Source organism: Pinus tabuliformis, chromosome 7, assembly GCF_031772625.1.
Source record: "Pinus tabuliformis cultivar Carrire ecotype Pingquan chromosome 7, CPIR1, whole genome shotgun sequence".
NCBI classification, from domain to species: domain Eukaryota; kingdom Viridiplantae; phylum Streptophyta; class Pinopsida; order Pinales; family Pinaceae; genus Pinus; species Pinus tabuliformis.
The window spans coordinates 310976735-311120913 of record NC_142293.1 but is presented as its reverse complement, the minus strand read 5'-3'; the positions used below and the strand labels follow the sequence as shown (position 1 = coordinate 311120913).

General features: G+C 38.2%; 1 protein-coding gene across 1 annotated transcript; it reads left to right on the top strand.

Annotated features, from left to right (window-relative positions):
- Positions 1–97485: 97485 nt before the first annotated feature.
- LOC149247115 (uncharacterized) lies at positions 97486–98064 on the top strand. The gene has a single exon (XM_089443475.1). The coding sequence runs from the start codon at positions 97486–97488 to the stop codon at positions 98062–98064; it is 579 nt and encodes a 192-aa protein (XP_089299601.1).
- The last annotated feature ends 46115 nt before the right edge of the window (positions 98065–144179 follow it).

Here is a 144179-nt window from a genome sequence, read left to right as displayed (position 1 = left end):
TTTAAGGCAAAAATTGACCTAGACTGCCTATAACATAACAAATATTTCATCAAACACATGGAAAACATGTAAGCTACAGGTCATGAATGCATATATGATCATAAAAGCCTGAGATTCATATGAGAATCACCAAGAATCCTTATGCCCTCTCCACATAGATACAACAACACTTATTAATCCATGCATTCATCAACCGATCAATAGCTAAACAATTTATGATAAGAGCCATAGAAGATACACATCATCTAAACAACATATAACCAGAAAATAACCAGCATATAAACCATGGAAACCCAGCCATAATATCACCAACATATTGTCAACAAATATACATGAACCACAATAGAAAAATAATTCTTATTAACATATAAAGATACCAAGCAACTAAGAGACCTCCACATACTACCCGACCATACATTGGTTTGAACCAAATATCTCTTTCAGCTAATCATCCCCACGTCATATTCCAAGCATTAATGTGGGATCTCATGGAATAAACCAAACAAAACCAAACTAGGGCTTCCAAAGGACAAACCACCTCAACCCTCAAACAATGACTCCACGTCATGACCGTGCATTACTAACACCAACCAGATCGGTCTCTACCCAAGCTATCCAGGGCCCCAAGAACTAGTAACTCAATTCACAACCTTCTATGGATCCAGATCGTTTTTCCAACCTGGCTCCACAGAGTAGTAACTCAACCCACCAAAGGCTCCAGAGCATTTGTCCCAACCTAGGCTCCAGGACTAGTAACTCAACCGAAGTTATTCCAGGGCTTCTATAGCATTTGTTCCAACCCACATTCATAAGGATTTATGAGCACCAACAAAGAAAAATCAAGTGGAAAAATACACAACACCATGGATATTCAAGAAATGGAAAGTCAAGGATAAACCACTTTCAATCCAAGAAGATCTCCATGCAAATGACAACACATAACCGGAAAATCACATGCATATACCCTACATCCATAAATCAACAAGGAAATCACACATGCAACATGTTACTTGCAAAGAAATCCAGTTGGAGTTGATGATCCACTTTTTCCCTTGCGCTTTCCTACTTTCCCTCGCCTTCTTTCTCCAAGTCCAATGTATGCCAAAGTGCTCCAAGAATACTCTAAGTGTGCAATAGTATGAAAGAATGAGAGAGTAGAATGAGAATGCCAAAGACTGAACTGACAAAAGTCGTGAACTCATCCTCAAAAGTATTTTTATTATTAAGGCCTCTATTTTCTTCATTTTCCTTCATTTTTCCTTCAATTTCCCTCTCATGCAAATTTGTGACCCTTCACCTTCCTTTTCTCCTATGTTCCTTTATTTTTATAAATAAATGCCAATTAATGCCACTTTGCCTTTGTCCATGCCTTTTCCAATTTCCATATCTATTAATTAATCACCAGTGATACCCCATCATTATGTTTTTCCTACCATTCAGCTTGTAATATGTGTCCCATGACCTTGGTCTTGTTTTATTTACATAGAAAATCAACCAGGGGTTGTCACAAACCCCTCACCCTTGGGGGAACATTGTCCTTGGTGTTCAATGACGCTTATAAACCGAAAAAATACATTCTTCCCATGGAGCTTTATAACACAGCTTGATGGAGAATTTACATCATATCATATTAGCGAGACTATGGCCATCATAACATGAACACCATACCACTTATCGGAGATTTATAACATAGCTCGATGTGGTATTTACATAAATATGCATATATAGACATAATCAAAACATAATATCAAAACATATATCAGAATACATATGCTCAACCAACGAATAGAGAAGGCTACATAGCCCACATATGATCATTCATCTCCCATGTAGCTTCATCAGGCTCAAAGTGCTTCCATTGCACTTTAACTTACTCGATAATTTTCTTGATTTTGAAGCATGAGCATCTTTTGCTGCAAATGTACTGAGGTTCCAGGTAGAATTCTCCTTCTTGTTCTACTTGCAATATAGACTAGTCAATCACATGATCAACATCTTTCACATACGTCTTAAGCAATGACACATGGAAAACATCATGGGCTTTCACAGTCAAAGGTAGCGCAAGTCGGTAGGCCACTGGTCAAATCCTCTCAAGGATCTTGAAAGGCCCGCAATACCAATGTGCCATCTTGGCACATGATCAAATCCTCAAGGAGCTCTTCTTGGGCTTGATGCACACATGCTCCCTAACCTGAAAATCCTTAAATACCCTATGATGATATGCATAACTCTTATGCATGTCCTGTGTTGCCATTATATTCTTCTTGATAACTTGCATTTTATATTCCATCTCTGCCAACATATCTAGTCCAATCAACACCCTATTCACTAGATCGCTCCAACTGATAAGAGTATTACAACTTTGTCCATAAAGTTCCTCAAACAGACTCATCTTCAAATATTCCTAATACCCATTGCTATAAGAAAACCCAACTAGTAGAAGATACTTTTCCCACTTCTATTGTTGATACATTACATGCATCCTTAACATGTCCTTAAGAATCTTGTTGACCCTCTATGTCTATCCATTTGTCTGTGAATGATAATTTGTACTAAAGGCTAACTTTGTCCCCATTCTTGCAAAAATATCCTTCCAAAACCTGGAAGTGAACTTAAAATCTATGTCAGATACAATCTTCTTAGGAATACTATGCAATATCATTATCTCCCTGATAAATATCTAAGTTATGTCACTAGCCGAGTTCATAGACTTCACAGGAATAAAGTGGGATACCTTCATCAACCTATCAACCACAACCATAATAGAAGCATACTGCTTTGATGTCCTCGGAAAACTTGTAATGAAGTCCATGGAAATGACCTCCCATTTCCACTCTGGAATTGGAATCATGCAATAAACCACCTGGATGCTTACACTCTGTTTTTATCTATTGTTAATCCAAACATATCGTGACATAATCAACCACCTCTTTCTTCAAATTTGGTTGGTGATAGAACTTCTTAACCGTTGTCAATGTCTTCTGATATCCTGGGTGACTTGAATATGGCTTAACATGAAATTCCCTCAAGATAAGCTTCTTGAGCTCACTATAATCCAACACATATATTTTGTTCTTGAAGGTGACCAATCCGTATGTCATGACATGATAATCCACATCTTGTTCACCTGTACCCTACTAATGTAACATATGCTTAAGTTGCTAGTACATGTCATCCTATTCTCCTACCTATAATATATGATCCTGTAAATTTGTCCCATAAGAAATAATTGTTGCAATTGAAGGTTTTAACCCTGTACAGAAATTATCTACATACGAATTCTAAAAACAAAAAATAAACAATGGCGAGAGCATTAAACATAAAACATATATACACAGAGATTTTCCCCTGGATCCCAAAATCGGGACTACTAGATTGATTTTTTAGTATATTCCTTTCAATGTTACAATACATATATATACGTGTCGAAGCATGCATAAACCACAATCCATTGACCATGGATTAGAACATAGTCGTAGTTCCCTTGACCAGATCTACAAAATACCATGGACAGAAAACCCTCATGCCCAAAACCATGTGCGAAATCCATGCACAAAACCATAGGTAGGTCCACCCACCTAATATAGGGTCCAAAAAACAAACTTCTCAGGGCGCTACCCTAAACCCTGTGCAGGGGGGCTACCACCCCCCTGCATACCCCTGATAGGGGGCGCAGCCGCCCCTCTTGTTGTGCCCAACATTCTCCCACTTGTTGTTTTCTTTCCATAGAAGAGCTTAGTCATTTATCTAGCCCTGCAGTGCCCATTTTTTCTCTACACCAAGAGAACTTATCAATGCTCATAGAATTTTTCAATGCATCTGCAATATTCTTTAAAGTGTCCACCTTTACCAGCGACACCTTTTTGTCCTCAACCATATCCCTCACAATGTGATACTGAACATCAATGTGCTTTGTCTTTGAATGATAAACAGGGTTCTTTGCCAAGAAAATTTCACTTTGGCTATCACAGTTTATCCTTATAGCTCATTGTACTAACCCCATATTCGAACACAATCTCTGCAACCAAACTGCGTCCTTGCTTGTGTGAGTGGTTTCCATGTATTCTGCCTTTGTAGTTGAAAGTACCACTACAAAATGTCTCTTACTCGTCCAACTTACTGCACCTCCAAATAGGTTAAACACATGCCCACTTGTATATCTTCTTTGATCCAGATCTCCAGCCTAGTCTACATCAACAAAGCCACGGATGTCCAAAACTCTGTCCAAACCTAGTCCTCCTTGGTAGCACAAACCATAATCACTAGTTCCACGAAAATACATGAAAACCTATTTTACTGTTGTCTAATGCTCCTTCCCTAGTTTTGACATAAACTTGCTCAATACTCCCACTGCATGTGCAATGTCTGGTCTAGTACAAACCATTGCATACATTAGGCTAATGATTGCACTTGCATATGGAACAAGGGACATCTCCTCTTCCTCTTCTTGTGTCTTGGGACACTGTTCAACAGATAACTTTGCACCTACAGGAATAGGAACCTTCACCGATTTACTATTCTACATATTAAATCTATGCAGTATGTCTCGACATACTTCCTTTGGTTTAACCAAAGCTTCCTCTTTGCCTGATCTCATTTAATTTCCATGCCCAAAATATAGTTTTCAGCACCAAGATCTTTCATGTCGAATTTGGAGGAAAATTGGGTCTTGAAACCCTAGATAATTTATTTTTCATTTCCAACTAGAAACACATCATCCACATACAAGACCAAATAAATAACACAGTCACCAATTAATTTAAAATACACACAGTGATCTGCTTTGCTTCTGATGAAGCCAAGTCCCCATATAAATGTATCAAATTTCTGATACCACATCCTTGGTCATTGTTTTAACCCATATAAAGACTTTTTAATTTGCATACCACTTCTTTCTTACCCTTCACTGCAACGCCTTCAGGTTGCTTCATGTAGATCTCTTCTTCCAGATCCCAGTGAATAAATTTTGTCTTCACATCCATCTTTTCTACCTCAAAATAAAAAGAAGCAACAATAGATAAAAGTAATCTAATAGAAGCTACCTTGGCAACAGGAGAAAAAATATCACCAAACTGGAACCTGGGAATAACCTTTTGCTACCAACCAAGCTTTGTATTTCTCCACCTTTCCTTTTGCATTCATATTCTTCTTAAACACCCATTTTTTGCCAATGGGTTTCCCTCCAACCAACAACTCCACCAGATCCCAAGCCTCATTTTTGTGCAAATATGCCATTTCATCAACCATGACCTCTTTCTAGAGTTTTCCATCCTCTGAATCTACTACTTCCCTCAAAGTTTTGGGATCATCATCAGTAATAGATAAAGAAAAATTTGAATAAAAAGCAGATGGACTATATCTTTCTGGTTGCCTTCTTTCTCTAACTGATTTTCTCAGAACTGGAGTTTGTGGCTCTTCATATTTTTATTCCTCTTCTGTTGTAGAGTTTGATTCTTCCTCCTTTAGCTCAAACTCTATCTTCTCAGGTTCCTTTGGTAAGACTTCACATTTAATAACATGTTTTACCTCTCTAAACACCACGTCTCAATTGTACACAACCTTCCTTGTTTCTAGGTTCCAAATATTATAACCTTTTAAACCATCCTTATACCCAATAAAGATACACCTTTTAAATTTACAATCCAACTTTTTTCTTTTCTCCTTTGGAACATGTACACATGCATCACATTCAAATACCCTCAAATGTGAAAGAGAAGGTTCCTTACCAGTCCATGTTACATCTCTACCATATTGGGCTGGAGAGCGCTTCTTGGCACAAAAATATATGGTTACTAGGCCAAAACCTTTACATATTTCAATCTTGCTTGGAGGTTTGAAAGTGAGTACAGAGGAAATCCAAACCCTCAAGTGAGTTCCCCATGGCACAAATTTAGTACCCTTTCCAACTAAAAATTCTCCAAAAAACTCCCAATATCCAAATACATTTACATTCCATTATTCGCTACTTTTGTTTTGACTTAGTTTGACTTCTTCTTCATATATTAATTATTTGTTTTTAACTAGTGCATCCATATAAATTAAATGATTGGTAAATGTCGATAGACATCAATCCATAATAAACATCAAAACACTTACTTCATCATACATCTCAAATTGTTAAAATTAAAAAATCATAAGAATTAACTAAATTATAACTTTATTATTATTATTATTATTAAAAGAAATTAATATATAAGTTAAAAACATATACATTTAAAAAAAACATGGAGCAAGATTCGTAACCATGGATATTCTTAATCTATAAATAAAATTTGTTACAATACCATGGCTTAGTAATACCACATGCCCAAAAACCCATAACTCATTTCATTTGACACTTGTTCATATGGCATTTTTTTAATCAATGAATTTAATTAAAAGGGAAAAATAGCATAATTACTTTGGAAATAATTGTCGGCATTTAATTTCCTAATCGAGGTGATCTACTAGACAAAATGAGTTATTAGGAGAGACACTCACCACCTTGTCGTCTCTTGAGGATATTAATGGAGGGGGGTGGCATGGCCTGCACCCTTCAGGACAAGTGCATGCATGTTTTGTACAAACACATGCTTGTTACCTAGTGTATTAATGCTCTCTTGCTCGTATTTGTTAAGGAGGAAGTTTATATTTAATATTTTGAGACCACAGTGAATCGATGAAGGTGGGTCTATTCTTCTCCTCGGTTGGCCTACTCACACGGGTAGTGCATCCAACAAAAGGATGTTTTTGGGCTGAAAATTACCTCTTCATGAAAGACCAACTAATTTTGGTGAAGGATTTTTCAAAGCTACCAGTGGTCCTTGAGTGGCGGACAAACTTTTCGGTTGTTGGATAGATAAACTCAACATATTATAGGGACTTCCTCAATCTAGGAGTTGGATATGTCTTATGAAATAGGAGCAGTTATCATTCTCAATGAATCCTTGGAGCTATTGATGGTGCTACAATAAGGTATTTTTATGGCTTGATGTTAGGTTCTTCCCATTTGGGTAATTTATGTTATATTTGAGTCCTCTTTGTGGAGGTTAGGAATCCTTGCCTCTTTGAAGTTTCCTAGAGTATTATCTAGTCTATTGGTTATCAATACTTTCTCTAGTAGAATTATGTCTCTGTTGTCGAGTTTCTTTGTGTAGCCTCTAGTTTATTAGAGGTCCTATGTTATATCTTTGGCATCAGGGTTTTCATGGTTATCCTAGGAAATCTATTAGACCACCAAGCATGTTCCAGTGCGTTGTGACATTTGGATTGGTATATTTAGTGTGTTGGTTCTTATTCTGGTTGTGGTGTTGAGAGACAAGGTTTGTCCCTTAAATTTGGGTGGAGGTCCCTCTCTGGTATTCCTTCTAGCCAATGGGATTTATGGTTTCCTTCTGGTTGTTGTAAGTCTTCTTTACGCATTCACCTCTTTGCGTGCTGTTTGTTTATAAGAATATTGTCACCTTCTTCTTGGAACTTGTTTTTTTTGGAGTTGGAAGGGGATGTTTCAGGATTCTTTGCATACTTTGGTGGAGATTACTTCTTGGACATAATTGTTTGGTGTGGGACTCTGGGTTTTGTTTTGGGTTCCATGGGGTCGTGACCTCCCTCTCCCTTATTGTCTAGGGTCATATGCTGATGTTGATATTGTATCTTTGTTATGCGTAGGGAATCCTTTGGTTGTTGCAGGGATCTGTGGGGGCTAGATTTTGATCACCCCTTCTACCATGGTCAGGTAGTGTGGTGTCTTCATGAACCTACTAGGAGAGGGGGTCATAACTCTTTAGAAAGGCCATATGCACAATCCCAAGTACAAGAGGTAGCCTCTTGCGATCATGCATCTACCTCCCTTGACACAAGAGCATACATTTGACAATCAGAATCTAAGGTGGCTCATGAACATCATGCTTATTCAGATTATGAGTTAGTGGTCGATGTATCTAATTGGCTCCCCAACCCTATGAATACCAGGGGTCAAAGGAACCAATATTTTCATATTTTTGCCTTGCATTGGGAGATGAAAATTTTTCTTGGACGGGTTCTAAAGGAAAAAAGGGAGGTTGGGAATGATATTATATCCTTTCTCAATGATATTTGGAGAATTCAAAGGCACTAGAAATATTTTCAAGAATAACTTAATGTTCCTCTTGCTCATCTGGAGAGTCATCTCTAATGTGAGGGCAAGCTTTTGGGCCCAACTGGAACCAGTGCACGGGATCCAAAACTAGCTAACTTCATCAGACTCTTAGCCCTCTCTCATGCTCACTCTTTCTCTCATGCCACTAGTCTCTATTATGGTTTTTCTTGAAATAGTTGTGCTCCATTTTGGATCTTTGGATGGTTGTTATGTGACTAAGCTGATACTTTGGTTTGTAAGCTAATTGGTAGCCACTATTCCTATTTTTTGGACAAATTGTGAATTTTGATGTACTAGGGATGTAATTTGTGTATACTAATAAGAATATTTTAGCTAGAATATTCTATAGAGATTAAATCCCTACAATCCACCTAATAATTATTAATAATTAAATTAATATTTTGGAAGCCAAATTCCAAAATAGACATGTCTATCAGTATAAAAAGTCTTAGTATTAATCACAAATCAAAGGTTAAGACTTATGCCAAAAGTAATTATGCCCTTTTGGAGCTTTTAATTAAATTGATTAATTAAAAAAATATGTCATATGAACATGAGTTATGGTCTTTTTGGGCATGTGGTATTAGTAAGCCATGGTATTGGACCATGGTATTGCAACAAAGTCTATTTACAGGTTAAGAATCTCCATGGTAAAGTAGGGAGTGAATCTCCATGGTTAAAAATCTTGTTACATGTTTTTAAATGCATATATGTTCAACTCATATATTAATTTTTCTTTTATAACTAGTGCATCCATATAGATTAAATGGATACCTATAGAAATCAATCCATAATAAACATCAAAACACTTACTTCATCATACATCTCCAATTGCTAAAATTAAAAAATCATAAGGATTAACTAAATTATAACTTTATTTAAATTATTATTGTTGTTGTTAATGATAAAAGGAATTAACATATAAGTTAAACATATATACATTTAAAAAAACATGTAACCTATAATTAGGATTTGTTACGATATCATGGGTTAATACCATATCTTATCAATACCACATGCCCAAAAAACCATAACTCATTTCATATGACACGTGTTCATATGACCTTTTTTAATTAATGAAGTTAATTAAAGGGGATTAAAACCATACCTACTTTGGAAAGAAATCTCGTACTTTGATTTGTGTATACTATTTAGAATATTCTATGGAGGTTAAATGCCTTCATCCACCTAATAAATTATTAATAATTAAAATAAAATTTTGGATGCTCAATTCCAATATAGATATGCCTATCATATAACATTTCTTAGTAGTAATTAGAAATCAAAGGTTAAGACTCTCAAAAGTAATTATGCCCTTTTGGAGCTTTTAATTAAATCGATTAATTAAAAAAATATGTCATATGAACACGAGTTATGGTTTTTTTTGGGCATGTGGTATTAGTAATCCATGGTGTTAGCGAATGGTATTTTAACAAATCCTATTTACAGGTGAATAATATCCATGGTAAAGTAGGGAGTGAATAGCTCTAACGGTGTGGTCCAATAGTTGTGTGTGGTGGTTTGGTCCCCACAAGTCTTGGTCCATTCCCAAGTAGGGCTATGTACTGACTCTTCCTTGATTCTTGTGAATAATAGGAAGAGCAACCATACAAATTAAATGGTTGGTAAATGTGAATATCAATCCATAATAAACATTAAAACACTTAACTCTTCATACATCTCAAGTTGCTAAAATTAAAAAAAATCTTAAGAATTAATTAAATTATTGTTGTTGTTGATAAAAGGAATTAATATATAACTTAAACATATATACAGTTTAAAAAAAACATGTAACAAGATTCTTAACCATGGAGATTCTTAATCTTAAACATATATACAGTTTAAAAAAACATGTAACAAGATTCTTAACCATGGAGATTCTTAATCTATCTATTTGTTACAATACCATGGGAAAATCTCATGGCTTATAATTACCACATGCCCAAAAAATTATAACCCATTTCATATGACATTTTTTTAATTAATGAATTTAATTAAAAGAAAAAAAGAGCATAACAACTTTAGAAATAAATCGCAGCGTGTTAAACACATACCAAAATAATAGGTAGCAGATAAGATAAATATGAGTTGCATTTACTATTCACAATATATAAATTTATAATACATTGGTATGACCCTCGGTTTCTATATACCAAGTTTTCTATTGGACTCTAATGACCTTTCACATTCCATACCATAACCCTTAGAGGATTAGGTGTCCAACATTCCCCCCTTAATCCAAAGGGATATATATGAGTCCAAGAAGAGAGTTGTAATACAATAGTTGCAACCAATGGTTGAATGTGATCTTTGAAAAGATGGCATAAGGTGGGAGAACTCGAGGTCTCAACCGATGATGACTTAAGGATGACCACCAATGCTGGAACGTTTAGTGTAGTTCATGGAACTCTTCCAAATATGGCTAGAAGTTGAAGTTTTATACTAGAGGAAGTTCTCCCATTTTTTGTGACAAGGGAGACCTTTAGGTCTCAACCTAGAACGCTTAGGGTGATTCCTAGAACTCTTCTGAATCTGGAAAGAAGATGAAGTCTTCATCTAGAGGAAGTGCTCCTTAATGATTTTAAGAGGGATACTATCAACCTAGAAAAGGAAGGTCTTCAACTTGTGGAAAAAGGGAGAACCTCAACCTTAAAAGGGAGGTCTCAACTTGTGATGGTTTAAGGAAGGCCACCAACCATATGCATTCTTAGGGGCTTCTATGTCTCAATATACAACTCAGAATCGAGGTATGGCTATCTCTAGTTATAGGATCAGGTAGCAGGTTCAGGTTGTGGCTCAGGCTATAGGCTCAGGCAACTCCCTAGTTAAAAGGTGGTGCCATAATGGTTCCCTTAAAATGATGCCACTGTGTTTAATATTCGTTGAGATTTTTATGCTCATATTACATAATATGAAGTGGTATATTGTGGAAATAAAAAAAAGGGTGTAGTTCATAAGTGGTGTGATGATATGTGTGTTGGTATTTTTTAAAAGGTTGTAGCTCAAACTCGCTTGATGTGGCTTTGAATCTTGTATATGATCATTAATTCCCTAGATACAAGGTAAGAATATGAAGAGATATCAACTACAAGACTTTTCAATATTTGAGAGCAAATCCCGTCATATGATTTAAATATATTCTTGGTTGTTGAAGCTCATTTCCAAGAAGCGGTCCAACCAAGGTGAATCTTTGTTCTTGTAGGAGGCTTGTTTCTAAAGAATTTGTTTGAATGATGATTGTGTTGACCACAATGCTCACATGGATGAAGATTAAAACAATGATATTTCACATGACCAACTCTATCACAATGTTGACATTTGACAATATGTGGCTGCTTTGGAAGAGGAACAAGATCTGAAACAAGTGTAGATGAACTGCCATGAAGAAACCCAACACTTTGAAATTTTATTGGCTTGGTATAGTCTGAAATATGAAAGGACACATCTTTGTCATATCTAAGACCTATTATTTTCCTATTGTTGACGAGCTCTTCCCAAGGTATGATGATGGTCTTGGGAAGTGGGACTTGAACTTATGCAACTTTATGTAAAATGGATCCTAAGATGGGCTCATTGATTTAATCAAATTCTAGTTGTGGATGGTATTCAAATTTAAACTAAAAAATGGGATTGTTTTGAACAAAAAAAAGTTTAGAATGATGCTTACGCTATTGTAATTCATCTTGTTGTAACTGTGACTCAATCTGCAAAAATTCAATGTTTTCTTGTGCATACTGTAAATAGATTATAATTTCAGCAAGAGAAGATTTGTTGATTTTTATTGTCTTCAACAGTAGATAGCATTAGAGTGCTTAATGACTCTAACAAGTCCTCAAGTCTTGCCATTGTCTGAGAAAAAACAAAGGCTCAACAAATAAAGGGAGTTAGTTCAACAAAAAATGCACCTGATAGGAAGGAATTTCAAACAATATCTAGATGCCAACAATCCAAAAATGTCAACAGTTTTTTGGTAATGCAAAGAGGAAACACAATGATTTAAAAATAGATAAATAGCTTCCACAATTCCATATAGCTACAACTCAAAATAATTCAAGTGGTCCTCAAAATCGATAAAAATTGTGCACCAAAATCACTATTATCCAACTTTCCAACATTACTCATAAGAGTAACAATCTATGTATGTTATAACTACATGGGCTAAACTTCCAATGTTTTGTTTCAACATTCAATACTTTTAATATTAACATTTAATATTACCATGTTAAATTTTTAGCATGGGCATATATTCTATGGATATATATACCACCACTCATATATCATATAACATATATCACCAACATATATCATATCGACCACTCACACCATAAGAATTCAACACACTCTCATATTACATATACCCACTTTCAACGCATCATACATCATAAGTCATGGATTTTCAAAATTTATTATATGTCATCTCACGCACTTATGAGTATGGATAACCATATGTACCTCACGACCTTCATAAAAAGGGTTCAACTCACACATGAATCACAGGTATGCATAAATCAACACAAAGGGTTCAAACCATAGCTACCAAATACGCCCGTATCGGAGAAATAAATACGGAAATTCGACAATTCGATTCGAACATCGAATAATTCGATGAAAATTCGATTCGGTTCATGGTAGCTTCGTTTGGATGACCGAAAATTCACCATTTGTAATTTATTATAGTTTATTGGAGGGCTTTGTTAATTTGTGTCTCATATAATAGTAAGTTCAGTAATCTCTAATATAGTTTATAGTAATCTTTAAGTATCTTTTATAGTTTATTGCAGGGATTTGTTAATTTGTGTTTTTGAGAATAGTAAATTAGTAATCTTTAAGCATAAAATAGATAGCTGCTTTATGGCAGGTAAGAAATGAAAAGGCCCCCGAATTGTAGGTAGGAAATGGAAATAAATTCTGAGATGAGGAAATTTGTTATTTTTAATTTGAGTATTGTTTTAAAATTTTAAAAAGTTGAGATAATTAAAAAAGCAAAATCTTGAGAGTAAATTTTATAATAATTAATTGATTTTTTAAATATAATATATTTATATTTAGAGAAATCTTATAAACATATTTTTGAATGTTTAATTTTTAAATATGTATTAATTATAAAAGGTTTTGGATAAAATTTGAAATTAAAGAAAAGTAGCTCTGAGTTTAGAATATTTAATTTTTAAATAAATATTAATCATAAAATATTTTTAAATAAGATTTGAAAGTAAAAGGGAAGTTTTGAATTTTGAAAAGAAGAGAGATTTTGGGGCTAAGACAAATGTGGTTATAATTTTGATAAGGCATTGATAATTTCAAAATGGATGGGAAGAAATTGATAAAGCATTGTTGTTACAAGAAAAAAGAATATATATATTTAAATGTTTAAGATACATACTTTCGAATTTTTCCCGAATTAAAATTTTTCTAGTCGAATTTTTATCGTATCGTATCGAATCCACACACAACAATGGAACACTTCCTTTTCAACTACGACAATGCACATAATTCAACTCCAACTTATATAATTGAACAGTTCTTCATATATGCATTCATGACCTTTCAACATTCAACACAAGAATGTACATACCATACAACGCAGTCCTTCTCAACGCACATGAACTTTTATGGAACATTTCAAAGTACAGTTTGAACTTTTCAATGCGACAGGAGTCTTCAATGCACCAAGCGCACTATACGACACTCACCATAAATCGTTACACAGTTTCCAACACACAACACTCACCATGAAATGCACCATGCCTCATGTCATGACCATAATCAACAGAGGAGCAAAAACGGCATAGTAATTCAATGGACCAGCTAACAAGACGCACCGAAAGATAGAATGCTAAGGGACAGAGGACAAAGGGATCTCACGGTTCTTTGAATCCGGTGTATAAAATTATAATTCGAAAACATTATTTTACAGTACACTTCATGTCATGTTCCCTGCAATGAAAATGAATACGATGGTAGGATTTTTCGCACCCAGAACCATAACACTGACAACATTAGGTGTATGCCTCAATTAGAAAGGCTAAGAAATGAATATGAACCTGCAGAGAATGGCAGGGATTTGGCAGATATGACAGATTACAAAAATTGACTCTTGGTTTCCATTTACCAAGTGGTTTTTTGGATTCTAATGACTTTCTATATTTCACGCCATAACTCTTGCCGAGTAAGCCACCAACACAACATTTATTTGTATATTACTAAGAATATTCTATGGAGGTTAAATCTTTACCATCCAATTAATAATTAATAATAATTGAATCAAAATGCTAGAAGCCCCATTCCAAAATAGACATGCTTGTATCATAATAATAATAATAACAACAACAATTGAAAATAAAGCTATAATTTAGTTGATTTTTAGGATTTTTTTTAATTTTGGCAATGTTAGATGTATCATGAGATAAATTTTTTTATGTTTATCAGTGTTTACTATCCATTTAGTTTATATAGGTATGTTAGTTATATGATATAAATCTATGGAAGGGAAACAAGTACCAAGTGGGATGCGAGAGTTTCAATTTTTACCTAAAAGAAACAAAATAAATTTCATTTGCATGGTGGATTGGGACCTCAACCAATTAAACATTAACTTTATATAAATGTATTTCAATTTTAAAAGATAAAAGGGTTTGTAAAATAATGTTGATCAAGGACTCATCAATTATCATTGAATCCCCACATCATAATGGCCCTCCAAAAAACTTAAACTCCATAGGATTGGGTAAAGTACCTTAGAGACCTAAGATATGAGCAAGCTAATCAATGAGATAAGTTAGCGAAAAAAGTATGTGATATAAATGGGGGGATCGCCACCTTACACCCCCATGATATTATAATCATATTGGTGAGCCCCTTTCAATTCAAAACTTTCCTTTCCATCTAATGTAAACAAGATAGAACATAATTACACCATCATCACCCCCTTATTTCTTACCTTAATTGATTGACATTAATGACTAACAAGGGTACAATGGTGATACCAAGGGATGTGTGTGTGTGTTAAATTGGCTTGTAATTTAGGCCTAGTATGAGCCATCTATCATAACCCTAGGTTACATCTCCTCCATAAACTATAAGTTTCAAATGTATGGGTGCATATGGTTGGAAATTAGGACTCTACTTGAGTTATTTTCTATGGAGTTAAATCCTCACACCATTGCTTCACATTGTGGCTTCTCTAAGTGCAAGTGGAGATTGTATGGAATTTAGGTTAGCATTGAAACTTGGTTTGAATACATATGCCATGACTCTAATTGTGGGTGCATAAGGCTATAAGTCGAGACTCAAATGGGTGTATTTGATGTTGATCTAAACTCTCTTTCTAACCCTTCAAATGGATTCTCCAAGTGTCATTGGCTTGAGTGTTATATTTAGGTGAGTGTTGAAGTCTAGCCAAAACATACAGACCACACTATTAACTGTGAGTCAAGGACAATGTTAAACAGTTTGTGGCATACTAAGGAAGAGTGGCTCCAATGGATTATTACCATTTCATGAGAAGTGTGGCGTACTATGTCAATTTAATGAAGTGAAACATAGTAGAAAACACTATGAAAAGGAAATGACATAATCATAACATAGCTAGCCATTAGAACAAGTGGATAGATGAATTTGAAAAGTGCATTGAGAAGGAGAAATATGCTAGTGACTATCGTGCAATTGAAATAAAAGAACACATTTTGGATGAGAAAGGGAGAAAGAAGTGGAATCATTCATGAGAATTAATATTCAAAGAAAGCACTTGGATCTAAATGAATAGGAAAAATCTCTACAATTATTGGCTAGAAGAATATTGTCCCACCAAAGCTTTCCTGATCATGTACCCACTATTGATGACTTTATTCCATTCGATGATCCTTTTATATGTAGACTTTCTTTGGATTTAAGGACAAGTCATGCTCTCAATACCTATAACTAGACTATGACACAAGTGAGACCAATACTTCTATTAATTTGTGAAAGAGTAACACTTAGATGACATTGTAACATAGTCATGGAAAAACATGCAAGATCAACCACTTCATAAGAAAGAAATTTAACAATTCTCTTTATAAATTATCATATGTATCGTTATAATCATTTTTTCGCTAAACCAATATGTAAAATAAATTACTACTTAAACCAAAAACTAAAATAGATAAAATAAAAATAAGAAAATGTCTTAACAAATTTAGACATACCACAACCATTTTTACTTTTTATAATATTACAAAATTACATAATTTAAGTGCAACATTTTCTTATCTAAAATAAAAAGATTATTGTGGAAAAAAATATAAAATAGATAACAAATAAATAAGCATTTCACAAGAAATATGAATTGATAACGAATGATTAAGCTTTCAAAGGAACTTTAGTTAAGATGCCCCATGTAATATTCATATGCTTATTTTTATTTTTCTATATACGTTTCAAGTTTAATGAAGAGACAAATATTTACAAACTAGCATTTACACCATGAGGTGCAAAGACACGTCGATAGTGTTTTGGGGATTTTTTTCACCCTTTCGAATATATATACAATTACATTGGAAATTGAAGGGATTCCAATATTTCACTAGAGGTCGGAGATTGACTAGTCGCTCAGAGGTCAGCTAGTCGCAACACGAATTCCCAACAATTCCATATACCTCAAAGTTCTAAGAATTTTCTAACAAGATACCTGCTAAATAACCCCAATACTAAAGAAAACACTTCAATTGCTACAAAATAGTTATCTAAACACCCCTTAGAAGAATCCAAAGACCCATACACCTCAATTGTTGTGGGAGTTTTGCGGAAAGTTTCTTACCAACTTTGATATAATATAATTGTTATATTTTTCTTCTCAAATAGCATTCTAGTAAGTCTTTGCATTTCTTTGAGAGGACATGAATTTGACATATCCAAGAACCCATATTACTTTGTATTCCATATGACTTTACATTTAAGTTCTATTACAATAATCTAATTTCATTTCCAGAGAATATCAATGAAATTAACTTGAATAACTACCTTTCCAACTGAAAACAACAGAATAGTTCTTTGAGGAGTCTTCACCTCCACTGATTGAGAAACAACAGAGAGGGTCTTTGAGTCCTCACTTTAATGGTTCTTCTAGATTTGTGACAAATAACTTACCAACTTGGATTGTTGTGACAATCTATTACTGACTTTGATACATTGGTGAACTGTTATACTATTTTTCTTCTCAAATAGCATTCCAACAAGCCTATTGGTCAGCTTTTCATTTCTTTCACAGAACATCTGAATTTGATACAGACAACCCATAATCCTTTGTATTCCATATGACTTACATTTATGTTTGGCTACAAAATCTAATTTCCTTTCTAGTGAATGTCAATGAAATTAACAAACTTTAACTACTTTTCCAATATAAGTTGTGGGAAATAAACAGAATGCACTCATATCAAAACAACTAATTTATACTAATGCAAACCATATACACATGGTAAAGAATAATGAAGACTCACATGAATAATTTTCCTGTATATAGCATATATACATGGTGAAGCACAATGAATCATGTTTTGAATTCAATAATATTCGTTGTCACAAAGGATAACAATCCTACTATGTTCCACAAAATTTCACATTAACATGTGATCCCGGAACCCCTAATAAAACTCATGTGGAATCAAATATTATATGACCAAAACCATTTAAAATTCCACTAGTTATTCACAAAGTTGGCACCTAGGCACGAACAATTGACTTATAGTTACCCAGTTTTTTATTTCCAACACCAAACTGCTCTTGACATCAAATATCGTATATGAAATTTGCACCACAACTCAATAGAAATTTGGGTTGTGTGTAAAAATATAATCCAATACTTCCAAACTCAGGTTATAACCTTAGTTGTTGCTACTCCCCCACCCCTACCTCTTCTTCCTCTTACTTCCCTTCCCCTTCCAAAATCTTCAACAAAAGAGTGATTGTGATCATTGAAACATGTTGAGTTGTCTCCAAGCTAGAGTGAAAAATTGCAAATCAAATCATTAATCCATTATACAAACCAATCCAATGCCAAAAAAATAGACAAACATGATAAAAGTCTACCCTTTCATATTATTTGTATAGATGTGACAAAAATAATTTTTATTATATGAAAAAAATAAATTAAAGAAATATGGGAAAACATATCTTTCATAATTGATATTGAATTTGAATGGATAAGACATGTGAGAAAACCTTGATAATCCACTTCCATGTAAGTAAACCTTGAAAATTTATTTCACTCATAATTTAAGTGTTGATATCAGCATTTAGTATTGTAATTGACTTTGATTGTGAATTGGTAATACACGTGCCCAGGTCTGGACCATGTACTTCTTTAAGATGCAATCAACCAATTCTCTCAATTATAAACCAAAGAAACCTTTTTTCCTAATTTCTTTTTCCACATGTTTTTCCAGATTGACCTATTAATCAAAACCTTCAATTCATTACAAATGGCAAGAAAATCTTGACTTAAAACTTTCAATTCAGTGTAAATGGCAAGAATATCTTGACTTAGTTTGATCTTTTCTTTCAGGAAAGGGAAACAAAATATCTGGTAAAACATCACATTCGCATTGGGATCACAATATAAACACAAATACCATAACGAAGGGTAGGTTACTTTTGGATGTAGAAAATACAACTAATAGTGGCAGATTCAAACTATATTAATGGACAGATAATATTTCACAATTTATTAAATATTAAAAACTTCATGAGTTTTTAATTATTTTGACAAATGTTGCTACAAAGTACCTGACAACGTGTTTAAGCACATGCGATCTAGCATTGCTCTCTTCCTTCCCAAATGCTTCTCCAAAAGAGAATTTAATTTTTTTCTTATTACTTTGTTACTTGATTTATTTGTTCATGTCCTCCTTCCTTGAATGGATTAAAATATGCATCACATCATTACAAAACGGGAAAATGAATATTCATCTATTCAAGTCTCAGAATTTTGATGAAGCCTGAATTTGAAATACTCTCTGATGTAATTCCATGTGCTCATTTGATTAAAATAATTTCATTGTCGGCCTTCAAGTTCATCATACCTCAACCAAAGGATGATTCCACTCTCTTCAAATATCTTGGAACAAATCAGCAATAGTTTTCCATAAACTCCAGAACCATCGTTGACAAATGATAAGTACCATATTCAAAATCACCCTTTCACTTTAGAATTAATGTTTAAACTAGGATACTGAATTTTGTATGGGCCATATGGATGCTCAAATTAATAGTTTCCTAATAGATGATCCAAATTTCACCCTTCAGCGTTAAAAGCATGATGAGACTTTTAAGCAAAGTAGATCTCGCTCAAAAGGGAAATCGAAGGAAAGGTGTCACCAACATGAACTGCTCGCTTCCATATTACTTTGATTGTTGGTTACATCTGATCTATCTATGTATTATAATATATGATGATGATAACATGGAGCTCGTCGATGAGAGGGATGTGTTCAAAGGTGTCGAAGGGTCCATCACAAAGGAGAAAGAAGAAGAAGCTGTAGAAGCTTGAATCTTGCATTTTAAGCCATTTTTATATGGTTTTACAGTTTTATTTAGGGCTTTGTCTCTTGTAAAGGGTTTAGAAGGAAACCTTTGAGTGTTACTGTGCACAGAAATTTGCAATAGCAGAGCATGTATGTTTTCCTCAATACACACATGTCTTCCTTTTCCTGTAAGACGGATTTCGTCGCTAATGAAGAATATTCTCCATGTATTATAATATATGAATGGATTACCATTAGTATTCATCACTAGCCAAATTGAATTCCTAAACTGACCCAGCACCTTTTGTCCATGGGTTCAGTGTGGTGGAATCATACATTTGATGATGGCAGGGGGCCTAACTCACTGAAGTATACTTCAATAAGCACCAAACACATCAAATTCATAACCATCGTTATAAAGCAAATTGATAAGAGCAGAAAGTCCTCATTTTTTAAACAAACCTTTTGCTGAGTTTCAAATTAGAAACGAGTCTGGGTCGTTTATAACATCTGATCAAACACAATTTATATGTTTGAAATAAACATCCTAGGATCCAACCGTCCTACATTTAATTTCAGCGACCTTAGTTTAAACTAGGAGTTTTGAAAGTAATAGTTCATAGATGCCAACCAAAAAGGGGCAAGGTTATTTGTTGGAATGGATATCGTGTTTTAGGAGTATTGGAAATGTCAAGGGCCATTGGTATGATATGTTTGTAGAAAGATAACAATTACATATGTGTGCTTTGGTGCTTTCCTGGTACATGATATATCTATTATCATTTCTAATACTTGCAGGTGATCATTATTTTGAATCCATTTATTATTCTTGACGTTGATATTTATACATTCGTTGAACAAGTAAAAGAAGATGATTGTTTGATACTGGCCAGTGATGGATTATGGGACGTTATATTAATCGCGAAAGCTTTTGATATAGCTTGAAGGTGCATCACTCATTGGCAATAAGAATCTAGTCTCATCTTTAAACTCAATGGATCAGTCAATGGATCTCGTAGCACAGTCAACTGCTAATTATCTCTCCAAGTTTGCTATTCGACGTGGAAGATTTGATAATATAACGACTTTGATTGTCGACTTGAGGGAAAAAAGGAGGCGGGCATGGAGAAGTTGAAACCATGAATTTTGTTGTTACTCATGCTACATTGATGATCCTTAAAGGAAAATTGTACCATTAGAGTTGTTGATATCCCAAGATGATTGCTTTCATTGTTTTTTCTTTTTCTTTTTTGGGTCGGTAAATACTGGGAATTGGGAAGCATCATGTTCTTTTACGTAATGGAAAATTCACTAGATAGGAGACCAATTCTTGATAACCAATGCTCAAAGGTAATTAAACAATTGTTGTAATATAACATTTTGCTTGGCCCTTTTAGCCCTAGACAATTGGTTGCAAATTTGACCAATATAGGATGATGGGTGTACCATTGGAAAGATTTTGTCCTTCCACAATCTTGGATAAAATATTGACAATTTTCAGGTATGGACAATAATTTCTTGTGGATATGTTTTTTTCTTCAATTCAGTGATGTCGTTCCAAATAATTAAACCATGTAATGCAAATCTGCACAAGCGGGAGATAAATTGTCACCTTGAAATTTCATTTTGTAGACTAACATTGACTTAAAAGTCATGAAAATGGCCCTAACATGGAAGGTTACTTCTTTGTAACAAACATGCTAATGGGCCTATATTTTAGCTATTCTAATTCACTTCATCTCTTAATGAGGAGAATAGGTCTTTGGAGGATTACACCTTTTAAAGGTCACGACGAAACAAAATATATGTTTATTTTTTATATTTCCAATTGTCTAGTCATGTGAAGTATCACTAGGAGCATACCTAAAGATTTATGCAATACTCGAGAAGCCAAAACTTCAATATAATGCTAAAGAATTTGCTCAGAAGAATGTTAAAGACTTTGAAAAACTTGAGAGGAATGTACAGGCTACATGGATTTAAGTTCTCAACAAGTTCAGTCTATCCAAGCTTCATGTTCTTTCAAGATCATTTGATGGTTCAGATCTCAAATGTATGTTTCCAACTAGGTGTTTTATTAGGCATGGTTCAAATAATAATTAGACAAATTCAAACTTTCTTACTAGTCTATTTGTTTTTTTCTAGGTAAATATTTGTCTCATTGTTATGAAACCAGCTCACAAAAAGATAGAAAAGATAGATCAACGACTTAAAAATCAGCCTCTTCGAAGGGGAAACCTCCTTTACATTACACAAATGAACAATTCTTGGATGATACAAATGACGAGACCTCCTTTCTATATATAGGAGTCTAAGGGGTCATAATATAATCAAAGCCGACATAACAATAATAATGTAAGGGTACAACAATAACAATAGTGGGCTTCTATGGGGCACAATAATAACAATATGGGGACTACATGGGCACAACAATATAATAAGGGGGTTGCACTAATAACAATAAGGGGTTACACTAGTAGTATAGGGACCTAACATGCCCCTCTCCTTCAAAAAGTATTGTCCTCAACGCTTGAGTAGTTTTGGATGCTTTTGTATAAAATTCTCATCCTCCCATGTGGAATCTTCAGTGGGTAAGTTCTTCCACTTGATGAGATACTCTGAAATTGATCGATTTCGTAGTTGTCGGGTTCTTGTTTCCATGACTGCTTCAGGTTCCAATATGAATTTTCCTTCCTCATCAAGTTCCAAAAATATTGTTTGAACTGGGAGCTTGTCACCTATAACCCTCTTTAAGCGTGAAACATAGAAAACTAGGGGCACTCGAGAAGATGCAAGAAGCTCCAATTTGCATGCCATAGTACCAATATTTTGTAGCACCTTGTAAGGACCACAGTACTTTGGTGATAATTTATTATCCGTCTTAGCTTTCTTGAGGGACATTTGTTTGTATGGTTGTATTCATAAAAATACCCAGTCGCCTATATCAAAACCTATTTTGTTGTGATGTTGATTTGCATGTTGTTTCATTTGATTCTGCGCGAAAATGAGGTTATCTTTTTTCTTCTTGATATGTCCTTCTATAATGAGAATTTTAGGAGTGGTAATTTTGCCAATGCATTACAAGATATGGTCGGATTCATTTCTTCTTTATTTGGGGTTGGTTCCTGGTGTATATCCTCTTCTTTTGACGTTTCTTGATCCTTTTCTTCTCTTCACAATCAATGTAAAATAATTTCTTCTCAGCACACTTCTGAGCTTTAGTGTATTTGCTATCACAACTGTAACAAAGTGCGTTTTCTCCTTTTTCTTCCAATTGTTGTGGTGTCAACCTTGTAGGTTGTGGAAGGCTAGGAGCAATAACACTTCCATCTTTATAATTGTGAGTGGTATGATTTCTTGTTGCCATAATTTTGCTTTCAATTTTTCTTTCCAGCCTGAATGCCTTCTGCAATGAATCAGGTTCCCAAAGACAAACCTCATGTTGAATGTTATCCTGTAAAGTCCCTACGAATACATCAATCCTCTGCTTCTCTAGAATATCATTTACCCTTATATTCAATTTTTGGAAGTCCTCAATGTGCTCTGCCATTGAACCCTTTTGTTTGAGATTTATAAATTGGATAAAGAAGGTGTTGCTCTTTGTATCCTCATAATGTGATATCATTTCCTCCATGAAAACTGCCCAAATGACAAGTGGTTTACAAGAACAAAACCCTTTATACCATAAAAATTGATTCGGTTCTAAATATAAAGATGCAATGCGTACCTTTTGTAATAGTTGCACATCATGTAGATCAAAATATTTCTCCATCTGTAGTATCCATGTTATGGGATCCTTGCCATCAAACTTCCTCATATCAATCTTTGGAATATGGTGAGTCTTCAATCCAATGTTAGATTCTATGAAATCATGATTAATATTTATTTTTTTCTCATCATGAGTTTCCTCTACTACCTTTCTGTCATTAGGAAGCCTTTCTTATAACAACTTTGTCCCACCTTCCTTCAAACCTTCCATGTCTTTCTTCAAATCTTCCATGCCTTTCTTCAAATCTGCTTCCATGCCATCGATATTAGCTTCCATGGAACATATAAAACTATTTATCTTAGCTTCGATTGCATTCTTAAAATCATCCATCCAATTTTGATTACTAGGCATTTCTATTTTCTTGATTCGAGTCATTTTTTTCTCGCTTTTAGGGGCTCGATATTTAAACTACTGTAGCTCTGTAATTTCATATCTTCAAGTTCTAAAATTTTGGGTTGCAGTAGCCCTCCGAGTCCTCTTTCTAACCCCACTAGTATTATCAATATTGGATTCTTCAATAAAGAGTTATGTCAAATCTCCTACAATGACCTAATTATATATTGGTTCAGTAGAGCGAACTTGTACGACCTGTCACTTGTCACTGTTTCGACCTTCGAACTTGAAACAAATGCACAAAAAATTACCATCTGTCTTTTTTCAGTAACTTCTTATGAAATTTCAATCTGATGCTCAGAAAGAAAATTATGACGATTTTCTCAAGGTTACATGTTTGGAATGTAATTCGGGATACTGCAAAAACCCTAAATTTCTTGGATCATATCTCCAAAAATATAGGAAAAAAAGATCTAAAATTCAGGCCTGAGATTCACCAATATTTCAGCTCAAATGGGTTTTAATTTCAGAGCTTGAACCTTCATAGAAAAATATTATACCAAAACTACCACGATGACCTATTTGAGATGGAATTTTGGAGCTTGCAAAAACCCTCACTTCCTCAAATCATATCTTAGAAACTATAGTGTGATAAGATCTAAAATTTGGACCCAAGGTTTAGAAAGATATCGGTGCAAATGGATTTTTCTTGTAGTTTCTAAAAATTCGTAGAGAAAACGTTCTAGCGAAAATTGCACGATGACCTATTTGGAGCAGCGAAACCTTAAAATCCAAAGCTCTGATACCAAATGCTATGGAACCAGCTCGCAAAAAGATAGAAAAGATAGATCAGTGACTCAAAAACAGACTCTTTGAGGGGGAATATCCCTTACATTACACAAATGAACAATTCTTGGATGATACAAATGACAATACCTCATTTCTATATATAGGAGTCTAAGGGGTCATAATATAATCAGATCCGACATAACAATAATAATGTAAGGGAACAACAATAATAATAGTGGGCTTCTATGGGGCACAATAATAACACTATGGGGACTACATGGGCACAAAAATATAATAATGGGGTTTCACTAATAACAATAAGGTGTTACACTAGTAGTATAGGGACCTAACACTCATTTGTATCAAACTATTCACGGTCTAAGTTTCATTTAATTTAGATGAAACTATGACTTCCAAAAAAGGTTCGTATTGAATTTGAGAGAGATTCCACACAAAAAAAGTGAGTGTCCATTTAGTTAATTAAGTTTCTTTGTTTACAATATATTCTCATCACAATGTAACTTTTATCTCTAGGAATGATATTGACTACATTATTGATGGTATGGTAGAGAAGACAATGTATAATGGTAAAACAGATCAGGTAAAGAACAATAGAAGTTTGCAAATTTGAAACCATAAAAGAGTGTTTCCCCACTTATTAACTTACTTTTTTTATTTTTTGTTCCATCCGAGTGTAACTTATATCTTTGGCAATACTACTGACTACGGAGATGATGGTATTGTAGAGGAAATCTATAATAGTAAAATGAATCAGGTAAAGAGCAGCAAAATCATAAAATACGAAGAGACTCAATATGAACAAGACTACCGAACCATTATTTATGGATCCATGGGCAAAGATTTGTTAATGTAGGAGCTTTGGAATCTGTTGATAGAGAAAAAAAGGATGGAGATCAGAAAAAGGCTCAAAATAATGAAAGGAACCGCAAAAGTTGATTCAACAGTGGCAAGTGCTATAGTTGTAGTCGTGGGCTTTCAGGAGGTAGCAAAGATAGTGCACATAAAACCACTTGAGATCCCATAAAAACACCAAGGAATACCCTCAAAATGGTGAGAAAATGGAGAGAAAAATTGAAGGAAACACTAATTCAGGGGTGATATGGAGGACTCAATTCTTAAGGTTGTCGAACCATTGTCTACAGTTATCCCAGATCTTGATTTCGATGACTTTGGTAAGGATTAGACAAAATAATTCTTTCAGGAAATCAGATCTAGGCTACATATGATGATGATGACAATGACGATGGAATGCCCTAGTTTTGTGCTCTGCTTCAAAAAAAAAAAAATTTCTTAGATTATTATATGATATAAAGCTCATAGAGGAATTATAAAAAAAATTCCCAAGAAATGAAGAGCAAACTTGAAGGAATCAGTTATTGAGGGGGTGATCTACACTCTAATCTCAAGGTTGTTAAACCAGTGTCTATAGCTATCATATATCATGATTTTGATGAATTTGGTAAGGATTAAACATAATAATGCTTTTAGGAAATCAAATCTATCATAGATCCTGATTTTGATGACTTTGGTAAGGATTAGATAGAAGAATACTTTCATAAAATCAAGTCTCAGATGAATATGATGATGATGATGATGGCATGCCTTAGTTTTGACCTGTGATTCAAAATTTTGTTCTCACATTATACAAAGTTCCTACATGAATTATAAAAATATTTCCTAGGAAAGGGTGATGTTAGGATTCCTTATCGAGAGTGGACCAACAATTTGGATGAATCTGCCACATTAGAAGTTAGGCATAAATATGACATCGTAGAAGTTCTAACTAACTTCCTAGAAGTGCTTGGTGTGAGTGTAGTTACCTCTTGATCTAAGATTGTTTCAGAAGTACCAAAGAAAGAATTATTTAAAGCCTCACAGAAGGTCCCCGCCCAAATAATTAATGTATATGAGGCTGGATCTATTCAAGACGCTGAGGATTATTAAGAATACTTATTGAATCCAATCAACCAAATGAATTGTTGCAATTTTTCATAAGCACAAGTATTTTTTTATATTTTCTCATGTTTCTATGTAGAGTGTCTTCTAAGGAAGGTTCCTTAAGTACTACATTTGTTTTTTATTGTCACCCAAAGCGAATGTGGAATATCCTTGAGCATATTGTGTGGTAAACATAACTGTATTATTTTTTCATGGAATGTCCTTAAACATAATGCGTGGCAAAAGTAACTTTTGTATTTAAATTTTTGCTGCAGTTATAGGTTGTCATGCCATAGTTGATGAGTTATCTTCTAAGAAAAGATATCAACTTTGTGGGATGGGTAGGTAATTGAAGGGAACCATGACATAATTGATTGGCAACATTCCAGTATGGTACAATTTCTAGTATCTCATGGGTCATAGTATTTTGCAGTAATGCCTTTTTCGTAAAACAAAGAAATATTTTATTTTTGGTTTTCCAACTCATTGATCATGACATCATCATTTCATTCTAACTTGGAGTCTTATCCATTACATTACACACCCACATATTGAGAAAATGAATTCAACATTGGAGGCCTTGTGTCTACATAGATGGAGGCAGGGTACATTACCAACACAAACTTTGTGTTGCATGATGTGGAGAACGAGGACAAGGAACATCACTTTTTCACCAAAATGAGATGTTATTCCCTGCCAGACTACTTGTGTTAGTGATTGTGACAACCTATCATATTTGAAATAGAGCATATCTTGTGCATAAATAATTAGAGCAGGATTTGAGTCATATGCCTTTACTGGCAATGCCTTGGTTAAAATGTATGCAATCTTTTGGAGTATAAAAGATGGAAAACATAGTCTTCTGGGAGAACATGATCGTTTAGGATGTAATAGCATGGACTACATTAATTACAAGATATGAAAATTCTAAGCATATAGGTTAAGCACACTACCTATTTGACAACATGTATAAGCAACAAGTTGTATCTAGTAATTTGATGATTTCAACATATGTTGAGCATGGGTATGGTGAAGAGGTTTTAAAACTTTTTTGGATCACCATTGCTAAATATTTGTGTGCAATGGTAGATCTGAAACAGGATAAACATGTTTAAAGGCATTACCAAATCTAGATTTGAGTCCTATGTGTTTGTGGGTAGTGCCCTTATTACTATGTATGCCAAACACAGGATCATAGAAGATGGCATGCCATATGTTCCACAAAATGCTAAAGTTAGATTCAGTTTTATGGGAACTATTATCATTGGATATGCTAAATACGAGTATGGAAAAGAGGGTCCTAGCTTTATAATAAATGCTACAAACATGCATTAATCTAGGAAACACTACTTTTATTAGTGTTCTTTATGCATGCAACCATACAACCTTAGTCGATGAGGGTCATTGGTACTTCAATTCCTTGAATCAAGGTTCCAATCTCAAGCTAGGAATTGAGCACCACGTGTGTATAATTGACCTTCTTAGCTAAGCAGATGTCCCAAATGAAGGAAAGGACTATATCAATAACATATTGTATGAACCTAATGTAGGTAAGCGGGGAGCATTGCTTAGTGCTTGTAGGATCAATGCCAATTTGGAGTTTGAAATATGTTGTAGGATACTTTTATGAATTGGAAACATAGGACTTTGGATTGTATATCTATGTCACTTCAAGAACATGACAGGTGACAAATTTATGAAAGATAACACTTAAAAAAATCTAGGATATAGTTGGATATCAAGATTAGAGTGCATTCATTCATGGTAAATGACAATTTACACCAATTGGGGAAATCAATTCAATATTGGAGGCGTGCCTAGAAATATGAAGGTGGGGCACATGCCCAACTCAAAACTTATGTTGCATGTTGTGGAGAATGAGAGCACTTGATAATCTATTTTCCATCACAACACATAAGTTAGCTATTGCTTATAAGCACAAAGTTTGGTACACCCATCCATATTCTTAAACACATGTATATTGTGACTACCATATAGCAAATAATTTCATATGGAAGCCTTGAATGAGAAATACTAACCACTTTCATCATTTCAAGGGTTGGTTGTGTTCTCAATGGGATTCCTAGTAAGATGACTAATATGATTGATTTCATTATTCCATTTATTTTTTGGGAAGAGAAATGGATGAGATATGATAGCAAGGTTGATCATATATGATTAGAAGGATTAGTGAAAATGACTGCTTTAGATGCACCCATGATTTTGCAAGGTTTGGATCATGGTGTCCCTTGAAATAGGGCTAGTACTCAAGAATTTAAATTCAAAAATTTATCTAGACAACAACCTTATTTATTTAGAAAGTAGTTGTTTTGAAAGTAGTCAAGAGGTGCCTTTATCATAAGAACCAGATCAAACAGGGAACTGAAAAGTCTTTCAAAACTCCATTTGCTAAATTTCCAAATGTCTCCCCTATCTTTTAAAATCCCATTCAATTCAAAAAAATTATAGCTCAAGCCTAGATTCATATGATATGTGACTCATTCAAGGAGTATTAATCTAACACAGCCACAATCATCCAAGCATGAAATATCAATGCACCAATATGAATCTCTTTCTGTTATTATAAGTATCCTTATTGTTGAATGTATTGCTCTCAATGTACCTAAATAGTATATGTAAGAACAACAATATTGTTTTGAAGTTTTCTTATTCTACATAGAGGATTATGGTTAATAAAAAATAGCTAAAATGGCTAGTCAAGTCACACATTCACTCACCTTAATCACCCAGAACAAAGTAGCCAACATTAGAATCTAAGGTACTAGAGTGTAGGGTTTATAGGTTCTTCACCTTCAACATCCTTTCCTCTACATACCCAAATTAGACACGACCAGAACTAGATGCTAATCAACTCCCATCTTTGGTGATTTTGTAAGACCTTACATAGTGAATTTCCAACAAGTATTAGGAAAAGCGTGAATAAAATAATTTCTTACGCCCATTTGGAAGCCCCAACATAGATGTCAGATTGAAAAATAACCTACGTAATTCACCAAATTAGTTCACCCTTCCCTCATAATTTCATAATTTGAAGTATAAGACACCAACACCAAAATCACCATTAATTCATATTGGTCATGAAACCTTTGGCATTGTCTTCACTCAACCTAATCTACCTAGCGTAGAAAACATAAAGAGAAATTCATCTGAAGTTAGCTACCGCAGAAAACATAAAGAGAAATGATCTTCCATTTTTATTGGTAAAATGAAAAACTCCTAATTAAAAATAAAATAACAAATAAAATAAATAAAATTACATGCATGTCGAGCTAATGCAAGGCAGGGCCTTACATGAGGCCCACCTAGCTTATCCAATGAACACTCACACCTAATGGAATACTGGCATCCCAACCGCTTGCATTCTTCACCAATCTAACAATGCCCAGAATGAATCTTGTTTGGACCAGTCTGCTCTTTCTTTTGTTCATCACAGGTACCATTCCATTCAACATGCCCAACCGTCAAAGAAAACTAGTATGTTATTATTACCCCACTCAGGTTCTATGGTTCTATCGTGCTCAAATTCTCTAGTTCTACTTCCTCCAGTCAACATGCCCAAGAGTCAAAGAAAACTGGCATGTTATTATTACCCTGCTCGGATTCTATGGTTCTATCATGCTCAAATTCTTTGGTTCTACCACCTTCCAAGATGAGAGTGGTAATGCCAAATAATTCACTTTCCAAAGTCTTAGTTTTAGGAAGTTTAAGAAGATTAGGTGACTTGCAAAACAAGAGAAATGGAAAGTTAGAGATCATCTGCAATGGAGAAGGAGTTCTCTTTTGAAGCTTCCATAAATTTGACCATCAATGAATTCCACTACATCCAGAATCCTTGCGATACTTGGAAGAAGTTGTTGTATAAGGTGGATATCAATAATTTTGTGGGCATTCCACTGTTGGTTGTTCAGGTAACTTTGTCCTCTATTCAAGAAACAACCAAGCGTACCCATGTATGTGAATTACTTTTAACATTCGTTTCAGTGAAGTTACCTCGTTGCGGTGTGAAGGATTTATTTTCTGTGTGGGATTTATCCACTGCTCGTATGATGCACTGGGAAGTTCATAGCTTGTGCATGCATGGGTGAATATGGGTAGAGGGGGAACCATGGTTTCAGTTCGTCTGATTTGGGGGAGGCATTTTCTTTGCCCCAGGTCTCCACCTCAGGTTCAATACTTGCATCCCAGGTTTACATAGATTCAGAATTTCTATAATTTCAAGGAAACGATTGAGGCCATATGCAATTGTTGGTAGCTTTGTATGCTTCATTTCTGAAAAAACATTGTGCCTTTGAATAGCTCCTGGAACTTAAGAAAATTGTTTCTTGGGATTAGGCGGAAGTGATCTCCACTCATGTCTAGAAATGTTGGATCAGAGCCATGGACCTAGGTACATTAAAACTTCTCTTTATCGGGAATCTTTGAAAGAGGATTCACCCTCAACTTCCTGAATGTTCGAAACGGGTTTGCGCTAGCACACACTAAAACCATAGTGAAAGAGTTGAGTGGCGGTTCTTTGTGGTACGCAGTGAACACTGGTGTAAAGGGAAATTGATGTAAATTGATCACATGTCCTCTTGGACAACCGTTGAATTGGTGTCCTCTTTGGCAACTGTTGAATTGGTATATTCTTTTAGCAAATGATGAATCTTCTATAGTATCATGAGAAAGAACATCATAATAAAATGCCTATCAATGTAATAATAATGTATTTTTAATTTATAAATAATACATTATCAAAATTATTTTATTTTAAATTTACAAATAATACATTATTTTATTTGAATTGTATTCGTGAATATAAAATGAAGTCCCAATAAGTTGTGGTATTGGTATTTTTAAATTTTATTTAAAAAGTCACAAGAATGGATATGGATTTGAGTGTTGGTTTATGCTTATTTTTATTCGCCTATATAAATTTCAAGTTTAATGAAGAGATAAATATTTACAAATAATGTATTTTCTAATTTACAAATAATACGTTATTAAAATTATTTAATTTTTTAATTTACAAATAATACATTATTAAAATGGATATGGATTTGAGTGTTGGTTTTTTTCCCTGTGAAATTTTATAAAATTGGGTATTTTTTCTTTTTAACGAATAGAAGAAAAAAGAAGTTATAGACCACTTGTTATGATTTTTAACTTTTAAATTTGAATCATTAAAAATGATATTAAAAAAATTTCACATGTTATTTATCAAAAGATTTTTAAGGTAGGTTGATATCTTATAATGATCTTTCTATATAAGGAATTTTTTCTCTTATTGACTTGCTTCTTGAGATAGTCTAATCTCTCAATGAATTAACTTTTCAATACAAAATACTTCTGTACAAGATCGATGAGAAGGACCACATCCTTATGTATATTTAACTAAAGAAACATAATCATAATCATCTCCCAACTGCCAAGTGGACCTTTTTTAATGAGGCAACACTACATTTATTCAATTCTAACTAACTAGTAGTTGTTGTTTAATAGTAACAACCATAGTGGACATAATTCATTTTACATTGAATGGCCACCATAACTATTATTACTCTAGTAAGCCCTTTATCCACCACCCAAACACACCCCTAGGAAGGATCCCAACATGGATATTCTAAGGAAGACGAGGGAACTAACCACCTATGTAACCATCCACAACTAAGGAAGAAGAGAACTAAGAGTATTAGGCAATAGATAGAGAAAATGTACATGATAGTGGAGGAAGGCTTATAAAAGTATATATTTTTGCAATATACACATCAATCATTCATATACAATTTCAATGTATAAAGCTTTCAAAAAAACCCAAAGATGTCAAGTCTTGATGAAATGGGGAAAAACTCGTGGATATGAACCAAAACTACAATTGCAATCATGAGGATTCTCCACCTTCCTCTTCAAAAGCTAAGAATATGTGCATAAGAAAAGAGCAATATATCCTTATGTCAATCACGCTTCCTACTTATATATTTCCTACTAGCAACCAAGGTTCAAACAAACTCATGATCAAATCTCCAAGATACATCCTTCGATTAAGCTACCAAACCTCCACGTGGAGTACTATAGCTTGGATATCCTTAAGAGAATAAAGAACAATATTAAAGACTTCATTAAGGTGGATGAGGCCACATTAGCTCTAGCTCATTTTGTAGCGGCTAAAATTTAGGTGGAGATAAACCTAAGTGAGGGACTCCTTAAAGGCATAGCTTTCCAAGTTGGCCAATAATCACATTTATAGGTCTTAGAATATGTCAACACACTTTTCTGATGTTAGCTCTCTATATTATTTGGACATCTTTAAATTCCCACTTACCCATGAATATTGGTGGATGGTCAAACGGAGGAGTATTTAGTGGAATAAAAGCTACAAAACACCGATAATTCTTACAATCATTTGAATATTCAAACTAATTTTGGGATTGGACCCATTCATGAGAAAAGGTTCAATTTCCCACATCCACCAAAGCTCTTTAAGGAGGCCTAACAATCCTCTAACCCACTAATAGAGAGCATTAGGGGATCTATGGAAGATCTAGATTGCATGGTCATTAAAAAACAACAAACATACCCAAGCATTATTGTCATGCTGGATGAACTATGGGTTCGGTGGGGGGTCACATCAAAACAATATAGAGAGGAACACCCCATATCCACTATCAAAGGAAAATTATTTTAGGCCACCAATCAATCTCCAAGGATCAATCTTGATCCCTATAATGGAACCAATGAAATAAATTGGAAATGCTACCACCCCAAGGGTTCCCCTAGTCACCCCCTCTTAGTCTTGACAATTTTCAAGCTCAAATCCTCTTGAGCACTAATATACGAAAATATCAAAAGTATATACTAGTGTAGGGAACACTCATTGTCATATAGTGGGGATTGGAACTAACACCCAACATAGCCCTAAAGAAGAAAATGTCTGGTAGGAAACCTAAAATAACCAAGTACAACACCTATAGGGACATAGAAGTACAATAGGTTTCATAACTACCATTTATAGGGCAATTGGAGCAAGAGAAGCACCCAAGGATCCTCCCAACTAATTCTCATCTCTAAAGCCACAACAATGAAATTGATATTATGTATGATGAAATTTTATTGGTATTACATCGAAGTTCATCATGTCACTTGTAGGAATTGAAATTGGGTTGGGAGGATTTAAATCATTCCTCCCTACCACTCAGGATAAACCCAATTGACAACTATCAATGTATACAATCCCAACATCCTTTTTTTAAGGAAATCATTATCTCCTAATCTTCCTACAAGATGGCCCTAAGGAATCATTTCATATATTAGAGTTTTGAGTGTTAAAATGTGGTTAGCCACTCTATAGGTTTGATAGTAGGTTTAAATCCTCCTTGAACCATATCAAAAATATAATATCAACAAATTTTATTGTGTTAGTGCTTCACTCAAAGGGCTTCATCACTTACATTGATCTATTTAACGTTTACAACCCTCTCACCAATTGTGAAGATTTTGGGGATGAGATTTGTGGTTAAGGATTGATGGTTCACCACTCACTTTTTCTTAGAGGGGACTTGAATTTAATAATAAATGACACTGAGAAACAAGAAAACAAATATAAGAAGGACCCTCTATTCAACTATTTTATTGAACTTTTTTAGAGAAATGGAATGGTCGATGTCAAAGTGATCTCCATTTCCCCAACCTAAATTTTGCACATGACTTAAAATATTTATAGTAAAAGAAAAATTTCACTACGCAAGTATACCAGTTATGACCATTGGTGTACTCAGATGATGAGTTAGCCATTGAATAATCATACTATAAATTAAGATATCCACTAGGAAATTTCCATCCCCATTCACATTCAACCCACACTAGTTGGTTGCCTTAGTTATATGGCCCTTAGGAAAAGAGAATTGGGAACCACTGACTAAAAAAGAAAGGGATATTATAATGTCCCAGGTCATGAAACAACTACTAAAAATTAAAGTGGTCTCCAAATAGTGGATCCAAACAAACTCTAGGGATACTAACTCTCTCTTGAAGGAGGTTGGAAGTCACAAATCAATTCATTATGGTCAAACCTTAGATTGTGATCCTCATCGAAAATGGGAATTAGACCTAGAAGCCTTGGAGAAATAAATGCACCAACTATTAGCATGGGAGGATGAGTGATGGCACATGAAGGCAAGGTTGTACGGCTCAAGTTCAAGATCATAACACTACCTTTTTTAATAAATAAACCATGAGAAAATAAGTCCACAATATAATCTAGAAAATCATGTCTGGGAAGGAGCAAAGCAACAATGCAAGTGTATCATTCCACAAGACCCTTTACACTCAATGCTTTAAGGAAAACATCCAAACCCCATGGTGGTTGCTATAACGTTTCCCTAGGTGGGTGGAGAATGACATGATTTACCTTCTCATTGAATGTGTCACTATGAAGGAACTAAACCAAGCATTCAAAAAGATTGAAAATGAAAAGGCACTGGGACCTAGGAGATTTGCATTTGAATTATTTATAGTTTCATGGAGTTGTTTGGAGAGGATAGTATTAAGGTAATTGATAATTATAGATCACGTGGGAAATCATTATGATCATTCAACAATTATTTCATTTCCACCATCCCCAGGACAATTGACCCAATCCATTTTGACAAATTTGGCCCATATCATTATAATATTACATTTACAAACTCATTGTAAGAACAATCTTAATTAGACTCAAACCCATCCTTTCTAATATCATACCCAAGGAATGAATGGGCTTTCCTAATGGAAAGGATATACATGATTTAATGGGTCCTACTTAAAAGGTCCTCCACTCAACTCAAGTGAACCATAATACACTTGTTGTCACTCCTAGGGACAACCCCCGAGTTGAGGAGAAGGGTCAGTTCCTATGACATCTTAGTCTCTCTTGAAGATGAATCAGAGCTTCTCAAGAGATAAATGTAAAATGATTTAATTTGGCTCAATTACCCTTCTTAGAGGCATATTTAATATACACATAAACAATATATGATTATGTTGTGGCCACAACCACCACCCTATTAAAACCTGCTTTGGTGGAAAATTTGAATGGGTCCACTAGACGTTTGGTCTTTCGTTTCTAACTGGAGCTGTCACATGGAATTATGTTTTCAATTCTTAATGGCCAATACCCCCTTGAATAAACCTCTGAATGATTTATTTATAACCCAGTCCAACCCTTCATTCATATCCTTTCATCGGGACTTACTCAACCCACAAAACCTTCTATCGCATCTTTATTTCTATTATAACGCTCTTATAATAGAAATACTCTACAAGCATGCATAACTTACCTTTTTCACACTTCCTCAGTCTTTACACATTTCTCAAAGCTTGCCTTTATCGCTATCGCAATCCTGCAATCTCCGCAGTCACACTACGCATTCCTCTTTTGCATCCGATGTGCGATGACCTCCCTGACTTCAAATGCAATTAACCACATCCATATCCTATCAGGTCCGCCGTTACATTGCTCCATCACATATCGCATTTTACATTGGTTAAGGGCTAAGGTCTACCTCCCATGAATAATTGTGATCCGATCAGGCCTCCGATCGCATCGCACATTGCAATCGCGCTTCATTAAAACCCAAGGTCCATTCACTCGCCATTGAAACATTGTGATGTGATGTTCATTTAAGCTTCTCCATCGTTGATCATAGAATATGATCCAACGGTCAGCCATAATGTCGCTTATCGCAAATTGCAATCGGAACTTTCAACTAGTGCATCGGCCCAAGCTTCAACATTTCACAATATGGTGGACCCGCCCGGATTATTAAACATAACGCATATATTTTTATGGGTCCAGCCCATCGCAAATCGCAATCAGCGGAACCAGGGGTGATGTTGCATGTGACTACCCACTACGGTGTGCGATTGCGACTTGATCGCATCGCAACCTTGGCTGAACTAGGGGCCGATTCTTTCACCATAGTCCATCTCTTTATAAAAGTTTTAATGAGGGCAAGATTTGTTTTTTGGGCATTTCTAGCATATTTTTCATAATCTTAGCTAATGTTAATTATTTCTGCAGGCGAGAATCAAGGGAAGGCAAGCGAGGTCGAAGAATGGATGCGTAAGCATCAGGAATGGCTGTGGGTAAAAGACGCATGAGTGGATCCGAAGAGTTTATATATGTCGGTGTATTCTATTGAAGATCCAGCCTTAGGCGCTCACGGTCGGGTTTCCATGTGTTGCCTATGTATTCCGAAAGTTATGTTGTCCCAAGTTTTATCATGAAGAGATGACACGCAGTCATGCTCCTTTCCTTCGACATCCATTCATTTCCCCAGGAAATAAAACGCTCCAGCAAATGTGGCCTCGACGTGTCAGCAGTTTCACCAACCGTTCTATGTCTGTATATTTTAATTTGTATATCGAAAAGGGCAGGAAGGGGAAAATTCAGGAGAAGACAGAGGGTCAGTTTCTTTGTACATAAGTATTACCTCCAGAGATGAAAAGGGGGCTTTTTGGAAGGCAGAATAGGGTTTGATTTATTTTGCTAATAAAGAACACTGTTTGGGTCAAGAAGAAGCCTTTTTTTAGATTCATTTTCCTTTTTTGTTTATGTTTGGAATCAGGGTGTTGTGACTGGCATGAGCTATATATGTTTTGTTTTTGTGCACAATGATAATAGATAGCTTATGACTAGTCTTAGTTATTTCGAATATAATTCGTTATCATGGTTATCTCATGAGCGGTCTCCAATTCGAAGCTATATTAAACATCAGTTGCAATTTTTATTTGTAGGAACAGGAATGTGTATTATTGTATGAATAATTAGATTGAAATTAAGCTTAAATATAGTCTTGTTCAACAGTGAATTCAATAATTGATTCATTTGGAATGGAATCTATATATGATGTTTAATCTCTTTTATTACGCTCCTGCAGGATAGATTAAAATAGTTAGGACTAGCAAAAGTGGGTAGAACCACTCTAGATAGGACTTGATACATATAGGTTAGCTATTTCTTGTGTTTATTTAATGGAAGTCTTCCTCTAGGGAGCAATCTTTCAAACCCTATAACAGTTTACAGGATCCTTTAAAACCCGTCGGAACTAGCCATTCCAAACGAAAGCAGATCTAATCGGGGTCTGCGATCAGGTTGGTTCCCCTTTGTTGGCACACGAAAATTCATCATGCCAACAAATTTGGGACTAGAAGGAGGGCCTGAACTTCTATCCACAGCTTTTAGGATTTCATCTATAAACGTCACACATGGATTCTAAAAGATTTATGTATGGATTGTAAAGGTCGAAAATATCCTTCTGCCCATTTGGAAGAGCCTCATTTCGAAGAAGCAGAGGTCCCTCTAAGTCCTGTGTTTGGATCACCAAAGGGAGAGAGACTGTGGGAGTATCCTATCACTCAGGAACAACTAGTCAGAATACTTACTCATGCTTACGCTTGTTCCCTATCTCAGCTCCCCATCTTTCATTCTTTACCTCTAACAACTAAAAGAAAGCCAAGGATTTGTCCCATAAAAAACGAGACATCTACATCCCCTTCTCTTGAATATATTGTGCTAGAGTCCTTGCAAAGTGTCGACACTCCTTGGGAAGAAATTCCCAAGGATCCCCTCTCTAAAGGTAATCCCTGGCTTGATTTGGGAAATCCTAACAAAGAACACCTGGGGGAAACCTTCAACCAAAACCTCCCCAACCATAATATAGCTAATGTTCCGCCTCCATGTGGGAACCAACCTCCACCACCCCCTCCAGGTGGGATCAACCCCCACCTCCTCTGGGATCACTCCCTCCCTAGCTTGCATAGGATGTCGTAGCAGTGCCTGGGCAGCAGCATGCCTTACCCAAGAACACAGAAAGAGTATTGCCTAAATTCGACCCTGAGCGGGGAGACACTGCTGATAACCATATTCACTCTTTCTTCCTAGTCGTGCGCATGTTGGGGGTAGTCGATGAAGATGTGGTATGTCGCTTGTTCCCTTTTACTCTGATTGGTACGGCTTCCACATGGTACTTTAGCTTGAGAATAGGATTGATCACCTCATGGGGTGCCTTTCAGCAGGCCTTCTTAGACAAGTTTAGCGATGAAAAAACACCTGTAGCCTTAGTTTTAGAACTATCCCGTTTAAAAATGGAAACCAAAGAAAAGGTCAAGGATTTTAACATCTGGTTCAACACTTTGTTCAACAAAATCTCGGCTAACGCTAGACCTACTGATGAGGTGCTCATGGAATTCTACATCACTACTCTCCTTGTCCCTATCGTGATGTGGGTTAAAAGGAGTAACGCACAAACCTTACAGGGTGCTATCGACGAAGTAGTAAAAGTCGAGAAATAAATGATCAGTCCCACAACATGTCATCATATGACCGAAGGAAAGAAATCCTCTCAGTCATCCAAGAATAATAATGGAAGTGATAACAAAGTGGTTGAGATCAAAGAAAAGTACACCACAGATGTGGAAGGTTTGCATCGGTTCATTAAGAAATTGACGAACACAATCATCGATATGAAAAGGAATTCTGGAGAGGGCACAAGTGGGAATGGAGGAGATTATAACAACAGAAAATCCTTCAAACCTTTCTATCGCAAGAAGACAGAAGGTGGTCATGGTCAACTTGCGTTGCCTGCTCCACCCAATGAAGGGAATCTAAATATGGAAGAGTTGGCTCTTATCGGATCACTTCTTACCAAAGAAGAACCTATAGTAGAGCTGGAGCCAGAACAAGAAGATGAGGAAGAGTACCAAGTAGAAAAGCCCTTGGACGAGGCATCTCAAGTCAATGTACTATGTGATTTCTATACAAACAGGAACGATGATGATGAAGAAGATATTACAGTAGAAATCCACACTAATGAAATCCACACATGAAGTAAAAGGCCACTTGCGGGTATGATGAAGCCTGTAGACCAGACAAAGAAAGATGTTTGCCCTTTAAAGGCATCTGCTCCCAAGTTTCTTGTTGATAAGAATAACGTAGTGGTGATTCCAAGAGCATTCCAGTCGTGAACTATCCAGAGAAAGATAATACATCTCCAAATGCAATGAAGATGACTCAAAATGGTAAACTCCCACCTAAGAACGAAAAAACCGGTATGTTTACTCCGCCCTACGCTGTTTATAACATTGATTACAATATTGTAGATGATCTTAAGAAATCTCGAGCTAATATCACATACTTCGATTTGTTAAAGTTAACGTAGCAAAGAGATCTGCTTTTGAAAGCTATGAATGAACGGAATTGCAAATCTCCCACCAATCCGAGTAGCCAAACCAAGAAGTAGGCGTACGGACCTGTTAGAAACCCCAGTACGGCCCAAATGTCATCAGCCATGGAAACCACTCTGTCAAAAATGAATCGAACGCCTCAAGATGTCAGCACTACCATGATAGGAAGGAAATCAAAATCCATGACTCCACCTTTCCTTATCACATTTGAAATCTTCAACATGAATGTATACAATTGCCTAGTAGATTTTGGTGCCTCATCCACTGTTATGCCTTACGTTGTTGCTAAAAGACTTCATGCAATGCCCGAGAAAACTGGAACTCAAATTATGCAACTGGACAGAACGAATGTGAAAGTAATTGGAGAATTGAAAGATGTGCTGATTCGGATGGCTGCCAAACCACAGTACACACAAGTCATTGACATAGTGGTAGTCGACATACCTGAGGCATATGGAATGCTACTTAGTAGGGACTGGTCAGCAAATCTGAATGGGTATTTATCAACTAATTGGTCCCATCTCTTGTTTCCTCAGAAGGGAAAAGGTGATATGCTGAGAGTTTATCGAGAAAGATACATGAAGTGTGTAGTGACAAAACTAAACGACCCAATGAACCTGTGATTTTTACCAACTCTATCCTTTGGAATTATAGTTTCGATGTTTGTGCCACAGAAACTTGTTTTGGAGAATTCCATGCAGAGACAGTTGAAGAAACTGTAATAAACACACAGTTGGAAGCTCTCCCCCGTAGTCCGACTGATGAGCTGCCCTATAATATGGTAGATGATAGGGCCAATTTTGTAGAAGGCAGTTCATTTGATATAACATCAAATTCTATGTTTTCAACACTCTATTTTGATGGCTCTAACTGCCTAGTAGGTGCAGGTGCTGGGAGCATTCTCATTGATCCGCAAAGGAACCAACATTTGATGGCCAGCCGGTTGGAGTTCGCATGCACCAACAACATGGCAAAATACGAAGGCTTGCTACAAGGCTTGAAGAAAGCCATTGATATGAAGGTGAGAAATCTTAAAGTTTTTGGTGACTCACAGATAATTGTGGACCAGGTAAGGAAAAGGATACATTGCAATTCACCACACCTAGTAAGATACCAACATGAGGTATGGAGCTTAATTGACAGTTTTGATTCTTTTAATATCACACACATACCTCGATGGCAAAACCAAGATGCCGATCTGATGGCTGGTATGGCTGCAAAACTTTTGCCTGATCTTAGATTAAACAAGAATAAATATTATGTTGAATTGATTTTCAGACCATCCATACCTGATAACATCTCAAATTGGCAGGTGTTCGAAGGTGATGAGAAAATCCTTGAGTTCCTGCATTGCGAAAAGACATTCAAAAATGCATTCATTGATGAAAAAGAGCATGACAAGCTTATGAATGGGAGCGAGGATGAGGAAAAAGATCAACCCAATATAATTCCCAAGTCAGTTGTCAAGATGGAGCACTTTTATGACCTACATGATAAATTTAAGAAGCCGACTAACTGCAAAACGCATAGCTCGTCCATGAAGTATGAGTCGGTCAACCTTGGAACCGAAGATCTTCACAAGAAAAGGCTGCATTTGTTAAGCTGTTTAAAGAATACAAGGACGTCTTTCTTGGACATATGGCAACTTAAACACCTTCGATACCAGCGTTATGCAGCATGTAATTCCTTTGGAAAAGGATGTCAAGCCCCACCAAAAAAAGCTTCGTAAGATGCATCCAAGCCTGGAACCGTTGGTGAAGAAAGAATTAAAGAAAATGCTGGATGCTAAAATCATTTTTCCTATCAGGCACACTCGTTGGGTAGCCAATCTCGTGCCAGTAAGAAAGAAAAATGGAGACATCAAGTTATGTATCGATTTCAGAAACCTGAACAGAGCATCGCAGAAAGATAACTATCATGTCCCTTCTATGGAACACATTCTTCAATGTGTTTCTGGGTCTGAAATGTTGTCCCTATTGGATGGGTTTTCGGGATATAATCAAGTGTTGGTGTCAAATGGAGATCAACTTAAGACAACCTTCAACACTAAATGGGGCACTTACGCATATTGTAAAATGCCATTTGGACTTATTAATGCGGGTCCCACATTTCAGAGAGCTATGGACATAGCTTTCCGAGGATTGATTAATAGATCAGTAGTGGTTTACATGGATGAAATTACTATGTATTCGTATCGCAAAAGGGATCATATTTATCACTCGAAACAGATATTCGAAAGATGCTGAAGGTACAGAATATCTTTGAATCCCAAGAAGAGCGTTTTAGCAGTTACAGAAGGGAAACTACTTGGTCATATCCTCTCTAAAGAAGGGATTATTATTGACCCATAAGGAGTAGAGACCATCATGAGAATACAACCCCCTGCAAATAAAAGGGTCATGCAATCCTTTTTCAGGAAAATTAATTTCGTTAGGAAATTTGTTTCAAGTTTCGCAAAAATAGTGTGTCCCATTCAGCTAATGCTGAAGAAAGACGTTGTGTATAGGTGGAGTGATGAAGCTAAGAAATCATTTCAGTGAATTAAGGAGGCCATTGTAGAAGCTCCTGCATTGGTCAGCCCCAATTTTGACAAGGAATTCCTTTTGTACACTTTCACTTCTGATGTTTCATATGCCGCAATCCTCACCCAGAAAAATGATGACGACAACGAAGTCCCTATTTCTTATATGAGCTCTAATCTTCAAGGAGCAGAACTGAACTACCCAGATGTGGAGAAACAAGGTTTTGCGGTTTTTAAAGCCGTGAAACATTTCCGCCCTTATTTATTAAAGGCCAAGACTAAAGTAATCGTTCCCCACCCTGCTGTAAGAACCCTCTTCGTGCAAAAGGAAATGGGGGAACGGAGAGGGAATTGGATAACCGCTCTTCAAGAATACGACCTCGAGATTAAGCCAGCAAAGATAGTTCGAGGGCAGGGATTGTGTAAGCTTGTGGCAGAAGCTTTGGTAGATAAAGAAGGGGCATCAGAAGAACCAGAAGCGCAAAACACACAGGACATGCAAGTAGAATTCAGGGAGGAGCCCGGATGGATTAACGAAATGCTGATGTGTGAGCGCGAAACGTTGGAAGTCCCTTTGGACCCTGAGTCATGGTATTATGACATACGCTTTTATCTAACACGGGGATCATGTCTTGAGCACATGGATGCATCACGAAGGAGAGCGCTCAGATTAAAATTTAATCAATATCACTTAGCCAATGACACATTATACAGAAAAAATTACGATGGAGTTTGGCTAAGGTGTTGGGAAAAGGATGACATTGATCATGTCTCCAAAGAAATGCATGACGGCCCAGTAGGGGATCACTATGGCGAAGAGACCACTGCTCACAAAATATTAAGAGCTGGGTATTATTGGCCTACAATGTTCAGAGACTTGCATGCCTACGCTTGAAAGTGCAAGGTGTGTCAAACAGCCACAAGGCGAGAAGGAAAGCCAGCCTTTCCCCTCAGGCTCGTTATGATTTATCACTTGTTCCAGCAATGGGGCTTAGATGTCATAGGTGAGATCACTCCGAACTCTTCACAGAAGCATAAGTATATACTCACGGCAACCGACTACTTCACCCGATGGATCGAAGCCGTCCCGCTTCGGAAGGTTAACAAAGACGAGGTAATATATTTTATTGAGAAATTTATTATCAACAGGTTTGGCATCCCTGATGCTCTCATATTTGATAATGCTTCTTATTTTTCATCACTAAAATTGACTGAATTTGCTATCGATAAATCAATCCGCATAAGGTATACATCAAAATATTACCCTCATGGAAATGGAGTTGGAGAGTCCTCAAATAAAAACCTCATCCACATAATCCGTAAATCTGTTGCCGACAACCAGAGGAATTGGCACAACCATCTAACAAATGCCCTTTGGGCCGATAGGGTCACCCCAAAAGTAGCATTAGGAAACTCCCCATACTTCCTTGTCTATGGACAGGATGGCATCTTGCCTCCCAACGTTACCCTTCCCTATTTACAGCTCTCCCAAGCCTCGAGAGGGACCCCTTCAACCTTACCTCAAAAAAGGATCAACCAACTGGTGAGGTTGGAGGAATTGAGAGATAATTCCATAAAAAAGTTCAGGAATCAGCAAATGATTGTGAAGAGATGGTTTGATCGCCATCTGGTAGGAGATAAAGATTACCAAGTCGGAGAGCTTGTCCTGAAATGGGACAATTTGAGTGAGCCAAAAGTTAAGCACACGAAATTCCAACACTTATGGCTAGGCCCGTTCCAAGTTGAGGAAAAAATTGGTCAGGGAACTTACCGATTGAAAACTTTATAGGGAGAAACTGAAAAACTCCCTATTAATGGCCAACATCTTAAGAGATACTTCCAGTAGCCACCACGTGGTGGTTACCTCCTAAGTAGGTTAGGATTCACTTTGTTTTGCTGATAGCTTAGTTATACTTTCATTTTTCTTTTTTCTTTTTTTTCTTTTTTCTTTTTTCTTTTTTTTTCTTTTTTCTTTCCGCAAATTTTAACTTCCTTCTGTTTTGAATTTCAGTCCTTTTCATCCAATTAATTTCGGTCTTTCAGTCTCATTTTCACCTTTTATAACTCTCTTCCGATCACCCTCATTCGCTACCTCTAGCTTTTGCTTCCCTCATTAACCTGCTGATGAGTCTATAGATCCTAAATTCATTATTACCTTGCAAGTTGAATGAACCTTCGATGAGCCCATGAGAACTGGAAAATCAGCGATAAAATTCAAATCAAACCCACTCATTGGCATCTTTTGGGAACTAGGTAGGCTCTGTTGATAATCTAGATACCTGAAGCATGTAGGGACATCTTTATAAAACAAAAATGTGTAACCACGGTTGGACTGGCATGGTGGAACGCTACATTTTTTTTTTTAAATCCCACCTAGACCTAGCCTATACTTGCCTATGAGATTTGTTGTCATTCTCCATTGGTTCTGTCCACCACAATAAAATTTCCAATATCTATCATCTACAAGTAAACCTCCTTTCATGGGCTAAGCTCGTTGTCGTATATCCTGTGGCAAATTTAATTGTGCTCTAGTCCTTGTGCCCGAAACTAGAAGGACTTATTTAAAAGAAAATGAAATGTCGAGTCCTTGTGCCAATCTGGAAGGACAGGTTGTTTGGGAAGCTGGTTGGAGTAGGGACTATTGCTGGACTCAGAGTACCGGTTGACACATCAAGCCCAACCTTGCTTAAGCAGTTTAAGATTATGGCATAATCCATGACTGCGTCCCATTCAATCATATGAAAATATAGCACTAAAAAATTCTTACATAAAGTGTGGATAAACATATCTACATATATTCGTCAAGCTTGATGCGGGATAAAGAGCTGAGGTACACACCTAAACAGGTGATGGCCCCAAAAGGATTTTGAAAGTAGAAAACAGGTAAAGGAGGGTCAATAAATCCCATAATAAGACCATTGGAGAATGCCTGTCAAAACCTTGTCAGTAAGTAGAAGCTATTTGTCTTTATCCCGCCTAAAGCGATTAATGCTGAAGTGGAACCCATGCCTGTCCATCCATACAATTTTAATTTTGAGTTTATCTTAACACCCTGATGTTCTATGGATCAAAGTTTGTTTGGTAACAGAGATAACTGGTTCGCCCAGCGGTTCGCCATTTTGTTGTGGCCACAACCACCACCCTATTAAAACCTACTCTGGTGGCAAATTTGAATGGGTCCCCTAGACGTTTGGTCTTTCGTTTCTAACTGGAGTTGTCACATGGAATTATGTTTTCAATTCTTAATGGTCAAGACCCCCTTGAATAAATCTCTGCGGAATGATTTATTTATAACCCAGTCCAACCCTTCATTCATATCCTTTCATCGGGACTTACTCAACCCACAAAACCTTCTATCGCGTCTTTATTTCTATTATAATGCTCTTATAATAGAAATACTCTACAAGCATGCATAACTTACCTTTTTCGTGCTTCCTCGGTCTTTACACATTTCTCGAAGCTTGCCTTTATCGCTATCGCAATCCCGCAATCTCCGCAGTCACACTACGCATTCCTCTTTTGCATCTGATGTGCGATGACCTCCCTGACTTCAAATGCAATTAACCATGTCCATATCCTATCGGGTCCGCCATTACATCGTTCCATCACATATCGCATTTTACATTGGTTAAGGGCTAAGGTCTACCTCCCATGAATAATTGCGATCCGATTAGGCGCCGATCACATCGCACATCGTAATCGCGCTTTATTAAAACCCAAGGTCCATTCACTTGCCATTGAAACATTACAATGTGATGTTCATTTAAGCTTCTCCACCGTTGATCAGAGAATATGATCCAACAGTTAGCCATAATGTCGCTTATCGCAAATCGCAATCGGCACTTTCAACCAGTGCATTGGCCCAAGCTTCAACATTCCGTGATATGGTGGACCCGCTGGGATTATTAAACATAACAAATATATTTTTCATGTCCGGCCCATCGTAAATCGCAATCAGCAGAACCACGGGTGATGTTGCATGTGACTGCCCACTGCGGTGTGTGATTGCAACTTGATCGCATTGCAACCTTGGCTGAACCAAGGGCCGATTCTTTCACCATAGTCCATCTCTTTATAAAAGTTTTAATGAGGGCAAGATTTGGTTTTTTTGGTAATTTCTAGAATATTTTTCATAATCTTTGCTAATGTTAATTATTTCTGCAAGCAAGAATCAAGGGAAGGAAAGCGAGGTCGAAGAACGGATGCGTAAGCATCAGGAATGGCTGCGGTTAAAAGACGTATGAGCGGATCCGAAGAGTTTATATATGTCGGTGTATTCTATTGAAGATCTAGCCTTAGGCACTCGTGGTCGGGTTTCCATGTGTTTCCTGTGTATTCTGAAAGTTATGTTGTCCCGGGTTTTATCATGAAGAGATGACACGTAGTCATGCTCCTTTCCTTTGGCATCCATTCATTTCCCTAGGAAATAAAACGCTCTAGCAAATGTGGCCTCTACGTGTCAACGATTTCACCGGCCGTTCTACGTCTTTATATTTTAATTTGTATATCGAAAAGGGCATGAAGGCGAAAATTCAGGAGAAGACGGAGGGTCAATTTCTTTCTGCATAAGTATTACCTCGGCAGAACAGGGTTTGATTTATTTTGCTAATAAAGAAGATTGTTTGGGTCAAGAAGAAGCCTTTTTTTAGATTCATTTTCCTTTTTTGTTTATGTTTGGAATCAGCGTGTTGTGACTCGCATGAGGTGGTGGGCTCCAGTATTGTAGCAATAATGCTACAACTCCTGGAGCTTCCTATCTCTAATTTTATCAACCCGGTAGTTCGTAACAAACTTGGAAGCGACGGTGTTGTATGCACAAGTACTAGCTCTTGCCGCAGCTGTCACTTGGTCAGCTGGCACAAGTCCGCTAGGAGCTTAAGCCAACTTCTATGATCTCTTAGAAGAAGCTTTTTAATTGATGGATGAAAGCTAACTCGAAAGAAGCTAATCTAATTGTGAAAAGGAACTGAAAGCCAAAAAGAAACGCAAACTCTAGCAAACCCTAATTCTACCAGCTAGTCCTACTGACGCAAAGGAGAGCATGCAAACTATTGAAAGAGATGCCATTACTTCTAGGAAGGTAAAATGCATGTGTCTAAGTTATCACTATCTGAAGAAAACATCTTTTTGTATTTTTGATTAAGTTATTAGAATTATCATGCATGTGCTTTTAACTAGCTTTTCACTGTGCAGAGGTGGATCAAGGAGGAGAAGCGCTTGGGAAAGGTTGGGAAGGTTCAAAGAGGGTCTAAAGGGTCCCTAACACCCTTCCAGAGAGTCTCACAAAGTTTGGCTGCCAAGAAACCGTGTTTATGAGCTTCTACAGGAAGTCTGCAGGGGTTCTACAGGATGTTCAGAGATTTCTACAGGATGTTCTGAAAAGAGGACTTTGGAGAATGGATGGAGGGAAAAAGGTGGAGGAACGAGTATGGAGGTGAAATAGGGGTGTAGGGAAGTTCAAGACTTGGAGGTTGGAGTTGAGGAGAAGGTGTAGATGGTGAGATTTGTTCAAGGAGGGATGAAACGATGTTGTACAAGAAGATGAGAATCATGGCAAAGTAAGCGAATGAGGTAAATGTAAGGTAAGGGTTCTGAGTGAAGGATGAAACAGGTAGGTTGGATGGAGTATGGGCAGGTAAGGAAGGATAACAGGTACTCTGCAAGTGGTTTTTCAAACTAAACAAACAAAGACATGCAAGAAAACAAAGATCTAGTTATGCTACCCTAATATGATCTAGCTAACAGTAACAAGAATGGACAGCAGCTTTATTTGCAAGGAAACCATGTACAACACGTGAGCAAGAACAGTCCAAAAGATCTGAATGCATGACTAAATCCTACCACTCTATTCCAAACATAAAAAGCTACTTTAACCAACAAAAACAACCAAAATAACAAAGCACAAATTAAATCTAAAGAGCAGACTTTATTTTAAGAATGCAGCGAACACACATAAAGATAAACAAGGGAGGTACTGGGCGCTTGAGATGGGCCCAACCCCAAGAGCTACCGCCTCCCAAGAGCGATTTAGAGCTGGTGCAAAGCTGGATTCATCTTTATTAACCAAGAATGAAGAGTTACATCAAAACTGTCCACAAGGAGAGCTTGAGAATGAGCTGAAAGCAAAGCTAATCCATGGCCTACAAATCGAATTACAAAATGACTACAACAAGGCTATGAAATGACTAACTACTAGCTACTATCTACTGGCTAACAAAATGACTAACTGGCTAACCAAAATGAGGCCCTAAGCCTTCTTATTTATACAAATTGAGGACCCAACAGTCCTCCTAAACTTTAGGGACTCGGCTGCCCAAAACTTGGAGTTAACAGCAGTCCTACTTGACTTGCTTGGCTGCCCTTGTGCTGATTGATTCGGTGGCCCTTGAACTCCGAGCTGATGGTGGAGAATTTGAGGTAAGGGCCCATAAATGAAGGGGACACCTTCCTACAAATCCTCTAGCTTGTTCTCCCACGAATTTGGCTGCCAAGTGCTCATTAAGACCTTCAATTTTGTCTCCAAGTTGACCAAAAAGGCTACACAAAGCACCCATTAGACTTGTTGGCATAATGACTAACCAAATTCACTCTATTAACATAAATATAATCAAAAACATGCAATAAACTAATTAGAATGGTGGATTAAGTCAAATTAGGAGGTTGAATGAGCCCAAATAATTGTCCATTTTTGGGGCTCATCATCACCCCCCTACTGAAAGTGTTGCTCATCCTCTGAGCAACCAATCTCTCTCCTCATCTTTGATGGCCCTGGTGGCCTCCTTGGCTAAAATCTCAGCCGATTTCTCCTTTGGCTTCCCTCTTTTCAAAATTCCTGTAGAAACAGTTCGTTGGCTTCCTGTAGAAACAGTCCTCTGTCTTCCTGTAGAAACAGTCTGCTAACTTCCTGTAGACCCAATTTTCTCTGATTTTGCTTGCTTGGCTGGGGGTGCCTTCTCCTTGAACTGTGTTGTGGCTGCCTTAGAGGTGCCCTCACTGATGTGGGCTTTTTCAGTCCTTTCCATCCTGCTCTGTAGTCTTTTCTCCCTGGGTGTTTGTGTCTTTATTTCACCCGCAGCTTTGGTCTCAACAGCTGGTCCTTTTTCTTGCTTTTTCTGTGGCTTCTCCTGTGATTTTTCATGTGATGGTCTGCCCTGGGTTTCCTTACCCTTATCTTTCTTCCCCTCTATTTTCCTCTTTGCCTCGATGTGCTCCTTGTCCTCGCTGCTGGATGAGGTGAATTCTTTGGCCAGAGACTGGATGTCATCACCCTTGGACATATTGTGGAAAACCTCCCAAGAAATAGGGACAGTATAAGTATGGAGGGCATCTTCTACAAGGATCTTGATAAGCCCATGATGGGCCAGCTGGTCTGGTGCTCCCTCCTTCAATTTCGTGCTACACTCAACTAATGACTATAGGAGGAAGTATGGAATGCTCAATTTTTTTTTGTTTTGAGGGCAAATAAATCGTGTGCCTGAGCTCTGTTAACAAGCAGAAGTGATAACCATACACAATGCTAAATCGCCCATCACAGGTAATATACTTCATAATTTGAAGGCTAACCTTGCTACAAAAAGGATGTAAGCTGGTTGGTCTGGTTTGGTGAGAGTGCCCTGTTTCAATGCTCTGAGCAGAAAGGGACTGCTTTTTTATGCTTTCCTCTTTTGATCCTTAGGACAAGATTTCTCGGGTGTTTGTACTTCAACTTTGCACCAATTCCCTGGTTATAATGCTTTTGCTGCCCAAACCCGACTGTCAAAAGGGAATCAGGCTCCCACAGACAAAGTGTAGAGCTTCATCCTCAGCATGCATACAATCACATAAAATTCATATTCTTCATGCATAGGTTAACCCTCATAGTGGTTTATCGTTTCTAGCAGAGGAATTTCTTATCATGAACTGTGGAAGAGAATTTGACGCAGAACCAACTAAAACATTCCATGTAACACACAGGAAAACTACTATTCTGGATTCACAAGCAGACTTCTTTCATACATTCTTATTCAAAACATTTTAATTCACCACCTTCTGAAATATCATGCATGGGAATGGTGTTTTCCAGCCTACCTTTCTTCAATCTCCAAACTGGATGAAGAAAAACTCGGGCTTTTCTGCTCTGGACGACTTTGCTATACTTTCCTGTAGGACGTCTTCCTGTAGAAACGCCTGTAGAGTGCCCCTGCGCCTCTGAGTGAGCCCGATACGCTGGAGAATTGTGAACCAGGCCACAAATCTCAATGGAGGACGATGGGTTAATCATTTTGTGGAAGCAGAGGATGCATACTTCAGTTGAAAATGTTGCAAGTGCAAGTTAACAGCAGTCTGTGAGTTTCAGCTGAGCGTTCGTTAATTGCTGCGTGATTCACGTGAGAGAGTGAAGTGGCCAAGTGTACGTGGCCACATGCAACTGGAAGTGTTGTTCCCGAACTGCATGTTTTACCCCTGTAATCACTGTCGTGAATTGAACTGAAGTTTAAATGGCCAACACTCCTGGTTGCTTTAATTTTCACGTAAGTCAGCTGTCCATGTGTACTGCGTGACTTCCAGCTGAGTGCTAGAGAAGGAAATTGACTTAACCTTGCTATATTCGTGGCTTAATTCCACCATTCCATTCATTCATGCAGTTTTTAAATTAAATTTATGCAATAGAAGAATGAGTTTCAGTCACATACCTCGAAGTTGAATGGCTGCCGTGAGCTGCTGTGGCCTGTCATTGCTGCATGCATTGGTTTTTCTGATTGCATGTGGCTTGGATGCTAATATTTGATTGTTTTTTTCTTGTGCAGGTGTCCTCTGGCCAGATCTAAGCTCCAGGCAATTGTTTCCACGTTCAGATCTGCACCTTCAAGTTGCTGCTGCTGCATGGTCACAAAACCAGAACTTGTTTTCGCCATTTCTCCCAAACGGTAAAGTGGATTGTTCTGAAACTTGCTGAACATGTTTCTCTCATCATGATGCATCTCCCATAGCAAAATTGTGATCAATGGATGCACGGATTTCGAGAAAAATGGAAAATGGCTGAAGATTTCAGAGATCGATTTCTCGAAAACCATGCATCAGAATCGGCTGAAACTGCTTGGGTAGGTTACCATCACTCATATGCATATCCCCATGAAACAGGTTTTGAAACGGATGCACGGTTATGGAGAAAATGCAAAAATGGCTGATGGTGATGGAGGCTGATTTCTTGGAAACCGTGCACCGGAATTGGCTGAAACTGCTCAAGCATGTTGCCATCACCCTTGTACAATTCCCCATAAAACTGTTTGTCAAATGGATGCATGGTTTTCAAGTTATGGCAAAAACAAATTTTGTTCTATGGATTTTTTCTTCAGGGCATTTTGCAAGTGTTTGCATGGAAGGGAAAACTGAGCTTCGGCTGTGATGCAGGTATGGAGATTATGGAGGAGGGGTTGGAAGATTGCATGAGGGCTTCTGAACCCTTGAGGAAGCTACCATGTTCGCCAAACCACTTTTTGAAATCCATGTCTAGTTTCCCACAATTTCTACAGGAAGTTCCTGTAGAAGCACAATGAGGTGGAAAAAATGATGGAGAAAGGCAAGGGATGGACACACAAGTGCTTGTAGGCCTAATCAACAGATTCCCACCATCAGATTCCATTTTGGACTTGAATTTGGTTCGTCCAAAGGTTCTACAGGATGTTTCCTGTAGAAATACAGAGCTTCCTGTAGAAGGCACAAGAAAGATTCCTTTAACCTTGATTTGAGTGCCCCTCCTGTCATGAAACGTCCTTCTTGCAACCTGCAATGTCATTGCTGCAACATGAAATTATTCAATGGAGATTAGCTTTATTTTTCTTTTCCTTTTTTTTTTTTTTTTTTTGAAAAACAACTAGGGCGCCTCATGGAGGTTTTCACCCTAATTGCCTGCCTTGGGCGCCTCCAAGGGAGGTTTTCACCCAAAGATCTTATTCTCTTTTCTCTTTTTTTCCCAACCCATTGACCGCCTCATGGAGGTTTTCAATCAATGAGCCAATCTAAGGCGCCTCCGAGGAGGTTTTCACCTTAGATTTCTATTTTCCTCTTTTTTCATTTTTTTTTCTTTTTCTTTTTTCTCTTTTTTTCTTTTTTTTTTCTTTTTTCTACCCTACCCTACTTGAAAAACAAAATCGTTCTCAAGTATAAGAATACTTCCAATGGAGCCATGTGCACATCGAGATTAGAGAAAAAATGATGTGAAGGCTCGAAATGCATGCTTTGATAGGTATCCAGATCTCAGAGACCAAATGATCTGACCTTGAAGGGATCAAACATAGCTGAGGAAGAGAGTACTGCTGCAACTTAGTGACTGTCTGGAACCATGTCTCAATATAGCTTTGATATCCTTGGTCCTTTTGCTGATCTGGATCATTCTTCATGTCACCTTCTATCATGACTTTCTCATCTTCCTCCTTTTGCTGATCTTTCTCTTGAATACATGGAAGATTTGATGATAACCATGAGGGAACTCTCTCGATCTCTGATTTTGATGCCTTCTCTTCATCAAGTGCATCCCATGGTTCTTTGATCTCCTCTTTTGAATCTTCTTTTGCTGGATGCGGTCCTTCAATGCTTGCAATATAGTCTCTTCCTGAGCTATGGTGAAGATCATTGAGCTCAAGAGGAGTTGTTTGCATATGTTGTGCCTCAGATTTGCAATGGGGTTGAGCTGCTCCATTGTATGGCTTTGGAAATGGTACGGGTAGTTGAGTGGAGGTGTGAATTTGAGATGGAGATGGATGGCATTGTGGTTGGGTAGGCATTTGGGGTTGCCTTGGTGGAGGAGGAGGCGATGGTTGTGGATGAGCAGGTGGTGGAGGAAAATGAGCGGGATGAGAGTTGTACTGGGGCCTCCACTCCTGATAAGGTGCATTCCACTGAGGTTGTGGCTGAGCATAAGAGTGAAATGAAGGAGCAACTGGTTGGGCATAATATGGATCTGTGAAGGAACAAGGAGGAGGTGTGAACCAGGAAGGATGAGCAGGGGGACCCCAAGAAGGCATGAAAGTGGCTTGATAGGGGTCATAATAGGTCTGGGATGTACCTTGCATTCCCTGCTGGTAGGGTATGGGTCCATGTGGCCTCCTTTGGTTCATATAACAGAGTGATTCAGTGGCTCCTTTGGCTCTCTGGTATGCAGCTTTGAGTCCAGGCAAGGAAGGGCACTGATTTGTAGGATGGTATTCTTCACAGACGAAACACACTTCTAGAGAGTGCATTGGACATTCGTTCCTAGGATGCTTTCTAGTGCACCTAGGACAAAAAATGGCCAAAGCCCTCTTGGCTTCTTCTTGCTTCTTTTGGATCCACAAGGTATCCAGTTGCATGGCAAGAAACTGCCTCATATCACTCTTGAAATCTTCGATCTGATTGGCAAATTCATTTTTGGACAAGGGACTGCCCCCAACATTTCTACTTGTAGCCATTTGCTCCAGAGGAATGTTTTCTTCTTCTTCTCCCCTAGAGGTTCTTTAAATATGCCTTGATGTCCACCCAAGGGTTCTTTAATCACAGCCATCGAAGAAGAGAGAATGTTGGCTGTGTGAAGCAATGGGGGTGTTGTGCAATCATTTTTCTAACTTATCTCTACTCCTACAAGGTATGAAATGAAATCTTTTTGGTTGATTTTTGCATTTTTCTTCTTATACCTGCAAAACTAAAATAGGTTGAACTGCAACTAACTATCTTGCTGAAACAAAAATGCGGAATTGAAATGAAAGCAGGAAAGGACTAATATATTTTGCTCAAATGAAATTGCAGGAATGAAATGCTAGTCTACGCTTGCAGAATTGAAATGCTAATCTACGCTTGCAGAATTGAAATTGCGGAATTGAAATGCTAATCTATGAAAGCGGGAAATGCTAATCTACTTTTGCATAAACGAAATTGCATAATGGAAATGAAATAAACTACTTAGCAGAAGATTGTAGTGGAAAATAGAAGAAAAGCGGCAATCACCAATACTCTGATGCTTCCCCGGCAACGGCGCCAAAAAGATGGTGGGCTCCAGTATTGTAGCAATAATGCTACAACTCCTGGAGCTTCCTATCTCTAATTTTATCAACCCGGTAGTTCGTAACAAACTTGGAAGCAACGGTGCTGTATGCACAAGTACTAGCTCTTGCCGCAGTTGTCACTTGGTCAGCTGGCACAAGTCCGCTAGGAGCTTAAGCCAACTTCTATGAGCTCTTAGAAGAAGCTTTTTAATTGATGGATGAAAGCTAACTCGAAAGAAGCTAATCTAATTGTGAAAAGGAACTGAAAGCCAAAAAGAAACGCAAACTCTAGCAAACCCTAATTCTACCAGCTAGTCCTACTGACGCAAAGGAGAGCATGCAAACTATTGAAAGAGATGCCATTACTTCTAGGAAGGTAAAATGCATGTGTCTAAGTTATCACTATCTGAAGAAAACATCTTTTTGTATTTTTGATTAAGTTATTAGAATTATCATGCATGTGCTTTTAACTAGCTTTTCACTGTGCAGAGGTGGATCAAGGAGGAGAAGCGCTTGGGAAAGGTTGGGAAGGTTCAAAGAGGGTCTAAAGGGTCCCTAACACCCTTCCAGAGAGTCTCACAAAGTTTGGCTGCCAAGAAACCGTGTTTATGAGCTTCTACAGGAAGTCTGCAGGGGTTCTACATGATGTTCAGAGATTTCTACAGGATGTTCTGAAAAGAGGACTTTGGAGAATGGATGGAGGGAAAAAGGTGGAGGAACGAGTATGGAGGTGAAATAGGGGTGTAGGGAAGTTCAAGACTTGGAGGTTGGAGTTGAGGAGAAGGTGTAGATGGTGAGATTTGTTCAAGGAGGGATGAAACGATGTTGTACAAGAAGATGAGAATCATGGCAAAGTAAGCGAATGAGGTAAATGTAAGGTAAGGGTTCTGAGTGAAGGATGAAACAGGTAGGTTGGATAGAGTATGGGCAGGTAAGGAAGGATAACAGGTACTCTGCAAGTGGTTTTTCAAACTAAACAAACAAAGACATGCAAGAAAACAAAGATCTAGTTATGCTACCCTAATATGATCTAGCTAACAGTAACAAGAATGGACAGCAGCTTTATTTGCAAGGAAACCATGTACAACACGTGAGCAAGAACAGTCCAAAAGATATGAATGCATGACTAAATCCTACCACTCTATTCCAAACATAAAAAGCTACTTTAACCAACAAAAACAACCAAAATAACAAAGCACGAATTAAATCTAAAGAGCAGACTTTATTTTAAGAATGCAGCGAACACACATAAAGATAAACAAGGGAGGTATTGGGCGCTTGAGATGGGCCCAACCCCAAGAGCTACCGCCTCCCAAGAGCGATTTAGAGCTGGTGCAAAGCTGGATTCATCTTTATTAACCAAGAATGAAGAGTTACATCAAAACTGTCCACAAGGAGAGCTTGAGAATGAGCTGAAAGCAAAGCTAATCCATGGCCTACAAATCAAATTACAAAATGACTACAACAAGGCTATGAAATGACTAACTACTAGCTACTATCTACTGGCTAAAACAAAATGACTAACTGGCTACACTGGCTAACCAAAATGAGGCCCTAAGCCTTCTTATTTATACAAATTGAGGACCCAACAGTCCTCCTAAACTTTAGGGACTCGGCTGCCCAAAACTTGGAGTTAACAGCAGTCCTACTTGACTTGCTTGGCTTCCCTTGTGCTGATTGATTCAGTGGCCCTTGAACTCCGAGCTGATGGTGGAGAATTCGAGGTAAGGGCCCATAAATGAAGGGGACACCTTCCTACAAATCCTCTAGCTTGTTCTCCCACGAATTTGGCTGCCAAGTGCTCATTAAGACCTTCAATTTTGTCTCCAAGTTGACCAAAAAGGATACACAAAGCACCCATTAGACTTGTTGGCATAATGACTAACCAAATTCACTCTATTAACATAAATATAATCAAAAACATGCAATAAACTAATGAGAATGGTGGATTAAGTCAAATTAGGAGGTTGAATGAGCCCAAATAATTGTCCATTTTTGGGGCTCATCATCACCCCCCTACTGAAAGTGTTGCTCATCCTCTGAGCAACCAATCTCTCTCCTCATCTTTGATGGCCTTGGTGGCCTCCTTGGCTAAAATCTCGACCGATTTCTCCTTTGGCTTCCCTCTTTTCAAACTTCCTGTAGAAACAGTTCACTGGCTTCCTGTAGAAACAGTCCTCTGTCTTCCTGTAGAAACAGTCTGCTAACTTCCTGTAGACCCAATTTTCTCTGATTTTGCTTGCTTGGCTGGGGGTGCCTTCTCCTTGAACTGTGTTGTGGTTGCCTTAGAGGTGCCCTCACTGATGTGGGCTTTTTCAGTCCTTTCCATCCTGCTCTGTAGTCTTTTCTCCCTGGGTGTTTGTGTCTTTATTTCACCCGCAGCTTTGGTCTCAACAGCTGGTCCTTTTTCTTGCTTTTTCTGTGGCTTCTCCTGTGATTTTTCATGTGATGGTCTGCCCTGGGTTTCCTTACCCTTATCTTTCTTCCCCTCTATTTTCCTCTCTGCCTCGATGTGCTCCTTGTCCTCGCTGCTGGATGAGGTGAATTCTTTGGCCAGAGACTGGATGTCATCACCCTTGGACATATTGTGGAAAACCTCCCAAGAAATAGGGACAGTATAAGTATGGAGGGCATCTTCTACAAGGATCTTGATAAGCCCATGATGGGCTAGCTGGTCTGGTGCTCCCTCCTTCAATTTTGTGCTACACTCAATTAATGACTATAGGAGGAAGTATGGAATGCTCAATTTTTTTTTGTTTTGAGGGCAAATACATCGTGTGCCTGAGCTCTGTTAACAAGCGGAAGTGATAACCATACACAATGCTAAATCGCCCATCACAGGTAATATACTTCATAATTTGAAGGCTGACCTTGCTACAAAAAGGATGTAAGCTGGTTGGTCTGGTTTGGTGAGAGTGCCCTGTTTCAATGCTCTGAGCAGAAAGGGACTGCTTTTTTATGCTTTCCTCTTTTGATCCTCAGGACAAGATTTCTCGGGTGTTTGTACTTCAACTTTGCACCAATTCCCTGGTTATAATGCTTTTGCTGCACAAACCCGACTGTCAAAAGGGAATCAGGCTCCCACAGACAAAGTGTAGAGCTTCATCCTCAGCATGCATACAATCACATAAAATTCATATTCTTCATGCATAGGTTAACCCTCATAGTGGTTTATCGTTTCTAGCAGAGGAATTTCTTATCATGAACTGTGGAAGAGAATTTGACGCAGAACCAACTAAAACATTCCATGTAACACACAGGAAAACTACTATTCTGGATTCACAAGCAGACTTCTTTCATACATTCTTATTCAAAACAGTTTAATTCACCACCTTCTGAAATATCATGCATGGGAATGGTGTTTTCCAGCCTACCTTTCTTTAATCTCCAAACTGGATGAAGAAAAACTCGGGCTTTTCTGCTCTGGACGACTTTGCTATACTTTCTTGTAGGACGTCTTCCTGTAGAAACAAATGTAGAGTGCCCCTGCGCCTCTGAGTGAGCCCGATACGCTGGAGAATTGTGAACCAGGCCACAAATCTCAATGGAGGACGATGGGTTAATCATTTTGTGGAAGCAGAGGATGCATACTTCAGTTGAAAATGTTGCAAGTGCAAGTTAACAGCAGTCTGTGAGTTTCAGCTGAGCGTTCATTAATTGCTGCGTGATTCACGTGAGAGAGTGAAGTGGCCACATGCAACTGGAAGTGTTGTTCTCGAACTGCATGTTTTACCCCTGTAATCACTGCCGTGAATTGAACTGAAGTTTAAATGTCCAACACTACTGGTACCCCTACTTAGACGAGGTGAGTGAACAAGATCAGGAGTGATGGCTTACCCCACCCCCCCAAAATTGATCTTGGTCGTTGATCGGTCATGCTTGACAGTTGACATTGGTCATTTTGGGGGCTAGTGTCAGTTTATATGTCGCACTAGTTTACCCCCCAAAGTGTCTTCTGGGACCTTGTGACCTTAGAGTTGATAATCATATGCCCGCTAATTCCTTGTCATTTACCTGTTTTCACTTAATGTTGAGGTGGATCCCTTCTGCTTAGAATTTACCTATTTTCTGCCATAGGACCAGTCTTCGTGACCACGACCTAAGATATTGGTTGCTTAGCCCTTCTGAGCCCTTTTTTTAATTTCTTCACATCGTTGGTCACAACTGCTCCACTAGAACCCGTTTCTAGGGCTAAGGACGGATCCCCCTTTAACATGGTGCATTCCCTTTGTGTCATATTGCTAATATTCAAAGCTTCACCTGTCGGGATGAGCTAGTCGGTAGGGTACTCCCAACCCTCTGTTTAGTAGTTGTCGCTCTTTCTACTACCACCGTGTCCCAACACTCTACAACCTGGCACCACTGCCAATTGAATTCTCTTGGTTGATCCCTCTGGGATGACATCACCATGATGTCACTCCTGCCACATGTCAACCTTTAAGTGGTGACGCTTGTCATTCATAAAAGGGCCACTTGTGTGCCCAAAAATGCCATATTTGCATGCCATGCGCCCATCTCCTATTGGTTGGTGCTAACGTCAAAATCCTTTATTTTTTGGGCCAATCACGAGCCGCCACATGTCTTCTTTTGGAGGAGAAAGAATGGGTCCTCCAAGGCATGCTTTTCTACCTTTTTCTTTGTTAATTCATTTTGGCATAATCGGTCTTTTTCTTCTTTTTTTGCCAAAATCCTCTAGACCATCTCCCCTTCGTTGTGCTACCTCTTTAGTTTTCCTCCAAACTATCACAGTCGGGTGGGCTCCACCTACGCACTTCCATCTCGACGCTACAAATCTTGCACCATTATTGAAATATCTACGGTGAACCCTCCGGGGTATGATGTCGGTATGACATCATCCCAATCCTCCTCACTTGGCACTTAACATTTCACACTAATAACATTTTACTGGGGTAACTCTACCAGGTGGACCCCGCTCGCTCAGGATATCCCTACACTTTATTTCTTTCGCTCTTAATACTTCATCGCGATAACTTTTTCAGTTAAGCTCCACTAGTGACCAATAAAGTTATTTTTTGCTACTAACGTATCGACCACTTCTACCTGGAGTTTCGTGTAGAGGCTCTACCTACCTTACTACCAAATTTAGCACTTAAGTAAACTGTCACTACGCTCCAAAATTTCACCCAAATGCCTTTTAGTTCTGCAATCTTTGACATGTGGGCACCGACTTTGACTAGCTCTATCTCACAATCTAGGATGCCATTTTCAAACTTCTGCATACCATTGGAAAGTTATTCTAGAGAAATTTATGGCTAAATGAATCTAATGTTGTCTTTGAGCTCATATTTTTCCAAAAAAATGGCTTCAAACTCTCTTATTATTTTCACCAATCTTCTTGATATCCTCTTCAGATTCCCCCTTGAATATATCTCATCCTTGCTTTTATTTTTTTTTAATCCCATTTTTTTCTAGAGTTTGCAATCCCTACATGCATACAAGAACAAATGTCCTATGTTATATGAATAAAATTCAAAATGGGGGTGAGCGGGTACAACATCGACTCCAACTGCGGACAGTGCCTTGTTGGCAAGGTTTCGAGAATGTGCGGACTATTAGCCTTCATCATTGGGCATGGAGTCAAAAATCAAGTTTGAAAACTAAATTCCAAAATCTCTCAAATTTGTTTTCAACTGGGACTGCTTCCCTTATTCACCATCTGAAAAACTTAAACTGAAAATTGCAACTAAAAATGAAATGCTTAACACCTAAGATTATTTATGTAAATGTCATACCTACAAAAAATATTTAATGCACTCAAGTGATATCCACTTTCCAGTGGTACCAGGCTAGTATTTGAGTACTAGACCTTATACTGTTGTTATGCTGAAATTCAGAAATTAAAACTAGCATGTGCCATATAAAATTTTCAAATAAAATTTTTTGCACATACCCTGAAACTGAAATTTGTTGCTTACCAAAGAAGGCTTCCATATAGTCAGCTACTAAATCCCAAAATTGAAAAATTTGTAGTTTCCTCCATTTCTTGAAAAATCTGCTGACAGGTATCTTCTTGCATAGAGTAGCTATAGTGACTGCTTAACTCTTCAACCTTGAGCTCTTCCTCGAAAGGTTGTTTCTAGTCATCCTCTTTCCATTGGCCCATTATTACACGTCATTTTGTCGCGTTAGGAAAATGACCATCGGTTTGGATCTTTCCCTATCCATAAATGTGTCTCAAGAACATTCCCCTATAAAGTTAGAAACTAAATCATCCCAAAGAAAGTGGAGTTCCTAGATCCCATGGTAGAAAAACCCTATTTTGGCTACCTTCATAGTTTCTTAGCTAATTTTTGTGCATATGTAGAGAATACCATTAAAATTTGGGCATAATTAGGCACTCTCTTACACTATGACCTATGGACATGATTCATCGAATGTAAAAATAAAAAGTAAAGTCTAGAAGCATTGTTGGTAGAATCTATTCCAACCAACAAGCTTCGAATGGGTTCCTAGTCAACTGTGATCCCTCCCATCATGGAGAAACTCCCCTTCTATTATGGAACCCCTTTCCCACGAATAGTGGATCTCATCCCTTGCAGAATGGATCCATAACTTCCCATTCTTGGCCTATAAAGCTACTACAGGTCTGAGGATTGGGAGAGGACTATTGCAAGTAGGTTGATGTTGTTGAGATTAGGTTGGAAGGATTTTCTTGCAAGGGAGAGGGTTGGAGATTGCATAAGGGACTTGCAACATCAAGGCTATATGGTTGTAAGGATTTTCTCCAGTTTATTAATATAAAAGCATTTTTTCTTTCTCAATTACATCTTTGTTGATCTAATTTGTAGGATTCCTTGATCACCTACATGGATTGTGATTGCATATTAATCAGTTTATGATATATAATTGGTTAATTAGTCCATTTATCTCTTTAATTATATGTTGGATGCTTTGATCTCTTGTTTGTCTTTGTCTATGCAGATCTATTTCAGGATGTTATGGAGAAGTTGTGGGAAGTGACAAGAGGAACTCTAAAGCATCGAGGAGAAAATGGATAAAAGCTTTAAAAGGGACTTCATCAATTATTTCATTTAATCGGTAAGAGGCCTCTTTCAGTCAATCAGATTCTAGAGAAAGGTAGCAGTTCCTATTTGTTTGTTACTAGGGTTCTTTGAAGTCTAGGGAGATCACTCTTGTCCATGAGAGGGATTTTTCCACATAACACCCCTAAGAAAATCTCCTTGGAAATTTGCAGCAGAATTTTCCTCCTTTGAACTGTAAGTATCATAAACTCGAGAATTTGCTAAAGAACCAAAACCCTCCTATGAAAGATAAGTATCATAAACAGGAACACCAGAACAATATACAAAGTATGACCTTTGAGGTTTTTTCTATAGTTCAATTAATTCTTCTTCCTTTTCTTGATTGCTGGGCAGCACTTCTTGATACAGGTTTATGTTTTCTTGGAGCTGGGATCCACAAATATCTTCCACAGCATCATCAATATTAGAAATATTTTCAATATTAAAATGTTCATAGAAATCTTCAAACAAGGAATCTGGTGGATATAATATTTTGCAAAAATAAGTATATGCTATGTGAAAGCTCTTCAAAGGAGATATGTTTCCATGAGGTAGGGTTTTGTACCAAAGCCTAGCTTCTTTATCCAAAGAATACATGAACAACTTCATTTTCACATCTTCACAAACAATACCTTATTTCTCTGTGCATTCATGAAAGTCCTTAAGGCGTTGGGTTGGGCTTCCATCTGTGCTTTCACTGAATCTAGGCAAATAGGTATACCATTCTTGAAATCGAGGAACATGATGAGGGTAACCAACAACAGAAAAATATAGTGCGGTGAATTTGTTGGCCTAGAATGCGGGAAGAGCCATTAAGAAACCCATTTAGGTGAGAGATCTCAACCCACACTTCCTTTCCTCACCAAACAAAGAAATGCACAAATTTCTACCCTAGGAAATACATTCTAATTCATTCCCTGGAAATAGTGCCAGAAGATGTTGTCGCTCCTAGATACAACCCCTGAGTTGAGGAGAAGGTATAGTTCATAGGACATATTAGTCTCTCTTGAAGATGAATCAGTGTTTATCAAGAGATAAATGTAAAATGATTTAAATTTTTCTCAATTACCCTTCTCAAAGGAAAATTCAATATACACATAAACAGTATATCATTCCCAAGAGTAAATGTTCATATATGGTGGCCTACACATAGAGAATGCAACTTGATTGGTCATTGCAGTAAAGGTGGAAAGAAGAAATATAAGGAAGAAACCTAGTGTAGAGGGCTAGACACGCACAGAATCCTATGCACTAAACCCCAGTAGAATCATGAAAAGATAAAGGAAATGAAGCGCACAACTTATGGAGTGTATTTTAAGGCTTTCAACTCAATATCTCATGGGTTCTATCTGTTATATCATAACATAGGTAAATCTACAATCTCACAGGTACCATTTGTTATCACATAACATAGGTAAATATGCAATCTCACAGGTACCATCTATTATCACATAACATAGGTAAATCTGCAATCTCACAAGTATTGTCTGCTACAACATAACATAAGTAAATATGTGACTTAAGAGTGAATCCAACAACTACAATTACACAATTTCTAAAGAAGAAAAATACACATGAAATGACACATGAAGGTAGAACACATACTACATATCCCAATGCTTGGAATCACCAGGAACTTCTTCATTAATCTACAAGAATGAAATACATGTCACAGGCCCAAACTTGTAAAATTTGCAAAATAATTATAGCCTCTGGAACAGGAAAATCGAACCACCAGAACTGGAAAATCTAGAACCCATATAATGAATTCCTCTTCCCTTTTATAGGAGAGAGTCCCAACAAATAATTACAAAAATATCATGAATGCTACAGTTGTATGAACTGCCCAACTGTCTGAGCATGCGAATGGCCTAGTTGTCCTAATGATTACCTAACAGATTTTGATTCCTTCTTGAAATGAAATATTTACAAAACATGAAAAACATGAGGTGTCATAATTGACACAGCAAAATATCTCCATTGTCAATTCCTCTGATTTCCTAAGGTGGACTCAGGCTCCATTATCTGGGTTCATGGTGGGTTGATGATCTGGCCACGCCTCTACCATTGTATTCCTCCCATGGTTACCTACCAATTCACCTGTCATTTTCTCCTTCTAACTACTTAAACTGCCCATTTTTTGGAGTTGGACTTTCTTATATGGTGTTACCTTTCATCCATCAGATTTAAAATCCATGGTGGGTGGACGTGATTTGGTGTGGTGGCATTGGAAGTGTTATGCACTGGATAATGGCTAAATAGGGTTGAGTGAAAAAAGGGTAACATAGGACACTATTGAAACATATTAAAATTTGAACACTAACAGCAAGCAGGTGATGACTATATAGGTGGGGAATATGGTGGCATGAAAAGTGGATGGGAGGCACGTGGAGAAGTTTGGAAACGACACGTGTAAACATGGAGTTGGACGGAAAGTGGAGGGGGAGGCCCTCAACCCTACAAAAATAATACTTTCTTATTGATTTCATTGTTGTGTTGGCACATTAGTGGTAGGTGTGGTGCCCCTACTCCGATAGGGAGAATAAACAAGATCAGGAGTGAGGCTTGAGCACCCCCCCCCCCCAGAATCGATCCTTGTCATTGATCAGTCATACTTGACAGTTGACGTTGACCGTTTCGGGGGCTAGCATCGGTTTATCCACTGCACCTAACGGCCTTAGACCTGGACCTAACGGCCTTAGACCTAATGGTGATTTTCCTGCTAATTTCTCCTTGGTTACTTGTTTTCACTTAATGTCGGGTGTACCCCTTTTGCTTAGCCTTTACCTATTTTCTGTCATAGGACCGATCTCTGTGACCACAGCCTAAGCTATTGGGAGCTTAGCCTTTTGAGCCCTACTCGGACCTTTTACTTTACTTAACGGATCTATGCCATTGGTCACAACTGCTCCACTAGAATCTGTGCCTAGGGGTAAGGTCAGATCCCCCTTTAAACTAGCGCATCCCCTTTGTGTCGTATTGCTAATCTTTGGGGATTCACCCACTGAGATGAGCTGAACGGTAGGGTCAACATGGCCCTTTATTTATTGGTTATAGCTTGTCCACTGCCATCGTGTCTGAGCACTCTACAACCCATAATCACCACCAATTGAATTCTCTAGGATGATCCCTCTGAGATGATGTCACCATGAAGTCACTTCTGCCACATGTCGAGCTCTAAGTGGTGAAACTTTTCATTCAAAAAAGGATGGCTTGTGTGCCCAAAAATGCCATATTTTCATGCCATGTGTCCACCTTTAGTTGGTGCTGAAATCACAGTATTTTTTTGTTTGGGCCAATCGTGATATGCCACCTATCTTTTGTTGGAGGAGAGAGAAAGAGTCCTCTAAGGCCTGTTTTGCTACCTTTCGCTTTGTTAATTAGCTTTTGGCCTAACCAGCCTTATTTTTTATTTTTCCACCAAAATCCTCCGGGTCGACTCCCCTTTGTTGCACTGCCTCTTTATTTTTCTCCGAGCTATCACAGTCAACTGGGATCTGCCCACTCTGTTCCATCCTGGCACTACAAAGCTTGCGCCATTATTGAAATATTTGGGGTTAACCCTCAGGGGTATGACCTTTGGGATGACGCCATCATGGTCCTCCTCTCCCAGCATTGAACATTTTGCACTCCTAACATTCTTCCAAGATAACTCTACAGGGTGGACCCCGCCCACTTAGAACATCCCAGCACTTTATTTCTTTTGATCTTAACACACCGTCGAGGTAACTTTTTCAGGTGGGCTCCACCAGTGACCAATAAAGTTGTTTTTTATTGCTAATGTGTCGGCCATGTCTGCCAAAAGCTTCACATAAAGACTCTTCCAACCTTTCCACTTAATTTGGCACTCAAGCCAACTTTGGCTATGCACCAAAAATTCACCCAAATTCCTTTTAGTTCTATAATATTTGACTTGTGGGCACCAAATGTTGGAAATAATACTGAGAGGGGGGGGTGAATCAGTATTATCAGATCAATAAAACCTTTTCAATTTCATACTCAGAAACATATACGCGACTTCAGTTAAGTGAACCCGCGTGTACACGCGACTGTGTCTAAAGCAACTAGCGTATATGCAGATATCTTATGATTCAGTTAATCTTATCTTCAGTGAATGCATCAGAACATTATTAAGCAATTTAGCAGTAAACAGGTGCAGTATAACAGAACAGAACATCACACAAGAGCCACACACATGAACACCATGATATAAGGTGGAAACCCAATGTGGGTGAAAACCACCTGCTGCAATTCGTCTCTTTCTTCTTTAATGAGAAACTTCTTTTACAATATACTGGTGCAGTCCTTTACCAGTATGCAGGCTACAACCTGCAGAGGGCTACAACCCTCTCTCTCGTTTTCCAACTACTTTTGGAAGGGAGCTACAACCCCCTCAGCTCTTGTACTAGCTGATCCATTTACTAGTACGTAGGTGCTGACCCTACAACCTTCAGGGACCACGTTTCATCAATTTTCAGACTGGATCCAAGAGTACAAAGAAAACATTACCGCAATACAATCATCAACTTATACTTGCATCATAATTCATTAAACAACCCAATACCGAATCACTGAAACCCTGTCATCAAGAACACAGAACCCAAACCAGAATCTAGAACTCTGCAACAACCACCAGAATCAGCAACAACCTGAAATATCAACCCTTATCATGCATACGCTACTTCACTGTACCAAAACCGCGTGTATACGCGCTTTCTCCAAAGGCAACCCGCGTGCAGATCTAGAAATGATTACTTCTGCCTTTGCTGTCAGATCCGACCCTTGCCAAGCGTCCCGAACAGATAACCAGCAATACCAGATCCTCTCACTGCGTCAGACACCCACACACACTCCCTCTTTGCCTAGTGATCTTCTCCTTATATAGCCTTAGGCCTTGTTCAATACCAAGAGCCAAAACCATAGAAACACAATACCATCAACTTCAAAACTAGGGATCGACACGCCCGTCGAGATACAATGGTCCGAAACCATAGGCACAACTTCCAAGGACTAACCGCCATGGACCAAAGGTGCTTTTCCACATACACGCGCTTTTTCTGAAGCAAACCTGCGTGTACACGCGACTTGGGCTTAACAAACCTGCGTGTATGAACTTCCTTGGCAAGCTGTACTAGGATCTGTCTTCTGAGTAAGTTGCCATCACCTGAACCAACTTCTGAGTATCTGTACCAACCTCTGAGTGAGTTGCCATCAAGGACAACACTTGAATCATAATGCCAACAATCTCCCCCTTTGGACTTGATGGCAACCACTACACCAAGTCACTCTCCCCCTTTGACATCAAGGGCAAAGAGCGGACCAAGATATTCTCTTCTTTGGTATACCTTCTGATGTCCATACTCCCCCTGAGTACTTGCTGAAATCTCCAACTGTGCTCCCCCTTTGTGTATGCCAAAGTGTACCAATCTATCCATCCTGCTCTTGCTGAATTGTGCTGTTCATGCTCCCCTTGACTGTAGGCAAGATCTACAAAAGATGTTCTTCAAGAAGAACAAGGACTTATACATCATAGAAGACCTTCCTATCACCAAAAGACTCAACATACATTCATCATTCATCCCAGGCATAGTGGGGAAACCAACATAGGCCGTTACATGACCTTGACACCATAAAAAGAGATATCACAAGAGATACATGACATAGAGACGAAATATCTAGACCAAGACTTATGAAAGCCACCAACAGCATCATGATCTGTACCATAAGCATCAGCCTGCAATCCCATTCCTAAACAGTAAGATGTATCATTTGGCTTCATAGACTTTATCAACAACTTCTAACCATAATGCCAACAATGCATTATTTGAAGAATATTCTCCCCCTGAGTGTGAGCCAACCATGTCTGAACCATTTCCTGAGTCTGTTCTGCTGCCCTTTCTCCATATAACCATCTGTTCTGCTGCCCTTTCTCCATATACGCGACTTTGCAGCATGTAACTCGCGTATATACGCGACTTGTCTTCATTATCTCAGCGTATGCAGGATGGAATACTGAATCTCATCACTTTCAGATTCCCCTGTGTCTGTTATGTCAGCTGACTGAGTTGTCCCACACCTTTCTGTCTCTGTCTTCTTCAATTCCTGCAACTGTGATGATGTATGGTCCCCTTGTCTTGAATTTTGAAATCTGCTTCTGCATTCCCTTGCTTTATGCCCATAGTTGTTGCATGTATAACACCTTATATTTTTCATGTTCCTTCTATCACAATCAATTGCTTTGTGTCCATATGCATTACAGGCAAAGCAATACCCTCTGAAATACCTGGGATGAGATGATCTTTCTTGAACCATTCTACTTCTGCATCTGGCTGCAACATGTCCAAGATTATGACATACATAACATTCAACTTTATTCAGCGGAGGAAATAATCGTCTATCACGTCCATAGTTAGGAGTAAAGGATCTTCCTTGAGGAATTTCTTTTCTTGGTTGTTCCTTGAGCATTTCAGATTTCTCATTAGAGTTTCTTGTCTCACCTTGTGAACTAGATTCACCTTCAACATATTCATGAAAACCAAGACCAGTCTTGATAGCAGGAGATCTTTGACTATTAAGAATATCATCCAAGACTTTAGAACTATCTTGAAATCGTAAAATCTTATCCTTTTCTTCTAGTTTACCTTTCAAGATATTTACCTCAACTTGATGTTGTTCTTCCTTTTTCAGATACTGCTTCCTTAGGTCTTCTTCAACTTTTCTCCCTTCTTCTACTTGTCGCTTTAGTTTGATCACTTCATGTTCTTGATCTTCAAGATCTTCTTTTAGAGAGAGGATCTTTGATTCAAGTCTCTGAATAGTTGTGCTCTGATCTTTTGCTATATCCTGCAATTTCTCCCTTACCCTGGTTTCTGTTTCCAATAGTTCTTTTAATTTGGCAGCTTCTTCAGTTTCTGCATTCTTCTCTTCATGTGCCATGAGACTTTTAATATCCTCGCTATTATTGGATGAAGCATTCTTCTTCTTGTGCGCCATGAGACTTCTAATATCTTCACTATCATTAAATGAACTTTTAATATGGGAATAATAGCTTCTACCATCTTCTTCATATATCCTTTCTTTGTTATGAGGACATCTAGCAGCATAGTGACCAACTCTACCACATAGAAAACATTTGAAAGGCAGCTTATCTTTGAACCGTCCAGTTCCCCGTTCAAGATTCTTGACAAAATTTACCTCATCTTCTTCCTCTGACACTTCGAATGCGGCCTCTGGTGGTACCTCTAGTCGCATTTCAAAAGCAGTTAAGATCCCGTGAAGCTGTGACATGGTAATTTTTCGCACATTCTCCTTTTCTTCTATGGCAGATACTTTAGAATCAAATTTAGTAGACAGAGATCTCAAAACCTTTTGAACTAAGACAACTTCCTCAAATTCTTCACCCAGATCCCTCATACAATTCACAATCTCATCCATACGCAGGAAATAATTAGCTACGCTTTCATTACTTCGCATCTTAAGAGTTTCATACCGGATTCTGAGAGTTTGAAGCTTCGCTATTTTTACCTGATCATCTCCTTCGTAGCTTGTAACGATTTTGTCCCATATTTCCTTAGCTGATTTGAGATGCATGATCTTCATAAATTCTGATTGAGTCAAAGTACTCAATAGGACATTAACTACTTTGGCATTGAGCTCATATTGCTTTTTCTCTGCTGGATCTGTAGGAGTTGCTGATGGGAATTTGTATCCTCCTTCTATGAGTCCCCAAACTTCTGCTCCAAGAGACTGTAGATATGCAGTGGTTCTTATCTTCCAGTGAGTAAAATTGTTCCCGTCAAAGACTGGTGGCCTGATGTGTGCCTCTCTTTCTGGATTAGCCATTTTGATGGATCTTTTCCTTCAAGCGATCAAGCTTCCTCTGAAGGACCTGCTCTGAAACCAATTGTTGGAAATAATACTGAGAGGGGGGGGTGAATCAGTATTATCAGATCAATAAAACCTTTTCAATTTCATACTCAGAAACATATACGCGACTTCAGTTAAGTGAACCCGCGTGTACACGCGACTGTGTCTAAAGCAACTAGCGTATATGCAGATATCTTATGATTCAGTTAATCTTATCTTCAGTGAATGCATCAGAACATTATTAAGCAATTTAGCAGTAAACAGGTGCAGTATAACATAACAGAACATCACACAAGAGCCACACACATGAACACCATGATATAAGGTGGAAACCCAATGTGGGTGAAAACCACCTGCTGCAATTCGTCTCTTTCTTCTTTAATGAGAAACTTCTTTTACAATATACTGGTGCAGTCCTTTACCAGTATGCAGGCTACAACCTGCAGAGGGCTACAACCCTCTCTCTCGTTTTCCAACTACTTTTGGAAGGGAGCTACAACCCCCTCAGCTCTTGTACTAGCTGATCCATTTACTAGTACGTAGGTGCTGACCCTACAACCTTCAGGGACCACGTTTCATCAATTTTCAGACTGGATCCAAGAGTACAAAGCAAACATTACCGCAATACAATCATCAACTTATACTTGCATCATAATTCATTAAACAACCCAATACCGAATCACTGAAACCCTGTCATCAAGAACACAGAACCCAAACCAGAATCTAGAACTCTGCAACAACCACCAGAATCAGCAACAACCTGAAATATCAACCCTTATCATGCATACGCTACTTCACTGTACCAAAACCGCGTGTATACGCGCTTTCTCCAAAGGCAACCCGCGTGCAGATCTAGAAATGATTACTTCTGCCTTTGCTGTCAGATCCGACCCTTGCCAAGCGTCCCGAACAGATAACCAGCAATACCAGATCCTCTCACTGCGTCAGACACCCACACACACTCCCTCTTTGCCTAGTGATCTTCTCCTTATATAGCCTTAGGCCTTGTTCAATACCAAGAGCCAAAACCATAGAAACACAATACCATCAACTTCAAAACTAGGGATCGACACGCCCGTCGAGATACAATGGTCCGAAACCATAGGCACAACTTCCAAGGACTAACCGCCATGGACCAAAGGTGCTTTTCCACATACACGCGCTTTTTCTGAAGCAAACCTGCGTGTACACGCGACTTGGGCTTAACAAACCTGCGTGTATGAACTTCCTTGGCAAGCTGTACTAGGATCTGTCTTCTGAGTAAGTTGCCATCACCTGAACCAACTTCTGAGTATCTGTACCAACCTCTGAGTGAGTTGCCATCAAGGACAACACTTGAATCATAATGCCAACACCAAATTTGACTGGCTCTATCTCACGATCTGGGAGGCCATTTTCAAACTTTTTCATACCACTGGAAAGATCTTCCAGAGCACTTTCGGGATTAATGAGTTTGATGTAGTATTTGAGCTCATATTTAGCCAGAAAAATGGCTTCAAACTTTGTTATTCTTTGCACTAGTCCTCCTAATCTCCTCTTCAGATTCCCCCTTGAATATGCCTCGGCTTTCTTTCATTTTTTTTTAATCCCATTTTGTTTTTATGGAGTTTTCAATCCCTCCCTATACAAGAACGAATATCCTCTGTTATAAGAAGAAAATTCAAAAACGGAGGTGAGGGGGTACAAAAACACCTATCTAAAGCCTTTAACCACACCAATTCACTTCACCTCAAATTTATATTTGTTTGCATAGGTTTCTCCTTCCATTTCATAGATTGGATTGAAGATTGCTTCAATTCTACCTCCTTCGACATTCTAGTCAATGAATCAGTGTCCCATTTTTCCAATACTCTTGAAAACTAAGGTATGGTTTCCCCCTCTCACCCTACTCTTTCCTATTCCTTTCTTTAATGGAAATGTTTATAGATTGCATTAAAAAAAGGTTTAGTTGAACCAAACTTCTTGATAATACAAAAATGTGTGGAGGATGAATCTATATTGCAATGCCAACCTCCTCTTATAAAAGAGATAGAAGAAAGGGATCCAACAATTTTTCCCTTTGTAACTCATTTTTACTATTTCCTAAGTAAAAGAATAAATTTTTTAAAATTTCTTACATGTTAAAACGCAAGAAACAATACATAGTTACCCCCAAATAAGGTAGAGTCCAAAGTTAGTTTAATCCCAAAAGGTTATTTATTTCTACCTCTTTCTCTTCACTCTCAACTTGATTTCCTTCCCTTTGTTGGTGGAGAAAAGAGATGTGAACCTTTTTTCCAAGATTTCGATGAAAAAAGGATATCTGTAAGTTTCATGTGATTGCATAAGTTGTACTGAGGATTTAGCAAGACGGTCATGAACCCTTGCATCCTTCTCATCTTTCATTATTTCCTCATCTTCCTCCTTTTCTTCTTATGCTTCCTCTTCTTATATTTATACTACCTTCCCTAAAGAAGTTTTCATTCTTGGCTCAAATGGGGCCTCATCTACCTTGTTTGATCTAATATCGTCTGGTTCCACTTAGACCTCAAATGGTATCGTTCCAAATTTAGGATCTGAAGGGGAATTTGGTAGATCTAACTCAACTCTTTCATCTTACACTTCCTTTGGATCTTCAAGAACCCAAAATTTGTCACTATAATGGATGGACAAGATAAATTGGATCAATGGCCCCTTGGACTCATGCTTCCTAAGCCTTTCAGATACTTGCTTGAAAGAATCATAATATATTTCATTCAATGGATTTAGAGACTAATTTGGGATGGTTTTCATTTCTTATATTCATGGGCATCTACATGAAAAATGTCCATAGTTATGGAAATATTTCATTACAAACGAATACACTCATAGTGGATTGAATATGGCTCCATCCCTCCATATTTAGATGCATTTCCTTCAAAAGACTCTTCTCCATGTCAATTTCTAGACAAATTCTTGGATAGGAAAAAATGTTTCCCATTGTCTCAGCTTGTCTCCAACATCTATGAGAGTTAAATCATACTAAAATATGATGGGGAGGTGTGGAAACATGACCCACATATTCACGGTTAATATTTCCATACTTAGATCAAATTAAAGGGACCAATGGGAAAGGAACAATCCATTGCATACCATGAAATAGGGACTTGATCTAAAGATAAAATCTCTCTCCTCATTACTACTAAATAATAATAAAAATGAATCCTTGACCAAAAGCAAATCCAAATATATTTCTTTGACCTTCTAGTGCTCTAAACTCCATGCCTGAACTATTTAAATACTAGGCAAAAGTTTTATGAACTTTCCTATTAAATCTCAATCATTTAGAAGAAGGGCTTTCCTATCTAGCTCTGAAGATCAAATGTCTAGCTTCGAGATGGCTTCTACCTTCTTGAAAATCCTATTATTCATTGGATGCTTTTCATTTGTTGGATTTTAGGATCCTATCATAGAAATGAATACTTCTTCCTTAGAAATAGAAAGGGTGTTCATACTAAAGCTACCAAGGGATTCTACCTTGACCTTAGTTTCTTCAAGACGTTGTAGTATACTCCCAAAATGAGTAGAATCTACCAAGGAAGTGATGATTGCAAGTAGCAACCATTTTGAGATATGGCTAGGGTTGCCACCAAAAGATGGTCTCACATTGTTTTAGAACTTCATACTCAACATTCTCTCTCTTTCTCATTCTTACTAAGAGTACAATGAATTAATACAAGTGGAATCTAGATAATGTGGCCCATTAATGTTCATTGATGACTTTGTTGTTGTTTAGAAATAACTCCACTACAAAGGTAAACGCATGTGACAAAACCTGGAAAAGAAATTTATTTCCACGTGCATGGAGATAAACAAACTCACATCCACCCTATGTTCAACCTCATATCTTGAGGACAATGAGAGATTATCAATAAATTTATCTGATTCTCTATTTATGACTTTGAGGACAAGATATCATATATGGGATTTTATGTAAAACCAAATAAATATTAAATAAATGATTGGTATAGGATTATGGAAAAGGTCAAGATGGGGATTAATCAATGGACACATATGTAGAGCTTATTAGTGAGGAAATGGTTTTGATTAAAAGCGTTTTTCATGAAATACATGATTAATGGCTCTCCCTTTCCATTCTTCCCAACTATATTCTATATACGAGTCATAATATCTATTTATCTTACTTATGGAATGGAAACAAAAGATATTAGGGACCTACCACTTGTATCACACCAAAATTTGTCTCAATGCAAGGATCAAGGAGGTTGCAACATGGAGCCTTTAGGAAATTTTGCTAGTGCTCTAGCAGTCAAGGTTGCTTGGAAACTACTAGGCATGCATAACCTTTGGTTTAAGATACTAACTACAAAAAAAAAATCTCCCCAAACATTATAAGGTTAGAGCTTAAGCCCCAACAAATCTCATGTTAGAGGATCAATAGCATCTAGAAAACATCCATATCCTCCTTCAATATCACCAACAAATATCTATGTTGGTGAATTGAGGATGGAACTAGTGTCTAATGATGCATGAATGGATGGATTTGAAAGAAGCCACCCTATAAATGCCTCACTTATTACAATAATAACTACAAATAAATTAGCTCATGGCACTTTAGACATATAAATCATCCCAAATAACACAGCCTGTGATGAAACTTAGTTAATCAAATGACATTGGGATAATAAGAGTGGAAGAAAATCAATGGAAAGACTTCATAATACAATTGATATTGGTGGGAATAAAGCTCATAGCAAAGATTGATATGCTCAAATGGGGGGGAACTAAAATCATGGCATTTATTAAGTAAAGCTTAGGTAACCTATTCCACTCCATGATCATGTAAGGGAATTGAAATTGGTGATAACACGAAATGGAAACTAGAAATGCCCAATAAAACATGAACCTTCTCCTAGAATATATTTAATAATTCAGTATTATCCTGGGATAACCTACAACATAGAGGATGTAATGGCTCAAGTAGAAGCCCGTCTTCTAAAGAATATATGAAAATAATTAGTCACCTCTTTCTTCATGGTCATTTTTCAATGGATTTTTGGGTAACTATCCTGATTATGCAAAGAACTACATGGGATGGTGATAATTTGAACTAGGCACTAGAATTATAGATTGATTGCACAAAATACGATTCCTAATCACTTACATTTTAGGTCATTTAGTTGAATTTGAGTAGTGATAAATCAGTTTATTTTCCAATACAAGAGGGAAATTCTTGATAATTTTACAATCTAAAAACAAGCATGTCAAACAACATGTTAGTACTAAAAACAAAGCCCTCAAAGTGCTCATTCACCCCACACGAGACTTATCAAGAATTCATGGGCACATTGATCAAGTTTATCGATATAAATCAAGCATTTATAAATTAAGATATCGGATCTTAATCGCCAACAATAAAAAATTATCATCAAAATCAATGTTAATCATGGATTGATATCAATAAAATGTAACTAATGACTACAAACACTTTATTAAACATAAACATAACCATGAAAAATAATATCTAAATCCATATATTTATAGTGACTCAAAAGTCATTAATTGTTAAATAAAAATTTATAAACATAACCTTTTAAAAAAAACAAACCAACAAACAAACACTCCAAAAATAAAATAATCCACCTACATTTATAAAGAAATGAAATAACAAACTCATTTTAAAAAAATTATAATCTAACTAAACTTTGAAAAGTTGTATATCAAAACATCCCATAAAAAGGTGAAAATGTGCATATCAAGACAACCCATAAGAAGCTGAAATTGTGAAAATGTGCACATTGAAAGTTGTATATCAATACTTCTTTCGCAATGAACATATTTTAATATACTAAAAAAAATTATGATCATGTAAACAAAGCTTATGATTAGCATTTTAGACTTTTTAATGTTTCAAAACTGTGATTAGTAAAACCACTAAATCATTTTTTTTTAAAAGTAATTTCTTATCAAGCAATAAATGGTCATGATTGTAATTTATATGTTTGGGCATGATAGATGCCATTTTAGCCATGGAAACTATCTCCAATTTTTTCTTCATGTCTTTAGCTTTCCAAATGAGCTCCAATTTTCCCAATTGGACAACGGGAACTCAAGTTACGACTTATAAAATATAGTGACTTAGCAACCATTAATATACTACACATAAATATTGACCTTTGATTTATAAATCCACTTGTTCACTGTGCTGGACCCACCAACATTCAGGGGGTATCCCCAACATGAAGTCCTAATTTGACCTCACACCATTTGGAGTAGAATCCCCATCCGGAATACGACCCAGTTGTCGAAATAGTGGGTTTTAGTGGTATGCATTCGTTGTGATGATGCATAGAATGATGTACTCGTGACTTTGGTGAAACAAGTATATAACTCTGTGAAGAGTCGAGTGCAATTCATGAGAGGTTTTATCACAACAAGGGGAAGTAAGTGATCCCCTTGAAAGCCTGTAATAGTACGCAGATTGAAAGGAACACACGAGCATAAAAGGAATCACAAGTTAGCTTGCAAAATAGTTCACAAGATAACAATGATAGAAACACATAACGACATGCATTCAACAAGATTAATATTAATGCAAACGAATTAGTTCATAAGCTTTAGAATACATGAAATAACATATATGCAAACATAATAAGAATAGTCCTACTATATTCACGACATGTGCATGAAAACTTGCCACCTCCAAGCTTTTATTAAAGTGAAATTTCCAAACATACATATACAATTGATAAACCACTAGCCCCAATAGTGGAACATGAAGCCAACACTTGCTCCTACAAAGAAAGATATTCTCTCTATGCTAAAGGAGAAGCCAAGGCTCTCGAAAAAACTCCCTAGTTTTTGATCCTAGCCAAAGACTGGCCAAAAGCCCTTTACATGAGTTATGAGTGTTAGGATATTCCGACACATCCGAAATAATTAAGTATAACTTGGTCTAGTGTATAGCTAGTTAAAATATGTTTATTTAGTATATACTTTTTGTAACTTATACTTTGACGGTCACGATATGTTCTAGACAAAATATGATTTGAGGATTCATTCTCTCCTTGGTATTATCGACACTTGATTCATGGTTTAACACCCGATTAGTCCATGATCTCTATTTAAAGAGCATGGACATTCATGAAACAAGCTTATGTAAATTTTCTTTCTTTTACATTAATAAATTTCCTGAAGTGGTCACGCTGGCTCAGGTCGTGGACTGTTTCCCTCTTTGATGGTTTAGCCACGTTAAGAATACTGGTGTACTGATTTGTGATCTGTTTGTGAGCGATGTCCTTTTGTGTTCTATCTAAGGAACTTACCATGTAAATTCCTACATGGTATCAGATCTATTCGAAGGCCGCATCCGTTGATGATCCAAATCTGAAGCCGATACAACTGCATCCGACTGTCATTTCCTAGATCTAATGTTTCTGACCAATTTTGAGTCGAGAGGACTGCTCTATTGTGTTAGGAGGATATGTTCTAGTGAGGAAGCCCTCTTTGTTTCACGTAAAAAGTTTTTTAGTAGCCCTAGCCACGCCATTTTAAGATCTAGAGGTATACAGTCTTTATTTACAGTTATAGTTATTTATCTCTCTGTTTATTTCAGTTTATAGTCCTATATATATATATATATATATATATCTGTCCTATATATATATATATATCTATTATTACCGGATATATATGTTTCATTTCTGCATATTCTCTTTGCCCCATGACTCTGTGCGATCTGGGCAAACCAGAAACAGAAAGAAAGGATTTTTCTTGTGCATATGCTCTTTTCCGCCACGCCTTAGTGTGATCTCAGAAAATTATAAACATTTGAGGAAAATATATAGTTTCCGGCCAAATCTAAATTTAAGCCATAAGGCTTGGATACTTTTGCTTCTTCGTTTGGTTTGTGTATTTTTTTTTGTTTTGTAGGCAAAAAGGGGTTTTCGAGTAAGCACGCACCCCAAAGCATCAGCAAGCAAAAAAAAAAAAAACCTTCCTCCTTTCCAACAATTACTAAACTTTTAAACTAGCTCACTTGGTTTAAAGTTACTTTATGAGAATAGAGGTCTTGGGTTCAAGTCTTTCTTTTTGTTGAGTTACTTTTTCAAAAAACAAACGTAACTTATGTTTTAAGGTTACTTTATGTAAAAGTGTTCTCACCCATTATAAAATGTTAGTCACTTATAATTCTAAAGTCACTATATCTTATATTTAAGTTACAATTGTTTTAAGGTTACTTTATGTAAAAGTGTTCTCACCCATTATAAAAAGTGAGTCGCTTATAATTCTAAAGTCACTTTATCTTTTATTTAAGATACAATTTGGTGGATAGTTCATAAAGTACCATTGTAAAAGTGATTTTCACTTATTTATAAAAGTGGGTCACATAAAAATAAAAATAAAAATAAAAATAAGTGGGCTAATTAGATTAAGTTTGGAAATGGGGGGAATTTTTTTTATAACATTATCATCAAATTCTCAACGTTCACATGGTTCGTTGGCATCTTCAACAACTTTTCTTCAAAAATCCATAACTTCTTCATCTGGAAGCTGTTTTCAAAGCCATTTTTTTATCGACCTAATTTTTCGAGATATTTCCATTTGAACACTTAGTTTTAGCATATACATCTTAAGTTTATTTTAAAATGGAACTTTCATGCCTAGTTATTCTTAATGACACCAACTACTTCCAATGAGTATCCTACATGATAGATTTACTTAGAAGTAAAGGTATTTATAGAATAGCCTCAAGCTAAGAGTCTAAACCTCAATATGAAGATAAGCAAGCTAAATGGAAAAATAAGCAAGATCAAGCACGTGGGTTGATAGGGATGTCTATTTTTCCAAACCTTCGATTCCATATCGCAAAAATTGATACCCCCAATGAAGCAATGAAAACTCTCAAAAATGTTTTTCGAATTAAAAATGAAATTAGAGCATATCAACTCGAAAATGAGTTGCTTACGTTGGACCCCAATAATTTTTCTTCCATTGAAGATTTTTTTTCCAAGTTCAAGACCCTCAGACTTCTCTTGGAAGGTGTTAAGGTTAAGAAAGAAGATGGTAGAGTTATTTATTTCATTATTACTAAATTAGGACGAGCGTACTCTGTGTTTGTTTCCACCTTCCATTCTACTAGAGAAGCCTTTATTTCTCAAGGACAAGACTACAAGCCTCCCTCTTTTGATGTCTTTTGTGATTCTTTAATAAGAGAACAAGAAAAACTCTTACATCTTGGTCTTCTTAATACTGGAAACTCATCTAAGAAAGCCTTAGTAGCCTAACAGCAACCAAGATCAAACAATCCTAAGAAGCATCATCCTAAAAAGAATGGTCCTAAACCAAACAAGGGTCCCAAGCCACTTCAGTCTTAAAATGAAAAATCAACTCAACAAAATGATAAGACAACTAAAAACAAAGGGAAGAAGACTAATAAACATTGCAACTTTTGTAATCGTGATGGCCACTTAGAATCCAAGTGATTTAAGAAGGTGGAAGCCTTGGAAGCAGCAATGAAGAAGCATAATATCCATTTGGAGCACCCTTCAACTTCAACTTCATCTTCAGGAATAACACTTTATGCATGTGGTTGTTAAGAATCTCGGTCTGGTTATGCACTAAATGTATCTTCTTCTTCTCATTCTCTTAAGTGGCTCATTGATTTTGGAGCTTCTTATCACATGGTCAAAAGAAGAGCCATGTTTTCTTCTTTAAATGATTGTAACACCAAAAATATATATGTTGGTGATGATAGATCGCTTAGTGTTGTAGGGACTGGAACAATTCATCTAGACAATGGTTAATTTAATGATGTATTATGTGTTCCTACCTTATCCTACAACCTTCTGTTTGTATATCAGATAACTCATTCAAGTGACAGTAAAACCGTTGAATTTTCGCCTCATGATGTTGTAACTAAGGACCTAAGAGATCCTAAATAGATTTAGCTACTGGCATTGCTAATGATTCTACAAGGTTGTATAAGTTTAACAACTTTGGGTCCTCAACTCTTCCCTCGGTATTTGTTGTTCATAATGATGAACTGAGCAAACTTTGGCATGAGCGATTTGGTCACTTAAACTATCGCTCCCTTCAAAATCTATGTAAAGAAAATATGGTGAGAGGTCTTCATATAGTATCTTGTAGAGATGGTGTTTGTTCTAAATGTGTACTCGGAAAACATCATCGGGATAGTTTTGAAAAATGTGCCACTTGGCACGCCTCAGCCCCTTTATAGCTTATGCATAGTGATTTATGTGGTCCACTTCCAGTTGTTTCATTCTCTAGCTACAAGTATTTCTTAACTTTCATTGATGATTTCTCCAAAATCACTTGGGTATACTTCTTAAAACTCAAGAGTGAATTATTTAACATGTTCTTGGCCTTTAAGGCCTTTGTTGAGAAACAATCTAGACATCAAATTCTTAAGCTAAGATCTGATAATGGCGGAGAATATGTTAACAAAAAAATCATCAACTTTTGCACTGAGCATGGAATTCAAATTCAAACATATTGTTCCATACACTCCACAACAAAATGGTGTAGCTGAAAGGAAGAATCGCACCTTAAAGCAAATGGTTAATTGTATGCTTCAATCTAAAGGCCTTAGTCTTAATTTTTGGGCAGAAGCAATTAACTGTGCAAATTACATAGTAAATCACACTCCTACTAAGGTTTTAAAGAATATCACTTCAGAATAAGCATGGAGCTCAATTAAACAAGATGTAAGTCACTTTCGTGTTTTTGGAAGTGAAGCATTGGCCCATATTCCAGATGAGAAACATAAAGTCTTAGAACCTAAGAGTGAAAAATGTATTTTTGTTGGATATTATGAAGATGTCAAAGGATATAGACTTCTTCAACCTATATCCAAAAATGTAATCATTAGAATAGATGTAAAGTTTGCTGAAAATATATTGGCCTACGAGCCTAATTAGGTGGATGTGCCACCTCTCTCTATCCCTTCTACTTCTGAAAATATTCCTTCTTCAGATGATTACAGTGAGGATGGCAATCCTCCCCCACCTTCTCAGGATCCTCCTTCATCTCCTCAGCTTCCAAAATGCATTTTCCCTACTCGAGATGCAGCAAGTACTCATGTAGGTGATCCTATAGATTAACGTCGTACACATTCTCAGTTCGGTAGAGCCTCTTCTTTACTAGCTCCAGCTTCAGAGAATTATGATCCTGACACCTTTGCAGAAGCTTCAGGACATCCAGATTAGGACGCAACTATGAATGAAGAATATCGTTCATTGGAAAATGATACATGGGACCTTGTTCCTCTTCCAAAGGGACAAAAACGTGTTAGATGTAAATGGGTTTACAGAACCAAGTTTGGACCAAATATAAAAGTTGATAAACATAAAGCTCGTCTTGTTGCTAAGGGTTTTTCACAAGTTGAAGGCATTGACTATATTGAAACCTTCTCCCATGTTGCCAAAATGAACTCTATCTACCTTGTTCTTTCTCTTGTTGCCTCTTTCAAATGGGAAGTCCATCAGATGGATGTTAAATCTGCCTTCTTGCATGGGGACTTGCATGAAGAAATCTATATGGAAAAACCTCATGGCTGTATAAAAACAGACTCCAGCCTTGTATGTTGGCTTAGGAAATCCATTTATGGTCTCAAGAAAGGCCCTCGAGCTTGGTATGCCAAAATGGATAGCTTTCTTTTAGATATTGGATTTTCTAGGTGTCATTCTAACAATACTATCTACACCAAGAAAGTGGATAAGTCTCTTATCATTCTTGTTCTTTATGTTGATGATCTTATCCTTACTGGTAGTGATCCCAACCTTATAAACCATGTGAAGTCCAGCCTTAAAAAGCAGTTTGAAATGACAGATGTAGGACACTTGCATTATTTTCTTTGTCTCCAAGTCTTGCAATCCAAAGAAGGTATTTCCCTTTCCCAGTCCAAGTATGCATGTGATCTTCTATGCCACTTTCACGTGGAAGACTGTAAGCCATCCCCTTCTCCCTTACAGTCTGGATCCAAACTTTCAGTCACTTGTACCTCCCATGAAGTTGATGCTACCTTATACCGTCATCTTGTTGGAAAACTTCTATATCTGACCCATACTCGTCCTGACCTTTCCTTTGTTGTTGACCTTGTCACTTGGTTTATGCAAAACCCACATGAAATTCATTGGAAAGTAGCTAAAAGAATAATTCATTATGTTCGAGGTACATTTAAGTTTGGGATTGATTACATTGAGAAGCATCTCCTCTATTGGTTGGTTTCACTGATTTTAATTGGGCTAGTGACCCTAATGAGCGGAAGTCTACTGTAGGATATGTATTCACTCTTGGTTTTGGACCTATTACATGGACTTGCAAGAAACAAAGTGCCATTTCTCTTTCTTCAGCAGAAGAAGAGTATCGCGAAGCCGTTGAAACTACTAAGGAAGCTTTGTGGCTTTGTCATATCCTGTCAGATTTTGGCTTTCAGCAGCAAAATCTGACTACACTTTGATGTGATAATCAAAGTTCCATTCAAATATGCAAAGATCTAGTCCAACATGAACGCAACAAACACATTGAAATACACATGCACTTCATCAGAAATCTTATTCATGACCATGTTCTTGAAGTGAAATATTGTTCAACTGATGATCAAGTTGCAAACATCTTTACAAAGGATCTCACAGAGGCGAACTTTACTAAACTTCAATTTATGGTTGGAGTTCAGGAAGTTGTCACTAAGCGGGGATAGGCTCTAATGCCTCCTTCCTTCTCCTATTGTGTCATATTTGTACATCCTTCAATCCTATCCCAAGTTGTTTTTAAGGGGGATGTTAGGATATTCTGACACATAGGAAATAATTAAGTATAACTTGGTCTAGTGTATAGTTAGGTGAAGTGTGTTTCTTTAGTATGTACTTTTTGTAACTTACAATCTGTCGGTCATCATATTCTCTAGCAGAATATCATCAGCAGCAGAATCTGACTACACTTTGATGTGATAATCAAAGTTCCATTCAACTATGCAAAGATCTAGTCCAACATCAACGCAACAAACACATTGAAATACACATGCACTTCATCAGAAATCTGATTCATGACCATGTTCTTGAAGTGCAATATTGTTCAACTGATGATCAAGTTGCAAACATCTTTACAAAGGATCTCACAGAGGTAAACTTTACTAAACTTCAATTTATGGTTGGAGTTCAGGAAGTTGTCACTAAGCGGGGATAGGCTCTAATGCCTCCTTCCTTCTCCTATTGTGTCATATTTGTACATCCTTCAATCCTATCCCAAGTTGTTTTTAAGGGGGGATGTTAGGATATTCTGACACATAGGAAATAATTAAGTATAACTTGGTATAGTGTATAGTTAGGTGAAGTGTGTTTCTTTAGTATGTACTTTTTGTAACTTACAATCTGTCGGTCATGATATTCTCTAGACATGAAGTGATCTGACAGTTAATTCTCTCATCAGTATTACCGACACTTGATCTATGGCTTAACACCTTATTGGTCCATGATCTCTATTTAAAGAGCATGGAGGGTCATTTCTCTGGTAACCATTCATGAGAGAAGCTTATGTAAATTTTATTTATTTTACATTAATAAATTGTCTGAAGTGGCCGCATTGGCTCAGACCGTGGGTTGTTTCCTTCTTTGAGGGTTTTAACCACGTCAATAATATTGGTGTACTAATCTGTGATCTGTTTGTGAGCGGTTTCCTTTGTTGTTCTATCTAAGGAACTTACCCTGTAATTTCCTACCATGATGGTATATTTATAACAAATGAGATGACTAATCATCTCTCCTTTTTGGCTCTTGGACTTCCTCATGACTCTTTGACTTCTTTCAACCATGACCTTTTAACTTCCTTACAAAATGACTTTTCACATCCCACAATTGACACTTGGAATTTCACTTACAAATTAATTACAAATAGAATAGTACAATATTGCTCATACATGTATCAAACAAAATTGGGTAGAGTCAACTAAACAAGCCTAATAAGACAAACAACATGTCAAGCTTGAGTTTGGGGAAACTCCAGCTCAGCCACTTCAACTTGTAGATTTTTGGTCACATAGTGATGCCAAGCTTTATATTGTGTAATGACCTCCCAAAACTTTCTGATGGGATCAGGCTAGAAGCGGACTCTTGCCTCCATTGCATCTGGTTACACGACCTTGGAGCTAGTTTACGTTTCCTTATTTAACAAGAACATCATGGTGTTTATCTTGGCAGGGCCACCAATATAATTCTACATAGCATGTGTGTTCACCTCTATATCTCCTTTAGTAGCGATCTAGTTGAACTGGTCAAAGTATTCCTCCACTTCCTATATGACCTTGTTTTTGTATTTAGCTTCGTTGAGTGTGCCGACAGAATGAATCTTGTGTGACTTCACCATGAAGTCCACACTGTTGTATAACCGTGCATAAGAGGCATGAATGTTGGTGATGAAAGAGTCGATTTTTTTTTGCTTTGGATAAACATCTGAACTTCCTCTTTCTCCAACTCAACTTGTTTCCTTATCTTTTGTACCCACTCGGGAGGTGATCCTTTATACTACATTCCCACTCTTGCAATGTGGCAATGGTGGCATGGACAACCTTGAGAACCTTACCATTATCTCTACATTTTTTTTGCATGTCGTGTAGGCAAACAATTTCTTTGTGCACGGTGACTAGCTCCTCATATAGGTTCCTCATAGTGTCTCCCAATGTCGATACTTCACCAAGTATGGTTGCCTTGAGTTCTTCCATGTACACCTTTGTGAGAGCTAATTTCTAAACCATTGTCTAGAGTTGTTCAATATGTTTCTTTGCAACCTCTAAGTTACTTTCCATCTATATTTTCTTTGCCATCAAATACTTTATGTTTGACTTGGAGGCTCCTATGAAGGCAAAGTTGGTTGCGGCAATAGATTCTGGATTCTTCCTGGTGTCCATCACGATCACCTTTTCTTTGATAAAAGAAGGATGTGTGAGGTCGTCTGGGAAGTGCTTCCTTATTGTATGTACAATCTTTTTTTGTATCTTATCAAAAGTTAAATTGTAGATATCCATCACCAGACCTTCATCAAGAGGAGAAATTTTCTCTTCCTCACCTAGAGCTTTCCCTTTTGTAAGAGGAGGGAGAGACTACCTGGTGATTTTTTGCGTGCAAGGCATGAGATCAAAATCCTGATTTTGTTGTTTAGGTTCTACCTCCATATCTTGGACCATTATCAATTCCTTGATTTCCCGGGCAAGTTCTTTGTCCTATAGTTGCTTGTTTTCTTCTTCAAGTAGCCGACTCTATTATTCTTATTTAGCTTACTTGAGTGTTGTTTCTTCCTCCTCTTTCTTCCTCCTTTCTTCTTCTTGTCTCTGCCTCTCTTCTTGTTCTTTCTATTCTTGCTCTTCCTTCTGCCTTAATTCTTCCTCCTGCTTCTTCTGCTTCCTCTTTCTTTCTGTTGTTATGGCTGCTTTCAAGATGATTGGGTTTGTTTTCCATTTGCGGCTTTGTTCTTCTATTGGACTGTGCACAACCTTCTGCTACCCCTTTCCACGCATTGGATTCCGCCTCTATGATAGTTCTGCGCCGGAGTTTCTTCTTGTTGGGGAATGACCTTCGATGTACCTGCAAAGTTGACTAGTGTGCGGGTTTTAGATGCATTATAATAGTTATTCATCTTTTCCTCCTCAGTATCGTACAGATGATATTCAATAAGACCAAACTTGAATTTTCCTAACTCTTTCCCCTCAGTCTCCACAACCTTCAGGTTCTTGATCTCGCATGATTCAATTTGCAAAGGAAGAGTGGGCCAAGGTGCTCTCTTCTTCTTTTGCAAAACTTCTAATAAACCTATGGAAAGATGACAAGTTTCTCTATGCATGATCTATTTGTCGATGGAATACCTCGGTAGAAGATGTGAAGACTTATTACAACCAAACACTCTAAGGTCATTATGCATGATCTATTTGTAGGTGTAATACCTCAGTACAAGATGTGAAGACTTCTTACAACCAAACACTCTGAGGTAGGTTCCATCAGGTGAGGCAAACCAATCATCCAGTTCTTATACTGCTTCCATCGCCTCACGAGACATGCAGGGTGGCTCTTCCTCAAAGATCATCTTGTACATTGGTATGATGAAGTGAACAGTCAACTTCACCATGAATCCCCAGTAGCTGCAATATGAAACAAAATTGCAATGAATGTGGACAGTAGATTCCTTCAGTAACCAGGTCCACTTATTGCCAAGAAAATCATTTTGAGCACATATCACACCTAGAACGTATGTGGACATGTAGAATCTAACTTGCTTACCCTTATGAGGGTTTGGCATTAGTTACATGGATATTTAATTGTTGAGCCAACAATTCCAACCAATTGAATTCTTTCCCATCATTCACCACCTAATGCAGTAAGAATGCCCAGCCTTCGAGAAAGCTCTCAGTACAATTTTGACCCTAGATTTTGCAACATAGAACTATCAAGTACTGGAATGCTTTTTGAGAGATTTGGTCTTGTAAGTGTTGTTGAGTGTCTGGCGGAATTTGGATGGCTCGTTCACCTAGCCTTTGATGACATATTTAGTGCTCAGGTAGTTGGTGACTGCATAGAAGTGAGAATCCATGTAAACTTCTAGCAAAGGCAAATGATACATAAGATGAAAATCATGTGCCATGAATGAGGCAAGCCTTTGTCCACTGGAACTATTGAGGATCATGCTCTTTGAATTTATATGTGAAAGCTCCACTTGGTAATGTCTGTGTATGGGAATACCGGGAACCTACGTGCAATACTATGCAATCTTGACTTTTGTACATTAATATATACCATTTTGTCTTCAACATCAACTTTGTAATTAGTTGTTGTGAATGCATCCTTAATTGTGTGCCATGTTATATATGAATCTTTCTCAATGAACAGTTGAGTGTCTAAAAGAATTGCATGGTAATAGGAGTGCTCTCAACTAATTCATCGATGTTGCTTTATGTGGTCTCTTTTGAGGTGGATCTCTTTGGTGGAAAGATGATAACAACTAATAGGGAGAGATAACCTCAAAAAGTTGCAGTGCCTATATGACAACATGCACTCATGGAAAACAAAAATTAACTCAAGCAAAACAATTTATCTAGCAAGATCAAGGCAGCAACTCAAAGACTGAAGGGAAATATTGCACAATTTATGGACTGAGGGTAAGATACTAGGCTCATGAACTGTGCATTACGCAGTCTCAGCAAACAAGGTGGCAGTTAGAGGCTTGAGACTACACAATCCACAGTCCTAGCCAGGAAAACTAAAGTAAGAGATTGTGCATTTCATAGTATCAATGGCCAGGGCTGAGAGCTAAGGCTTGGCATTGTGCATTGCACATTCCTATAGGCTAAGCATGAAGCTTGACCCATAGAATGTGAATTATGCAGTTAGGAATAGCATTTTGTTGGTCATGCTTGCGTAGATCTACCTAGGAAGGAGAGAGAAAGAGATAAAATATTAGTGTTGGGGTAGGAAGGGACGTAGATTGGGCTGAGGGGAAGCTAGATCAGTGAAAATTAAATACCTGAAACAAGCATGCAAAAGGAAAAATGATCATTTATAAAATGACCCAACAGTGGCAACTCCTAATGGGAAAAAAGCAAGAAGTTAATGTGACATTTAGCAAAATTGAATGACAGACCGAACCAACACTTATGCAAGCTAATAATAATTACAAATCTAGCAACCACGAAAATAAATAGGAAAAATAGCACTCATAGGATCAAAAGCGACAGAAAAAGTAACAAAAAGTGGCACATGCAAAACTTACCCAGAAAAGTGCCGCAAACTTAGCCGAAAGTTCGTTAATCTTGTTAGGAAGGCTAGAGCTCCAAGATGGAATGTGAAAATGAGTTCTAGAGGTGCATATTATATATATCTAGTCGGGTTATAGTTTCTATAACACATGCCTAAAATCAAGGAAAAAGTGCCACTTGTCTGAAAGTCATAATTAGCAACTTAGTGGACTTAACCGGACATTAGTTTGGAAACTCATATTTTCTAGGGATGACAACTTAACCTTTTTTTATAACTTCCACTTCACACTATTAGATAGGGATTCACAATCAAGGGATTGTACAGTTCCTTGCCTTAGTGCATTGTGCAGTTTTGGTTCGGGAAGAGGAGGCTTAGCGTAGTTTGTGAGCTTGGTGACTACCTGCCTTCCAATATTTCGCAGTTGTGATCCTCAAAGCTTAGCGTAGTTTCCAAATCCATTTCACTGCGCAGTTCCAAAAGGTAAAGTGGATGACAAGTGCAAGATCAGGGCAGGAAAGGCTTATGTTAGAAAATGGTCAGCTAAGATCAAACTAAGTTATTAGAAGCTCTACATGCAAATATAAGTCTTCAAAATCTTACTGAATACTTGACGATAGTGAAAGATTGGTCCTTGTGGATAGAAGGTAGGCTCCAAAATCAAGGCATAAGAAAAATTTTGGAGAGGGTGTTGTAGCGGCTACAATACTTGGCAACGCACTAGTAGAGCTCCAACTCTCTGTATGGGTCTTAATTATTGTAAATCAAGTCTAACTCTTCTGGAAGTATTTTTCATCAATCGATTTCCATAGCTTATTTACTTGGCTTGAGTTAATATGTATCCCCTAACATTCTCTTCATCGGTGGCACACTAACAAAATCAAGTCAACTTAGTTGTTTCAATTGGCGACGAGGAGTATATAGGTATACAATTGGGACAAGATTATCAGAGTCTAGGCTTTCATATTTGGTGTTGCTCTGCTGCTAGCAAGCCTAGAAAGTACCCTAACGGAGTCACTTTAGGAACATAAACATTGCTTCGCTGCCAGTGAGCCTAGACAATACCCCAATGGAGTTGCTTGCTTCGCCTCCCTGTGCAATACAATTAGGACAAGATTATCAGAGTCTAGGCTTTCATATTTGGTGTTGCTCTGCTGCTAGCAAGCCTAGAAAGTACCCTAACGGAGTCACTTTAGGAACATAAACATTGCTTCGCTGCTAATGAGCTTAGACAATACCCCGATGGAGTTGCTTGCTTCACCTCCCTGCACAAGAAGCCTTTCTCTTCTTTCACCCTTTATTCATTTTATATTTTATTCATAGAATTGTGCATCGACACTTATTGATTTCATGGGGCAGAAGAGGGATCCTGACTTATTGAGAGCAGAAGAGGTTGTCCCTTTAGAGAAGGATATTTATACACCTCTGAAATGTAATCCACTTGTTTAATTTTCCTCCCCTCCTTACTCTACTCAAGTTAGTTAATAGGACAAAATCGAATAAACATAAAAAATTGATTAGAGAAGAAGGTACTAGTTAAATATTCAAGCATCGCAGTTTCGCTAAGGCTCTCTCTGTAAAGAACGTATTTCCCATATGGGCATCATTGAATAAAATATACAATGCCCAATGCAAAGAGAAGGAATAGACAAAAATCCAAGAGTTGGAAGTAGTACAATATCCTCTTGAACTTTTCCATGCTTCTTTTAGAAGCCAAACAGAGTCCCATGCAAAGTTATTCACGAAAAGGAAAGAAAGGGACAAGACAAAAAGCAAAACAATACAAAACAAACCAATCAAAACTAACCATACTCCTAAGCTAACCAAAGATAGTTCAGACTTACATGAAATGAAACTTCCAGTGTAACCATTGATGCATTCGTTGACCCATAAGGGAGAGGGAATCTTCAAAAAGAAATGTCATCAGGAATAACAGTTGACACGAAATATCGAATGTGAAATACTCAAACATTTGAAGACTGAAAACAAAATCCGAGAAATATGATAAGAAAGAGCATGCCAAACATTATGTTATTGGATCATGATGTTTGTATACATCATGACGAGTTATTATGCTAGAGAATTCTTCTGAATTTTCAAACCTCGCAAGCATGAAAAAGGTAAAAAACTTATTTTTTGCAAATGGGCTTGTCAAGTATGACTCCTCCAATGACTGAGCAATAGGATCATGAAAAAAAAGGATTTGAAGATGGTGAGCTATATTGATTTTTAAATTTCGTAATCGTGTGACGGGGATCCTTTAATGAAATAAATTCATCCTAATCACGCTTGGGACTAGCAATAAGACTACGAGAACCTGGCATAACCATCAGCGCAGACTGAAGTGCCTCGACAACTTAGGGTAGCTCTAAGATATTATAAGGTAGATTATTATAGATCGATGGCTTCGAATAATCGATAGTAGAAAGTATAGATTCACTGCTAGATGATTCGTTCAAAATATTAAACAAACATGATCATAATTTTCCTCATGAGAAACCTCATGATATGATGAATCATAAAGAGGCGGTGATTGAAAACAAGGTGAGGGAAATAAAAAAATAAAACTAAAAGTTAAATAAAAAAGAAATATAACTAAAACCAAACAATTAATAACTAATAGAAATGGAAGTTACTAAAGAGTGTAATAAGACCTCAACCAATCACCTTACAAACAAACAACTTTAAATAATGATAAAAAATAACAAAAATTGAATTCTCAATGTTAAACGGCAAAATTTTTTGGTCTAAGACAACCTAATTCCCAATCAAAGCAAAATTAGATGCCTAATACCATGCATGCGGTAGGTATCATAAAGCTCTTTCGTTTTTTGCAATTTAGAATTGCAAATCCACTTTACCATGTAAGTGTTAAATATTCAAATTTTGTTATTCATCAAACTATTACATCAAAAGAGAAGGCAAGAATCTGGTCAAGTGTTGACCATATTAAAACCTCAAGGAGCATGTCAAGCATCATCATAACATTTCAAAATGGTGTTGTTTAAACATTATAGGTTTTGGAGTTTTTTTTTGGAATCTAACAAAAAAAAATTGGTAGAATCCTAATCTTTGTTGTTTAAAATCGGTTTTTGATTGCATATACAGATTTAGCTCTCTAGAAAGGCACTCATATTGTGGAGAGTTCACAACTTAAACTTGTAATTCAAACAAATCTTTATCATATTCTAAGCAAATTAAACCAAAAAATAAATAAATAAAAACCTCCAAATATATATATATATATATATATATATATATATAACAAATAAACTATACTTTCAAAACCAATATCACATCACATCCACTACCAATAAAATTGTCATATCATGTGGCAACATTGTCATTACCCTATGAGAATTTGTATGCCAAACCTCGATGAATTTTTATGCTAGCCCTGGGTGGTTGGATCCACAAATAATCTAGGAAGACATGGTGAGAACACATATATGTTAGGATACAAACTAAGTTTGGATATTGAAGTTTGAATGTATGCTTTTGAAGGAATTCATCATAAACAAATTGTAATTATGTTGGTTATTTTAAAATTCAACAAAATCTTAATAGTGAGTCATTGCTTTAACTTTGTAAGCTCTTTTTTGGTATTGCTATTGAGAGTACAAAAGTTCAAGGCCCTTTTAAAGATAGTTATATTCGTTGATGTTTGTCGTAACACTTGGATTAGGATGAACATTTGAAGCCTAACCTTGTGTGCACTAACTATGTAAGTTTAATATGGTATTTATAATAAATAAATAAAAAAATCAATGACAACATCTAATATATATTTTGGGCAGTGGTTAAATAAAAATTATTTAATGGTTTGGTGACTAATGTGAACTAGTTATTATTAATAATTTGGGGAACAAATGACATGGAAGTATGGGTAAAATGTGTTCTAAAAGGTTTCTTAATAAGTTAATTGAGTTAGGGTCATCCTAATAGGATGTGAACAGTTGGGTCACTGGCTAGAGGGCAATAGTAGTACTATGCAGCAGCAGTGGGTAAGGATCCAAGTGATGTGGTTATTTGTATGTAAATGATGTGTCATATGATAATATTAGCATATAAGGAAATGAAAGTTATGTTAAATTAGTGTTGATTATTTTTTTTGACAATAGAAAATGACTAATATTGTTGTAGCCCTGATACCAATTGTTGTAGCCCTGATACCACTTGTTATAGATCTGATATGAAAATATAAGACAATGAAAATAAACCCAAGAAATAACAAGATCTGAATATAGATAGAAATGATTCTCTTTATTGATCAAACCCTTATGGTAGGGCAACACCATACATTCACTCCTTAAGGAAGGAGAACACTCCACAAGCCATATGCTTGTTCATACAATAATCCTTGACTCCATTCCTTGACTTGGAGTCTCTAGCCTCTATATAGGCCTCATACATACAATACCATGGGTCATTACCATGGTTCCCTCATACCATCAACTAATACCATGGGCCCATTACATTATTATTAACTACTTGTGGTCCCTTACATGATATGGGTTAACCACCTTATTTATTACTATGGCCCATCCCATTATTACATTATTACCTTGGGTACCTCCCTTGGTACCCCATATTATCCCCCCTAGGTATATAACAAATATTGAGAGAAAATCTTGTGGCAACAAGAAAGACCTTACTCATTTTTATAGAGGTGATACTCCTCTCTTGATTGATGGAAGATTTTTCTTCTATCTTCAAATAAATGTAGTGGGTGAGTGCTAAAGAGAAAACCACAACAAATTTTCCAATAAAGCTCGCATATAGTAGATTTACTTGTAAAGCATGTCATCTCATTCACAGAAACAAAAAGGAATAAATATAACAAGAAAATATTTTATATACAATGTTTGCATGTGAAAATTAAAAACATTATTCTCATGCAAATGGTATCAGCAATGATTCTTGCATTGTAATGTTTACATCATAAGAGTTTTAAAGGGTAAAGAAAAGGTTGTGAGAAGATTGGCTTCTAGCATAGTAGTAAGTAAAACACACCATGTCATTGATCAAGATGAAAAGAAATAAACCATATTTATAGAGAACTTAACATGATATTTCCATTAAACTCATAGGGATGAAAGGAGTTACACACTTGCAATCTTAATCTTAAAACTTAGTCAAAAAATCACACTAGCTATGAATTCCTAAGAGTTCTATGTGGAACCTCAAATACAAATATTTAAAAAGAGTTCAGTTTTCTAAAAATTAAAATGGATTTGTCCAAACTAAATTGAATTAGGCTCCCACGGATCATGTAAATGAAAAGACCTAGAAGGAAATCGGAAAATGGTCGGAAATTAGCTCTTTTCATTCAAAATGACTTTGAAATGTAAGGCTGGATGATTGCTAATTGAGAATAATATATCAAAAAACTCAACTAGGAGGTCATTTTATGTATTATGTTGGAAGGGGTTTCTCTCTCTCTCTTTGAATGTTCTTCACATGCTTTTTATAATAATTTCTTCATCTTCGAATTGATGGATTTTGAGATATGTAAGGATGAGCTCTGGCGATTTTTGAACCTGCTTCCTACACTCGCCTGATCCTGCTCCCCAGGCCTTGCCTGGCAGGGCTGCTGCCTCCCTCGATCCCCTCTTCCGCTTTGGACTGTTCTGCTGGTCCCTGCTCGGTCCCTCGTTGGGGCCGAGCCTCTGCCTCTCTTCCCGCGCTGGTCTCCTTATCCTTTCTCCCGCTGGCCATTCACCTCTTGAATGGCCGGGCTCGCTCCCCCCCCTCCAGACTCTGAGAATAATGAGAAAATTTTCGCCTCCCTTCTTCCTGAATCGGCTAATCCCAGACCCCGTCCCACAGTGACCAAGTTCATCAAAAAACTCGATGAAATACCTGAGGTTAATCTTCCTCCATCCCTACCAAGGAAGTCAACAATAATACTCGCGGAAAGAGGGCTAGTAGGCCAGTTCACTGGTCTCTGGCCCTCTCCGAGATCAGTTCAGAAATGGGTAGAGCGCAACTGGAGCGCGATGTTACAAGGGAAAATAGCCATCAGATTCTGTGGAAGAGGCTATTTCACTTTCCTTTTCGAAACAAAAGAAGACAAGAATCTCATCTTCAGAAACGGCCCCTACTTCATGGATTCAAGAGGCCTCTACTTGAACAGATGGTCTCCGGACTTTGATCCGAAAATGGACATCCCAAATGCAGTACCAGTTTGGGTCCGGCTTCCTCATCTTCCGCTTCATTGTTGGGGAGACGAATCAGTAAAGGAAATAGGGAACGCAGTAGGCAAATACATCGACAGATCTAAGCCAAGGCAGAACATGCATGCGTGCGCCAGGATTTGCGTGGAAGTAGACCTAGGGAAAGGTCTGCCGGAAGCTATCAAGATCAAGGTAGATAAATGGACGCACATCCAGCAGTTGGACTACGAGCAACTACCCTTCAAATGCAAGGTATGCCATGAATATGGTCATTTCGCAAATAGATGTAGTAAGTCAAAAATAAATGAACCTACTGAAAGCGAGGAAAACCCTGAGGGCACATGGGAACCAGTAAAAAGGAAAAAACCCCCCCTCCTCCCAAGGACCTAGCTCTAAACCCCCCCCGGAATCCCCCCCTTCACCTCCCCTTCCCCCTCCCAGCTCAGCTTTCCCTTCATCCTCTAACCCCTTTGAATCTCTGTCCGTCGAAGAACCTTCTTCCCCTCCCTCCTCCCCCCGTGCAACAACCTCTCCCTCCCTCGTGATCCCCCTACCTTCCCCCCCTCCAACCATAGAGAGAATCCTCACTAGAAACAAATCGAAAGAAGCTAGCCAATCCTCAGACCCCCCGAGAAAAGCAGGCCGAAAGTCAAACAAAGAGCTCAGAGATGAAACAGCGGCAAAAGAGATGGCTACGGGAGCGCAGCAACCAATGGACTCATATCTAGGCAAACTAAAAGAAAGCGGAGAAAAAGCAAAGGAGAGGAGTGGACCTCACCCAAAAATTGGTAAATAATGAACTTGGTCTCTTGGAATTGTAGGGGGATGGGCTCTTCCTTAAAAATAAAAGCAATCAGGGACTTATTAAAACAGGAGCAGCCAGACCTTCTCCTCATCCAGGAGACCAAAATCTCTGAACAAGACTTTCAAAATCAAATCAAAAGCTTCAAAAACTTCACAGGAGTATCAACAGGCTCAGAAGGTGCTTCAGGAGGAATAGGAACAATCTGGAACAAGAATAAATGGGATCACATCAATTTTCAATTTTGCAACTGGTGGGTAAGAACAGATTTAAAAAACAAAGGATCTCAGGAAATTTACTCTATATACAACATATATGCTCCAAATCATTACAGGGATAAAGGCCGCTGCTGGGACACTATATCCTCAGATCTCCAGGCTGTGCAAAATAGGAACATAATTCTGGGAGGAGACTTGAATGTAATAAGAAACGTGGAAGAAAAGTTAGGAGGAAATTATCACGCAGACCCTTCAAGAGACATGCTGGAATCTATAGTACAGACACACAATCTGATAGACATTCCCCTCTCCAACGGGAAATACACATGGAGTAACAAAAGAACTGGCTCCTACAATATAAAAGAGAGACTAGACAGATTTCTACTTCAGGAAAGAATCGCAGCAAGCTTCCAGTCTATTAAGAGCAAAATAATTCATGCATCGGCCTCCGATCACAAACCTGTGGTATTAAATCTGGACAAAGGCAGAAACTTGGGGCCTCTCCCTTTTAAATACAACAAAACATGGGATCTCAAAGAAGAATTTCGCACTCTCATCCAAAATCAGTGGGCCAAGGAAGTTTACGAATCGCCCTACTACATATGGGAAACAAAACTAAAATCTCTAAGATCAGTCATCAAACAGTGGGAAAAGGAAGAAGCAATTATGGAAAAAAAAAAATCAGATCTGCTCACGAAGATGGAGCAGTGGAATCAGGAAAAAGAGAACATTCAATATTCAAGTGAGGACTTAAATTATGAAAAAGAAATGTATAGGGAACTCTTTAGACAAAATCAAGTAGAGGAAGAGGACCAAAGGCAGAAATCTCGGTGCCTTTGGCTGAAAGCCGGAGACAAAAATACATCCTTTTTCCATAATAACATAAAGCTCAGGCGAGCTGGAAACCAGATAGACAAAATAGAGGCAAAGGGGAAAGAGATCAGTGATCAAGAAGAAATTAAAGAAGCAGCTTATAACCATTTTAAATCTCTACTATCGGCCGCTCCTCAGCAAACGGACAGCTCCGACTTTCTTAGTGCAGTTGAGAGCAAAATATCAGATTCTCAAAACAAAGAGTTGGACCAGGACATCTCAGAAGAGGAAATCCGATCAGCAACCTTCAGTATGCAGCAGGATAAGGCCCCGGGTCCGGACGGGTTCACGGTCGCCTTCTACCGAAATCATTGGGAAACAATCAAAAAAGACTTTGTGCGGATGGTAAAGAATGTATTCAAAAATCACAAGATGGGTGAAAATACCAAGTCCTCTCACATAGCTCTCATTCCTAAGGAAGCGAACCCTCTCTCTTTTGACAGGTTCCGCCCCATATCCCTATGTAATGTTTCTTACAAGATTGTCACCAAAATTCTAGCCAACAGGCTCAAAAATCTTCTTCCTCACTTAATCTCTGAGAACCAAGGAGGATTTGTCCCGAACAGGAAAATCACTGACAACGTCATTCTGATCCAAGAAGCGATCCACAGTAGCTTCAACAGAAGAGAAAGAGGAATGATAATCAAACTCGACATGGCAAATGCTTTTGATAGAGTCGACCATCCCTTTTTAATAGCAGTCCTCAAAAAATTTGGGATTTCAAAAAACTTCATAAGCATTATCAATGGGTGCATCTCCAACCCTTGGACCGCTCCCCTGATTAATGGTCGCCCCAGAAAATATTTTAGAAGCTCTAGGGGATTGAGACAAGGCTGTCCTCTCTCTCCCTTCTTATACATCATAATTGCAGAGACTTTGAGCATTCACTTAGAAAACCTCCGCAAGAAAAAAGAGATCACTGGAATATGCATAGAAAGAGGGACCAAAGAGATCAATCATTCGATCTTTGCGGACGACACCCTCCTCATTGGGGGAGCTTCAAGCTAATGGAAAAAAGATTCAAGAAAGTGTTGGATGCATTTCTAGCAGCCTCAGGAGGGAAGTTGAACAATAGAAAATGCAAGATCTACACTTGGAATGTCCCTCTCCAAATTAGGCAAAGAATATCCTTGATTCTGGACATACCAATGCAAAGGAACTGGAGTTTCTTCTCCTATCTAGGTTTGCCATTGGCCAAAGAAACATTCAAGGCTGAGATTTGGGTCAAACACATAGAAAAGATGAGAGGCCTCCTGTAGAGTTGGGGAGTGTCTTGGCTAAACTTGGTAGGAAGATCAATTCTCATTAACGCCATCCTCTCTTCTCTCCCAATTTATCAATATGCGGTCACTATGGCTCCGGCCAGCATACACAAACACATGGAGCTTATCTTGCGAAGCTTCCTCTGGCAGGGAGGGAAACAGGAGACCAAGAAATTTAGTCTTGTCAAATGGGATCAGGTAACCCTTCCATATGAAAAGGGAGGTCTATCCATCAAAATTTCGAGCCTCTCCAATCGTGCTTTGGGCTTTAAGTTGATTTGGAGAATCCTTACCGGCAAAGGATCGTGGTGGGTTGAGGTCATAAAAAGGAAATATCTCAGAGGCCCGAACTCTGATCTTCTTTCTGAATCAATAGCTGAAAGACCCTGCACCCCTGTGTGGAAACTCATTAAAAAAGTGCTTCCTCAATTCAGAGAAAACACCTCTAAAACCCCTGGAAATGGTAAGGATATTAACATCTGGTCAGACAGAATCATGGGCTCTAAGCCGAGAAATCTTCTCCAAGCTCTCCGACCTCTGCAGATCTGGATGGATGAAAGAAATCTAACCACCTTGTTTGATATATCAATCTGGAATAATAACAATTGGCAAGACTGGAAGGACCTTCAAATCCCCAACGAACTCAGAGATCTCTGGTCTAATCTCAAGTCCTCTCTCTCTGGTTCTGCGCCCACTAAGATAGGGGTCGAAGACAGGTATATCTGGGATCCCAGTGGAGGAAAATTCACGGTAAAAGAGGGGTACAAAGCATTACAGGCCACTACCCAAACAGCAAACTGGAACCTTTCCACAACTGTCTGGAAATCAGAGTGTCTCCCAAAGATCAAACACTTCAATTGGACTCTTCTTAAAGGTAAGACCCTCACTGCTGAGAATCTAAGGAAAAGAGGAATTCTGGGCCCATCAATATGTTGCTTCTGTCGCGCTGAGGAGGAAAGCATTCAGCATATTTTCTTACTCTGTCCCTTCGCTCAAAGCTGCTGGAAGCAGGCTATCAGTCCCATGGAAATTGGTGAAACTTTTGATCAACTCTCCTCTCTTCAGAAAAATTGGGGGAAATGTTATCCCTTCTCCAAGAAAGGCAAACAAAATATCAGCAGATTGTGGAAATGCATTCCAGCCACCCTATGTTGGCAAATTTGGCTAGCCAGGAATAATTACGTTTTCAACAATAAAAAGCCCAATACAGCCAGCATCCTGGCTAAAACGACAGCCATCATCTCTGAAACAATAAGCACAAATCTCATCGCCCTCCCAGATCAATCAAGCTAGCATCAAGAAGAGATGGACTGGTACAATAAATTTAGCCTCAGTTATACCAACAATTACCATTCACAAACAAAATCTCACAAGAAAAGGACTCATTGGAAACTCAGAGGAACTAAGGAAGAAGTCAATCAGTGGATCTTAGAACAGAAGCGCCCTACTCTGCATTTCGATGGTGCTTATAAGAACAACCCAGGGAACGCTGGAGCAGGGGGTATCATAAAATACCATCATGGCAAAACTATCGTAAATTATGAATGGAGACTGGGAAAAGTTTCTAACAACGTGGCTGAAGCTTATAGCCTCCTTCTAGGTACCACCATTCTGAATAGGCTGGGAATCAGAAACCCAATCATCTTGGGGGACTCGGCCATCATTATAGCAGCCTTGGTCTCGGGAGCAGACTTTAATAAAGCAGCTCTTAGCAATATAAAGCTCAGGATACAGGATAATCTCAGAAATATGGGAGACATGATGTTCAAGCATGTTTTAAGAGATAACAACACCGAAGCGGACTTTTACGCCTCTAAGGCCACCAGCAGACAGAGTGGACAAATCAGAGAAAATGAGCAAATCTACGTCAAAGCAATCCCATAGCCGACTAAGTGGTCCACCAAATTCTTTGAACAGCAGCATCAGTACGCTTCTGAAATCAAGTCATTTCAGTCATCATTCTTATCTTGATTCTCTCTGCCTCAATCTTGACAAGCTGACCTCAATCCGCCCCCTCGAGAATTGCGTTCCACCTTTCTCCCCGTCTGCATTCTGGCTCGCTCTAGGGACCCGATCACACCAAGTTTCACGTGATTCTCCCTCTCGGATTTCAGGTTTGTGTCCCTTCACAATCCTTTTAGACTGCATCACTGATTCTACTTTCGATTTAGAGCCTGCCCAAATCCATGAGCATATCCCGTATCACCTGCTTGCTCAGCCTCCCTTGGTGTTTTATATACCCCTCTCCCCCCTCGCTTATCCCAGATCTCCTCCCCTCTCTCAGAAGCAAAGCAGAGGAGCAGTGTCAGGCTTTCCGCTCCCGGAAGTCCGCAGCAAAATTGGTAGACAGCAGCCCTGTTCCCCTAAGTATCAAATCTTTTCCCTCCTTGCCCATCACAGATCTTCTCCTCCTCTTCAGCAGCAAAGGAAAGGAACAGTCCTTGGCATCCAGCCTCAGGAGTTTGGCAGCAACAGTGATCGATTCCAGCACATTTCTCCAGCGAGATCGCCATTTACAATCTTCAGAGGTATATTCAGCTTCTCTCAGTTTCAGTTGTATTATCATAACCAATCCTCCTTTAATTTGGTTCTCTTCAGAGACTGGCCGATCTCTCCTAGCGCTGACACCCGCCTTCAATCCCTCTGCTCTCCCATTTCTCGTTCTCCTCTCTCTCTCAGAGCCCCTTCTCTTCGTTCTTTCTCTCTTAACATCACCTCTGAGATGGCCTCAAATCCGGAAAATGATGAACATGCCGAGAATCCTTTGGACAAAGTTATCACGAACAGCTCTTGTACGCTCTGTAAGGCTCATTGTTTTATGATTGCTCGGTTTGTGAAACATTTCAACGAGCTCAAAGAAGATTTTCAGGCAGACAGTAGGTCTAAGAGAAAGAAGCTTGAAAAACAGAAAGTGGAAATTGAAGAATTAAAGGAAAAATGTAAACACATGGAGGAAGCAATCGCCCACATCAAAACGCTCACTCAAAGTATGCAAGCAGAGAACTCCACCAGAGCCAGCGCAAAGCATGAACTGCAGTATGATGATTCGGTCAACCAACATGAGTAATTTATCTAATGTCTTGTAAATTTTGACTCTTAGCAGGTTTATATGTAAGGCAATATAGCTGTTTCCTTTTCAATATGTATTTCAATTCAAGCAACAAGGAGCCAGGGTCTGGGAACCCATTTTGGAACTCTCCTTCTCCTCCTCCTCTTCTCTTCCCAGATGTAATAGGACTTGGTCCCAGCAGTTTTTATAATATATGAGTACCCGAACTTGTTAAAAAAAAAAAAAAAAAAAATCTTCATCTTCTTGGAATTTCTTTATGGTTATGGTTTTTTCCCCTTTGTGGTAACTAAATTAAATATCTTTGGTAAATATAAACTTTCAAAATTTTCATTAAATCAGTGATTTTTTTTAAAGTAATTTCTTGCCAAGCAATAAATGCTCATGATTGTAATTTAAATGTTTGGGCATGACAGATGCCATTTTATCCTTGGAAACCATCTCCAATTTTTTCTTCATGTCTTTAGTTTTCCAAATAAACTCCAATTTTCCCAATTGGACAACAGGAACTCGGGTTACGACTTATAAAATTTAGTGACTTAGCAGCCATTAATATACTCCACATAAATATTGACCTTTGATTTATAAATCCACCTGTTGACGGTGCTGGACCCACCAACATTCAGGGGGTCTCCCCTATATGAAGTCCTAATTAGACCTCACACCATTTGGAGTAGAATCCCCATCCAGAATACGACCCGGTTGCCGAAATATTGGGTTTTAGTTGTATGCATTCGTTGTGATGATGCATAGAATGATGTACTCGTGACTTTGGTGAAACGAGTGTATAACTTTGTGAAGAGTCAAGTGCAATGCATGAGAGGTTTTATCACAACAAGGGGAAGTAAGTGAGCCCCTTGAAAGCCTCTAATAATACACAGATTGAAAGGAACAAACGAGCATAAAAGGAATCATAAGTTAGCTTGCAAAATAGTTCACAAGATAGCAATGATAGAAATACATAACATCACGCATTAAACAAGATTAATACTAATGCAAATGAATTAGTTCATAAGCTTTAGTGTACATGACATAACATATATTGCAAACATAACAAAAGTAGTCCTACTATATTCACGACATGTGCATGAAAACGTGTCGCCTCCAATCTTTTATTAAAGTGAAATTTCCAAACATACCTATACAATTTATATATACCAATAGTGGAACATGAAGCCAATGCCTGCTCCTCCAAACAAAGATACTCTCTCTATGATAAAGGAGAAGTCAAGGCTCTCGAAAAACTCCCTGGCTTTAGATCCTAGCCAAAGACCAGCCAAAATCCCTTTACATGAGTTATGAATGTTAGGATATCCCAACACAGAGGAAATAATTAAGCATAACTTGGTCTAGTGTATAGTTAGGTAAAGTGTGTTTCTTTAGTATGTACTTTTTGTAACTTACAATCTGAAGGCCATGATATGTTCTAGACATGAAGTGATCTGACGGTTCATTCTGTCCTCGGTATTACCGACACTTGATATGTGGCTTAACACCCGATTAGCCCATGATCTCTATTTAAAGAGCATGGAGGATCATTTTTCTGGTAACCGTTCATGAGAGAAGCTTATGTAAATTTTCTTTCTTTTACATTAATAAGTTGCCTTAAGTGGTCACGTTGGTTCAGGTCATGGACTGTTTCCCTCTTTGAGGGTTTTAACCACGTCAAGAATATTGGTGTATTGATTTGTGATCTATTTGTGAGCGGTTTCCTTTGGTGTTCTATCTAAGGAACTTACCCTGTAAATTCCTAAAAGGTATCAGAGTTATTCGAGGGTTGCATCCATTGGTGATCCAAATACAAAGCCGGTACAACTCCATCTGACTGTCATTTCCTAAATCTATTGTTTATGACCACTTTCGAGTTGAGAGGACTACTCTATTGTGTTAGGAGCATCTGTTCCAGTAAGGAACCCCTTTTTTCACACGAAAAGGTTTCTGGTAGCCCTTGCTACGTCATTTTTAAGATATGGAGGTATACAGTCTTTATTTGCAATTATAGTTATTTATCTCTCTATTTATTTTGGTTTATTGTCCTCTAAAAAAAAAATTATCACTGGATGTATACCTTTCATTTTTGTGTATGCTCTTTGCCTGCGACTCTGTATGATTTGGGCAAACCAGACACAAAAAGAAAGGATTTTTCTCTTGCGTATGCTCTTTTTTGCCACACCTTAGTGTGATCTCGGAAAATCAGAAACATTTGAGGAAAATATATAGTTTCCGACCAAGTGTTGCACTAAAAATTGTCACCTTGACATTCTGCTATCTATGTGAGTTCATTACCACTCATACTTTCCTCCTCTGTAAGTCTAAAACATCAGTTCCTCATATCGAGTCTAGAAAATAAGAGAAAAGCTCTCAAAAGTCTTTAAAACTCTGGTTCCGCACTTTCTCTTTGTCTTACCTGCGGTCCCGCACCTAATGGTCATGTCTCCTATGCACCTGACCACATTGTCTCTGTGTTAAAGGTGCGGACCCCTGTAAAAGTTTAAAAGGCGTGAGTATACTCTAAAAAACTCACTTTTAGTTATTTCTAGAAGCTTCTGGAAGGAATCTTGAGGTGGCAAGTTCGCTCTTTTAAGGTTAATGTAACCCATACCTTAAGGAGCTAATCCCTTGATGTGAGGAGCTTATTCCTTTGAAGGAAGATTCTATCCCTTCATAGGTGGACCAGTAACCTCCTCCTCTGCACTATAAAAAGAAGCATTGAGTTGGTTACTTGGGAGTTAGAAGCTTAGTATTTTTTGAGGTAAAATGTTGTTGGAACTTAGTCTTCTTTAGTTGAGTTTTTATGAGGAGAAATTACATACCTCTATGTATCTCATGTGGAAGAGTGCAAGACTTGTCAAAGTAAAGGAAATTCTTGTTTCGAGCTCGAGCGAGAACTTGTTCAACATCAAGGCTGAAAAGGTTGTAAAGTTCTTCTACTATTCAAAGTTAATACAAATATATTTGTTTTTCTCAATAAGCTGTTAATTCATGGTTTATTTTATGGATTCCTTGATCACCATAATAGACATGATTTATAATATTTGCTATGCAGGTGCTATTTAATGTTTTCTTGTTTGTGATTGCAAGTCTTCAAAGGTAACGCTTTCGAACGATTGGAGGATGACTACTACGAACAAGCACTGGATCTAAGGTAGGATCTTAACACCTTTGTAGTATTTACTTATAAATCGCATATGTCTAGAGAAAGATAGGTTTGTTTGTCCATTTGTTGCTAGACTATCTTCTGATATTAGGGAGATCGGTCTTGTCCGTAAGATCGATTTATCCGGCCAACAAATATGCAACTCCACTGGGGAAGGTATTTGAGTTTTGGTTTTCCTTTGTTTTAACTTGAGAAGATTGTTTCTTTTCTAGTTTTTGATTGATGTATATCGGATTGGGTAGCTTTCAAAATCTGGAAGTATTTTTTTTTTTTTTTAAGTTTTCTGGGGACCGCACTTTATCTTTACAGACAGTGCGGACATCTCCGCATTTTCCTTTAGTAAACAGTGCGGGACCACACCTGTTGCTTTTGGAGCCTGCGGACCCTGTAAATTTTTTTGAAAAACTTAAGATATCTTCTTCCAGTTAAGTTTAGGTTTGATTTAGGATTTTTAGTGTCTACCCAGATCTGTATTTTTCCTGTCAAAAATCTCTTGTGAGTGAGTTCCGATAGTATTTTTGTTTTGAATGATTTTCTAGAAGTTTTGCATGCTTGGAGTGGTTTTCACTTTGTCTCTATAGTGACTCAAAGACCAGAAGCTTGAGAAACCTTAGATCACCCTGGTGTCTTTTCGTCTTCTTGATGAGTCTAACTTGGTTGTGAAATCTATCCTTTGTGAGAAATAGATTTAGTTTTCTCGTTGCAAATCTTTGAACAAACTTTGTTATAAGTTCTGAATTTCATTTTTACAAAAGAAAACATATCTGGATGTTTTTGATTGGTTTGTTATTTTGTGCAAATGAATCCTTAGTTTATTGAACAACTAAGCAAAACTTCCTCAAAAAATAATTGAAGCTTTTATTCAATTATATTTTTAAAGTTTTTAGATCTCAAAATTAGTTTTTGTAGATTTAAGTGTTTTTCTAGAACATGTAGATCTCTTTTGAAGCAAATTGTTTTTTTTGTAGTTTCAAGTTTTGAAAAAGGGAAAGGGATTTATTGTGAGCATTAATTATTTGTCTCGTTTTGAGTTCTTATTAAAAAAACAAAAATATTTTCTTTCCATTTCCATGTTGAAAGAAAGAATTGTTTCTTAAAGAATTGCATTCTCGAACTCTTTCTTTTAGCTAGAATTTCATTGAAAGAAAAACGAATTGCTTATCATTTTAGGTGCATTTTTTAGTGTGTTTGGAGTTGATTCTTCACACCATCAAAGTTTCATTTCCATACCTATCGACTTAAAGAACAACCCATAAAAGCAACACTTAATTAAAATTGATCTAGTAATCTTTTCTATTTCTAGGGCTCTTATCACTAATATAGCTTAGGCTAGTATCTTGGAGTAGGGAATAATTAACTCTCCAAGATAGTTAAAACAAACAAGTAGATACATATTGCGGTAGGAAATAAATCCAATTGTAATTGATACATTCTGGGAAGCTTCTCTTAAAGGAGTCAATCACGAGATCATGTCCGAACCTTTGAGACAATCAATTCTGTTTCATTGGGAAAGATAGAAGATCTGCGCGTATTATAAATGGTAAACCTCGGATTAACTATTGTCGAGGAGCCTGGGGTCACTTGTTGGTAAACCTCGAATTGACCATGTCGAGGAGCCTTCAAGGGGATTGAGCTTTGTTACTCTGCCCTTGCGCATATATCGGATCGTAGATTGTTCCCTCAATTGTATTTTTTGATGTTGGTAACCTTAGTGTCCATAAACTTAAGATTATTTCCTAAGGTGATGGTGAAGGAAAGATCTCACTGTACCTGGAGTAGACATTGACTAGACTCACTTGGACTCTCTGGGGGGTTCTCTTCACTCGAGATGGTTTTGTGAAGAAACTTGTGCCAGTCTGTTTCATTAAGCAGGTTGTCGAGGTAACTATTCCAACCGCCCTTTCTGTATTAAACTTCTACTAAGTTGGATTTCATCACCAACTAGTGTTTTTAGTACGGGAAGTTACTGTTTGTGTGTGGTTTGAACTCTTAGATTTTTTAGGCGTGTGATTCAACTGTTTGTTTCTTCAGAGACTTTAGGTGTTTTTATTGAAATTTTCTTTGTTTTCGTGTGATTAATTAATATTTAATTGTGGCCAAATTACCGAGACAATCTCGTAGACTTTAGTGGAAACCTCCTGAGTATACACCAAGCCAACTTGAAGGGCTGCGAGCTCTCGTATCACCTAGTGACAGTAGAGTTGGATCACCAGAAGCCAGAGAGTCATCTTTAATTGTTCATCCTGATTATCAAATACAAACAACAGAGCATATTCAAGAGCCAATTTCATTTTCCGAAGTTACTGGTAGTATTTCTCCTTCCAGTGAATTAGCTGAAGAACCTAAAATTTCTGAGCCTGACACTGAACCTGCTGTTCTGGAACCATCTTCAAGATTTGTTACTCAAACTTCTAGTGATCCTGGTTCACCTAGGGTAAGAAATATCATTACTCAAAATCTTCCTTCTGGCCTCATTTCTATTAAAGAACTTGTTAGTCCAGATGAAGACGTAACTCTTCCTGAAAACCAACAGACTTTAAATGTTAGGGAGCGTGAATCAATATTCTACAGTCCTTTTAGGAGTGACGCTTGGTATTTATCATTAACAATTTTTTTAGAAAACCAGGGTCTTAGTTTTTCACCACCTCGAATTCATTTTCATCCTACACCAATAGGTTATTATCCTTCATCAATCATGTCAAGACAGTCATCTATGTTTTCCCAATCACCGGAAACATTTTTATACAGCGGTCCTTCTGTTCCTTCAGGGTACCAGTCACTCTCTGGTACTTTTTCAAGAGCAAATCCTCGACCGACTGAACAAGAGTTATCATCTGGTAGTAATGGAACTCAAACATTGAACGCAAAGAAAATCCATATGATGTCTGGTAGTATTCCAAATCCTCAACCTCAAGGTAGTCAGTTACCACCTGGGGGGCAACCCCAAGGTAGTCAGTTACCGCCTGGGGGGCAACCCCAAGGTAGTCAGTTACCACCTGGGGGGCAACCTCAAGGTAGTCAGTTACCACCTGGAGGGCTACCTCAAGGTTTTCAACCTTCAGGACAGTACATACCCCAAGGTCAACCCCAGATTTAGTACGTGCCTCAGGGTTATCAACCTCAAGGTCAGTACCCAACTCAAGGTTTCCAACCACCTTCTGGTCAATCATTTTTACAAGGAGCTGGAAATGTATCGCTTAATTATCAGCCCTATGTTCAACCAGGTTATGGTCCTCCATATGCACAACCTTTTATGGGTCCATACTCCAGAATGAACATGGTGTGGAATCCGTCTCAAACTCAACAGACTATGCAACCTAATGTGTAGTTACCTAATCAACCTAGACAACCTTTGGTTTCTGGTCCAACCCAGCAACTTGTCCAACCTACTATTCAAATCCCTGCACCTGGTTTAGTTTAGCAGCCTAGGCCTAGCACACCTCACACTCCACCTCAAACTGCTGCAACTACTGCAACTTCTATTCAACCTACAACACTTGTTTCTGGAGTATCTGTAGCTCTGATTTCTACTATCCCTGCATCAGTGCAAATTCCTCAAGTCTTTGTGCCACAGTCAGGACCTACAGTTCAGACTTCGGTCCAGATGCCTGCAGGACAAGCTGGTACAAGTACGATTGCCACAAGTCAACCGCAATTCATCTATCAACCGTACCAGGGACAATATCAATTCGGTCCTACTGTAAAAAACCCATTTTATCAGTATCAACCATATCCTGGCTATACTTATCAACAGCCTCAACAACCCCAATTTGGTCTGGTTAGTCCTGGATTTCCAAGAGGTTATAACATTCCTAATGAAAATCTAATTTCAGGTTATCTTGGATATCCTCCTCCTGGAACTAGTCTCATTACTCAAGGTTTTCCCGACCCTAACCGTCAGTTACCATTTATTGCAACTTTGGATTTACCTGATTTGTCCCGCCTTACGAACAATCTGATTTACTATCTTCCGTATTGGTCGTCGATGCCTAATAAGTTGCCTAGTGATATCACGAAATTCGAGGGTAAGTCAGGAGAGGATCCATCAAATCACGTTATGACTTATCACCTCTGGTGTGCATCTAATTCAATCATTGATGATTCAATTCGATTGCGTCTTTTTCAACGAACTCTTATTGGTCTTGCCAAATGGTACATTGAGTTACCACGAGGCTCTTTTAATAATTTCAATTAGTTAGCCACTACTTTCTGAACTCATTTTCAGCTGCCTGTTAGATACGAAAATGGCACAGAACTATTAACTTCACTGAAACAATCCACGTCCACATATATTTCTGATCATATTCATGAATGTCGACGTTGAAGGCGTTTAGTGAAAGTTTTCATTCCGGATCAATTTTAGCGAAATGGTTCATGAAATCATTGTTACCCAAAATCACTGAAGATGTAGCTAAGGGAGGAGTTGTCACTGAAGAGCAAGTCATTGCTCAGGCTCAGTACCTTGACCTCATTTATATGCAGTCAGGTACTTTACATGAAAAAATTCCTGATCTTCCAAAACATAGTCAAATAACTGCAAATCCTTCAGGGTCTCATGCCACTGATGGTATGATTAGTTCAGTTAGTACTAAAAGTAAGAAGAAATCTTCAAAGAATTCTTCTCCTATAATAACTTTACCTGATTCCCCGAAAGGAGATTCTTTCGTTGAAATTTCTATCGACATCCATGTCGTAGAATCATCTATGACCAAATCAAAATCCAGTAGTAAAAAGAAGGGGAAGAAGAAAAACAAACAAAATTCAAAAGATAAAACGGATAAAAATGAATCTACTGATGCAAAAAGTAAACCTCGCTATCCTTGTTTCATTTGCGACGAGGATCATTTTACCAAAGAATGCCCACATCGGGTAGAGGTTTTGAAATTCGTTAAAAGTTCTCAAACACCTGCTGTCTTGGAGGATCCTTTTCCTACTCAAGATATTATGATGATTAGTTCTTCCTCGAATGCCTCAAAAGAACCCATTATGATGATGTCTCATGTCAGGATTGCGACACGATCGCAAGATTATGGTAGTAAAAATCATGTTGGTGGTAAAGAAGCAGAATCTTATAATTCAAACACATCAACTACACCTCCTCCTGGTTTTGATCCACTACAGATCGAGAAACCCAACCCTGACTTAGTAATCAAACCGCCTTCTAAAGGTGTACTTCATAAATCATCTTTCAATCCACATGCGAAAGTTGCTCAAAATTACAACATTGTTGAATACTTAGCTATTTCCCCTTTAACGATGTCGGCTTTGGAAGTGCTGCAATCGTGCCCAGCACAGCCTAAATTACTGTTGTATTCTATAGGAGCTGTCAATATTCAGGATTTTAGCCTAATAATCTTCGATTTAGAGAATAGTACACCCCGCCTACCTCATCAAATGGCTTTCCAGATTCCAATTTTAGTCAAAAATAGACCTTGCTTTTGGACTATGATTGATGAAGGGGCTTCTACGTGTATTATGTCGATCCAGTGTTGGAAATCGCTTGGTTCTCCCACACTCAATCAGTCTCCGACAATTCTAAAGGCTTTTGATGGCCGAGGGTTCCATCCTTTTGGTATTTTGCAGGATTTACCTATAGGGGTCGAAGGCAAAACCGTAAATCTATATGGTGAAGTGGTTGATGCCCCTCTAGATTACAACCTTCTCCTGGGTCACAGTTGGTCTTATGCTATGAATTTTCATCGGCTTTTCAGCTTATCAAGTTTCCTCATAACGGAAATATTGTTACGATAGACCAACTGACTTATTTCTCATCCAACCGAGCCTCTACAAATAGTATTCAGCACATCGATAAAATGACTATCCCTTATAAGGATGTTGGCGTAGGCTTGATTAAAGATTCTGGTTTACTAGGAACTTTTTCCGTCCCTCCTCCTAACGTATTGCCTTCTATTGCAAATATTCATATGGTTTCATCGAATACTATTACTTTTGATGATCCTTGGATCATACCTTCCGATTCTGAGGTGGATTCATTTGATGGCGCGATGCCTTTGAGTCCCTTTGAAATTGCATATCAGGTTGTATAGTCATTTTCTGATTCCTGTTCAACCAAAGCTGATCCAATGAATGTGGTCCATGGGGAATCACTTTCGATATCAACCTTAGCTACAACAACACTTTCTGATCTTGTTCATACTGATGAGCAGATTCATGAACTTTTGTCTGTTGATGATTTACCATGGGAAGATCTTCATCACCGATCTTCATTTTTACCTGAGCTTGATCATTTTGAAAATGATTTTTCTTCTATTTTTACTACTGACTATGTCAAAGATCCACATAATCCATTGCAACATTCTGATTCTGAGTTAAATTTGGAAAATATCTCTCGAACGGTTCTTATTGACATTTCAGTTAAGCCAGGAATTATTGAAAACATTCATATAGGTGCTTCCTGTACGGACGATGAAATCCAAACTTAGAAAGCCCTATTTCAAGAAATTTGTGAAGTTTTTGCCTGGTCATATGAAGAAATGCCAAGAATCGATCCATCAATTGTTCTCCATGAAATTAAAAATTACCTGGATGCTAAACCTGTCTGGCAACGCTTATGTCAGATACATCCGAGAAAATTCACTGCTATCAAAGCCAAAGTTGAGAAATTACTTCGCTCAGGTTTCATTTATCCAATTCCTTTAACCGATTGGGTATCAAATATTGTTCCTGTCAACAAAAAACAAGGAAAAATAAGAGTATGGATCGACCATAGGGATATTAATCGAGCTTGTCCTAAAGACAATTATCCAACTCCCTATATCGATCAAATTATTGATGATTGTACCGACAGTGAAATGTTCTCCTTTATGGATGGTTTTTCTGGTTACAATCAAATCAACATACTCCCTACTGATCAGCCTAAAATAGCTTTCATTTGCCCATGGGGGACATTTTCTTATTGCAAATTACCCTTTGGATTGAAGAACGCTGGAGCAATTTTTCAAAGGGCTATGTCTTAAGAATTTCATGACATCAAGCACATTGTGCAGCGTTATCTCGATGATTTACCTACCCATTCATCGCGTAGAACTGATCATCTCACTCATTTACGAGCTATCTTTATGAGATGTAGGCATTATCGAATTTGGTTGAATCCACACAAATGTGTATTCTGTGTAGAAACAGGTCGCTTACTGGGATTTTTCATTTCAAAGGCTGGCATTCGTGTCAACCCCTCGAAGGTTGAAGCTATCGTCAATCTACCTCCTCCTTCGACTCTTCACCAACTCCAAAGTTTGCAAGGGAAAGCAAACTTTTTACGTTGTTTCATTCCTAACTACGCCAAGATAACGAAAGGTTTTACCAGGTTGTTAAAACAGAATATTCCATTCTTTTGGGATGAGATTGCTGATCAATCTTTTGATGCACTTAAACATGCGTTAACCCATGCGCTGTTACTGCATCCTCCCAATTACAACCAGGATTACTTTTTGTATCTCGCTGCTTCTCATTCCACCATTGGCATGGTTTTAGTTCAGGAAGATGAATTCAACAATGAACATGTGATTTACTATTTTAGTCGAAATTTGCATCCGACTGAGCTTAAATATTCGCATGTAGAGAAATTGGCCTTGGCAGCTGTCCAAGCTATCCAAAGATTTCATCACTACATCTTATTACGCAAAACCAGAGCAGTCCCTTTCGTTCCTTTTCAGACTCCCTAACGGAAAAGGTCCATCTGAGCACTTGTCACTTCAGGCTCATTAAAAATTGAAGGCGACTAGAGTCATCTTTTGTTTTTTCTCGACTCTTTAAAATTGAAAAAACAAGTTGTGTCAAAAGCGTCTAAAATCCATCTAATTCGAAAAACATACTTCCCCTTTACTTTTAGTTGATCGAGTAATCCGCAATCATGGAAGAAATTCAATTGAAACCCCGTCATTCGCAGAGGCTTACGAGTCAACCGTCTTTGTCTCCGGAATTGAAACTATTACGGACAAAGCAAACTCGTTTAACCGGTTCCAAATCTCCTGGTAAAGTTAGAACAAGTGTTCCAACAACATCAGAGACTCTGGTTACTCCAAAAATTTCTGGTATCCCTGCCTTTACAGAAGAATTTCAGTAGCCACCGAAGGACAGTAGTATTGATCCTAGTTTGAGGGTAAATACTTGTATCATTGAACCAGTTCCATCTACAACCGCTTTGGAGAGTGTTGTTCCCCAAACATCTGTCACTGCAGATTCCATACCTTCTTCGGCACCAGAAATATTCTACGGACCTGACAGTCTGCCTCTTCCACTTGGTCTGATTGCTATAGAAGAGATTGTGGAGGATCCTCCATCTACTACTCCATCGCAATTTGAGTCGGGATCACTCTGTATCCTTCTTCATCAGAAATTAGTCTACCGCCAATGGAAGCTCCTGTAGAATCGCTAGGTAATCTTTTGGATAGACTAGAAATGTCTGAACAACCATCAACATCTAGGACTGTGTCGTCCGACACAGCGACGGCAGAACTTCCTGCTATCACTCCAACAATGTTCGTCGGTATACCATTTGTCCCAACTAGCTCTCAATCGCTAGAAGGAGCCCACTCAGGGGCTATTTCGACGATATGGTCCATTCCTATTTGTTCATCCGGAATAGTATCCGGAAACTCTTATGTTGAGTCTCAACAAATTGATCCATTGGGATGTCAATTTGGGCAGTCCGGTCCTCAAAGGCAAACCATTCCTTTAAGTACCGGATTACCGCCGTATGGGGGGCAGTATACCCTTTCATTGTCCCCTCCGGGAGGATAGCCATACGGGAGTTCACAACAAAATTCAGGTTATGCTAGAATTACGTCTAGTGGTTGGGTACCGATACTACCTCAACAACCAAGAGTTGTATATTCGATGCAACAATGTTTACCTATGTCAAATATACCAACTACGCCAGCTATTGTGACGGTGTCACAAGTACAAGCGCTGCCTGTTGTATGCCAACCTTAGGTTTCTCAGGTTGTAATGCAACAGCCTCTTAACCCTGCGACTCAACCACAATCGTCGACTGGTGGAATAACACAGGTTCAAACGGGTACAATTACCCCTCATCTTGGTCAAACAGTTAGTATTGGGCAACAGCACATGGCTTCACAACCATGGCTGGTGCAATACCAACAACCGCAATTCCAACAAGTATACCAAGGATCTGAGCAACAAATCTTTGCAAATAGTGGGTAGTCGTATATTCAAAATGGTCAAAATCAACCATTCTACAATGGTCATGCCCACCAACCTTACCAAAGTTACCAGCATCAAATGCATTATGCTGGTATGCAAAGACCAACTGCTCAAGTGATTCCATCTTATCCTGGGTATGCTTCACCTAACCTGAATCAACATTTACCCTTCGTGGCAACTTTAGAGTTGCATGATTTAAATCGGTTAACAAACGATCCAATCGCTTACGCCCCTTGGTGGCCAGCGATTCCGCATAAAATTCCATCAGATATTCCTAAATTTAATGGAAATCCGGGTGAAGATCTGTTGAATCATGTGATGAACTTTCATCTATGGTGTTCATCAAACACCCTAAACGATGATTCGATTAGGCTTCGCCTTTTTCAGAGGACGTTAATTGGTCCAGCAGGAATTGCCCAGAGCTTCGTTTGACAACCTCAGTACCCTAGCCACAACCTTTCTAACCCATTTTCAGTTACCGATAAGGTACGAAACGGGAACGAAACTTCTTACCAATTTCAAACAAACAACGGCCACTCACATATCTGATCATATACATGAGTGGCGACATCGTCGTAGAATGGTAAGAACGTATGTTCCTCATCAACTTTTAGCTGAATGGTTTATTAAGTCATTATTTCCTTCTATTACAAAAGATGTGGCAAAAGGGGGAATCGTCACCGAAGAGCAAGTCATCACTCGTGCGCAATATTTAGACTTGATTTATACTCAGTCTGGCACGCTCTACGATAAAATACCTGACGCTCCCAGACTAGAATTTTCGGTTCCCCCTCCTCCTAAATTAAACAACGACTCTCATGCAGGCGATGGCGTGATAGGCACAATAGACATGAAATCGACAAAGGCTACATCTAAAAAGGCCCATAAGATTTCCAGTCAAAATGCAAAAGAGGGACTTCTTGCCTCGAAAGTAAATGTCGTCTCGACAGATAAAGGCAAAGAAACCAAGCAACCAGGGGGCAAGAAGAAAACCAAAGGGAAGAAGAAGAAATAGGAAGAATCATCATCTGAAAAATCTTCTACAAACCCTTCTGGAAATAAGAAACCAAATCGTCCATGCTTTATATGCGATGAGGATCATTGGACAGCAAATTGTCCACACAAAGCTGAGCTTAAAAAATTCTTCAAGAATTCATAAACCTCGGCAGTATTAACTGATCCATTTCCAAATCCAGGAACAAATATGGTTGACAGTGGAAATGCTTCCCCATCTCAAGTGCTGATGTTGTCAGTTTCCAAACAGCAAAATGATGCTTTGATATCGACAAGGAACAAAGATTACAGGAATCCACAGCTGTCGAACAACAAGGATAAAGATCAACCTAGTAGTTCGACAACAACTTCGACAGAAGTTGTGCCGCCCATCATTCTTGAGTTGACAATAAAACCGCCAAAGGGAGTAATACACAAGTCGACATTTAATCCTCGTGCTAGAGCAGCACAACATTATAATATAGTGGAAGATCTGGCCCAATCGCCATCCGCTATGTTGACACTTGAGGTACTACAAAATTTCCCATCCCAAAAGCAGGCTTTATTATCAGCCATCGGTGGGATAGACCCAAAGGATTCCAATCTTGTATCCTTTAATCATAAAGGATACGATCCTCAGTTGCCAGCTGAACTAGCTTTCCTCGTTCAAGTGAAAGCCCTCAACAAAAGTGTTCATCGAACAATTATTGATGAGGGGGCATCTACATGTATTATGTCGATGAGTTGCTAGAAAACTTTAGGATCTCCAACCTTGTCGTGATCTTCGATGACATTAAAAGCATTTGACGGATGAACATATACCCCATATGGTATTCTAAGTAACTTGAAGGTTGAACTAGGAGGGAAAACAGAAGAAATAGATGTTGAAGTAATCGACGGAAACCTCGATTATAACATCCTACTGGGAAGACCATGGATATATGCTATGGCTACTGTTGTGACGACCTATTTTAGGAAGATTTCATTTCCCTTTCAAGGAGGGATTACAATCGTCGATCAAAAAACCTTCCTCCCCAATGGTTCTCAAGTTACGGGAAGCATTCCAATGATCCATGGAAGCCTCCATTCGCTTCAAAATATCGGAGTAGGCCTACTAAAAGACCCTATATTAATGGGAACTTTTGCCCTTCCGCCTCCAATCAATTTGACGGAAGTAGCATCGGTAGGAACTTGCAATATGATATCTTCGATTAAAAAGATCTCAGAAAACGATATCAACATGGATCATGCGCAGGTATTTCCTCCAAGCCCAACAGAAATATTGTAGCAATCAATGTTCCTAGCATGGGAGGCAAACCAAAATCAACGCTCATCAAGCGTTTGGATAGATAGGTCTAAGGAATATGGCACCCCTTCAGATCCTTGGTCGCGAGTGCATGTCACCGATGAAGGAATTGTTCAATCAACGGTAATTGAAGGGGCACCATGGGAAGATTACCACCATCGTTCCCTTCTTCCGAATTGTGAAGAAGATACTCCCGATGACCTTTATCATCCTTCAGTTTTTGATTTTCTATCAAATACTGTAAACACGGTGGATTCTGAGCGAAACTTGTCCAACATTGAAGAGACTATCGCCATAAATATCTCGACCAAAACAGATGTTGTAGAGAATATTTATGTTGGTAAATGTTGTTCTCCTTCAGAACTGGAAATATATAACTCTATTTTTCGGGAATTCAGAGATGTCTTTGCTTGGTCATATAATGAAATGCCAGGCATTGACTTGAGTATCGTTGAACACGAAATCAAGATGCATCCAGATGTCAAACCAGTACGACAACGGCTACGACAGGTGCACCCCAAGAAAGCCACTACCATCAAAGCAGAAGTTGAAAAACTTCTCCACGTTGGTTTCATTTACCCAGTTCCTCTTACCGATTGGGTATCGAATATTGTTCCTGTTATGAAGAAACAAGGAAAGATTAGAGTGTGCATCGATTATAGGGATGTAAATCAAGCTTGTCCAAAAGACAACTACCCTACACCGTTCATTGACCAGATAATTGATGAATGCGCCGAATGTGAAATATTTTCATTTATGGATGGATTCTCCGGGTATAATCAAATAAATATCCAACCACAGGACCAGTCAAAGACTGCATTTATTTGTCCATGGGGCACATTCGCATATCGAAAATTACCCTTTGGTTTAAAGAATGCAGGGGCAACATTTCAGAGGGCAATGAATTATGCCTTCCATTACATCAAAAACATCGTTCAACCGTATCTCGACAACCTTCCAGCTCATTCGCGAAAGCGGACTAATCATCCGCAGCATTTAAGAGCGATATTTCTACATTGCCGACACTACAAGATATGACTCAATCCACACAAATGTGTGTTCTGTGTCAGTTCTGGTCGTTTACTTGGCTTTGTAGTCTTGAAAGACGAGATTCGTCTCGACCCATGTAAGGTTCAAGCAATCATAAATTTGCCTCCACCTTCGAATTTGCTTCAGATTCAGAAACTCCAAGGGAAAGCAAACTTTCTGAGGGGGTTCATTCCAAATTACGCCGAACTTGCTAAAGGTTATACCCATCTATTGAAAAAGGAAGTGCCCTTCATTTGGGATCAGGTCGCGCAAGCTTCCTTTGATGCTTTGAAAGACCCCCTAATGAAAGCAACATTAATGTACACCCTTGATTATAAAAAAGACTTTAACTTGTATCTGGCTGCAGCAATGGTTTTAGTTAATGGAATTGAACATCCTATATATTATTTAAGTAATAACTTAAATGATACAGAAAGAAAATATTCTTATGTTGAAAAGCTAGCGCTCGCAGCTGTTCAAGCGATACAAAGATTTCGACACTATGTCCTCTTTCGAAAAACTACCATTCTGTCAGATTGCAACCCCATGACTTAGATATTGTCGCGACAGTTTCTGGGGGCAAATATTCAAAATGGATAGCGATTCTACAAGAGTTTGATCTGGAATTTGTAAAATCCAAGTCAAAGAAAGCCCTGGTTTTCGCAGAATTATTATGCGATCTCCCATCATCGTCCAACGATGAAACATACAAAGAAACGATCGTGGACGAAAATTTGTTTCTGATATCTTCAAGCAATCCATGGTATGGAGATATAATCATTTATCTCCAAACCCAAAAGTATAGGCCCAATACCTCCCGCTTCGAACAAAAACGTATTCGATACCAATCAAAAGACTACATGATCGTCGATGATACACTTTACCGTAGTGGTGTCGATACAATTCTACGGAGGTGCCTCACCCATGAGGAGGCCGAAAAAGTCCTGAATGATTTCCATTTAGGCGCGTGTGGGGGGCATCAATCCGGTTACGCTACAGCGCAAAAAAATTTACGAGCAGGATACTTCTGGCCAACATTGTTCAAAGATTGCATAACCGCAGTCAGAAGTTGCCATGCTTGTCAAATTTTTGATAGCAAAACCAGAAGACCACCCGTACCTCTGCAGCCAATAGTTGTTGTTGGGCCATTCTCCAAATGGGGCATCGATTTCATGACATGTAACCCCACCTCGACCGGGGGGCATAGGTATATCATAGTCGCAGTTGACTATTTTACCAAATGGGCCGAGGCGATGCCTACATTAGATAATACTGGTGAAACAGCTGCCCTCTTCTTTTTCAATCATGTAGTCGCCAGATTCAGTGTCCCAGAAGCTATAGTCACAGATCAAGGATCGCATTTTCGCAATCACACGATGGTCGAATTAGCTGCCAAATTAGGGTTGTCTCACAACAGCTCTACTCCATATTACCCACAAGCCAAAGGACAAGTTGAAGCAATCAACAAGTTCCTGAAGTGCATGCTGCAAAGGATGATTGGAGTTCACAAAAGAAGTTGGCACCTAATCCTGTACTGAGCCTTGTGGGCTTACCGAACATCGGTAAGGAATGCAACCAGGTTTACACCTTTCCAACTGGTGTATGGCCTAGAAGCAGTCTTACCAGTCCAGTGTGAAATCTCATCCCTCAAACTCGCAATCGACCTTCTCCCCGGGACTTCAGAAGAGGAGGCTCGTTTCTTGGAACTAATCCAATTGGATGAAACCTATTGTGATGCCACTTTGGCTAACGAAGCCCATAAGAAACGAGTCAAGGCGTAGTTCGACAAGAATGTCAAACCCCGTGTCTTCTCAGAAGGTGACTTGGTCTTGCTTTATGACCAAGAATCCGATAAATTGGGGGCAGGTAAATTCAAGTCTTTATGGATGGGCCCCTATATTGTTAAGTGAGTGTTAGCAAAAGGAGCCTACGAGTTAATGGATTATGACGGGATTCCACTAGCACAACCTCGTAACAGGTTGTACCTTAAGCGTTACTATGTGTGATTCAGTATAGTAACCTATATGCTTTTGTTACATTTTTGTTTTCACCAAAGTATTTTTTTTGGTCAAGTAAATCCACTTTTTAAATTTGTCGTAGATGTCTAACCTATTGGAATCTTTTGTTGGATATGCCAACGGAGCAAGTCGTAGTTCACGGACCTATCTTATGCGGCCTGGGCCATTTTTAACCCAAGTGGCGAGTTAGTAAGTTTCAGAGGGGTATGTATTGGTCGATCAACGAATAACATCGCTGAATATAGCGCATTGATAGAACTTCTCTCTGATGCCATCACACATGGCATACGCCGACTGGTCGTCAGGCTAGAATCACAGCCCGTCATACTATAACTCACTGGTACTAAACAATTGCTAGGGGGAAAGTACTCCAAATGGATAGTTATCCTGCAGGAATTTGACTTGGAACTTGAAAAATCCAAGGCAAAGAAATCTTTGGTTTTTGCTGAACTGATGTGTGATTTCCCGCGTACTGATACTGAAACTATGGCGGAACAGCCCATTGCAGATGAATCCTTGTTTCTTATCAATACTCTTGATGCTTGGTATGGAGATATTATTGTTTATCTCCAAATCGAATCTTTTCGGCCTGAAATCTCTCGATCTCAGCGACGGAAAATATGTTTCCAATCCCAACAATACAATATTATTGGTGATACACTTTATCGTCATGCAGCGGATTCTGTTTTCTGACGTCGTCTAACTCATGAAGAAACTGAAAAGGTTCTGAATGACTATCATTCTAGAGCATGTGGCGGTCATATGTCTGGGTATGCCACAGCCCAAAAGATATTGCGCGCTGGTTATTTCTAGCCATCCTTATTCAAAGATTGTATCTATGCAATCCAGAAATGCCACAATTGTCAAATCTTTGATCGTAAAATGCGTGCTCCACCCGCTCCTCTTCACCCTATAATTGTTGTTGGTCCTTTCGCAAAGTGGGGTATTGACTTTATTACATGTAACCCTCACTCGGCCGGGGGGCATGCGTATATTATCCTAGCAGTAGATTATTTTACTAAGTGGGCCGAGGCAATGCCTACATTTTCGGTAGATGGCAAGATTGCTGCAACTTTCGTATTCAATCATATAATTGCTAGATTCAGTGTTCCTCAAGCTATTATTACTGATCATGGAAGTCACTTTCGAAATATCATGATGACTAAACTGATAGATCAACTTGGCCTGTGCCACGATAGTTCTACTCCATATTACCTGCAGGTTAATGGTCTGGTTGAAGCTATCAATAAAGTTTTAGTCACTATGATCAAACGAATCATTGGTATTCATAAGTCCAATTGGCATACCATGTTATTTTCAGCACTTTGGGCATATCGAACCTTAGTGAAAACATCGACTGGTTTCACTCCTTTTCAACTGGTCTACGAATTGGAAGCATTGTTACCTATTGAATGTGAAATTCCGTCATTAAAATTAGCCATAGAATTACTCCTAGCTACTTCTGAAGAAGAGAAACGTTTTTTGTACTTAGCTCACCTAGATGAGAAACGACGGATTGTTGCAATAGCAAGCGAGACTCATGCGAAACGAATGAAAGCTCAGTACGACAGAAGTGTTACACCTCGTAATTTTTCAGAAGGAGACTTAGTTTTAGTATATGATCAAGCGAACGATAAGCTAGGGGCTGGAAAATTTGTATCTATGTGGCATGGTCCTTACATTGTTAAGCGAAAGCTGACAAAAGGGGCTTATGAATTGATAGATTTTGATGGTGTCTCTTTGAATAAACCCATAAATGGACTTTATTTGAAGAGATATTATGCTTAATTTCTGTGTGGATATTTTTTGTTAGATTAGTTTCTTTACAGTTGGTGTGTTTTAGATTAGAAAAGTGTGCCTAGTTTAGAGAGTGCTCTTATCATTATTCCTGCTTATCTTGATTTTACTCTTGATATTGCAGATGTTGACGTCCCTTCAAACATACATTGGTTTTTTTGATGGTGCTTGTCGTAGTACACGGAACATTTCTTCCACAGCTTGGGTTAAATGTTCACCCTCTGATGAGTTAGTGTCTATGCATTGGGTAAGCCTCGGTCAAACAACGAATAACATCGCAGAGTATAGTGCAGTGATTGAGTTATTATCTGAATCCATCTCATTTTGGATTCAGAGTTTGATTGTTAGGTTGGATTCTGAACTCGTTGTATTACAGCTTAACAAGGTTTATGCCATTATAAATCCAGTGTTATTAAGGTTATTTTTTAGAGTTCGTCTCTTGGAACGTGAATTTGATTACATTGAATATCAACATATTCCAAGATATTTAAATACATTAGCAGATGTAGTTGCTTCTAGTATGATAAATAGACATTTGCAATAATCATAACAGTAAATTTAATAACATTTGATAACGTGTTACACGAGATAGGCGATAATAATGATATATCATAGCATAGAAGTGTGTTTCAAAATATACATCGTCTTCGATCATAGGTTGAAAAACACCTTATGATCGGCAAAAATGATAATACAAAAAGACAAAAATGTCGTGAGTCTACAAAATCGATCATCCTATCCCTCGTGATGATCACGATAAGAAACTACTGCTTGGGCCACCCTACATAGGAACCTCTTAAAAGGCCCTGGGACCCCAATCACATATCTCTGTAACCTAAGTGGAATATCATCTATATCAGTCTCTGGAATATCTAGTGTCAAGCGCTCTAGATGATGCTCCAAGTCGGTTAGGATCTCTGCTGATTGGCCCTGTGGGGCTGGTGCTACTGCAGCTGGGTGTCTCCTCTCGTAAGGCTGGAGAGCAGCTGGTCGTCGTGGACCCACATCTGCATTTAAACTTTTGATTGTCAGTTTTTGACGATTAAAAAAAAAAATTAAAACTTAGAAAGTGTTGAAAATGGTTCTACCTGAATCATCCCATTGCTCTCCTAGTGGAAGAATCATGTCTGGGTCGTCGCGGTAATCCATCCCGGCATATGGAAAATCTTGAATCACAAAAAGTTGGTTTTTCAACCAACGAAAATATTCAAGCAGAAACCGAACAACCTCTGTGCCCTCAGAGTGACGAACCATCAAAACCCATCGAACCATTCTAGGTTCTCGAGGAAGACCAACATCAACAGGAATATGCTGCGAGGCTAACATGGGGATCCTCTCTAGAGCAAAGGTGACTACGATAAATCCATATCCAAAGCTTTTCAGGTTTCCATTCTTTGCTCTGGTTAGTTGGCCTTTCACATTTGCCAACACAACCTCGCACTAGTTGTATATGGTGCCTCGAAAACAGTCTACAGCCATCTGCATCTGGGATCTAGTAGCCACATGCAATGCTGCACTCCCGCATAGTCTGGTAACAGTGAATGCAATAACTTTAAGCTCAGGATGGCTGATAGTTTTAATATCAATCCGTTTATCCTTGGGGTCTTCTTGATCATCGCAAAACTCCAACCAGAGACTAGCGACAGACTGGCCACCTGGCCAAGTACCGAAAAGAGATAATTGTTCGCCCCTCTTGGACAAACCAGTCAAAAAGTATATGTCCTCCAGCTATATTTCGAGCCGATGGCCACCAATCACAAAGCACTGGTCCTGTTTGTTCCATCTGTCTACTAGCCATGTCAAGAGGTCTACTTGGGCCCTCATGCCCTGTATGGTCCAGAACTTATACAATCTGCATGCTCTCAATGCCTGCAATGTGGGCATATCATTCATTGCAGCATAATCTACATCCTCATGCTCGCATTCTTGCCAAATAAGCATTTTGAATGTCCTACAATGCATAAAATGACATATTAGAACAAGCTTGTTCGAAAAATTTTGGGCAAAAATGGACAACTTTAAGTTTTAAAATTCATTCCGCGGGGTCTGCACCCGCTGCTTACAAACAGTGCGTAGGTCTGCACGGGTTGTGAGCAATAGGTGTGGATCCACAACTTTTTCTTTATAAAAAAAGTCGGGGTCCGCAGGGCCCGCGTGTTGCACCTGCGGACCTCTGCAAGTGATTTTTCAAACCTATTTTTCCTTTTAAAATCAAATTTAAAGCCTAAAAACAAAATGTAAACGGATGAAATGCAAGTTAAGGAGGACGTGGATTACCTGGAGCTGACAGTTTTCGATTCCAACGGACGGATTTTACAGAATCTTCACAGGAAATTTTTTACCCAAAAGCTCTCACTTCTCACTCTGAACTCAAATGGTAAAAATGAAGTTAAAAAAGTCCTTTTTATAAGTTTTTTCGAATAAATGAAATTTTAATTTATTTATTTTTCACCTTAAAAAGGTAATTTTTTAAAACATTTTTATTTATCTTAAACAAGTATGTGTAATGTTTTGAGTTTTTGTGCAGAATATTGGATTTTTCGGGGAAATTGATCATTTTTCAACAAAGAGCATACTTTTATCACTTTTTCGAACTCTTTCAAAAATTTATGAAAAAGTGAAACATTGGATTCCTCTGATTGTTCAAACTCGTTAAAATAAATGAATAATAGTCCCTTCAGTATAAGTTTACCCCTTTTATGGACTGTAATGGACTATTTACGAAAAAGGTATACATTGACTAAATTATGGTCAATAGAGTCCTCTTTAAACCCTTTTCAGACTCGTTAAATATGAAAATATTGTCGAGTGCTTGTCTTTTCCAGCTCGTTAAAGTATTGGAAATGTCATCCCTCCTGTATTATTTTATCCTTTTTCGGACCTGAGGGATTATTTTATGAAAAAGTATCCCCATGGAGTTTTCTTAAGTTTTTCTTCTGACTTCCTAAAATTGAAAAACACCGAGTTTTTCTTATACTGAACTCGTTAAAATTTAATAGTAAAGGACATGTTCAATTTTAAACAGGAACGAACCACTCCTTCTTAGAGTTTGAATTTTAAACTAAGTTGGACTCATCTGAAGGATGAGCTTATAAACAAGCAAATGTTATCCTCCTCAAGCTTGTCAAAAATAAAGAGGTACTTGCCAGAAATGGTGGGGGAAAGAGAGAAAAATGAACCTATTTGTTACACTTTTTTTTTTTTTTAAACCGTTAACCACTATTGAACACAACACTTTTTATTCACTTGGGTTGGGAAAATCCTTTGCCTAATAGTTAATCAAACCACATTGAAAGTCTTCAGCCGGTTTCTGGGTATTAGCTTTGGGTCAATTGTCACCAAGCCATCTGCAGTGTCGTTATGTGTTCAAGAGAAAAGTTTAAACAAACCATTCATCTACAAGATATCTGTCATCCATTTTGACCATCCCTGAGTCAGTCCTTGCCAATATATTTCTTCAAAACTTGATCTATGATTTCGTGCTATGGGCTTGCCTATAATGGATCGCTTTATATCGACTTCAGCTCATTATCTAGGAAGTTGATCTAGAAATCATTAGTACCTTGAAAACTGCATGCCCTAATGGCAACTTTCTCGCTTTCGACGATAGGTTGCATCATTGACCTTCGATCAAATGATTTTATGACATGTTCGACTTCAGCTCATTTATTCACATTTCATGGATTGTACTGGGTACTTTGAGAGCCATTGACATCACTGGTGGTTTCTCTCACACTTGTTAACAGTCCACATCATTGACTGGTAATCAAGTGGTTTCTACCATGTTCGACTTCGACACATTCATTCACATGGATAGAATTGTACTAGTTCAGGAAGCGGAAATCAAGACCCTAGATCTAGTTTCTACCATCCAGGCTGCGAGGAATTTTGTTATTCATTATACAATGGACTATTCATAAACAAATGGCTACGTCCATACTGTGTCTACACATGTCTATACTCTTGATGTATTACAAAATCATTCCTGTATCAGAACAGTTTAGTCAGTTTTCTAGTCAGTTTTGATCTGAGTATGGGAATGCCTACCTCAGCGATGATATGTCTACATATATATATTTTGCATTGAATGTTTTTACAGGTTCCGACTGGGGTGTCCACAAGATGATCCTTGAAATGATAAATTACTTCACTCTTCATACATGACAGACTCTATCTTCATCTATTACAGACTTCGCACTTTAGGGGGCAATCTGTTGCACTAAAAATTGTCACCTTGACATTCTACTATCTGTGTGAGTTCATTACCACTCATACTTTCCTCCTCTGCAAGTCTAAAACATCAGTTCCTCATATCAAGTCTGGAAAATAAGAGAAAAGCTCTCAAAAGTCTTTAAAACTCTGGTTCCGCACTTTCTCTTTGTCTTACTTGCGGTCCCGCACCTAATGGTCATGTCTCCTACGCACTTGACCGCACTGTCTCTGTGTTAAAGGTGTGGACCCCTGTAAAAGTTAAAAAGGCGCGAGTATACTCTAAAAAACTCACTTTCAGTTATTTCTAGAAGCTTCTGGAAGGAATCTTGAGGTGGCAAGTTCGCTCTTTTAAGGTTCATGTAACCCATACCTTAAGGAGCTAATCCCTTGATGTGAGGAGCTTATTCCTTTGAAGGAGGATTCTATCCCTTCATAGGTGGACCAGTAACCTCCTCCTCTGCACTATAAAAAGAAGCATTGAGCTAGTTACTTGGGAGTTAGAAGCTTAGTATTTTTTGAGGTAAAATGCTGCTAGAACTTAGTCTTCTTTAGTTGAGTTTTTATGAGGAGAGATTACATACCTCTATGTATCTCATTTGGAAGAGTGCAAGACTTGTCAAAGTAAAGGAAATTCCTGTTTCGGACCCCAGGGAGAACTTATTCAACATCAAGGCTGAAAAGGTTGTAAAGTTCTTCTACTATTCAAAGTTAATACAAATATATTTGTTTTTCTCAATAAGTTGTTAATTCATGGTTTATTTTATGGATTCCTTGATCACCATAATAGACATGATTTATAATATTTGCTATGCAAGTGCTATTTAATGTTTGCTTGGTTGTGATTGCAGGTCTTCAAAGGTAATGCTTTCGAACGATTGGAGGATGACTACTACGAACAAGCACTGGATCTAAGGTAGGATATTAACACATTTGTAGTATTTACTTATAAATCGCATATGTCTAGAGAAAGATAGGTTTGTTTGTCCGTTTGTTGCCAGACTATCTTATGATACTAGGGAGATCGGTCTTGTCCACAAGATCAATTTATCCGGCCAACAATCGTGGATTGTTTCCCTCTTTGAGGGTTTTAACCACGTCAAGAATATTGGTGTATTGATTTGTGATCTATTTGTGAGCAGTTTCCTTTGGTGTTCTATCTAAGGAACTTACCCTATAAATTCATACAAGGTATCAGAGTTATTCGAGGGTTGCATCCATTGGTGATCCAAATACGAAGCCGGTACAACTCCATCTGAGTGTCATTTCCTAAATCTATTGTTTATGACCACTTTCGAGCTGAGAGGACTGCTCTATTGTGTTAGGAGCATCTGTTCCGGTAAGGAACCCATTTTTTTCACACGAAAAGGTTTCTGGTAGCCCTTGCTATATCATTTTTAAGATATGGAGGTATACAGTCTTTATTTGCAATTATAGTTATTTATCTCTCTATTTATTTTGGTATTGTCCTCTAAAAAAAAAAATTATCACTAGATCTATACCTTTCATTTCTGTGTATGCTCTTTGCCCGTGATGTTGTACGATTTGGGCAAACCATAAACAAAAAGAAATGATTTTTCTCATGCGTATGCTCTTTTTCACCGCACCTTAGTGTGATCTCAGAAAATTAGAAACATTTGAGGAAAATATATAGTTTCCGGCCAAATATAACTTTAAGTCATAAGGCTTGGATACTTTTGCTTGTTCATTTGGTTTGTGTAGTTGTTTTTATGTTTTGTAGGCAAAAATGGGGTTTTCAAGTAAGCACGAACCCCAAAGCTTCAGCAAGCAAAAAAAAAGAAAACCCTTCCTCCTTTCCAACAATTATTAACCTTTTAAACTAGTTCACTTGGTCTAAAGTTACACTATGAGAATAGAAGTCTTGGGTTCAAGTCTTTCTTTTTGTTGAGTTAGTTTTTCAAAAAGCACATGTAACTTATGTTTTAAGGTTACTTTATGTAAAAGTGTTCTCACCCATTATAAAAAGTGAGTCACTTATAATTCTAAAGTCACTCTATCTTTTATTTAAGTTACAATTTAGTGGATAGTTCATAAAGTACCATTGTAAAAGTGATTTTCACTTATTTATAAAAGTGGATCACATAAAGTAATCTTTTTTTTTTAAGTGAGCTAATTAGATTAAGTTTGGAAAGGGGGAGAATTTTTTTTTATAACATTATCATCAACTTCCCAACATTCATGTGGTTTGTTGGTATCTTCAACAACATTTCTTCAAAAAGCCATAACTTCTTCATCCGGAAGCCGTTTTCAGAGTCATTGTTTTTAGTCGCCCTAATTTTTCAAGATCGTTCCATTTGAACATTTAGTTTCAGCATATACAACTTCAGTTCTTTTCTAAATGAAAATTCCATGCCTAGTTATTCTTGACAGCACCAAATACTTCCAATGGCTATCCTACATGGTGGATTACTTAGAAGTAAAGGTATTTATAGAATAGCCTCAGGCCAAGAGTATAAACCTTAGTATAAAGATAAGCAAGAAAAATGGAAAAATAAGCAAGATCAAGCATGTGGGTTGATAGGGATGTCTATTTCTCCAAAGCTTAAATTCCATATCGCAGAAATTGATAACCCTGATGAACCAATGAAAAAGATCAATAAAATTTTTTGAATTAAAAATGAAATTAGAGCCCATCAACTCGAAAATGAGTTGCTTACGTTGAACCCCAATAATTTTTCTTCCATTGAATATTTTTTGTCCAATTTCAAGACCCTTAGACTTCTCTTGAAAGGTGTTAAGGTTAAGAAAAGAAGATGGTAGCCTTATCTATTCCATTCTTACTAAGTTAGGTCCAGCCTGCTCTATGTTTGTTTCCACCTTCCATCCTACTAGAGAAGCTTTTATTTGTCAAGGACAAGACTACAAGTCCCTTTCTTTTGATGTCTTTTGTGATTCTTTAATAAGAGAACAAGAAAAACTCTTACATCTTGGTCTTCTTAATATTGGAAACTCTTCTAAGAAATCTTTAGCATCCCAGGAGCAACCAAGTTCAAAGAATCCTAAGAAGCAACGTCCTAAAAAGAATGGTCCTAAACCAAACAATGGTCCTAAGCCATTTCAGTCTCAAAATGAAAAATCAACTCAACAAAATGATAAGGCAACTAAAAACAAAGGGAAGAAGATTGATAGACATTGCAACTTTTGTAATCATAATGGCCACTTAGAATCCAAATGTTTTAAGAAAGTGGAAGTCTTGGAAGCAGCAATGAAGAAGCATAACACCCATTTGGAGCACTCTTCAACTTCAACTTCATCTTCAGGAATAATACTTTCTGCATGTGGTTGTCAAGCATCTCGATCTAGTTATGCACTAAATGTGTCTTCTTCTTCTCATTCTCATGAGTGGCTCATTGATTCTGGAGCTTCTTATCACATGGCCAAAAAAAAGCCATGTTTTCTTCCCAAAAATATATATATATATATATATATATATATATATATATATATATATATATATATATATATATATATATGTTGGTGATGATAGATCTCCTAAGGTTGTAGGGATTAGAACTATTCATCTATATAATGGTTAATTTAATGATGTATTATGTGTTCCTACCTTATCCTACAACATTCTATCTGTGTATCAGATAACTCATTCAGGCGATGGTAAAACTGTTGAAGTTTCACCTCATGATGTTGTAATTAAGGACCTAAGAGATCCTAGTCAGATTTTAGCTACTGGCATTATTGATGATTCTAAAAGGTTGTATAAGTTTAACAACTTTGGGTCCTCAACTCTTCCCACGGTATTTGTTTCTCATAATGATGAAGTGAACAAAATTTGGCATGAGCGATTTGGTCACTTAAACTATCGTTCCCTTCAAAATCTATGTAAATAAAATATGGTGACAGGTCTTCCTACAGTATCTTGCAGAGATGGTGTTTGTTCCGGATGTGTACTCAGAAAACATCATCGAGATACTTTTGAAAAACTTGCCTATTTGCATGCCTCAGCCCCTTTACAGCTTATGCATAGTGATTTATGTGGTCCACTTCTAGTTGTTTCATTCTCTGGCTACAAGTATTTCTTAACTTTCATTGATGATTTCTCCAAACGCACTTGGGTATACTTCTTAAAACTCAACAGTGAAGTCTTTAACATGTTCTTGGCCTTTACGGCCTTTGTTGAGAAACAATATGGACATCAAATTCTCAAGCTAAGATCTAATAATGGTAGAGAATATTTTAACAACCAATTCATCAACTTTTTCACTGAGCATGGAATTCAATTGCAACATACTGTTCCATATACTCCACAGCAAAATGGTGTAGCTGAAAGGAAGAATCGCACCTTAAAGTAAATAGCTAATTGTATGCTTAAATCTAAAGGACTCAGTCTTAATCTTTGGGCAGAAGCAATTAACTATGCAAATTATAGAGTAAATCACACTCCTACTAAGGTTTTAAAGAATATCACTCCAGAAGAAGCATGGAGCTCAATTCAACCATATGTAAGTCACTTTATTGTTTTTGGAAGTGAAGCATGGGCCCATATTCCAGATGAGAAACATAAAGCCTTCGAACCTAAGAGTGAAAAATGTATTTTTGTTGGATATTTTGAAGATGTTAAAGGATATATACTTCTTCAACCTAAATAAAAAAATGTAATCATTAGAAGAGATGTAAAGTTTGTTGAAAATATATCGGCCTACGAGCCTAGTTAGACGGATGTGCCACCTCTCTCTATCCCTTCTTTTTCTAAAAATATTCCTTATTCAGATGATTACAGTGAGGATGGAAATCCTCCCCCACCTTCTCGGGATCCTCCTTCAGCTTCCCAGCTTCCAAAATGGGTCTGCACTACTCAGGATGCAGTAGGTGCTCTTGTAGGTGATCCTATAGATCAATGTCGTACACGTTCTCAGTTCGATAGAGCCTCTTCTTACTGGCTCAAGCTTAAGCGAATTATGATCCTGACACCTTTGCAGAAGCTTCATGCCATCCAGATTGGGACGCAGCTATGAATGAAGAATATCGTTCATTATTGGAAAATGATACATGGGACCTTGTTCCTCTTCCAAAGGGACGAAAATTTGTTAGATGCAAATGGGTTTACAGAACCAAGTTTAGACCAGATGGAAAAGTTGATAAACATAAAGCTCGTCTTGTTGCTAAGGTTTTTCACAAGTTGAAGGCATTGATTATACTAAAACCTTCTCCCATGTTGCCAAAATGAACTCTATCTGCCTTGTTTTTTCCCTTGCTGTATTTTTCAAATGGGAAGTCCATCAGATGGATGTTAAATCTGCCTTCTTGCATGGGGACTTGCACGAAGAAATCTATATGGAACAACCTCCTAGATTTATACAAACAGTCTCTAGCCTTGTATATCGACTTAGGAAATCCCTTTATGGTCTCAAGAATTCCCCTCGGGCTTGCTATGCCAAAATGGATAGATTTCTCTTAGATATTGGCTTTTCTAGGTGTCATTCTGATAATATTGTCTACACCAAGAAAGTGGGTAAGTCTCTTATCATTTTTGTTCTTTATGTTTATGATGTTATCCTTACTGGTAGTGATCTCAACCTTATAAACCATGTGAAGTCTAGCCTTAAAAAGCAGTGTGAAATGACAGACTTAGGACACTTGCATTATTTTCTTGGTCTTCAAGTCTTGCAATCCAAAGAAGGTATTTCCCTTTCCCAGTCCAAGTATGTATGTGATCTTCTACACCACTTTCACATGGAAGAGTATAAGCTAGCCCCTTATCCCTTTCAGTCTGGAGCCAAACTTTTAGTCACTTGTACTTCCCCTGAAGTTGATGCTACCTTATACCATTAGCTTGTTGGAAAACTTTTGTATATGACCCATACCCATCCTGACCTTTCCTTTGTTGTTGGCCTTGTTTCTTGGTTTTTAGCAAAACCCACATGAAATTCATTGGAAAGTAGCTAAAATAAAACTTCATTATGTTCAAGGTACATTTCAATTTTGGATTCAATACAGTCCAGAAGCATCTCCTCTATTGGTTTGTTTCACTTATTCTGATTGGGCTGGTGACCCTGATGATCGGAAGTCTACTGTAGGTTATGTATTCACTCTTGGTTCTGGACCTATTACATGGGCTTGCAAGAAACAAAGTGCCATTTCTCTTTCTTCAGTAGAAGCAGAGTATCGTAGTGTTGTTGAAGCTACCAAGGAAACCATGTGGCTTCGTCAGATCCTGTCAGAGTTTGGTTTTCAGCAACAGCATCCGACTACACTTTGGTGTGATAATCAAAGTGTCATTAAAATATGCAAAGATCTAGTCCAACATCAGCACAGCAAACACATTAAAATACACATGCTCTTCATCAGAAATCTCATTCATGACCATGTTCTTGAAGTGCAATATTGTTCAATCGATGATCAAGTTGTAGACATCTTTACAAAGGCTCTCACAGACGTGAAGTTTACTAAACTTCAATTTATGGTTGGAGTTCAGGAATTTGTCACTAAGGGGGGATAGGCTCTAATGCCTCCTTCCTTCTTATATTGTGTCATATTTGTACATCCTTCAATCCTATCCCAAGTTTTTCTTCAGGGGGGATGTTAGGATATTCCGACACATAGGAAATAATTAAGTATAACTTGGTCTAGTGTATAGTTAGGTAAAGTGTGTTTCTTTAGTATGTACATTTTGTACCTTACAATCTAACAGTCACGATATGTTCTAGACATGAAGTGATCTGACGATTCATTCTATCCTTGATATTACCGACACTTGATCCGTGGGTTAACACTCGATTGGTCCATGATCTCTATTTAAAGAGAATGGAGGGCCATTTGTTTCCCTCTTTGATGATTTTAACCACGTCAAGAATATTGGTGTACTGATCTATGAGTTGTTTGTGAGCGGTGTCCTTTGTTGTTCTATCTAAGGAACTTACCCTGTAAATTCCTACAATGAGGGTATATTTATAACAAATGAGATGACTAATCATCTCCCGTTTGTGGCTCTTGGACTTCCCTCATGACTCTTTGACTTCTTTCAACCATGACCTTTTGACTTCCTTACAAAATGACTTTTCACATCCCACAATTGACACTTGGAATTTCACTTACAAATTAATTACAAATATAATAGTACAATATTGATCATACATGTATAAGACAAAATTGGGTAGACAAACAAGCCTAATAAGACAAACAACATGTCAAGCTTGAGTTTGGCCAGCTCAACCACTTCAACTTGTAGCTTTTCAGTCATATAGTGATGCCAAGCTTTATACTGTGTAATGACTTCCCCAAACTTTTTGATGGGATCAGGCTAGAAATGGACTCTTACCTCCATTGCATTTGGGTACACGGTCTTGGAGCCAGTTTATGTTTCCTTCTTTAACAAGAACATCATGGTGTTTATCTTGGTAGGTGTTATAGCACCATTTACCACTCTTGGTATTTGTGATGCCTAGTTTATGGCCTAGGGAAACCCCTCCTTCCAGACTTGGTCAAAATATATAAAAAACAGTGTTTTATTCTCTATACGCTACTTTTCCTTGAGCTAAAAGTGTGTACACGCGGGTTAGTCAATACCCAACCCACGTATATGTATTAAAACACTTAAAAAAATTGAATTTCCTTAATTATGGGTGGAGTTCATGGGTTTTACCTATTGATTACCTCCTATTTCCCGTCGCCCAACTATTTCCCAACTAAAAAACTAATTGGGAGAGGTATAAATAGACCTCTATGGGAAGGCCTTAAGGAGGAGAAGAGATAGAGTTATTATACTGAAATTATTCCTGACTGAGTTTGATGAATCTCTGTGCCTCATGCACTTCCCCAAGCTTCAAGAAACCCTTGTTTCCTTGATTATAGATATCCTCCCTTTTGCTTTAGATATCATGGTGTTGGGGATGGAAGAAGATTGTTGAAGACTGGGATAGGACGAATCCGGAGGACAGTTCCGCTTGGAGCCAAAAGAAGAAGAGTCGGGTGAATTCTCTCCATGTTATTTATAGCTTCTTTAAAAAAGAAAAGATCTCAAAAAACTTTGTTTTTGTTTTTCTTTTGCCAAGTTTGGTTTTTGGTTTCTTTTTGTTGTTGAAAGTGAATTGCGATCTTTTACAATTTTTCCTTCTTGTTTGGAGAGAATTTTTTGTTCAAAATTTGTATCCTCTTCAGTACTTAAGTTGGCTCATTGTTATTTATAAACAATTTCTTTTGCTTTTTGAGTGATTTAGGATCTTGCATCTCCATTATAGCTTGCATTAGGGTAGTTTTCATTGTTAAAGCATTCATAGTCTTTTAGTTTTTGGGTGTGTGAAGTGTGTTTCAAGAAAATAAGAGAAAAAAAACTTTCCTTTGTAGAAGTTTCGTAGAACCCATATAGAGATCTCTTTTCATCGAAGAAAAAATGATTGCATTCATGTAGTTAGCTTTTCATTGACTTCTGTTGCGTCATACAAACATCATTGCTTTCACTCCCATCTATACCCTTGACTTAAAGAACAGCCATTAAAATCAAGCGATTAATTAAAATAAGCTAGAACTTTTATGTTGTCATCAGAATACACCAACAATTTTAGGCTTATTAGAGCCTTGGATTAGGCGAGAGGAGAGTTAACTCTCAAAGGCTGCTCAAAATTACAAAACATAGAAGTTTGATTAACGAGCAAAATCCAATAGTGTTAGGGAGACCAAGAAAGCTCCGTAACTGGGAGTAAAGAACGAGGGAGAGTGAAGATAAGGACGAGAGGTACCCCCTCTCTTACTTGTCGGATCCCGCCTCACGACTGTTCCGCCCGGATTCTGATACGAGTTGGTGACCATAGTTGCCTATCCTGGGAATCACACAGGTGGCTGCGGAGGGGAATCCAGTGGCACCTAAGGTTGACGTTGTATCATGTTCAGCATTACTTCTGGAGGGTACCCTTGTGAAGCTTGGGTGCTTTCACTGGCAAAGGCTATTGTCTGGAGGTCAACGTAACTACCTCTAATACCTTCGCTAATAGGCATAGGGTGTAATTACCCCAGTCTATTTTCAGAAGGCCCTTGTTATTAACTTTCTTGTATTTTGGTGTCCTGTCCTAATCACTCGAAGCGGAAATACTTGAGAGTTGTTTGATTGCTGATATCTTTAGGGATTTTTTAGTGAGTGTTCTTTGCTCCTAGTCAGCCTAGCTTTATAATTTTTTGAGTCTATAAGTAGATATTTTAAATAACTCAAAGTGGCTGATTGACCATCTCGACGGTCTAGGAGACTTCGTGGGCTACCACCTATGAGTCCTGAGCATTCTCCTAGAAGGCGTAGGAGCGATTCTACCATTGGGTTTCAACCAATGGCAGCAGGCGCATCAGAGATTGATCCTCCGATTGGGGTCATTAATTCATAAGATAGACCTAGCACCAGTAGAGAGTTAGAGAGGAACACACCAGTTCTTTCTCAAGTACTTTTTCAGTCAGAAGATAATATCGAAGTTGAAGAGCTTTCAGAGTCAGTTGCGGCTCCGAATTCTCCTCTTCCTCCTGATCATCTAGACATTCTATTATACGTCGGAACCCCGACTCATAGGCCTTCAAGCCCAGGTTTACACCCATCTATTCCTTCGATGACCACTGCTGGAAGCATGGCATCTATGACGAGTGTTGCGAGCATGCAGACTCCCATATCTGTACAAGGAGGAGGAACTATTTCCATCCCTTCTATTACTCCCAGCACGGCTATATTTGGGTCTACTTCCATTCCATCAATGAGTGGAAGTTCTCAGGCTACTGCATCTGGTTTTGGATTTATCCCTTATGGAATGTCGTCTCACGGGATTCCTTCAGTTCCTTTGAACATACCATCGACCGCCTCTACATCCATGATGAGTGGATTAGCTTCTTTTCAAGGTTTCCCATTTGGAAGTGGTCATATACCACACTCCAATCCAACAGTAGGGTCAATGCCTTTTTCTTTTACAAGTCAAGGTAATAACCCATTCCAGAGTTGGACAAACCCTGCAGTTAGTGGGATAGGAGCTGGGAATCAATTTTTTGGCCAACAAGGGAATGTGCCGTATTATTCAGTTAATTCGTTTCAGAATTTTCCACCCTTTTCTAATGCATGGAATCCTTATCAAGGGTTGTCATCTCCTTTTAACACTTTGTTAGGGGGTAACTTCAATGGTTACGGAGCATTTTCGGCAGGAGTTGGTCAAACTCCGAATTTTGTTGGACCACAAGGAGAACCTTTTGGTTCAGTAGGATCTATGAGTTACTTCGGGAAACCTGGTGTTTTTCAAAATCCAGGTCATTCTTTTCAGACCTTTGGGAACCTTGCCCTCACTGGATGGAATTCCTAAGGTCTGCCACGACTTCCTTTTCTGGCCACACTGAACTTGCCAGACTTAACTAAATTGACAAATGATCCGATTTGGTACAATCCAACTTGCCATCCGGTCCCAACTAAACTTCCCTCAGATATCCCAAAATTCGAAGGGAAGAACGGTGAAGATCCAGGAGACCACGTAACCACATTTCACTTATGGTGCTCATCTAACTCCCTGATAGATGATTCGATCAGGTTGAGGTTATTTCAACGCACCCTAACCGTAAATGCGGCCAAATGGTATATAGATTTTTTAGGGGGCACCTTTACTTCTTTCTGTGATTTGGCTAATGTCTTTTTGAACCATTTTCAGTTGCCTGTCTGATATGAAGCTGAAACTGAACTTCTGGCTAACTTTCAGCAAGACACCGCAACTCACATTTCAGATCACATCCAGGAATGGAGGAGGAGGAAAGGCTTATCAAAGCTGAAATCCCACCAGAGTTCCTTCTCGAATGGTTTCTCAAATCATTACAACCTGATATCTCAAAGGATGTGTCTCTTTCCGGTGTTTATTCGGAAGAGCGGGCCATTTTCCGAGCCCAGCAATTGGAACTGATATATTCTCAGTCTAGGATTCTTCAGAAAATTCTACCTGATGCTCCTAGATCTAAGGTTGATTTAGCCAAACCAAAACTAGGTCCCCACACCAATGGTATAGTTGGATCGATTAATGTTAACGCGATCAACCTATTGAATCAATTACAGCAGTTGTCTCTACAAACTGCTTCTTCTAACCAGGAAGCATTGTCTGTATGTACACCTTCCCAACCTACCTCTATAAACACCATCCAGACCTCTAACCCCAAAGGAAATCAACAATCCGATGGGAAGAGGAAAGGACGAGGTAAGAAGAATAAGTAGGAAGGGAAAGGCAATGCAAACAAACCCATCAATGGTTCCGGAGAGGGTAGGAAAGAGTCCAAGAAAAAGGTAAAATTTCCATGCAAGTTATGCAATGGAGATCATTTGACTCACCTATGCCCTAAGATGCAAGACGCTCAGCGCTTATTAGTGCAGCAAGGGTCCTCTAGCTCCCAAGTTGTTCTGACTAACCCTTTTCCCCAAGGGCAACAATTACTTGCTGGTGCGAATTCTAACGCTGGTACCTCCGTAGGGGGCAACCAGGAAGGGGAAAATTCGTCAAATGTTTATATGATGAGCTCTCATATCGACGTCGCTACGCGAGCACACGATTATGGTGAATCAAAAACATCTAAGGCTAAATCTATTCCCGAAGCCATAGAACCACTTCATATTGAGCGGCCCTTTGTTGAGTCTATACCTCGGATACCGAAAGGCTCCGCAAAGCGCTCCACTATTAACCCTAATGCTAGGGTAGACTAGAACTACTCGATTATAGAAGATCTAGCTCAAATTCCTTGTGCTATGTCTGCACTGGAGGTACTCCAGTCATGCCCTGCTCAGAGAAGTGCTTTGCTTTCGGCAATCGATGCAGTAGATCCAAAGAATTCTTTAGTGCTCACTTTCGATATGTTGAATGTCTAAAAGAGAACTCCTCACCATATGGCTTTCCAGATAAAGTCCACATATTGAAAGACCAATATTTTTCGGACTGTTATAGATGAGGGAGCTTCCACATGCATGATGTCTATGTCATGTTGGAAGTCCATTGGATCACCTTCAGTTGTCCCTTCACTAACTCTTTTGACGGCATTTGATGGACATTCTCATAGGCCACACAGGATTATCCCGACTTTTCCTATCTGTCTTGGGGGAAAGGTAGTGAATATTGAGGTATAAATCGTCGATGCGAACCTGGATTATAACCTCCTATTAGGAAAGAATTGGATTTACGAGATGGATTCCATAGTTTCATCATTATTATGCATCCTATGTTTTCCTCAGGAGGGGAGGATTGTTAGAGTTGATCAGTTAGATTATTCTCCAGGTGACTCTCACGCAACTTCAAATTCTACCGTTCCATTGGTGGAAAATCCCCGTCAACCTATTGAGAATTTAGGATTTGGGATGTACTCTTCATTAATGGGTATATTTGACCTCCCTCCTCCTACAGCTAGAATTAATGCGATTTCATCCTCTAGGGGACCTTCTCGGAAAGAGTTCTTTCGAACTCATTATTTTTCGGACCCTTGGCCCTTACCTTCATCTACCACCACATTAGATGGAGGGCAGGTAGGTGGAATGGCATTTCCCATGTCTGCAACGGAACTCACTTATCAATCTATCATTAACTCTGTAGACAACCATCCCACTCCTTTTTCACAAGAGGAGTTAGATGGCAATGTGGCTCCAGCATGGACCCTCAATTCTACTTCAGCTCTGGATTGCTTGGATACAATTTTACCATCTGAAGAGGCAATTTTTGAAGCAATGATGGGTGTAGATCGACCATGGGAGGATTTACATCATCGTTCATATTTTCTCCCTCCATTCCGTGAAGTTGAGTCTAGTTTGTCCAATCTGTCTACTAGTGATGTTTGTACAGTTTCAAACCCTTTGGCTCCAGCACAATTTTCTGTCGAAGGTAACATGTCAGTTATCTCACGAACTGTACCTGTCAACATCTCTAGGAATCCTAACATAATCGAAAATGTCTTCATCAGAGCTGATTGTTCCCCCAAAGAAATTCAAATTTACACCAATCTCTTTAAAGAGTATCGAGATGTGTTCGCTTGGTCTTATGAGGAAATGCCTGGAATTGATCCATCTATAGTCCAGCATGAGATCAAGACATACGAAAATGCCAAACCTATTCGTAAAAAAATTGACCAGTCAATCCTCGGAAATCGGTAGCTATTAAAGCTGAAGTTGAAAAGCTGCTTAAGGCAGGTTTCCTATACCCTGTTCCTCTAATTGAGTGGGTTTCCAACCCAGTCCCGGTAGATAAGAAACAAGGAAGAATCTGAGTATGTATCGACTCTAGGGATTTAAATAAAGCTTGTCCAAAAGACAATTACCCTGCGCCTTTTATTGATCAAATTGTTGATGAATGTGCAGGTAATGAAAATTTTTCGTTCATGGACGGATTCTCTGGTTACAATCAAATTACTATCCGTCCAAAGGATTAGCACAAGACAGCCATTATTTGTCCTTGGGGCACGTTCGCATACAAGAAGATGCCTTTTGGCCTTAAAAATGTTGGAGCTACTTTTCAATGGGCCATGTCTTATGCTTTCCATGACATCAAACATGTTATCGAAGCATACTTGGATGACTTAGCTACTCGTTCTCGCAAGAGAATTGATCATCCCAGCCACCTTCGGTTAGTCTTTGAGAGATGTTGTTTTTATAAAATCCAGTTGAAACCAAATAAGTGTGCTTTTGCGGTCACATCCGGTCGGCTATTAGGATTCATCGTATCGACTGAAGGGATTCGAGTTGATTCTTTCAAGGTTCAGGCAATAATTCAGTTGCCTCACCCGTCTTCCATTTGTCAACTTCAAAGTCTCCAAGGAAAGGTAAATTTCTCGAGAAGATTTATAGCAAATTACGTCGAGATTACCAAAGGATTTATGTGTTTGCTTAAGAAAGGAGTTCCATTTTTATGGGATGATTTCACGCAATGATCTTTTAATTTTTTGAAAAAATAATTAACCTCTGCTCCATTATTGAGTCCACCAGATTATGGCAAAGATTTCCTTTTGTATCTCGCTGCCACATAATCAACCATTGGTATGGTTTTGGTTCGGGAGGATGATGCTCTCAGTGAGCATGTAATATACTACTTGAGTCGAGGCTTAGTAGGACCTAAGCTACGCTATTCTCCCATCGAGAAATTAGCATTGGAGGCTGTCCATGCTGTCTAGTGGCTTCGTCATTACATTATGCTTCGCAAAATGTTCGTTTTAGTGGTTGTCAATCCTTTTCAGTTTGTCCTCAATAGGCGAGTGATTGGGGGCAAGTATAATCGATGGATTGTTATTTTGCAAGAATTTGATCTCGAATTCTTGTCAGCTAAATCTAAGAAGTCATTAGTTTTTGTGGAATTGATTTCGGAGCTGCCTTGTGAGGAGGCTATTGTTTATGAGGAAAATTTTCCTGACGAACATTTATTCCTCATTTCTTCACAAGATCCCTGGTATGGAGATATCATTATATATCTCCAGACTTTGAAGTTTCCACCTGGTTTCTCCAAAGATGAGCGTCGAAAGTTATGTCACCTTGCCAAAAACTATGTTATTATTGGTGATACATTATATCGTAGAGGGGTTGACTTGATCCTTAGGCATTTCTTAACTTTGGAAGAAGCTAAGTATGTACTTAATGATTTCCATAGTGGAACTTGTGGTGGTCATCTATCACGGCTTGCAACAGCCCAGAAAATTTTGCGAGCAGACTACTTTTGGCCTTCTATTTTCAAAGGTTGTATTGAAGTGGTCAAACGTTGCCATCCTTGTCAAGTTTATACTCAGAAAATGCATGTGCATCCAGCTCCACTTTTTCCTGTTATCATTGTCGATCCATTTACGAAGTGGGGCATTGATTTTACCACTTGTAATCCGCCTTCAGCAGGGAATCACAAGTACATCGTTGTGGTCGTCGACTACTTTACGAAGTGGGTTGAGGCCATGCCTACTTTCAAAAATAATAGTGAGACAGCAACCTTGTTTCTCTTCAACCATGTTATTTCACGATTTGGTATCTGAAGAGAGATTGTCACTGACCATGGCAGACACTTCCAAAATCAACTGATGACCGAATTGGCTCTCAAGTTGGGCTTCCGGCAGGAGCATTCATCTCCATATTATCCTCAGGCCAATGGGCAGGTTGAATCCTTAAATAAGTCCTTTAAGACCATCCTGCAAAGGACAATTGATAAAACTCGATCCAATTGGCACATCATGTTGTACCCGGCGCTTTGGGCATATCAAACCTCAGTTAAGACTGCCACCGGTTTTACTCCTTTTCAACTAGTTTACGGGTTGGAATCTATTTTCCCTATCGAATGTGAAATTTCGTCCCTTAAGCTAGATGTAGGACTTCTTCCAAAGACATCTAGTGTCGAAGGACACCTCATTCATTTGGAACATCTTAATGAGTAGCGTCGAGATGCAGCCATAATAAACGAAACCCATAAGAAGAGGATTAAAACTCAATATGATAAAGTTATCCGTCCTCAATTTTTTTCTGAAGGCAACGTTGTCTTAGTCTATGACCAAGACAAAGACGCCCGGGGGCAGGCAAGTTCAAATCTATGTGGTATGGTCCCTTTATAGTCAAGTGTGTTTTGGAAAAAGGGGCTTATGAATTAATCAACTTTGAAGGGAACAACCTGGCGGGCCCCAGAAATGGGCTCTACCTTAAGAAGTATTTTGCTTAGGCTTCAGCCGAGCAATTTCTTGTTCGTATATATTGTATCTTTGTACATATTTTTCTGGCATTTTGTGATATCGACATTTTTTGATCTGCTTTGGCAGGTATTGATGGACGATTCGATATATTTCGGATTCGTTGATGGTGCAAGTCGGCACACTCGGAATCTTGCTTCCGCGGCTTGGGTGATTTATTATCCATCTGGCCAGTTGATGGTGTCGAGGGGAGTATGTATTGGCCCTGCTTCGAACAACATTGCCGAATATACTTTCATTCTTAATTTACTATCCGAAGCAATATCTTATGGGATTGATTCGTTGGTATTTTATCTAGACTCACAACTAGTGGTGTCATAGTTAAATAACACTTATCGGGTTCGTGATCCTTATTTATATCGCCAATTTTTTAGAGTGAGAGTGTTGCAACAATCATTTATTTATATCACATATGTTCACATTCCACGATCTGAGAATTCATTAGCAGACTCTATTGCTAATCAAGCATTAGATTGGCACATTAATCATTCATCAAATTAAATAACATCAAAAAAAATTGAAATTGTATATATATCATAAAATCGCTTGTATATAGATGGAGAGTTCAAAAATAATATACAAAATTTGGACAGGATGCCCTCAAAATTTGGGCTTATTCCCATAATCAGGTCCAATCATACATAGATCTATCTATTGACCCGGCTCAGGATGAGCGGCTAAAAATTTAACCACAGCGTTGGCTACACGCCGAAGTATCCAGACCCAGTCATGTGGTACCCCTACCACGCGACGCTGCATCTCCTCAGGCAAATCCTCTACGACTATCATAGGTACCCAGTGAGTTAGTCTCACCAAGTTTCTCTGAACAGCATAAAGGACTCTCTCTGTCTTAGCTATTGCCTCTTCGGCCCCTCTTCTGCGACGCCTGTGCCTCGGAAATCCATTAAGTCTCACTGGACCCACATCTAGAACATGGTCATTATATTTTGTCAGTATTTTGTCTCATCAAAAATATTTTTTCTAAGTTCATTTCATATTAAAAAATCCAAAAAATCTTTAAAAACTCACAAAAACTTAAAAATTGTTACCTATGTCTCCCCATGCCGCATTTGGTGGTAACACTAAGTCTGGATCTCCTCGGAAATCCATGTCGGCATATGGGTAGTCATCGATGGCGATGATCTGTTGATCCCACCAGGTGAAAAACTCATCATCAAAAGTCATTCTGGGCATGTCACCACCCCCAAGGCACTTCATCAAGTCTTCCCATCTACCAATTTGTGGATCTCTAGGTCTGCTGATGGATGTTGATACTTTGGGATGTAGCCCAGGTACCTTGTCGAATAAGAATGAACACAAGATGGTTCCATATCCAAAAAATTTTGTTTGACCCTTCTGTATAGAGGTCAATTTACTCTTCATGTTAGTCAGAAGAGGCGTGCACCAGTCAAATATTGTGGTAAGACATTCCACTGCCATGCTCATAGATACTCGTGATGCCTAATGCAGGGAAGCTGACCCATTTACCCATGGAATGGTAAATAGAAAAATCCACAAGGATAAACTTTCCACATGTTTGATTGGAATTTAACTTCCAATCTTCTCTGGATGTCTAGGACAATATATATGGACATAGTCTTCCACCGAAAGACTACCTCTCGTCCTGCCTGTCGAATGCACGACCTCCCCTCTTTGGGAGAGACCGGTAATAAAATAGATGTCTTCGACCTCAATCCATAGAGGCATCTGGTCTATCATGAAAGCATCATCCTCTGCACTCCAGTAGTGGATCAAAAGTTCTAGCAAGTGCATATTGGCTTTCATATTTGGCATTTTGAAGAATTTGAGTAAGCCACAGCCTCTCAAAGCATCCAATGCATTTTGGTCATTCATTACCTCATTATCAATAGTGGTATGCTCTCTTTCCCTCCAAGTGATAGTCATCCTGCAAAAAATTGAAGTTTCAACCGTTAGTTTATATGTTAAAACTTTAACTCGTGTACACGCGGGTTCCCTTTACACATAGTCGCGTGTAGGGCTGTTGTATATGTGGATTGCTCACATCCAACCCACATGTATGCAAAGTTGAATTTTTGGGCATAGTTTCCCATGGTCAAAACTTTGAGAAAACTTTTAAAAATTATCATAAAACATTACAAGTAGGATTTGAGGATTCCCTGGAGACTTTGGGGTGGTTTGAATGATCCAATTGTTCATTTGCTCCAAACATAAATGAAAAAATTGTGAGTCCAAAAGTCATTATATAACTTTGAAATTGCAAAATATTTTTTCAAAAATTGATTTTTGTCACTTGGATTTTTTGACCTGTGGGCTTGGATTGTCGAGAGTGGGCTGTTTTTATAGGAAATTTTGGAGACTTCTTCGAGATGAGATTTCGGTCCCATGACCGCTGACCCGTCATGGCAGGTATTGTTCTCTCACTGGCATTTAGGTTAGGGAAAACCATTTTCCACTGCATTAGCCTCCATTCAGCGATACATTAGCTGTAGGGTCAACCCCATCGTATCTTGGTTATCAAACCATTTTTACTCGCCGATTTTTAAAATCATGATGCGATGGTAGAGCCATCCTTTACATGGGAATCTTAGTTAGAACCTCGCTAACATTGGTTGCCCATGCTGCTATACTGAGTAGGCTCAAGAGTTCTCTTTAGTCCCGCCATGACTGATGCGTTGAAGACACATTCTCCTTTCTTCCGCGCTAATTTTTGGCCTTATACCCTAGCGGCTCCTTTGTGTTTATTTGTACTGCTGCTTTGCATTTTGACTATTTGCACCTTTTGGCCTTGAGCCAGCTTCACTTGGACTCGTGTTTAAGCCACTTATTTGACCATGTCTTCTGCAAAGTCAACCATGCAATCACTTAGCTTCTACAACTTAACACATCCTTTTACCCGTGGAAAGAGCATCCCTTTGTGTCCTTGACCAGTTTTGCCTCCCTGAATTGAGCATAGGAATGTTCCCCTTCTAGGAACTAGATCATCTGTTTCTCTGACACTCGTTATTTCCACTGTACTATAGTATTCTTTTATTATTTTTCTAGCTTAAAGAAAAAGAAAAAAAAAATTATATATTCCAAAAAGAGCAGGAATGGGACAACATTTCCATATTTTGTTGGCAGCTAGAGTCAGTCGTGTCGCCCTTGAACAAAGCACTCAAAAGAAAGTCTCTCCTCCATTAGGGTGGGATTTAGTTTGACTTAGGAGTGCCTTAACTTTGTTATTGAGTCAGTACTCCTCCGATTGGTTGCCTCTTCCAATCATATGGAGAGTTTGCTTATGCCTCTTTCATGACAAACTTATAAAGAGTTATCATATGCTGCCATATAGTCATCATTGAGTCGTGCTTTTGTTCAAAGGAAGTAAACCTGAGTCGGCCTCTCTGCGGTGCCTCTTGACCTATTTTTCAGTCAGCCATCCCTGGTTTTCAGTATCATGTTTTTCATCACATCAGTTATACTGGTCCTTTACTCGTGCCAGTTTGAGAAGGTCTTCATTGACTTCTTGCTCGCGGGTCTTGTCCTTATCAACTACGACAAATTGCTCTGAGGGCAGATCTAGAGTCGCACCCTGGCCCTATTTTCATTATTGATAGGTCACCTTGTGCTCAACATCGATTAGTATCATGGGTCTTTGACTGAGTGGTTTCCCTTGAGTTTGACATCAGCTTTCATTATCACACATTGGGATTCGTGTAGTGCCTTGGTTTCCATTTGACCCTATTGGTGGATTCCTCACCTCTGTGTCAGCTTTCATTCTTGGTTGGTTCAGATGGTTTCTATCGTGTGCTAGCTACATCTTGTGTACGCCGAAAACATCCGTCGATTTGGTTACTAATATTTTTCGTCTGATTCCTTCCACATTATTAGCCTACGGGTTACACTCGCGCTAGATTGATGAAGGATGCCTTAATGCATTCCTTCTAGCAGATCTTTTCCTATTAACTATAGCTCATTTTCTCTGGGAAAAATATCTAGAGTCCATTTGGCAATACCTTGGGGTTTGCAGTCATCAGTGGCAGATTCCTTCACTATCGACAATGGGAAACCATCATTGTCTCCTGATTGATAGATTCTTTCAAGTGTTCGACTTCAGCTCATTCATTCACACTTGTTAGATTGTACTGGGTACCTTGACTCTCATTATCATTATCGGTGAGTAGTCTCGCGTTTGTTAACGATATACATCAATAACCGGTAATAAAACGATTTCTCACATGGTCGACCTCAGATCATTCATTCCCATTGTGTAGAAATGTACTGTGGCGGTCGGTGAAGACCTCGAGTTGCATCAACATTTTTTGGTTCACTTGTCAGTTGCTCCTATTGTTGCTAGTTGACACCATCCACCTTATATGTTGAAGTTCTTCACAACAACATCTTATATGCTGGCATCTGAGTTGCGATGTAGTATCATTTTATTCCATCATGTTCATTTGGTACTATTGGGATCAGTTTTTGACATCAGCGATCAGCTTCATCCTTCAACATCATTGATCGTCTTCTTATATGTGATATTCAAACATGTACTTTTTCAATCACGATCAGATGATCCATTATGTACTTTCAGTTCCTCTATATTAGTATACATATTGGATCCGCTTGTACTTGATATACTTCTACATATCATGTATGTTCACCTCTATATCTCCTTTAGTAGCAATTTGCTTGAACTGGTCCAAGTATTCCTCCACTTCCTATTTGACCTTGTTTATGTCTTTAGATTTGCTGAGTGTACCGACATAAGGAATCTTATGTGACTTCACCATGAAGTCCACACTGTTGTATAAATGTGCATAAGAGGCATGAATGTTGGTGATGAAAGAGTCGAGTTGTTTTGTTCTTTGGATAAACATCTAAACTTATGCTTTCTCCAACTCAATGTGTTGCCTTGTCTTCTTTACCCACTCGGGAGGTAATCCTTTATACTGCATTCCCCACTCATGCAATGTATTAATGGCTACGTGCATAGCCTTGAGAAACTTAGCATTCTCTCTACATTTATGTTGAATGTTGTGTAGGTGAACAATTACTTTTTGCATGGTGACTAGCTCCTCATAGAGGTTCCTCATGGTGTCTCCCAATGTTGATACTTCACCAAGTATGGTTGCCTTGAGTTCTTCTAAGTACACCTGTGTGGGAGCTACTTTCTAAACCTCTATCTAGAGTTGTTCAATATGTTGCTTTGCAGCCTCTAAGTTCCTTTCCATCTATATTTTCTCTTCCATCAAATATTTTATGTTTGATTTGGAGGCTCCTGTGAAGGCAAAGTTGGTTGCGGCGATAACTTCTGGATTCTTCCTTGTGTCCATCACGATCACCTTTTCTTTAATAAAAGCAATATGCGTGAGGTCATCCGGGAAGTGCTTCCTTATTGTATGTACAATATTTTTTTGTATCTCATCAAAAGTTAAATTGTAGATATCCATCACTAGACCTTCATCAAGAGGAGAAATTTCCTCTTCCTCACCTAGAGCTTTCCCTTTTGTAGGAGGATGGGGAGATTGAGTGGTGATTTGTTGTATGCAAGGCATGAGATAGACATCCTAATTTTTTTGCGCTGGTTCTACCTCCATATCTTGGACCACTATCAATTCCTCGATTTCC

Bases quoted from the DNA above. Each gene is read 5' to 3' on its own strand.
- LOC149247115 (XM_089443475.1), top strand. From the start codon at position 97,486: ATGGACTGGTACAATAAATTTAGCCTCAGTTATACCAACAATTACCAT.